The sequence below is a fragment of the Varroa jacobsoni genome, unplaced genomic scaffold (genome assembly GCF_002532875.2).
Source record: "Varroa jacobsoni isolate VJ856 unplaced genomic scaffold, vjacob_1.0 scaffold_30, whole genome shotgun sequence".
Classification (NCBI taxonomy): Eukaryota; Metazoa; Arthropoda; class Arachnida; order Mesostigmata; family Varroidae; genus Varroa; species Varroa jacobsoni.
Genome location: NW_019212932.1, coordinates 66,438 through 205,802, shown reverse-complemented (window position 1 = coordinate 205,802; position 139,365 = coordinate 66,438). Strand labels below are relative to the sequence as shown.

Sequence of the window (139,365 nt, the reverse complement as noted above, 5' to 3'; positions counted from 1 at the left end):
GCAGAACTTCACTAAGACTACTACAATGATGGTTAATAGAGAAGTCGAATATTTTCAATGAATGCTCCAGATAAAATCGGCAAGGTTCACTATCGATCCTTGGTCATAGGGTTTCGTTTTTTTGAATCATCATACAAAATTTCTATTATTTCAAATGCAATAGCAGATATATTTAAGAATTAAGCGATTTTTCCGAGCAACGAAGGAGGCAAGAACTACTAAAACTGGTTTTTTATTCCTATGATATTTCATCATCGTTTGCAACTTACTGCTATCTTTTCACCAAATAGTGTATACCGTTTCGTCGAAAGATAATGTTTTCATCTCGTCCTGAACTTTTGATCAGTATCGAAGGGAAGGCAGTGAAGATGATTGTCCAGTGACCGGGAAAGGTGAAAATATACTGGTGCAATGTCCGGATAATCTGGAGGATGCAATAAAGTCTCCTACTCGAACGAAACTAGCTTTGACTATGTTTTCCGTGTTGTCGTGCCTTGCACTAACTTCGAGCAGGATGACCTAACCTTGTTTATCAGGTCTGTTTCAAATGGCCTGATTGCCTCGATGCAACTAGGCCAAATAAACACACAGATTAACTGTTTAGTTTGTAGGAAGCAGCTCTCAATAAATCGGCCTTCGCTATCCCTCCAGACACATGGTTGAAACCTGGGCATTGATTTCCCTCCGGGGACCACCCATTCCGATTTCTGTTTCATGCTGATGCATAGACACCTCTTGTCATCACAAATGATATCTTTGTAGAAAAATCATTCATTGTAGCCACGAGACGCTCGATGCTTTCGTTATGCTGTCATTCCTTGTTGAATCCATAGGGTTCGTTAGGTATCAAGCCCCAAGCTGTGTAAACCCAAACCCCTTAAGGTAGTTAACGTTTGCCGTAATGCTACAGCCCATGCCCGAATTATTTGGTGGCCTTCCTCCATCAAAAGTACTTTTGGACAATCGTCGTGTAACTCGGAGTCGGCCAGAGCGGATAACATTATCGAGGTCCTGGATACCGTTTTTAAGCTCGGCAAACCACTTTAAGCAGTCCTTGGAACGATGACGTCGTTGCCGATACAAAGCAGATGTATGGTGCTGTTTCAAAATGCATAAAAAATAGGCATCTTTCGTCTACTTTATGTCTTTGCGGAGTTCTGTCACATTCAAACTGAACTCAGAGCATAATACCTTTATAGCACAAAGTAAATAACAAATGAGGAGAAGTTAGAAAAATAATTAGGCGCGGGAACTTCATGTCCAGCCTAATAGCTTGAGGGACGCATATGGATATTTCGTTGTCAAGCGTGCGCACCGCACGACTCTCATAATGTTGTCCGAACAGACCCCAGAGTCCGAGCACATGAGACACTTCAGGTTAAGAGGCAGGGATGAGTAATAGTTCTTTTTTTTTAAATATGTTTATTGTATGTAACTTGGGCCCGATGTCACTAAGCTGCATTGCTACACCACGCGACGGAAGTTCAAAAGTAGACGTCAAAAGGTTTATAGCGATTGTCCTAGTATAACTCTGATTATTCGTAGTAATAACGATAACCAGTTTATCAATGGTACCTATTTGTTTATCATTATTAGTTTATACTTTGATTGTGTCAACTATGTAGCATACATACTAGCATGAATCCTATAAGAACGACGAGCATATATCGTTCCGGTCAGTGTAGTCTGATCACAGCAGATCAGTTAGCCACCTACAAACCCTATTGTTTAGCCTAATTGATTTGTTATGTTCATGACCTTCAATGGATTTCTGATTGATACTTTTCTTTTCCATCAAACACTGTCTCAGTATTCTTTATACGGGAGATAGGGTTTGCATTAGGAAACAGTGATGTAAAACACATCAAAATACCTTTTGCGTTATTATTATTTCAAACGTAATCTTCGCCATTGAGAGTTTGCTTAAGCTGCCGCGAAGCTACAAAAGTTTTAAATTCATGTCAAGTCTATTGCCAAGGCAAATTTAGCCGCTATTTATAATATATATAGATAGAAATATTGCTAATCACCCAGAATAGGTATCTTATAAGCAAACTATGACATATTTTTAAAATTATAAAAGGAATATATTTAAAAAAATAGCTAATAAAATAACAGCGGTGCTATAAACATGTCGGTTAGGACGCAAAGCGACACGCACGACTGAATACGCTACATACGTAATGTTCAGTTGAAATTAATTATTATATAGATCGAATAAAGTAACGAAGGCCTCTGCAACAGCGGGTATACCATACTTCGCTAGATAAACCTAATCGTCCATGTTGAATTGCGCTTATTTCAATAACCTTCCTTCCTCATGGCGTCGCTATAGTATTTACGATTCGTCAAAACAGTGATCACAGTCGATTTTCTATAGAATCTAATTTTTGTAGAGTCTTTCCTTTTAGGTCTTCCATTTTGGCCGTAAAAAGAATCATGGACCCAGACTCATAAATGGGTCAGCAGATAGCGATTAAACGCTAATGAGAACGCTTAGCAAGACTTAGCTGAGTGATCATTACTAATGCGTTGTTTATTTATACGCTGGGCATGCGCATCTGATCCTGAAACTATCTTCGGAAAGCTCCATTGTCATCGCATCATGTTAGGTACTATGTAGGTAATCGAGGTTTTTCATTTGTACTGCATATTTCTCAGGGAACAGGGCTGAGTATCGTAGCTTCTTGCTCATTGCGTAATGCTTAACCATGCTACCAAAGAATTATCTCTAATGTTCAGATGTCTGAACATGCAGACGACACACTTCGCTCAGTTTCAGGCTGAACTTAACTATGATTCACTGCTTCTCTGATATCATCCCGCGGGGACACGAAATATGCGATGGAACAGTTCACGATCGAGACATGAGACTATTGTGTTTTGTCGAACGTCCCTTTCAATTAATTCTGGTGTAGTCGTATGTTACAGTTGCCGTACCTGAAAATGGCCAGTCTACTAAACGATATTCCATAAAAAGTAGAATTTTACGATAAGTGCCCTTTATGGTAAGTGTTTCTACTTCTTTATTTCTTTGTCGTTATGAAACTTTGTATCATATGCGTTTCGAACCATCACAATTTGTTTATTTTTGCTTTTTATTTACTGTTTACTTGAAGCTTACAGTTGTGAAGTAAGCGCATTTTAAGGCGTACATCGTAGCCCAGATGTCGTCCCAAATCCTTCAGCAGTGAAGGTATGATTTACCAAGCCAAGCGTTAAATCATTTTACCCATCGTACGCTATGACTTTATTTTAAGGCTGTAATGTAACGCGGCTCAAGACGGAAATTCTCTTTTGAACTGCTTGCATATAATTCAAATGGGATCTTTAAAACGGCGACGGTTAAAGCTTTGACCCATAAAAGGTTACAGCCTTTCTGGAATGCCAACAACGTTAAGTTCATGGCTGCGGCAGACTACTTTAAAAGCAATCCCAAATGAAAACATTAATAGATACTAGCCCATTTATTGGGGTAGATATCCGTAAACAAAATACCCCTTAGGCGCGTCCAGCTGCCAAGTTGGCTAGTTACCTTCAGTTGACGATTTAAACCGCAGACAAAAAGAAGTTAGCGTTTTGTATGAGCCATTATCATATACATCCCACCACATCGTAGCTACTTGAGTGTCGCCTGCTACCTCGCAGCTAACTCGGGCATGTTTTGTCAGCGCGATCTCGAATAGAAACCCCTTTATTCAACTTAGTTGAGCTAAGAGGGAGCAGTTGACTCATGATCAGTAGCGGGTGTTTCCTGTTCTCCAGAAGCGCAATCTGCTTTTGCGTCTTCGACGGAACATTTCTTCTAACGAAATGAACGAAGACCCAAAGGACCAAGTGAAGCAATCGAGCAACGACGCTAGTCGAAATGCGGCCTTAGACGACAGCGCCTTCAAATTGTAGGCGAATCGTTGAAAAAGAGATTAAGGTAGACGCTCCTATTTCGATCATTTTTGTCACAAGTAAAATCGGTTAAAAGGTACTCTTTCTAAAATCTCTTCCACCGTAATAAGCTGGCCTAGGCTCGAGCCGTTGTCTGCAGTAGTGCCCTGTGCCTATCATTCTGGAAATTCTTAAACCCTCACCAACTTAGGGTATAACAATGTGTAATAAGATCAAACATTCTAAAGTATCGTCCAATTATGGACAACTCGCTCAATGACAATGAGACATTCGTCTCTAGTTGGAAAAAGTTTTCGTTGTTTTTTAGCTACTTGAATTTACTATAACTTTTGAACATATTTTAGTAAAAGTAGTGTCCTTTTTTCGCGATCATTGCGTGTTTTTCTGGTAGCAGACGCATCCTGCGAAGGGGGAAGGCTTGGTTCACGGAAACGATCCATTTGTTGACCCATTTGCGGACTTCGGCCTCTGTTCTGACCTGTTCACCCTCGTAGCTGTACCGCATTGACCGAAACAAGTGATGTTCGGCCGGTATGCCGAGTAGCACGGAATTTTCCATTAGGGGTCCGATATCGCTCGCTGGATCACCAAAAAAGTAGGCGGTGTAGCGTTGTGATGCAGCAATGTAACTTCGTATAGGGTCCGAGTTTGGTTCTGTAGTTTTGTTATTTTTGTAGCTCAAACGAGTAAGTTAACTTACGTAACACGTGAATTATTTCCCAGACGTTGAGTAGAACATAATATACTATTCTCTCCTTATTCTGTTATATGGAAAGGCATTGTTTTTAACGATGAATGATTCTCTGTGGCGTTGAACTGAGAAGTTATCCGGAGTCTGACAATTCTGATCTGCTCTTAATGGTATCGTTAGAAATCCGTATTTCACCATCAGTTACTTACCTTGCTGAGAAATAACATTCCCTTCTGTCGAGCAGGCAACGAGAAGCTTATTGCTAGGCAGTTAGTAATATTCTTTCTTTGTTCTTTTTCTTTAGGATCTTATCTGATACAAACAACGGTATTCTAGATTATTGCAGAAAGAAGCCTCGGGACAAGAGGGCCCCATTTTGTCTATAAAGCGCTTGCAGTTTATCGTCATTCGCTTCTTATGACCGTTCAGTCTAAAGTCGTTGGCTTTTTGAAGCGATAAAATTAGAGTTGGCAAGTGATATCGTTTACCGCACATTCGTTTTCGGGCTAAGGGCCTTTTTCGGAACTCACAGACAACACCTATCAAGGGACATAACCATCGACTGATAAACTTTCTTTGTTTTCTTGGCTAAGGTTCGATGCGATCAGCGTAAAAATCACGGCAATAGCGGTTTTTCGGTCGTATACAGACCTCTTTTTAGGTTCTCGGGATTTGTTCTATGATTATAGCCACTCAGCTCTATACGTAGTCGCCAGGTTATCCAATAGGAATATTATAACTTACAAATCAGAGGTATTAATGGGCCCAGCGCGTTACAGCACCTTATTGAAGATCTAAACAGACTGCGAATCCAACAGGATATAGCGGGAATTTCGATTTGAACGTCGTCTAGATTCTAGTCATGCTCTCGGTATCTAAATGGATGCCCATACACTTAACAGATTAGATGATCGTGCTTAATAAATTAAGCAATAATCCATACTTAGATGAAATAATCGTTCCGACTATTCCTGCAGCTGTTAGAAATACATTCAACATACAACCGAAAAAAAAAAAGCAACAAAAATCTGTGTGAAAACCATCTTCGTGCCGCATGTTCCTCGTCTAGCCTGCGTAAGCGCCCAAACATTGCTCGTTCCTATCTTCGCTTGCGTATAAAACAGAATATTTCACGCAACGTGTAATATTTTGTTTTACGTTAGAAGGAGCACGTGACACGGTCAAACAGTTACTTAAAGCGTCCTAAAGAGATGACATAAGCTATTAAATAGAGCAATACATAGGACAGCTGAATATTGAGTCCCTAATAAACAGGACGCAAAAGTGTGATTTTCGCACGTATCTAACTTTGGAAAAGTGTATGGGCACACAAATAAATTTCTGTGCTATAGTGGCTTGTGTACCGACCAGATATTTCGAGGTTCTACGTCCGACTGTATGTGAGTTTTGCAGCTGAACTCGTTGCCACCGCATCATTACGGGAATGAATCCTATACTAAATAGTAAACGTAATACCACAGTTATAATAAACTTATTTTAAGTCTTGCCGAACTTCCAAATAGATCTCGTTGCGCTTGTATTTTAATTGGAGAGGATCAGTCTTCAGTAGTGAATGCGTAAACAAACATCCACATAAAACCATTTCCTGATTGTTAGGTGTAACTAGGAATGCGGAACTGTAGGCACGCTTTGCAACAGCATCCTCGTAGGAAATTCGTATTCATTCCAGGCACTTATCGTTGAAAGTGTAAATTGTACTCAGGTAAAATAGAAGCGGATCCTAACGAGGAGGAGAATCAATGAGTCTATCCTCCATCTAGAGCTAACACAACGAGCCCAAAAAGGGTCATGGCAATACGCCACTTTTAGGAGAATACAAAATGACTTTTATCTTACAAAAGATATAAAATCCTTGTGATATGGTTCTTGCAGCCACTCAGAGGACGTTACAGCGACGCTCGAAAAATCTTTTTTTTGCTTCTCGCAGAAAGTCGCTTTTCGTTTCGAAACCGTTTGTGCCTTAAAAAACAACAAGCACTAAGGAGTACCTTAGTTTCTTAATTTTGAAGTTGGGGTATTTATGAATGCACTTGCAGCCTGAACAATTCCAGACCTCGGACTGAGACCAAAATTTGGGTTTGGAATGTTTCGGATGTGGTTCGCCACTATATACCTTCATAAAAAAAAAAATGCAAAGAAGAATAAACGTAGAGTGGTCTCTGTCAATTGGTACTACAGTACTGACAGTGAAGTTATAGCGGCTGTTAATTCCTATTTTAGGTGCCAAGAAGTTTTTGTTATTTAAGTATGATTTCATCACACTGAAGAGATGCTATGGGCATTTTCCCACTGTAACTGCTCAGGCTCATGTTTCGACAAGATAGACTTATTAACTTCAAAAGAAATATTGAAATAGGGATAATCTACGCTTTCAGGCGTTCAATTGTTGGAATTCAATGATCATATACTGTTATTATAAATTACCATTATTACACTGATTATTAAATTAAATTAAATTAAATAAAAACAAAAATGGAGATCAGCAGTTATTTAGCTACCAACTGCTTGCAGATGAAATTACGTAAAATTTATTTCTACAGAAGCCATATTTAAGCTTCACAACTTCATCGGGGCGGCGCTTCAGTTAAAGGCTGCAGATGCTTGATCCAATCACCTTCATACTGCCTTCCCAGGCCACCTTAACTCGATTCGTAATTGATGTTCTCCCTGAGATGAGCTGTTGCCTCGACAATCGAGCTCACAATTCTACAAATAGTATTTTCTTGAACTCGAAGCCTAAGGCGAACACGCCCTACGGCTGGCATACATCCTTTACTTCTCATTATTTTTCTTGTTTGATCTAGTATCTGCTACCAGTATTTACCACTGAATTTCGCCGAAGTAGAGATTTCCTATTGGATTGACTGGTTTAACTTGAAGGCTGGTTGATCTGGTTTGAAAGATGTTCGATTCGCCACGAAAAGTAACTATGTATGATTAGAGAAGATAAATTAAGTGTTACTTGGCGTTATAACAATGAAAATAATTATTGTTATTAATTGACACATATTACTAAAGGTATTAATTAATTTCTGATAATATTACCCAAATTACTATCCAGGTAGCATCGAATAGTAGAAATAGGCGATCCTTAGTTTTGATGTACTACTACTACTACACGGCCAATCCCGGCCACAAACCAAACCTTGTGGCCCATCTCGAAAGTACCTGCAACTATTCATCACGTCTTATAGCGTTAGTATGTTCATCAGGCCATCGTGGATCACCTCCCAAAGCGGGACGGCCTAAACACCCTGCCCAAACTGTTGTGAATCGCATCGTGCTGGCCTTGGGTAAGCTGTGCTGACAGCTCTGTGCAGCTCACTTGATGCTTATCAAATAATCTGCAACCCCCACCGCACGCGCATAGTCCTTTCTTAAACATTATGATGCTCAATCTCCGTCTACTAGCTGCTCGAAATTAAGCTGCAATAAGCAGTGTCCAGCTCGGTCAGACAAAGACGCGTCGGACCGCAATTAAGTCTAACAGTCTTTTCTTCTTGACGCACCGCTGTCAAGGACGGTTCGCTTAACGCGTATCCCATTTCCATAAGGTTTCGCTTATCTATCTGACACTCAAGTTTACGTTGGACTTTACTCGCAAATTACAGGAGTAGGGTTATATTTCAGTAGGAGGATTGGTAAAGTGGTGTCAGCTGCTGTGTGGATCGAGCCAGGTGAACTGAAAGCTTCATCTAGCTCCATGACCTACCGTTAAGGTCAAGGTCAAGGTCAAGGTCGGTGACATTCTCTACCAGCATTCGTATCTTGCTTGCTATGCCCAATGCTTCAGGGGAAAGAAAAGCATAGAAGCTTTACATGGTGTTCTTTACACGTCCATGGCTAGTCAAAGATAAAAATATCCTTGGTACTTGGTAAAATGCTCAATTCCTAGGTACAGATGAGAAATTGATTATACTATCTTTCGTAACATTGGATCAATTTATGCTTTGAGATGAGGGCCATCTCGAAGGGATCGAGCTTGCATCTGCTTGTGATAACCATGCCTGACAACCTTTCTTCACACTGATTAGCCACCTTCCAAGCCTTTGCCGTTTTATTTCTTCAAGGCATCATTGACAAAGCTCGCATTTCTGTGGGTTTTGCTGCACGCTGATCCGTGGCTTGGAGATTTTTTGGCAATTGATGACGCAGGGAAAGAGGTGACAACTTGTATCAAGCAACCTACGATTATCGAGGTAAATAAGAAAGACCCGCGGTCTTCCCCTACTTTACATATTAACACAGTAAAATAGCCAGAACGCTAGAAGAGCTAGTTGCTAAAATCTTACGCTTAAAGAGGCCTCCCAATCCTCGAATACTCTAGTAGTGAGTATTTCGGACACGTAGTAACCTATGAGGAAAGAAGTTATTTAGAAGAATTAGTACGATACAATATTTCGTTCAAAAAAGACCTGTTCAATTTAAAAGCATATTAAAAATTTACTTTAATAATAATAATAACAATATTGCTTATTGTTCTACAACAATTCACGTTCTGCATGCACAATGGTTTTGTAGCTATTTTCTTTATTGCGTAACTTAGTTCTAAAATTGGTATCTTAGTTGCCAATATATATATATATGCAAAATAAAAAAAATACATTACAAAGTGAGTAAAGTCTCAATCGTATAATGCTTACGACCTTCTACTGCTGCAAATGCTCTTTTACAGGAACTTCCTTACTTACTCTCTCTTGAGCCCATTTAAAAACCTCCTACGATGCTATTGCAGCAAAATTACCGGGTACAACCTAATTCCATAATCTATACTCATTCGAGATTTCCCACTACGTATCAGCGAAGCGAAAAACAAGGCCCGCGGCTGTATATAATAACCGTCCAATATAAGGGAAGCCAACGTTCAGTAAAATAGTAACAACTAATAACGACGATCGTAATTGGACAATATGGTTAAAAGAACGCTACGCTCAATATTTCCATGTCCATCAACATGGATTAATAAAGAATAACACGATATCTGTGATTAGGCACTATGATACATACATTGCGTTTATTTCTGTTGGTATTAATATTGTTGTTGTTGTTGATGAAATAATTATCATCGTCATCATTGTTATTAATATTATTGTTAATGTTCATGATAACAATCATTATCATCCATCAATATCGTCTGTATCAGCCTTGTTATCTCTATCTAGGGGCATGAACTATACCAGATATGTAATTTGAATACTCGCCTGGACCTTCTTCCACATCTTCAGTTTCTTCGTCCCCCTTATCGTTAGTGTTATTATTGTTTTTACCATGCGTTGAAAATTCCTCGTCTCGATCTCCCACTAGCGGCCGACCAATATCAACCGTCAATCAATCGACCAAACAAGCAAACCATCATTAATCAATCAATCAGTCAGTCAGTCAGTAAAAGAAATAGCCGCCAACCGAATCCTTGCCGCATATCTAACGATAGCTTTTCTTCATTGATCCGTATTAGTACTTTATTACGAATGTATCTCGCCATGCTGTTCTTACTTGTTGTTTAAAGCTACGGTCTTCTTCATTGTTTCGTCTCTATTAGCGACTGCGTTAGCACCGTCCGCGTTGCTTCGAAACTCAATCCTTTCATTTTCGTAGCTGCAACAGAACGCTCACGCGATTTCCACTTTGAAGAGAAAGGCTGGTCTTTGGCTTGTTCAAGCTTCTAAATACTGGTGACTGAACTTTTCACAATAACTATAATTACTGATAAGGCCAGTTACTGGGATGTGTCAAATGCAGAAGCACGCTTATCCGAACTTTCTATGTCGTCGTGCAAAATCCACCCCTAACATGCAGTTTTTCATACAAAGAAAATGAAAGAAATTCAAATCTTACAAATATGCGCCTTTGAAGCCCTCGTGACCAAATGGGTTAGACGAATGTTCTGTTGCAGGAAGTTATCAGTCGGTGTTCACAGGTCGACCAAAGCTTCTGTTGGTGTTTAAATCTTTATTGTTTTATGAAAAGGTTGCGTTGTGAGCCAATGTCAGGTTAGATAGTGAGGATTTCCTGGATAGGTTTGATTTTACATAATTATCCATAGTGGAAAAGGTAGCTTTTGCAAGCAGTAAAGCGCTTGCGTTAATAGCAAGAAAAGGACAAATAGGATATTACAAAGTACTAGGAAGGGGGCATTCCTTCTTTTCGCTTCTCCTACACTAACAACTAAGAACTGCAGCTAAGCATTGATCAGCGAGCTTTTTACAAAATCGAATAGTTTTAAAAACAAAATTCTGCCTAGTTCTTCTACACCCATCATGTTCAGAGATAAATGTACCCTGGGATCACTCTTATTTTCATCAGAAACCATCTGAAAGGCTCTGAATCCAGCTGTCCGTCTTAAGAGTATGCTTGCTACGTAGAAGCAATGCCTGTATGCTACATCTGCAATATGAGCCATCCCTGCGTGAATTAATGGCCACTCAATAATAACACTGGAGTAGAGTATTGCATGCCTGCACGCGTCATCAGGACGCAGAAGGTACCTCTAACGGAAGGAATATGTGCAAATTTTTGCCATGACACATATAAGACCAAATGTGTTTTTCTTGAGTGTTACGATCAAGGATCAAATTAAGCTGCCACCAACCTGAAAATTTGTTCGGATTATTCCAGATTTTTTGGAATAGTCGGTCAGAGAAAAGAGATTGAGTAATGTCGTAGTAACGACGACACTGTTATCCAAGTTTTCAATTTTTTGAGCTATTAGCCGATTTATTTTTCCTCATTATTATAGCGTCGTTAATATTACTGGCACGCATTTCCTTTCAAACTACCAATGCGAACAATCATAATGATGCGCGATACGGGACACTTCGTCGTCCTCGTCAAGACGGCCGGACCGACCATTCTGGGAGGAGGTACAGGGAAGCAGGAATTTACCATAACAGGTAATAAATCGAATACTTCTTTATATTTACTTTTTGCCTGTCCTTATTATTGTCACGACGATTATTACTACTATTTTATACAATCATTCTTCATACCGTGCCATACAAAATAATGGACAAACGGTTTACCGCCTTCGCCGCTTGGCTATCAGCACTTGCGCAATGCGTGGCGTCCGCCTCAAGATACACTGTTCACACCTGAGAAACGTATGCTCAGATGCTTGTCTTGTCTTGTCTTACAGCAGGTGACCCCATTTCGACACCCGTATCGCAGTCGGTGTACAGACCACAACTTGACCTATTGACCAAAACACGGGCAACCGTCGCACTTTTTTAGTTACAGTCTAACAACGCCATATTATGTTCACCCGACGTGTCATCTGCAGCATCTTTGCTTCTCTAACATTATGTGTCCTTTCGTATTTTTTTTGACCTCATTCAAACGTTGGCGCGTTCTTTTCGCGCAAAGGTTTGAATCTTCGTTTTGTATATACAGAACTAATATTGCCGCCAGGGGATCGTAACTATAATTTGTCGCATCTTTCGTCGTGGTGAGATCATGCGCCTAGTTTTCTGCCTTTTTTACGAAGATAATCAATAACAAAGCCAAAGTATCGACTGAAGGCAAATAATACCCTATTATGTTCCTAATATTTTCGTAAGATGAAAAATGTGCATTGTTCACAGGGATGCCAGACGAAGGCAAGATGCTAATTATTCTTCATGCAATATCTTCGTAATTACATATTTTAGACGTTACAGACCACGAAATTTCTTATCTACGTACTAACAATCGAACAGTAAGCAAGTATCTGAGCCTCTTTAAGCTGATCTCTTCCATGTACGGTTTCAGTGGTTACTAATGTTTTTATTGGCTTATTTAACTATGTGATATTAAAAGCGATCCCCGGGAGGTTCGATATTCCTCCTTATAGTTTGTATTAGCTAAGCTCATTGTTTCCTACTTCTTCGTTCGCATCTGCATCGTCATCACGTTTGGCATATCATTATTGTTATTACTCTTCCTGTTATTATCCATAAAATGACTGAGGCTCACGGTAGAAAACTTAACCACAGTGCATGTCTATGCACGTGTTTAAGTATAATACTATTATCATTAATAATAACAATAATAATAGTATATTAATAATATCATTATTTAACAGAACAGACACTCCGTTATCTTTGCCTTCAAGACTTCCGTCAAAAATCTTCTAAATACTTCTCTTCTTTCATTAACAGTTTTGTTATTACCTTTGTACTCTTACTTAATTATTTTCTTTCACGGGTTAATAGCGTCTATTAGTCACTTATATTATACTTATGTGTGTATACGCAATTATAAAATAGGCGAACCCTTATTATTATTACATAAGGTAATATTACTAGTATAATTTTATCATGGTTATTAGTAGTAAGGAGTATGGTACGATTTCGCAGTGAAGCTAAATAGGGTTCTTACTATAGGGAACATCAATGGGTGAGGCAAAGTTTATACGCTGTTCTAGCTAATATCGGCTAGTAATGAAGAAGAATTGTTTTGTTATTAACTATGAACTCATCGTGCGTTAACATTGTTATGCCTGTATTTTTTAGCGTAGGTTTTTTGACATAAGTTGAATTATTTTTGCTAATTTTTTTCTCACCTATCGAATGTACCATTGTCATTATAATTATCTGCGATTGTGAATATGTCAAAGTCGTCCTGCAGGCTCTTGCGTCCCTTTATCTCTCGTCTGCCCTAAGTTTACCTTCCTCTCAATAGATGCACATATTCAGTTAGCTAGAGCAACGAGGCTTCTATGCGAGGGACGCATTCTCTAGGCTTGCGGGAGCAGAGTAGAAGCTTCTAGAGGATTATGCTGTCAATTTGTGTTTTATGCGTTTCAGGGTAGCATCGTCTACTATTTGTTGGTTGCCCGCTTTTTTGCATTTTGTGTCGACGTTGTTATTTCGCGCAATACTGATCTAATTACGCTTTTTTTCGCTTTACGTTCTTTGATAGTATTATTATAAGTAATATTCTCATTGGTTGCAGGTATGTAAGGGCCTGAAAAAAATAGGCTCGCAATCCACAGGGGTTTTGCCAGTTGATTGCATTAAACCTAAGATTCTAATCGTCACTGCAATCGTTCTTGTTGTGTGCTCTATTGTTGTCAGCTCTTATCCATTCGTGATGGCATCGTCGCGCCTTTAACGCTCACGTCTACTGATGCCCCATACGTGGAATTTCATTTCTATTGGTAGAACAAAAGAGTTTTCTCAGTCTGATTCACCGGGTATCATTAAACAATAATCCGAATAAAGCATACTCTATCCATGATGCACTGTTTACCGTGATGATACTATTATTATGGTCGTCGTATCGTTATTTCTATTTAGGATTACGACCTTCTTGTAGCGTCATTCCCTACGAAAGTTGCAATGAATATTATTACGCATTCCTCCTATACGCGCTCAGACGCTTTAGCTGGTGTATTTATTGGCATTAGGCGATTATGATCATATATCGTGTACAAATAATCTGTGTTGGTGTGCATTTGCGTGGGGTCGCAACGGTGTTGAAATGTACTGTCCGCTTTTCGTGCCTTTGGAAATGCTTCAGTCTGCCAGTTTTGTCTATTTCGCTCATTTTCTCTTTGTTTCAATCATTGGATGCACGATTATGGGCGTACGGTGTACGATGAACATCATTACCTGCCGTACTTTAGATTCGTACGTGTATGAAGTACGAATAAATTTCTTCCTTAGGCTTGCATTAATACGGTGGTAGTGCCTATCTGTCCGTCCACCTGACAATAGAGCTCGCTTTTGAAGCACATACGTCAATTTGGCGTCCGCCCATGGCCGACCTATCCCTTAACTGGGCCAATTTCGACCGCATTTAAGCTCGGCCCGAGGGTGAAGCTAGAAGCCGAGAGCAAAGTCGAAAACGGACATCGGCACTATTTTCGAGACGTTGCAGGATAACTTGTTTTCTCTAACTGCAGGCACGCGTGTCGTACAAACGCCAGTAAGAGATCGATTCAAACCCACAGGGAGAGGCCAATTTCATTGTCCACCAACATGAATTTTTCTAATCATTGGAGATCATGCAGGGAAACGGGCTAGGATTGCACAGAAATGCTGCCAAGGGGTACAACGTTTATATAGTCAGTCTGCAGCATTTTCATGTCCGCTGCAATAACACATCTGGTATCATATGTGTAGCCATTTTTATGTGCGTATTCCTCTCCTGCCTGCTCGACTGCCGGCCCTCATGGATCGTTCGTCTTGGTGTTGGGTTTGTAGGCGATGTATACGTGCAAATCAACACTTATTTTAGCAAACACGCGTGTCGCCATCGTTATATTCAGTAACCTCGGGTTGTACTCACGGGTCGTCTGCTTTGACAACTTTGTCCTCACGTATTATATAATATAATAGTGGAGTGTTAGGCCAAACCGCCGCCAGCCTTACCGAATTGCAAATGTAATTTATTTGATTGGCTAACGATACGATCGTCACACACTAATTATCGTTTAATTACTATTACGTTCACGATATTATTGTCATTTGTAGCAGTTATTGCTCACTGCATCATATGTCTACCTGCGATTATAAGTTTATATAGATATATATGGATAGGTATGTACTATCTGGTGTGATACACCCTTCTCTACTTGCCCATGCTGGCGTTAATCCGTACTGACACATATCTGCTTTTACCGTTTACGTTTATTACTCTTTTCGAAGTAGTTCGCGTCACGGTCCGAGTGAGTTAATTCTGCAACAGAGCAGGGTCGTACTTCCTAGCATTCTAATAATCTCCTTAGCAATGTACGTGCTAGGCAACGATAAATGTTCAACCAGCGGAACGTTGATTGAAAAGCGAAGTTGCCCACCAACCCGCCGATACAATAATGCAATATAATTACAGTTAGCCTAACGTCCTTATTGGCCTTGCTATTAGTAATATGCCATCAGCTGGGTCAGAATTACAGTGTGGTACCGCACGGTTGTGGTTCCCCTGGGCAACATGTATACGTAATACTGTCTTGGGTATCCGCGTATGCGTTGATCTAGCATGAAATGCATCACTGACTGGCCCTCAGGCCCACAGCGAGGGATGGCATCGAATTAGAAAAATCTCCAAGAAGGTGAATAACGATAGAAGTTTATCGCCAATTTACAAACACTGTTTTTCCTTTTTGCGTTATTGTCGGCTTTGATCGCTTCAGAGAACTAGAACCAATTCTAACGGGTGGAAATATATCTAGTCAAGTACTACGTGCATGCAAGGGGTTATGTTGTCCATTATGTTATGAATTTATCCCTTGATTTGTAATTTGTAATAGACAAGTACTATGTATTATTACAGTGTGTGCGTGTATGTCTGTGTATCAGTGTAATGGATTAGGAAATCTAACGGTGTCCACTTCGTCCGTTGAATATATCTTCTGCATACGTGAGTTATTATTATGATTATTCGAGTTACCACGATAGGTTTAGTGCTAATGTTTCTTTGCTTCCCCAATGCGCTTTCGTCCTATGTTACTATGCCTCTCAATTCACTCGTACTTTATTCAGCATCGGTATCCTCTTCCAATGCAAGTGTATTTTCTTGGCCAAAGCTTCAACTTCATATTGTCGTACTGTGTTAATCTACGCCTCCCTTTGAAAAGAACGTCGTTTGTTTGTCGAAATCAAGCCCATGAGCTTAAAGCTTAACCTGCACGACACGTTGCATGGTATCTGCGGTAGGAACTATTCTATTAGTTGCTCAGTTCTCTGTTAGTCTTTGTTCTCTACCAAGCAAGACCGTTGGCGAACCGTGGTACGTGATGGCACGTTTAGTCTGTGTGTCTGGAAGAAATATGACGTCATTCAAATGCAGACGACTGTGATAACGGTAACGTCATTTTATGATGAGATACTTGTAATAGATCAATGTTGCAGAACAAAGCTGTGTTGGTAATTAATAATAGAGGTTTTGGTTTGCTCACCCCTTCTGTGATGTTTTGTACGCTATGCACACATATTTCTAGATGCGTCGTTATGTCCGCTTTTAACGGCAGCCTATACCTAAACATGAGTTCTGACGATACTAGTACCGTCAGCAATGGGACGGCAAACAGGACTAAGACTAGATGCTCAATCGAAAGGTACCTTAAGGTTCTGGCCGAAATCTTGCCTAAACGTGGGAGTTATGTCCATTTGATTATTACGACCTGCTGTATGTGTCGAGCAGTACGTTTTTCTCTATCTCAGTTCTGAATGAATTTGCTCGCGCAATATACGCTGCACTCTAATCTACTATACTATGTGACATTTTTTGATACTGGTGATTATAGGAGAGTAGTGGTATTTAGATGAACGAATTGATCGTTGTCGCCTCTTCAGCGTTACTCTATTTCTGACATCTTCTTCTAGCACGCCTTCTCCAGTACTGCATAGTCGGATCTCATGTCGATATTCTCTGCCCCTCCTTTCCAGCAGGTGGCGCGTCATGCATAAACCAGAGATTACATGTTGGACTAGGGTCGAGTTTAGCATCTTCTGCTAATTATTACCGAGCTTTTCTAGCATAGTCACTACATAATTGTGACCTGCGTATTGTTTGCCTGTGTCCTTTGGTGAGTAGGGGGCGTCGCAGCGCGTTTAAGAAGCAGCTGTAATAATTCAGTCAGTTATGCCTTTCACGTTATTTATGTTTTGTCGCAAGCACTCATTTTGCACCGGCATTTGATGTTTTGGCATAGATGCGTAAGTATTTGGACATGACTACAATAACGATAATAATAATAATTATTATTAGTATTAGATTATTTGTGTTAATAGTAACACCTTTCTAGTTATCATAATAAGGTTCGAACAGTATTTTTATTCTAATTAGCTCGTAAATCGTATTTAAATTATCGTCGTCGAACGACATTTACTATTATTAGTAATAATAGCAATCATCGTTAATAATAACACTTAATAGCGCCCCATATAAGGTTCAAGTATGAATAATAACAATATTATTATCGTTAACTGGTAAATAATGATAGTTGCTCGTTGTATCGTTGCGTTTGTTAGTTTCTGTGTCTTGCTCAGTATTGTCACTGTTGCTAGAATTATTTATATTATTCTGCTCATGTTGCTTGTTTACTTGGATAAGATCGCGGTAGCAGACGATTTTTGCCTAACGATAGATGTTGTGGTACTTCGTTTACTCGTCTGCTTAGCACGTCTGTTTGAAAAGATTGTTTACCAACAAACACCATCAATTACGATCAAAGGCGAACGAAGTCAACGGCGATTTGCAAACAGTTGTCGAAGTAACGGGTCATCAAGTTAGAGAACATTATGAAAAAATGAAGCAAATTATATTGAACCGGAGGCCGCAAATTGTGTGGCTGTATTTATCGTAACCTGACTACCGCTGTATTACGTGTTGATGTAGAGTGTTCTCAATTCGCGATACTTTCTCATTAAATGTTCTAGCTGTTCAGACACATTGTCGGGCTTGAAACTATTTGTTGCTTTCAATATCGTTTTAATCAGCCCGGAGCTCTATTTTATTATCTTTGTGGTTATTTCATAACCGCTATTACCCTCTTAACCGCTACAAAGGCTAACAGCTTACTTATAACAATATCCATCGTCACCGCTAATAGAGGAACTCGCCAGCAATAGTAATGGCTTACAAACGACGCCACGTGATGGTGCCACTATGGCGTGTTCTCCACCACTCCAGTGGCACGACCTATCGACCAATGTCGGAATTGTTAAAGTCATTGTTATTATCAACTGCCACATGGCATATGTATAGATCTAACATCGTTCGTTTCTTTCTTCATTAGCGGTATATCCCGCTCGCCGCGGCTCACACGGGCTCCGGCATTGGCAGTAACTGCTCTTTGACTTACCACTATATATATATATATATATATAATGTATTTAATAGTAGTAATAGTTATAGTAATAAGACACTTCCACTTTGCTGGAATGTCGCGACCTGTGGGTGTTCAATGCGTCTCTGTTTTGCGTCTAACAACAAATCTATAACAAAAAGCAGCGTCGCTCTTGATTGTAATATTATCATTTAGTATTATTACTGTTTGTCATAAGTATGTTTTTTCATTTATATATTATGAGCTCACCCTTAATTATTCCCTCATCGTTTTCACGCTCTATCTTCATTATCACCATAATATCATAATTATTCTGACGAGTTGAACATCTTGGCTTTGTGTTCGATGTCACTATCTCTTCTGCGAGGCTTCTCCTTGCAGTCTACGAATAAAACTGCCACCAAAAACGTTGTTGAAACGTATTCGTCTTGAACGTCGTTTCGTCTTTGTTATCGATACGATCTACTGCCACCCATTGAAATCCCATCAGAAACCTCATTATTTGCTCGTTTGGTCTGCCAGTTCTATCCTGTTTTTTTGACATGCGCACACTCAGAGTATGCGCTATAACGCATCTGTCCTCACTTCACCTAATATCATATGCCTGATATAATCAGATGCTTAATGAATTGTATTCTTCTTCTTATCGTTAACGCGCTACTATATTATCCTTGTTATGCCATTATTACTTATTTTTCGTTGGTTTATCTTAAGGATAGCCATCTACTAGTATTTCGTCACTGTTATTTAGTGTGCGAATATAACGTATCTATTTGTATGTGTATATAGATCAGCATCATTTAAACAAAAAACATAGAGTTATTATTGTTTAGTAGTTGCCTTTTTATCGCTTCATGATGATATTCTCAACGGGATTGAATGGATTCGCTCCGCGACGTCGATCGATGTCTTCGGGCATCTCAGCTGGCAGTGCGACGGATTGAGGGTTCACCTTCATGAGTCGCGGGACGCGTGTCATAGACGAACCGGCCGTTGAAGCGCCTACTGCTAGGGCGGCTCTAGCAACATTCCATGGATAGATTGGCAGAGGTTCCAGCGTTGCTCGGACGTCATCAGTACGACGTGTGTTGCCGGACGGCGTCTTCTCCGTGCCTGGTCCGATGGCAGGTGTTTGTTCTTCACGCTGTACGATGCTGCAGGGCAGTGCATTTGGCGCCATTGAATGGTGCGCTCCGTACAAGACGTATAGCAAACAACCTGGCAAACAAAGGCAGAGAAAGAATGGCGTGAAGCTATGCTATTAAGCATTCAGCTAGCCCAGCGACGGGATGAAATATTAGTAATACTTTAAATCGTTGAGTCGATAAATTCGTTAAAAGCTACCGCAGTTAGGAGCATTGCAAAGAATTGCAGCAGTCTACTAGAAACTTAGAGTTTAAGAAATAATATGTAATTGATATATAACATATTTAGATCGCATCATTAACATTATGACCAGTTATGACAATAGGATGTTTATTAAGTCACACGTTACAGTCGACGGGCGGCTTCTCTAGTGGCGCCAATTTTCTAGCGTAAGGTCTGCTGCGTATTAACAAGAACGTAACTGATATGTTACTAGATAGGAATGAACTTAAGCTATAGAGTTAAGACGATCACTGAAACCAAGCCACAGACGAATGAAGTGGGATTTGTTAAAGATCTTTGGAATCTTCATAATATAATAATAATCATTTTCTACACCAGCTCTTGCAGTAGTTTAGATCTTATTTACTAAGACCGTTTACAACTGCGCTTTAAGGTTTTCTTGTATAAACACGTCAGTATGAATCTCAGGTCAGTGCACCCCACAGTGACACGATAACCGCCCAAAGTGTTTCGAAATGTTACTTACCCGAAACAAACCATAGTGAAACAGTGGCTACGACATTGCTCGCGAACAAATCAACGAAAGCGAGGATGTTCAAAAATGCTCCCAGGGCGGGCAGGCAGGGGCTCATTGGCACCCGAAAGCAGACCCCGTTTCCGTTCGACCCTAATTTACCTGGCGAATAGGTTAAGGGTAAAAATCAATTCAAAACTGATATTCACAGTGCCAGACAATGTGCTGCGGATACGGAACTGGTTTCGTTCCTCAAGCAGACGGTTGATGAATAACGGCTAGATATTACACAATGGCAACATATATCCATAATTCTTTGTTGTGCTTTTACCCTTGCGTCCGAAAGCGCATATCGGTTCTCCAATCTTTTCTACAATAGCACATCTGCCTTATTAACGTTTGTCGTCTGTATCCGTTTAGAGCACATCAAAAATGTTTTCTATGTATATATATATATATATATTGTTTCAATAGTCGCTTGTTTGAGAATTGCTAGAATGCTCGCGTTTTGCCCAAAATTTAGTGGAATTAAGTTGGAAAAATGTTTACATAAGTAAGTATTTCTGTAGATTTGAATAAACGTAACATGAGCTATTTATCGTGCCCAAATACCAAAACAAATCAACTTTGAAAAACGAGCTTCGAGGGAACTTTAGAGCAGATATTTTTATTCAGTCCTACGAAATCTGTTCTATCACTGCTAAAAACGCGCTATGAACGTGACACATGCATTACTTACCGAACTTCGTTAATCTTTGATGCATATGAAGCATTCCAAACGCGTGTTGTTGTTGTTTGTATTGGTGCTGCAGCTGTTGACGTTCTTGTCTAGCTAGAGCAAATAGGAAAGCAAGGGCGGACAGGGCAGTTATTGACGCAGCAACCACGAGGGCGCTAGCGACAGCCGGACGCTGTAGGGCATAATTTGTAGAGAGCGCTTCAAGTAAAGCCGACAGTGTGATAAAGCACGCAAGCAGGCCGGCCAAACAGAGTTCGGCTCGCCACCGCCAAAGTACACTACTAGCCGTATTGCTGGGACGTTGCGAACGCGCGTTTCGAGGCGGCAGAATGGGCTTCTGATCTTCGTCGTCATTGTTGTGACTGTAACTGTACGACGAAAAGCCTGGGCCTATTTGCTTGGATTTGTACTCCTTAACAATATCGTCGATGTCCTCCTCCTCTTCATCATCATCAACGATATCTTCCCCGCGATCTCCTTCTACCCCCCGATCATATTCAACGTCCGATTCACCGTCGGCGACAAACTGCCGGCTACCATTACCGAATCCCATTGTAGTCATGAGTCGCTCGGTGAGCGCCATCTCTGGGGAAATCGACGGCGTATTGACGCACTGTTCCTCGCGGGATAAAATTGGAGCGCGGTCACCTTCAAGACGACTGCTTCCTTCTTCATTCGTCCTTTTTGAACCTCCTAACAGACGATTTTTGTTGTGGTAAAATCTTAGTTAATTGTTTTTTAAAGCAAATCTTAAACATATGTGAGGATACCATACATGAACACACTTCGTTTCGTGTTGGCAAAAACCAACCGTTTGAAGTAATGCCTAGCGATAGTATCGGATGTTAAACATAACATTTTTATTCAGCAACTCAAACCGTGAAAACGTATATAAGTGTGTAAGTACTAACAAGTACATAATGTAACGCGCAGGAGGCAACCCTTTCGAAAGGACCTTCGCAGGAGTCAGCCGGATTATATTTTAAAGATGGCGTACGTGAATCATGGAATCCATGATAGAAAACTACTAGTTGAGCTGAGTCTGGCAAATCTTTTCAACAGGAAGCTGAAAATTGTTTACATGTATGTGTACCTGCTTGAACAATTTTCTGAGTGTTTATGTGAAAGATTTCTCGAGACGTGGGGTACTAAAAATATTTAGAAAAAGTATTTCAATAACAAATAAAAGCAAATAAACTTATGTTGTTTTGAGGGGAACGTTTTGTTTCATTGTGAATTTCTCTAAGCTATTCCGTTGTAGTGTTAGAGCCATTAGAAAGATTTAGACAGTATGTATACTTCAAACTTAATAAAGAAACGAATTTAGGCCCTTACGGACGAGAACCCTTTAAGCGTAATACGTGTAACAATGCGTGCATAGACATTCTAATATTCTATTCAGGTGGCGTTTTTGAGACAAGGTTAGGTATTTTGGGCTTGAATGAAGCTCGAACCAGTTGTTTGGACCATCTTATGCACCAGCAGCCATTTAAACTTCATAAAACTAATATGAGGTATTCTTACCCACCTATAATGAGGTTGTATGAGAATACGGCAGGTCGGTATCGCTGATCTTCGTTGCGGCGGGTGCAGCTGCGCATGGCCAGAACGCAGATACAAATGATAGCGTTGAGCAGTAGTGGACCTGCGGCCATCGCAGTTGCTAGTTGAGCTGGCCGCAACAAGATAGCGCCAACGGCCGCCAACGCCGCAGCAAGCGGCAGTCCCTTGAGGCGCCCACTGGGACTTGGCAAAAGTCCGTCGTCCGCGAACGATAAAATTACCGCACTGAGGTCGGCCATATTGAGCAGAGCTAACAGCGTCAAACCAAACGCAGAAAGAGCTGAAAAAGAGCCTTTTAGTTTTTTTTTTTCGTAATTAAAAGTAACATCTCGAAAGACAGATTATCAGTTATAATTGTCTAGTAATCCCCATTTTTTTTTTCAGCTACAATATATTACAGATAGGCATCGGCTAATCGTACGCAAAGACTTCGTTCGGACTGTACTGGTTTGACAACTCCGAGCCAGCAAATTTTAGCTGTCCGTGAGTGAAAAAAGTATTCACGAATTAAGAACATTCGATATTAGGTGTACGGTCATCAACAGGGGACTGTTGAAGATTTTTCATAAGAGTGGCAGAGTCCTGTCGGGCAATAGGTTTGATGGTGACTGCTACAATCGTATGTACGTTCTGTCCGATTATATACATGCATTGTATGTGTTCAAGAGATAGTCGGGTTTTTGTACAAGAACTGCATACTGTTGCTAGCGAATATAGTTTTCCGTGCGACCGTTGACAAACAGATACGCGCGATGAAAACGCGTTCGATATCGTCTGCGCATGCATACATTTGGCAAGACATAAACAAATAAAGCTCAACATTCAATGGCTAGCCATGTTTCCTTCAAGTGCCCTGCCCATAAGCTTAATCGACCATTTACTATGGATCATGGGTGTGTGTGTGTGTGTGTGTACGCCATGGCTATGTGTCAATTGCTTCTTGAGTTTCGCAATCCTCTTCTGCTTTTCACCTGTAATCGCTAGATTGGCGTAGGCAGCGTGTCGTCGAAATACACTGACGGCAAGGCGAACTACGGCTAACGGGTCAGTGCCGCTATTTGATAATGCGATGGTTTCGAGACCCGATGCTAGAACTCCCGGCACGTCGACCGAGCGTTGACGAAGCGCGCACATTACGGCGATGAGTGCGAACGCGAACAAAAAGTTGAGAAAAGTCGATAATACAGCGACACAAGGCAGGTCCCGCGCAGGACGAATTTGTGGAGATGGCGCGCCCTTCAAATAGCAAAGCGAAAAATAGGCATGCGCAACGAAAATGTACACGAGATGGCAAACACAAACAATGGGTTAGGATTCATTTGTTTACGTCTAGTTGTTGCACGTTAAATTTTCGGGCCACTTACATATATAGTAAAAGCGGAGGAATATGCTCGCCCGAAGAAACGGTAGAAGGAGACTTAAGGCAAAAGCTCAGTCTCGCAAGGATCTCAGTGTTATATCATTTGAACGACAGTGTAACTCTATGAATTAAAATAATGCATGGAACGCTTATGAGGCAGGCCACTCCCAAAGCTATAGGTGCCGCGCAAAGATCGTCTGTTGAGATTCTGATCGATGAACATCTAGTAAAACAAATTAAAATTGCACAGGTTCTAATTGTATTCATTACCAAGCGCCGTACATCGTAGATCACAGAGGTACTTACTGGCGTACCCTCGGCCAAAAACCTATAAAACTCTGCAGTGAGGATCTCATACGTGGTTCTATTGAAAAGTCTATATATTTCATGTTGCTAGAAACAATGACATGAACTAAAATAGTGGTAAGAAATTGGTGTATATGCTTACGTTCTGTCGTGGTGAGACGGGTGCTAAGGGGAACCCCTGTACAGAAAATTGGGGAGCAAGGAAGATTGAGACGCACAAGGCAGCGCCTGTCATTAGCTGTAACGAGAACAAAATGTAAACACGCCATGAAGTAAGCCTTCAGCATCACCCAAACGGCTAAAAAACTGCAGCTAATAGGCTAAAGCGGACCGTGAGTTGCGCGATATTTTAATAGACATAACATCACAATGATATTATGAGTAGAAATTTGGTTTACCTCCCATAAAACACAAAATTTTGTATTTCTGGTCTAGCTTAGGTACTTGGCGAGTTGAAAAATATACCAGAATCAATGCTAGAAACATAAGTATAATAAAAACATACCCCAGTTGACTCGTGCTGTGAGTTCGAACCGCCGAACAAATTTGACGCGAGACTCGCCCCCAATCGACCCCCCGGAGGCGGGATCGGTTGCACCGGTGAATGCCACAAGAGGCCCGCTGCAAGGAGATATACGCCTTCCGCAAATGCTGCTGCCCCGAGAAGCAATCCACTAAGCCAAGCTCGCGCGCGGGCAATGTCCGCCAAATGAAACCAGATCGTCACCAGCAAAGCGCACGGTATAACGAGCAATGCTGCGACGAACCCACCGCTGGCGATTGGGTTGGATATTTCATTGCTTACACTGTGGTCACCTGTTTCATATTGATGTATAAGTGATATATATTCTATACGATAGAGCCTATACGTTCCGACAAGTTCTTATAATGGTATGGTTCATCGGAGGACCCCGTTTACTTACATGTGCAAGCTAAGCTTTGGCCACTCAGTGGAACGGTTACTAGAGTGAGTAATTGTTACCTGGCTGACTATTATATATATATATATAACGTTATTGAAGTTTAGCGATGGATGCATACATCATCCTTATTAGGCAAGTCACGACTTCGCCACTTGCTATTATCAAACGCGCTGTATAGGATCAGTATCGATCAGAAAGTTGACTTTTGTTTCTGCTTACTGTTACGTATTTAAAGGCGCCAATGATGCGACAAAAGCACCCTTACCTAGCTGATCGAGGCAAGGCGCCAGGAGACGACAACAAAGTGCCACGGCGCAGAGACGATGAAGTAAAGCGGCCCAACCAGCTGAAAATGCCGGGAACTCGCCCACACACTAGAAAAACAAGCAATTTGTACAAATATTAGCGACAGTTCTCTTAATTCTCAATACTTTTCACTGGAACCATCCTATACTAGGTAATCTAACACAGATTTTTCTCGAAGCCAGTGTTGATTCCAGCGATTATGTGCGTTTTCAACAAACGAGAACCTGACTTCCGAAGATTGGTGTTGTCGCAAATCACCAAGCGTACGAGTTTTACTTATCGGCCATTTTGGCTTCTGCTAGATTATAATTAAGGCAAATCAAAATGTTCTGAAGCTCTTCTTGGATAACTTATTACATGATCTAATCGCTTACCTGATATAACAACTGATAGAGACATGTCTCCCGCTGTGGATTTGCTACATGAGTTACAAGTTCCGAGTAGCAGAAACCTGCAAAAATTAACCATTTGTCTTCATTTGTCAAGAACACAAAATAATATTCGGTAACTTTTTAGCATATAGCTTTAGGCATAAACAAAGCATCATTGTATGTACTGATAATGCAATTAAGCTATAGATTATATGAAAATTAAATTTAATTTAACGGAGTAGTACGCGATTCTACTTGGAAGGAAACAGGGGCATTCGGCAAAAAAAAAACTACAATATATGATTATTGTGGTTCAGTATATTTCCCAAAGGTATTTCTGACATCCGTTTAAAAAGATTCATCCATTGTGAAGTAGAACCTAAGGCTATACTTACACGTGTTTCAGGTAATGGCTGATGAAAGGCAATATACAATTTTTATATAGCATATATAATGTACTAAGCAATATCGATATTATTGAAAAAAAAACACAATCTAACTGAAATATCTATAACGCTAATATTAATAATTCATATAATATTATCTTAATATGCAATATTCATGCATGGATTTGACAAATAAACACCCGTAGGACGTGTAAAAGTCTACGAGGAGGTCATATTGTGCTTGAGATTCTGTACTTTTTGCACAGTTTGTCCTTCGTACTTTCCGCTTATTGGAAATGGCCAACTCCTTGGAACAACCTTGACAATTTAAGCTCATTTGAACAATTTATCTGAAAAATCTAAAAACAAAATCGGTACTTGTAGAAATCAATGTAATTCCTCATAGGCGGTCGCTCTCCAAAGAAAGTGCTTTAATCTATGGCTCGCTTTACGATAAAATTTTTTTTAGGCCACCATTTCAGGCTGACCGTTTCATGGTGCAAACACGCGTCTATCACCTTAACATAGCTAGGAACTTTGCCTAAGAAATTCAGGTATACGATTAGACCTGCAAGTCGCAGAGTGGACATAGAACTTTACTTAAGTATTTGCATGTTCCTTAACTTTTAATGCTGCCAAGTGCACAGGCTAGCTGGCTCACGATAGCATTATGATCGGAATGGAACGAATTACAAGCAACCCTTCCTTATTAAAGGTAGCATTTCCCGGTGACAGGACGACAAATAGATCTGGGTGTGTGACTTTCCTCATAAAGCCATGTTAATGCTTATAAAATAATAAAATAAATGGTCAACTAATGTGCGTTGTTCTAGATAAGCAATCCAAGGTATACTGTACTTTTTGTCGTTGGCGTTGCCACTGAAAATAAGGTACACAGGTATTAACATACACAAGTATACTGAAAAAATGTTGCAGCTTAATTTTACGAGTAACAATTGGTACAATAACAGAACAATGTCTAGATTTAGTTTCCGCAACGAAGCACTAGACGACCTTCTCATTGAATTGTCTCTGTTTACGTTGAGATTATTACAACGCCTCTGTTCCATGATTTGTTTACTAAATACTGCTGCGAAATCAAGCAAGGTGTCTTTAATGTTACGTATGATCGTTTGAGTCGGCCAACTGTCGGACTAACGTTAAGATAACCAGTTTCCAGTTTTGCAGAAGAAGAAAAATACAAAAGGAAAAAAGTGTCCTTTTATCTAGCCCAGCTCGCTATTATACAACAAATTTCTGCAGCTCCTAATTGTGTTTAACGAGTCATAACGGTTACGCTTTCAAGAACGCGTAACGTCTATTCCTAGCAGAACGCTGGGCGGTTTTGACATGAGTCAGCTATGTCTTCCACAGCTGTATTAAAGATGGGCGAACGGATAACAAATACATTTCGTAAACCTCTGTTATCTAAAAGCTCATCTAAAAACAACGAAATGTTAAATATGCGCTGGCAGTTTACAACGATAACTTGCATCGTAGCTAAGTAGTGCACATCCACTCCAACACCGTTTCAGACATGTTTATAAAAAAAAAAGCTCAAGGCATAGCAATTTTTCTTTAATGTGAAGACGTTCACACTTGCTCAACTTACTAACGCGTCATCACCGGGCACGCGCGTCGCAAACCATTACCACTTTCGAATATTTTTTTTTAATCTTGCAACATGAACGTATCCTTCACTAGGCCAAACCTACGAATAGGCTAAACAAAAATGATTTGAAACAACCTTGCCATTCGCTGAATTACTCAAACGCATATATGTACACAGTATTACTTTCGTGGACACTGGCTATTTATAATATGTTGACTCAAAGAAGCATCGGTTTGTATTCGTAGTTCGTATATGTTAGAGAGTTACCTATATCCTCAGACTTTATCGTCGAGACCGCTGTGCGGCAGAGTATGCGGTATTTTCAATGGCCGCAGCGACATAGCACGATTTTCTTAGCACACCGGCGCGAGTCTTGCCCATATATGGACAGCGAGGTATATTGCCCTCGCTTGTAGGGGCAGACAATTATCTGAGGCGATTTAGCTCATTAAAGTTAATGTGGGAGCGACTGCATGAGCCTGCGATCATTTTGGGATCCGTTTTGTCTCGGTAGGTCGCATTCGATCCTCCTGACTGACACAGCTTAGTCCTAACAAACGCCAGCGCATAAACCAGTGAAGAAACATGAAAAATACATAGTGAGGCTGACGTAGTGTGGAACGATGGAAAAAATAGAAATATTTGCCCCATTCGCCGTGTATAGGTTAAAGCATTAACCAAATGGAGCAGAAGTTGGCTTATAGCGGACAACAGTGTCTAGAGATTAAAAAAAATGTAGTAGACCTTTGTTGGTAAAGGGAGTAGATTACCACTTGACACAGATACTGCTTCAAGTGTAGGCCTCTTTTTGACAATTGTAAATGTAACGTTTTCCTAATCGTACACTTTAGATATTTTCTTCTGTAAGCTTATTTCTCTTTCGATTTATATATGGAAGTGGACAAAAATATATATGCTATACGCACGTAAAAGCTCTCTGAAACGTGACTAAAAATTACGCTTGCAGATTAATCGTCCATACAGACAAATTGAATATGAATAGGTGAAGCACATACTTCTAGGCGTGAAATTAATTTTTCTGATACTGGTGACTAACTAGGTGCCTTACTAGAAATAGTACGGGCGGCGTTATCATGTGACAAAAAGTCGGGCCTGTAAGGTTAATGAGAGTTATTATTTTTTTCGCCTGGAATTTTTTCGAATGCAGCCCAGGCCCTAAAGGATGCGACCCGGTTTTTTTCTGTGGAAAAATTTGCCAGTTTTTTTTATTTTTTAACTGCACTGACGGAATTCTCCAGCTCTTGTTACCCGCAGGACTCCGTCGTTTAAATTGTGAAACAAGACTAAGGGAAACCGTTTGTGAGGGGTGATACGCCTGGGCATTGATGCCATAGAGGCTAAGCTATGGTTAGGTTAGGACCAGCCAATTTCACGAGAAAATTCACAGGTGAGTGCTATGACAAATGCAAAGTGTGCTCGGCCCAAGCGATTTTAGTGTCTAGATATTTACAGCTGAGTGTTATATCGCACTTTTATGAAACCTTAATAGAGCCCCGGCGAATAGATCGGTACGATGCGGGTTCCCAACCTAGAAAAATGATCGTTGGGAGTCAATATTGCCTTATGTCCAAACACACATTAAGATTGAAAAGATCAGCACGAGATCCATCTTTACTTAAGCCAATGGTTAATCCCACTGTGCCTATTTGCAAATCCAGCAAGCTGTAGCGAGTCAGAATTAATAACTGCATAGACTATACCTTAAAGAAGTCTAAGGATTATCCCCAAGAACTTAAAGGTAAAGACCTACTTCTCTTTATTTGCAACTCTAACTATTTCGACTATTAATTCTCAGCGCGTGTGAGGGTGCCAGGCATTCAATGGTGACCTTCATAGCCAGTGTTCATTAGCCATACCCGATGGATTCAGTTTCCAGCCGTCTCCGTTGGAATCTTTATGAAATTAACTATTCTGACGTGTCCTGCACTTAAAGATTTGAATTTTCTTCCATGCGTCAACACGTCGAAGTTTTCGAAATACGTGCAACGTTGTTACTCGGTGGTCAGCAGGAGCACCAAGCTCGCTCACATGTAACAGCTGTCGTAAATGCAAATAGCGCAACGAACATAAAGTTTAGTTTAGGCTGCTGCGTTCCTCATGGGCGCTCTTGGGCATACCGAGGCTTTAACTCTCGTTACCTCAGAGAAAGTCCTAACGGGTAGCTCCGGCATATTGAATTATCTATTGAAGCATTCAGCAGGAAGGCGGCTTACTCTCGTGCCATCGTAAGCATGCTTCTGATTTGTTAAATTACGTTTTTCTGATTCGCACGCGTTTTTCTCGAATGATCCAGAGCTTTGAAAAAAAGCATAAACGCAAGCAAAACGCTCTGTATTGCTGTTCTGGATATCGCAGACTTTCCTGAACGATCCCTCGTTAACCTAGCGTGCGGCAATTGGTCAGGTACGTGAATAGAGGCCATGTCAAAGAATTGAGGGTCGCGACACAGATCTTCTAACACGTTAGATGCTTTGCAAATTGGCAGCATAGAGAGATGAGATACAATTTCAGTAGCCGAGTGTTCAAAATGTGTCGAGTCTTAGGGCAGATTACGGCACAAGTAGAGCACCCTTAACTATGTATTTATAGGCGCCTATCAATGGCCTACCTGCCATGAGAGTAAACATTTGTTCCAACCAAGGACTCCAACCACTTGAGGATCACATAAAAACTGTGTGCTAATGAGGTATGTTAGGTAATACGAATTTGCTGTTTCTTGCTCATTCTGAGTGGCATGCCCTTCAGATTAGATGCACATATTATGCACTGATTTCTAATTAATTGCAGAAATAAATATTGGCTATGCAGTCTGAGATCTATTAGTGTCTAATATGCCCAGCGTTGTCTGATTAAAAACTTTTCCAGCGCCAGCGAGTGTTTCCTATATATTCTTGTTTTTACTTATTGTTGGCTGGTTCAAGACGACGATGTTGATCAGAGCAGTACAATATATATACACATTCGAGTTTGTGCTGTCCTTTGCTGGGTACATGTACTTCTGATCTGCTTCTATGGGTGCCCGACAACTCTCTTATACCTGGCGAATGTTTGTCATCAAAAAGTAGCGCTTAAGTCTGCCACAAAGCCGGAAACTATCGTCGTCTGCAAATAAACCGGTTTTCATTGCGAAAGACATTTTCATAGCGCAAAAGTTAATTACAAAATGCGAACCAAACCACACCACAGACTGTACGCACCCTTCGTGAAAAAATACTATATTCACATGCTATATTTACTCTATAATTTTCCTAAAGTATGCAGGATAAAATGTAATGTTCCGTACGTAAGTACCAAACTTGCCTGTGTCTGTGGGTAGTACATACGGTGTATGGTAGGTTACGTGTGACTTGCATCGCTTCTATCGAGTAGTGGTGACAACTCTGCAGAGCATCCGGCCCTCAAGCTTTGTCATGCTACGCCTCTTGCCTCGCGTAAACGACAACCAAAGTCACCTATCTTGGCATGCGTATAAACAACCGTACACGGCTAACATTATGAATGGAATCGAAATGGTCGAAGGCATGAAGGTTCCTTGCGACTTCTCGACTTCTCGACTAGCTGCTGATTTGTCGATGGTATGAACCTTTACCGGCGCCCTTTTTAGACAAGAGATCAAAGATCTTGTAAATCCTTCGAATAGCTTAGGTGATAGGGTTCCTAGAAGTCGTATCCGCTTGCCGATTTCGGAGCATACCAAAACATGTCATCAGATGGCGCTTTTTTCACCTATACCTCTAATTCATACATTGTTAATACAACCCAGACACTGTAATAGACTTATTCCATAAAGATTATTGTCAGGAAAGACGCGAACCTACGACACACTGGGTCTGTACCACGATTACTCGGAGCGAACGTATTACGAGTAAAGCTGCAAAGGTGCTAAAACTCTTTTAGATAGTTTAAGAGAGGCCCTTTAATGTATGTCTGAGATCGAGTTGTCATTAAACGAGATCTAATTTATGGCAAAATCGCTGGATCTTCATTGGCGCCTGAGAATTAATGCGACCCGGTAAGAAACAGCACACAGCTATGTGTTGTTCAAAGAGAATAATGGCCGAGTTCATTCTGGCTTTCGACTATCTTGTTCTTCGCCGCTTATACCGGATTCAACTGAATTCATACTGGTTTTTGTCCTTTAATAACTTCATAATGTACTACTCTTTATGAAGACCTTTACCTTAAATCTTTCTCGGCCTTGTCTCATGCACTGTCCTATGCAAAAATTTCTGAATAGCTCAAGTCCTGTTGTTTGGAAACAGAGCTTATTACAGCTAATGACAACCCTAACCGTTCCATCGAACACTATTAGATATTAAAGAAATGGCTTGAGAATAAAAATGAGGGACAAAATACTAGTCGTGAAAAGAAATCGATAACATTCATGCATACGCAGAACAATATACTGTCATCTGCTACATTGTATGAGTAAGCGCATTGTTTTATCAGAGATCACGCAGGTCCAACTTGAATGCGTTCTGGCAATATCTGCAACGGACCCTCGATAGGCTTTTGGATTCTCAAGGTATATCGCCTGTGCGGCTACTTCGGATGAACGAAAGAAGGATTTTCGTTAGGAACTTTGAGGTGTTCCTCGACTTCCATCGTCGTTTGAATAACACGGTGCATCTTTAAGCGTTTGCGAAACAAGCGTACACTGCTTTTTGAAGACTCAATGTGTATTTTCGAGGCCAATGTATCGAGTAAATATAGCCAAACTTAGCAGATGTAGGTTCTAAAAAAGAGCACAATGGAAGCGCGTGGGGGACAAGCAGACTGACAGGCGGTCGGGTGGGTACTAAACATGCTCGTAAACATGTTCATTCGTAAGACATTCGTCTACGGCCTTACATTGGCCTATTTTATTATAATGAAACCATTCTCTTAGCATATTGAGCAGCCACTATCTCTCTAAGTAAAAGCACTGCCGCATCGTATCGTTATATCGATAAAATCGCCACATTGGTGAATAGCCTCCGAAAACGATTGGTTTTTGTTTCAGGCAAAAACTGTTCCTTCGCTAAGACTGCCGATATAATAAACAAGGCCGAAAACGAGATAAATTTACAGAAAAAAGCTGGAAAAACCTCAACGACGGAAAATCCAAATAGGTGGTCCACAAACCCGAAGGTCACTTGATGAAACTGACTAATTATCTTTGTTGCCGTTGCCGGGCTTGATGAAGTAACGTGACAATAAACCCTATAAAGTAGGCGCCAAATATATGAATGTATCTTTTTTTTTTTTTTTTTCTGTAATTCAAGTTTAGAAAAAACCAATTCCAATGTATGTAGCACGAAAGAAGAATCTCTATTAAGAAGGACCAGTCCATTACAATACATCGACCGTCAGCCGTTTACTATTACGTGGTAGCAGGACAGAGTTATTTATGGACAAGTTACTACTCTGACTCGTGTATGCAGTCGCATCGGCCTAATTTCTTCTATTAATTATGTATCTCCTTGTTTACAGCGAAGCGATTGACGGCAAATGGCGTTTCCTCGCTGTGAGCCGATTGCCGCTATGAAAGGTCGCTCGACAGAAGCCTTAAGACCGGAGGTTGGAGACAGGTAATGCGTTCGCTGTGATAATTCAGTTAGGTAAAACCATCAACTTACTTTCCCGGTTATGATTAGGTCACGTCGAACGTCTTACGTTGTACGTATTTCCGTAGTGTTAATAAGCTATCCGGTGACGACGAGCGATTCATATTGGTGCTGTCTTTTCTTAGTGATTAATGTGTAGTTCGTTCAAAGCGACATAATTAATCAACCGAAAATACTGATTTTGCTATTTTTTTTACCTGAACATAATAGTATAAAGGCTGAGCCAATCGGATGAGGGAAGAATGAATAAGTTCAAAATAGCAAGGTACTTATTTTCAACTGTATCTTCTCCAGGACGACGCGTCTTGCTTGTTGTACCCCGAGACATTCGGGATACTTTAAAAGGTGCAATAGCCGCTTGCTTTTCTTATTTTGATGTATTGAAACGCCACTCTCAGTTTTAGCCCATATACTGCTGCTTGCAAACACCATTATAGCTGATAGCATCAACAACGTTGTGTGCAAGACAAATGGAGTTATTTACTGTATTTCTGTTATTGTTGTTATGGCAGAATTGATTACATGTGCCCTCCCTGTGTCATATGGAATTGTGTTGCCGGCGAAACAATCATGGGTACTTAATGCTTATGTATAGCTTGCTTTTACTAAGGCAATACCATGAAAACACGGGCCTGTGTGCTTCGCTGCTGGGAGCAGAAAAACTGCTTGGCAGGTAGTTAGCGACGAGCCGCGACTGCAGTAGTGGTAACAGACCCGCTGACCAAGATACTGTGACTTGTCTCCCTGTGCTAGTAAGCCCATTTAGCTCTCTGTTCTCTTGTTTTTGCTTAGAAGTGTGTCAAAGTACAGCATATAACCCCCTCTTCGCTTTCAGATGGGTTACATTCAGTAATAGTTGCTAGTGGCACTCTACCCGCAATCTTCATTAGCATCAAGCGGACCACCATCGTCCGCCTGCCACACACATTGATGGCTCTCCGCTCAGCAGTTCTGCGTCATTCGTTTTATTCCATTGTTTTAGGTCCTTGGTTCTCTGTCGCGTGGTCCTTTTCTTGAAGCGACAGAGAAACCCGACATAATATAGACGTTGCTCCTGTTACGCCATATCTTGCTTCAGCTTGCGAGTCTGCTCGCTTCGAAAATCACTCGTCTCACACTTCGTAGCAGTAAGCCCAACTTTTGTCGGTTGGATTGTTTCATTTTCATCATGTAGTTCCGGTCCCCTTTCGTCAAAACTTTTGTAACTTGAAAGGATTCGCAGGATTGTTCAAAGGAATACATAGGACAGGGCAGTGAGACCTGTACAGACATCCGTACACAGGACGTCGTACAATTCGGCACGTACGCTACGCGGCCCTTCTCAACCCGACCAGTATCGCCTTCTGCTGTTTTGAGCTGAAGGAAGCTTTGCCGCAGACGCTAGTCAAAAGCTGCGACAGCGATCCTTTCCTGCGACCCAGCGTGTCGTTATCAAGGTAACCTTTTCCTATTTTTCATTTTTACCATTTTTCCCCTTTTTTCTTGTTGCCAAAGCATCATATGATTCGCATGGGGCATTGCGACTTTGGTACTATTGGTATTGCATTGTTTTATCCTATGAAGTTCTTAATATACCCTAGGTATTCAAACGCTTTTTTATAGACAAGCCACACCGGTCAGAAAATGTATTATATACAAAAATCTAATACAGTGGAAGGTCTCCTGAGGGAACACATATATACATTACAGGTACATGAAGCATGCAAATATATAGGAGCTATTGAATCTGGTGGGAGGCTATGAAGGCCATGTCAGCCTTGCTTGGTAGAAGACGATCGAAGGTGCCATCATAAACAAAAATCAGAGAACATAAATACACTGTCCATTTGTAATACAAATATATTGTATATTTGTTTTAGTTTTTTATTTGAGTTGTAAAGTGTTATATTGTTCCATGATTTTGGTAGAGGCAGTTTTGGAAATATATATGATGATAATAGCTATCATCACTTAACGAACGTATTTATTTATTTTGATATAATCGATTAACTATTGTTTATAATACTGTTGGCTAAAAAAGCAGTTAACTGAGTTATCAGGGAAAATTCTAAATAGATGTTGTTCAAGGGTGAGTTTTGGTGTTGTTCACAGGATATCTAATTGAGTGAGTGAACTCAGTTGAGGGCTTGCCCAGTAAGGCCTAAAAACTGAAAAAGGCCAAACAAATGTCAGTGTTTTGTCAGAAGATATTTCTCATAACCGTTTTTTTGGCGACTGATCAGACGCTGTATATTTGTCTTACAGTTGACTCCGAACAGGAGTATGTCATATGAACAGCATAAATGAGAAGGACATTTTTACGAAGGTCGGGTAATGATATGTTCCTTAATTTATCTAATAGGCCGGAGCCTGTCCGTAATCCATTTATTCTCTATATTTTGAACGTGTATATTTCGTTCTAAACTGGCTTGGAATATGATTCTGGGGTACTTTTACGTATTGACCTCTTCTATATGAGGAAATTCATGGTGATTTATTGATGAAAAGGCGGACTATGCAGTTGCGTAGTATGACCGTTGATCATGCGTGGAAATGGCTCTATCTATTTTGTTATCACCTGGGAGCATACAGTATTTATAGCGCTTAATGTCTGGATTAACCTTGTTGGCCTTTGAGTGTTTTAATTCTGTCTGTATTTAAACGGTTCGAGAGGTTGTTTACACTTAGCCAATAGTTAGCTTTTGTTAATTGTTTGATAATATTTTCTCTCAGTTCATCTCTTGTGATAAATGTAATCAGGGTGCATTGATAATCAGCAAAACGTACAATTTCAATGTCAGTACAGAACATATAAAGGTCATTTATAAACATGTTAAGAAGGAAGATTCCGTAATCAAACCTTGTGAAGCTCCGAATGAATTCAACTCTATATTTATATTTTTTGAATATCTTTCTTTGCCTTTATGATCTCCACTCACCTGACAGAAGTGCCGCAACAGCTCCGACAAGTAGTGATGGCACGAGAGCTCCCTCTGGTATCGCATGGAACGCGCCCGCGACGATGGCAAGAACTCCGAACGCGAGGCCGGGTGCGAGAGCCGTGGTGAATAGGCCTAGCCTACTGCTACTGCTGTTCCAAGCTGCTCCCGCGACTCCGGCGGAGGCAGCAGAATTGTTAACGGCGCCAGTGCATGACGTATTGCTCGAAGTATTCCTGTTTATGACTCCTATCGCTCGTTCTGATGGAGCTGTCGCCCCAGGGGCGTACGACGTTGATGCCGCCGAGTTGGAAGAGTTAGCGCTTGTGGAGCCGTGTACGCGCAGAAGAGCGCCTCTAGGCGCCTTGCGACGTGCAGCTAATGAACAGAGCGCCGAGAGTGTTCCAAGCGGCGATGCCGTTCGACGGCCCGATAATAGCACCGTCGTCACCATTGCAGCGCGTAGCGCACGGCGGCCGCTGATGAAATAGCAGCACCTTGACGGTTCTCACTGCTAAATTCAGGCGACCAGATTCAGGTGCGGTTTTGACGGACTTAACCTCGACTTGAGTTTTAACCTATCTTTCTTGTCTCTTTCCTTTTGTTTTGTCGTGTCTCGTTTGTACTCGCGAAAACAAGACTTATAGTTTGTCTTTGTCACCCTCCGAGAAGGGGTGTAGAGGGACAGAAGAGGGGAAATAGTTTGACTCTCAATACTATTTTTGATTCCGCGCGACGATCCGATCCTTCATAAGTTTCAAATATAAGTCTCACTCACGGTTGAAGGCTTTATTTTCACTCGCGAAAGGGCTTTTCTAGCAGCATAGATGAATGAGCCACCACCGAGGCACAAGTGGAAGACACGACCCCTTCTTACTGCAGCTCAATTCTTTGATGAACGATTCAAAGAACGCATACCGTTACCAACGCCACTGACTGTTATTCGTACGATTCTTTCTATTTTCTTGCGTTTGCTGTCTTTGTTTACGAATCATTCTTAGCGCTGCTATTGTCACTACACACACTGAGTTTTCATGTACAGCAATGGCGAGAAGGAAAGTCTATCACGACTATTCGGAACAAACCGGAACGGCAATGATTGGTGGCCGGGTGTTGGAGGATTTGGAGCATTAGGGAACGTCGAGGCAGGTTCTGACAAAGACGCAGCAGCAGGCACAGCGCCTGGCAAAACGGCCACAAAATATTCACGATTCGTTCTTTTCCTAGAGGCCACTTGGAAGAAATGGATAACTCACCGATTTGTTGTTAATGCCTGTTGCAACGAAACTGCGATGAAGAGCTGCTGGTAGAATGAGGCGTTTCATTACGCTACAACACCATTTAGTACTGGTTATGGCTTCAAGCAAGACAACATTTAGCTAGCCATAGACGGAAAAGGAAGGGGGCAAATGGACGCACGGGCATCCCTCACAGACAGACAGCGACGGGTAACGGGTATCACTGACAGCGAGGCACGGTGGAGCACCACAGGATGCTATACACCCATGCAAGAGCGGCTGAGGGGAACCAGCCAACTAATGAATTAAAAAACTAGTCACGCAACTCATAGCCGAACAAACCAACCAGTTTTCCGCTTCCTTATTGCCGACCAGCGTCACAGCTCAGAACGGGACCGCTTTATCTGACGACGAACTCTGTCCAAAGATTGGGCTGCCAGACTGATGATCGCCCCCGAAAGAACCGAACACACAACAACGCCGCAGCAGTGGGCAGCATGAACCACGACCAAATGACAGAGGCGATCGCCTCAAACCCTTAGTCGTCCACGATCAAAAATAACGATCAGATGGCGGCAGCACCTGTGATAGTAGAAGTAACAGCAGCGGCAGCTCCACGAGCGGCAACCATGAGGCCGAAGATCATAGACATTGCCATCGTCGTTCGGCCGAAATTGCTCGACGACGAGAAGCAGCAGCACAAGAATTGGCGATGGTGGTAGTTGCAGCAGCAGGGCCCGTAGCGCGGACTACCAGGGCGGCGGCCATCTTTGTTGTGTGAGTCCGACACCCCCGCCAGCATAGTTTCTTCGTGTCGAGATGGAACGGTAGGACGACCGAACGAGTCGCTCACAGCCGCTCTCTCAGACAGGAAGAAATTATGGTGGCAGCTGCCGCAGGAGGTGCGCCAGCCGTGGCACAGAGGGAAAACGCCAGCTAGGATAGCTTACCCGCTGGAACAAAGAGCCTGCCAGCTAGCAGCCAGGCACAAGGGATCCGTGGATCAAGAACTGGAAGGTTGAGGAACATAGGACGAGGCAAGGCGGAGACCTTGACTAGTAGTTGGGCGGCAGTTGAAGAGGGGGTGGCGTGGCCGCCACCGAAGCCAGCCGCAGAAGCAGGCCACGTAAAGCAGGCACAGCAGAGCACAGGCGGTTCTCCTGGTGATAGCAGCGCCAGCAAAAGGGGCCTAAGCAAAAACCAGGGCTGGGGGTCTGCGGGGCTCGCTTCTCTGGCCGCGGGGTAGCGCGTGCTGGGCTACCCGCTCCTGGTTGACGGCCCTCAGCGGTCCTCGGTCCTTGCCAAACGGAGCACGACACCCAGCGGTGCTTGCCACCACTCGTCCGTTAGTTCGGTCGTTCCTCAGCTTGTTTAGCTAGGGAGAAGGAACCTTGAAAGGAGCTATTGCTAGCCCCAGTGTCCTTCGCTTGCGGCTTGACGGGGCCGTGAAAAAAGGAGAGAAGGAATAGGGCGAGAGGGTGAAAGAGAGTGAGGGAAAAGAGAAAGAGGGGATGACGGTCGAGAGATTAGCCAGGTCAGCGGGCCCATAGGCCCACAGGAATGATGGTGCTGCCGCTAGCGGCGACTTTTTCGTTGTGGTCCCTCCCATTAGCGCGAGAGGCGTAACTTTTTATTTTGTCAGCATTGATACGTTTTGATAGATATATCACGTGCGCAGTTCATGCTAAACCATTTGAAGAGAGTGGAAGGCACATGGTTGGCAGTATGGGGAAAAGTCGTGGACTTCGCGAACGGTTGCGAGTTACATTAGAGTGCGGTGAATTAGACCAAATAGTCGAGTTCCTCTTACTCTACATTACTACACTAAACGCTAGTGAAGATCCGGCCACTAGGCAGCACACCAAGCAACGCATACTGCTGAGCCGTGGGGCGTCTCTAGGACTTTCAACTTTTGTATACCGTTGGACGGACCACTACAGTCGTTGCTTGCCAATTCGGGTGCGAGCCGGTTACTCTAAGAGCCGCTAGGGTGCGCCTAAATCGCGACGGTTAACTCACTTCCTCTGCCAACAGGCCCAGACCCAAATTGACAGAATAGGCTGCACTTATATGACACATCTGTGGCCTTCGTATGCGCTCGAGCACTTGAAGAGCGAACAGCTGCGAGGATTTTGCTCTAGCAGCCATCGTTTTTCGTGCAGTATTCTACTATGAACAATAATGGCTGGGTCAGCAATCACTTACCGAACAACGCAAACAGAAAAATATACAAGATAATGACAGGTGATCTGTTTATGTGTTACAGGATGTCGCAGTTCTAGTCACCGCAAAATTAAATGCTGAAATACGTTGAATGACGCCAGTGGAAAAGCGACACAGGCAAAGAGACGCTGACGGCCATATATCTATAGAAAGCCTTGGAAAAATCTTTGTATTGGCCACAAGGTTCGTTGCACATTTAACACTTAACGGTTTGGTGACAACAGTTCCGCGCAAAACGAGCAAGTCTATTATTCTCGACCAAATTTGTCGTAGATCTAATAAATTTACATCGATTCATAATGACTTGTCGCCTTCAGGTGGTTTCAGGAGTAGGCCATATTAGTATACTTAATTCAGTTAATGAACTTCTTTCCTAGAAATGTTAATACAATTTATCTAACGTGACATATTATCTGATATAGGGAGAACGACAACATATTGCTAGAATCCTTAAAGAATTTAGATATAATTTCTGACTTTTGTCAAGGCATAAACATAGTCAAAATAGACATAAAACCGCGACCTCCAAGGAGAAAGTCAGCCATGGAAGATGTAACATCTCTTGATACATAGAGCACAAGAAGCGACAGGCGTTAAACGAAGCGAAACGAATACGGACCCTGACGGATTTACAGCTAATCGGGTCGGTTCCTGCTGAGTTATAGTCAGCTTAAAGTAGACGGCAGGAGAAACGGTTGATATATTCAAGCCTGCAGTTATAATTTTATAACTCGAGATGCATTACGCAACACAATACATGACGAATGCTGAAAAGAACCAAAGTTAAGCTTCACTGGCGAGCTAGATATAGAGAAGTAATCTATTTTATATTTTAATTAATGTTCAGTTTTCTTCCAGTTGAATAAAAATTTGCTTTGAAGAAATACACTTGAAATTTTCTTAGAAATAGTGAAACCGGCATCATAGAATACCTCTAGTATGTATTCATATACGCATAACTTCACCTCAATTAGTTTTACATGTACAGATGGTAATAGGATTCAAATATCGTTTTACTCATATTAAGAGAGCGCTTAGCCTATATATACCCTACCTAAGATGCGTTTGTGAAATTCTGCAGAAGAGTGTGAAGAGCATCACCGTAATACTGACGTATATTTGTATCTGGTCCCAGTGGTAGCTTAGTAAGTAAGGTATTTGCCTGCTAATCTTAGGGACGCTTGATGGTGTAGGTTCGTATCCGGGCATGGACACACTTCGTGTCGTGCTGGGAGCCATTCGGCTGATGGAGTTTCTCACGGCAGTGCCGGACGTAGAACGCGAAACATTTAAATATCTGTATATGCTCACTAGTATTGTAATCGTTTGTCTATTAAAAACCTGCATGATAGGCTTCGACCTTGGAAAATCTACAAGATTCTAGTAAACGAGCCATCGTGCAGGTATTATAATCAACAGGTTTAAGGCTCAGCATGATTTGCTACCTAAATTACGCCTTCATACGCGTTTTTGTTTTGCACGCACCGATTGGAACAGTCCGCCATATGGGTTCCATTAAGTTATCGTGGTGCACTCCGTTCTGTTTTCTTAGAATTTATAATCGCCTTTATTGCAGTTAGACATTATTAAATAAAACATTCTTGTCTTTTATGTTCGCAACAGAAAACACAAAAATTACGTATGGACTCTGTCCCTTGTTAGTAGTCCACCAGACGATCCAAAAGACTGGACGCAGCTAATAAGGCTAACCCTTTTCTAAGGCCTGTTCTTGGTATCGTACGTGTACAAGCTGATTACAACGGTAACAAGTACGTGAATAGTATAAGTACAATAGAAACCATTATCGAAGGGGTAGTGAAAGTTCTATTATAATGTAACAACTTCAGTCTTATCTGTGTAAACCTTATACAGCAAATGATCTCTCTAGCGCTACGAATGTATGCAAGCTCGTAAATGCCAACATAGCCAACTAATTACCAGCCCCTGGTGTTAGCCCGGTCAATTATGAATTGTACCAAACCAGCTTTCCCTGTTGGTCGCTTAATTCCCAACTTCCTGAGCCAGTAAAGTAGTAGCCGACATCGTGGCTTCGCCTTAGAAAGGCACCGCTAGTTAAACTAGCGGCTCGGATTGGGGGTACGGGGTGACTATGGAGGTCTCAGCAGAAGTGTGATTAATACCAACAACAATGAGGTTTTGTTTGTTTTACAAGTACAGAGGCAGCGTACAGGCTTCAGATAATAGCATGAACTGGAACAATTGTCATAGCAAATGCTACTGCTATGTTTTCTACAACATTTATCGTTCATATTTTCTGTGTAGTGATACCATAGAGCAAGTGAATAAATAATAATAATTATAATAAACCTTTCGTAAATGCAAAAGGTGTATTGCAGTAGCATAGCCAAATATTTACCAGATGACGGAACACGCTTTATATTTTAAATTTCATGTCTACTGCCGATGACGCTGCATCCACATCTGGTGGTGGTTCGCTAAGTAATAAAAGATCAAACAATTAACACTGTGGCTGATGAGCGACATTGTCAACGACCTATCTAATTAAAGTGTTGACAGCCTACAAAACCTTCAAGGACTATATAGAATTGTGTGGTATATATGTACATAGAAAATGTCGTTTTAAATGTGTTCACAATTGCAAATCTTACTTTCCTTTCAATGGAGAATGGATATGGGGAGTTTTAAGTACGCATAACGCAGTTGTGCGAGGCAACAGTGATTAGCAGACGACCACGGAAAGGTGAGCCTGACATCAGAGTTTGCTAGATAAACAAGTAAAAAAAAAAAAAAAAGGACTCCTCCTATAATTGTAAACTGCCGTATATTTCATCGAGATCATTAAACTCGAGCCATTTTAATGCCACAAGACCAAACTTCGTGTTATATTTCTGTTTTTGAGCGAGACCAACTACAACCCTTTTAGATTTGTGTTTTTTTTTTCTTTTTTTTTTTATAAAATAACATACTCAAGACCCAATTGTTGGCTCCTACAAAAACCCTCGCCAGCTTCGAAATTTGTACTAGTGATCAGTGGCTAGCAAATTAAATTACATTAGCAAGGGATACGCCTCGAAATCGCTCGTCTGTTCGCCCTAATCTCGCTAATTGGGAACATCCTGACTAGCTAATCAATTTTAGGAAACTTGTCGAGAATATAACAGGTTTCTTGCATAACGCACAATCATTGCTTACTAGGAAACCGCTCCACATATGAAATGGTCCAGGATTGAGGTTATTGGACCCTATTACTTGTCCTTATAGGTTTAATTTTTTTAGTTTAGATTAACCAATAGATATGAGAGCTAATTCTATACGTGGAGAAACATTGCGCACAACATCAAAGGTGATTCTAATTAAGAAATATTTCTATGCAATAACAGAATCTGGTACCGTGGTAACATGGTATTATAGTTGAGAGTATATATGACTCTGCAAAATTATTGTACTAATTGTAAGATTGTACTTCTATATCTGTTTGTTTTCTATCTATTTAAATCGCAGGAGTTTGTAGGTTGAAATTAATTCTCTCATTTCCATTTTCTTTTTATTAGCCCTACTAGAAAAGATCTGTTGTGTGATGCATGGTTATTCGTCTGCTTGAAAATGAATTTCCTTTGACTCCAACGTATTCTGTATTTTCATACGGTTTTAATGAAGACAGACTGCGAAACCTTTTTATTACGACGCGATATGGCTATCAAACAGTTACTTCGCGGCGTTTGTTTGAATACGGATCAACGGTTTTCCGCCAGTGAGATTACAGTCTAAACAATAATTTTTCCGTTATATTTGCAAATGTTTAGGGAAAATATGACACTAGTTTATTTCTCGAGTACAGAACGGTCAATACCGTTCAAATAGGTTTTTCGTTATTTATCCCGGGATGTTTAGCACAACTCCTGAGCGAAGTTCAACACTTACTTAACTATAACACCTGTTTTTAATTGTTCGGTTACTTTGATTTTGAGCGAGAAACTGTTTTTCAGCGGACCTAATTAACCTCGATGCTCTTCCTCTTCCTATAATAACTTTTAGTTGTCTCCGCAGACTTGCATTTCAAGATATCGGCTAGTGGCTGCTAGAGCATAGTTAATGGAAGAATTTTACAAGGTGGAGTAAAAATTAGCTATCACTTGGTGTCCTATCAAGAAATAAAAGACGGTTATAACAAATGTACCTGACATTCATTACAGTTGTTGGCTGTTCGTCCGCGCGGAACTCAGTATCCATAATATGCGCGAAGAGCAATAACGGAAAAAGACGCTTTTAAGCTTTCTTATAAGAGAAAGCTAAACGGCATAGCAGCGACTATCTGTTGGCTTTTATCATAAAGTTGGGCGTTGGTCGTCCATATGATGTAATGCAATGCTCTAGAACATAGCAGATGTATTTTGCTTCCGGATAGATAACATACCAGGTTCAGCTGTCGCCCGCTAAATTAGCTGTTGTTATGATGTCATCCAAGTACGATTCACCGAGTGTCAGCTCAAGGTAGCGTTAGAGGTCCTTAATGGAAACGACAAGAAAACGTCGCACTTCGCCTGAAGAACGTGAAATCGTTGCATCGTTCTCAAAAGCAATTGTTTCTGAGAATTTCTCGTGGCACAATGGTTAGTGAATGACGCAAACGTTTTCATAGCTTTTGATCATGTATTTTCAAAAACTTGTTAATTGTTCGTTATTAATTGAGCTTAAGAACACATTACGAAGACACACTATGTACTTACCTGTACTTTATCTGGCTAACCGCTATGAGGCTCAGTTATAAGTTAAAAATATTAATCTTTTACGCTTATTCATTACAATACACGTCCTTTGTTTGTGCTCTTGAACTCAGCTTGGGTAGATCAGTCCTTTATATACTAAAAATAAATACCATTTATATCTGATGGGGGCTGCGAGAGGACAGCACATTGGCGTAGGTTGTTCCTACACCATATTGTATACCTTGTTACGATCACATAATTAGCAATCTCACATATGTATGATGCAGGTTCAGCTGAGTCAAGTAAATATAATTTCGATAGACTTACAGTTTCGAGAGACAGTAAGTATGCAATGTTAGCAGTGCAATATGCGTATAACTTAATTAACGAAATATATACCTAACTTCTTCTAAGAACTTTTTTCTTTAATTACTATATTAATAATGGATTCACGTGGACCTACCATTTCATTCCTGTGGTCGACAATTCATCTGTATCATCGGTGTAGGCAGAAAGTAAGATTAGTTCGTAATATCGACAGTATGAGTTAACACAAGTTGTTGAGCTTCCGTCACGAATTATACAATGAATTGATTTCGTTGCTCGTCTTGCGTCGTGTTGTTAATACATTTTCTTCTAGCAGCAATAGAGTGCGGCGATCTGAAAACCTTGAGGAATCATTTCAGTTTGTATCAATATTACTAGCGTAACTTTCATATGCCGTTACGTTTCCGGTTCGTGTTGGCTCTGTTGCATTAATGTGGCGGAATATTGCACTAGAGGCCAATGCGCGCATGAGGCGTATCTGGAAGAAGCGACTCTGGCCTGTGAGTTGGGCTCACCAGTGATCTCACGAGAGCGTTCGGTTCGAATTTTGAAGTTCACCATACAGCCTTGGACAAAGTGTTCACCGGATGGAAACAAACATGTCCAACAAGTCGAAATGACTGAAGAAGGAGGGCGATCTAGCAGGTACCACACGGATCAGAAAAAAAGTACCATAAGCCCAGTAGAAAAACACGGAGCAGCATCGTTTAGTTTGCCCACCTGCCTAATAGCGTTCAATAGTACGGAAGCTATTAGTTCTGGAACAATGTATCTGTAAAAGTGTGAGTTGAGTTCTTTATAATCGTGATCGGTTATAGTTTTGATTTACATATATATTTCACTATATTTACATTTGTACTATATTTGTCTTTTACTGCCTGCAAACTTTTCGTATGCGTTCCACTTATTTGAATTTAGGGTTAACAGATTTAGCTTCATTATTTCCTCTGGTGTGAAAAACCTATTATTCTTTCATCAAGAGATTATGATGTTTGAAGGCTTCGTTCTAGGACGAGCTGCTATACTATTGTCAGAAAAATATGGGGTTTACCTTGCTATAATCCCATATCATTCACAGGGGCTAATTTCAGTAGCTGAGTGTTTTAAATGTCAAGAATTTTCAGCTATAGGTAGTGAACAAAAATCCCGTCAACAGTTTTGATTTCGGAATCTCATGCAACTTGTTCAAATGTTGCCCAGTTTATATGACTGGCAGGATTTCTGCAAAAATCGCGTAGATATCTGAAAAAATCAAGTTCAATTAATTGTCTAGATCTGACCTTCTAGGTGCAAGGCTGTCGGAATAATACTCTGTATTGCTCGTAACGGTAAGGAGCGAGACAGAGTGCCAGCTCTTAAGGCGTATTCGTGTATACATATGAACTGTAGATTGCTGAAATTCGACATTAAAGAAACTTAAAAAACAACGCCTGTTCTTCGTATGTTCCCCCTGTTTATTTCCGAAGTCCAAAAATCGAAACTAATCTGTATTGCTTTATGATGCTTACAATCATTTGGTGGGACTCGATTTATACCGCTAATTGGAGATGGATCGTTGTTCATGCCATAGTCTGTTTCGGGAAATCTCCCAATTTCAGTGAGGTTTCTTTTAGCAGTTGCTGGACTATTTGTTGAAATTTTTCATACGCGATTAACAGTCGTCAAGCAATCGTAGGAACGATACGGGCACGTTTGGTAATAAATTCAGCAAATGCTACGTGGAAACGTGTTGTTCTATTGGAAAAATGAGGATACGAACATTTATATGGAGCTTGCTATCAATACACACTTAGCTATAAAGATACGCAAATAAGTCCAATGAGTTTATACCACTTTGCTCGCAACCAAACCACTGCTTCGTTGTGACCCAAGTATTTCCAGTTGACTTATTCTTTTGCTTGAATCCCAGTACGCAAATATTGAAAATCAAATAGCGTCAAAATGGTTAGGTTTCCATGCCATGGGCCTGCCCAGTCAGTCTAACTAATTTCGGTCGATTGGTAGTTGTCCAACCCTACCGTAAAGAAGCATAATCTTATTTCAATGACTCAATAATTCCGAAAACGTTATTTAGTGCATTTTTTTTTATTTCTAATTGAAAAACACTTACGTGGAGGCAGGAGATTTTTTTGAGACAAACGAAGTAAATGTTTCAAGCTAAAAAATATTTCTAACAGAATGAATCAGCAGGATCTCTCGATATGAGCACTCCTATTTACTTTCAGACATATTAAAGTCTTTTGAAAAAATATCAAAGTACATTTTTTAATAGCGCGAAAAACGTTAGTTACACGTCCAATTGTCGATGTTGCCTCGCTTATTTCTTTATCGCAATGACCCGCAACTCCATCAGCGGCAGTTGGCGTCACCAACCAAAGGAAAAATGAAGCATCTCTTACCATGCCATTTCGCGTTTACATCAGACGCTGCTGCTTCAATTAAGCATTCAGACAGCTGGCCGCCTATAGTAGCACGAAATAAAGTGTGTTTTTTTTTTGGATTCGAGCCTGAACCTCTTATTTGTTTCTACTCAACCACCATCATGATCAGCCTATAAAATTTTCTTAAATTGTAACTTTTGTCAGTTCCGTGCCTATTCTTTAACAATCATACTATCTATACTATACTCAATTCTATCTATACTTATAGTGTACCAGTCGAAAAAAAGAATGGTAGCCATAGTGTAACAAAAAAAAAAGCAGTTTTTCCGTTGAAAATAGCCAAACTGTGCGTCGCCTACATGCGTACCACATTGGCTTATGTAGAACAGTAGTTAGCCCTTGCACATTGTACGCTGCACGCAACTTTATTAAATTCATCTATACCATCAATAAACAATAGATTTCTACGGAAGGCCTAGCTAGTTTCGGTTCACTGTTGAAGGAAGCGGCCAAAAGCGGGTTGAGAAAAGCAATCGATAAACTCTGGCTCGCGCGAGCTCATTTTAATGACTAGAAGTTTTTAATGTTCGAGATGTTTCATGGAATAGCACGACGAAATTACTACTTGTAGACAATCGGTTGATCGAGATTAGTTTCATGAACATTTCCATAATCGTACCTATACTGAAGTAGATTTGTCCAGGTATGAACGAGGTAAAAGACTAATTGATTCGATGCATAGCCGATCGGAGTCCAGGATCGTAAGTCAAGGCTCAGTATGTTAATTGCTGGCACTAGCATTGTTACGGCGGCAAGTCTTTACCACACGCCCTGTAAAAGGGAACCATAAAGCTATCTGATCGTGCTATAAAGGGCCATGTTGCTCAACTGTAGTGAGCCTAAAGTTGTCAGATAGCTTTTGCTCCTTGTCAGAAGTGGGGTCAGTTCAATGGTAAAGGATGACCGTACACGACCGTGGCGAAAACGCATCGAATAGGTAACCGAGACACGGTCCTCTCTGAGAAACTCCGACAGATCTGCTTTTTGTTGTCATCTTGTTTTTCCTTGGCTTTAAGTGCGTTTGTGTCGCTGTAGAATTTGACGGAGGAATCGATTATGGCAAATTAATTGCGCCTTCGGTGAAACAGCCGTGTTGACTTAGTGGTTTAATCGTAATAGAATTTGTAGGTAATTATTTTATAATTATCATAAAGACCTTGAAAGGGTCCGTTCGCATGCAAAAGCGGTCCTACGTGAGTAGTATAAAACAGGAGTACCGTTTACTTCGGTTTATATTGACACATTTCAAATCAGCTCAAGTTCAAAGCTTTTTTTTTCAGCCTGGACAAAAGTCTGACGCGTTGAATACTGCGATTATTGTTGAGTCTCGTCTTAGGGTATCTTATTTTCAAGAGGAATTATTGAACGGGTTCAATGGGTTCATAAATGGAACGTAATCTAGCCTTTTCAGTACCTATCAACTCCGTCTCTAGCAACTTAGAACTATGCTCAAACACAGAAGCTAGCTATACTCAAAATGGGTCGGACATGTAGACATTACTCGTTTTCAAAATAGACAAATTCATGCATCAATCCTTGAATTCCTGAAAATGGGTATTAACCTCTCTTTCTGACAAGTAGGGAATAACTCATAATTCACAATGAACAATCAAACATATAATTTTAACCCTCGCAAACGTCTTTAGAAAATTGTTCTTTTTCATTTTGCTTCAAAAACTATTGTCATCATGAAATTTCAGGCTTCTCTCCCTTAGGTAACATTTAGGTGTCGCTTAGAGAAGGTAAAAGCGGTTCTTAGCATTAGACAAGCGACCGTTCTGCTGTTACTTGACATCAAATAGATGCGGATGGCAATAGTTGAATTTTGAACATGCGTTGGCTCGCGCTAGAATTCACAATAGTTCAGATCGTCGAAAAGGTCCAGGTCCTGGATAGCACAGAATACCTCTCTAATCTGAATTTATTTTCCTAAGTTTCGATATAATTAAACACGGCGGCAAGCCCATGCGTCTGTCTAATGCAATCTCAAGAAAACTGAGATAGACGAATTAACCATGGCATCTATCATTCTGCCACAAATCTGAATATAGTATAATATACGATATCAATGTCCTAGGCTGTCATATTAGGTTGGCTGAAATGTTCCATTTTCGCTAGGATCAAGTAAAGCCAGGCTGCTAGTTGATCCTGCAGATAAAAAACATTTTTAAAAACTAATTCAACCCTGTAATGCAAATAAATGCCAAAGATTGGATTAGTTTAGTTCTCCGAATCTACCGCCGATTTAAGTCTAGAAAACAGACTTCAACTAGAACGTTCGGTACGAATCCACGCAGAGCTAGATTTGCAGCGAAGACAAAATCTTCCTTGCTAGGAAACTGATTTTTATAAATGTTTGTAAATGTCTTTTGGCTTGTCTTTTTTGTGAAGCGACAACAAGCAAACCGTTGAATAGAATGGTATAATTTCTATCATCAATAATACATATATGGCCAAGGTACCTGATACGAGTAAACTGCTTATATCATTTAAGGAAGTCATTAATCTTGTTGAAAGAAAAAAAATCTTATGTGATGGTATTTTAGTTTTAGTGAGGTTAACAACAGTTTTTAATAACTACCATGTACATTTTTGCTATTTCTGACTGTCCGCTATTTTTTTACGGCAGGCTTCGGGCAGCTTTCTATGGCACTACTGCAAACTTCTCTTAGGATAGGTGGCTGAATACGACTTTAAAGAAAGCGGATAGGGGAAGAAATTATAGCATTTATCACATTCTTATTTATTCTGGAAGACCAACGTCCAGATTCTACTCTGAATCATCAAGATTAGTACCCCATCACTGAGTTCGTAAATATAAGGCCGACAAACTCCATACGAAGTTAATGATTGTGCAATCGGGGCACATTACCTAAAGTCACAATGACAAAAGCAGCATCAAACGTCCGTTGTGGAAATGGCTTAATCCCATCAAAAAACAATCGGTAAAACCAACAACTAGCACCAAATCTCTATCAAGCCATTCATCATGCACGGCGTTACCTTTTACGTCACCACTGTCTTCTGTTCTCCTGCTCGTGCCTAACAAGGTTTCTACTTACAAATAAAACGGAAACAGACTTGTCTTTACGAGAAGAATATGCCTTTCCGCTATCTATTAGCGTAGTAGCGCCGTAGCCTGTACAGCGTTTGAGGGCTGCGTTTTGAACGCTCCCAGTTATTAGCTAGAGCTACTCAACTAGCTATCGAATGCACGAAGAAGTCAGGAGAGGCAACGTCATGCCTTCTTCATTTTTAATGGCCGGTCACCAGTTCTACTCAATTATGGCCATTTCCGTGCTTCTGCCGCCGTTTCTACCCGAGCTGTTTAGTGGTGTCGCGAAACTCGTGCGGACGAAACTTGTACGGAGACAACGGTTGGGAGGAGGTTCGCCCCCTATTGTAACTGCAAGTATAGTCATTCCGCTGTTGCTGCTACTGTTGCGACAGGAGTCCGCTGCAGGACTCTTTCGGCAAGCGTAAGAGATGGGTAGGTGAATGGGTGAGAGAAAAGCGTAGAAAGGGTATTTACCGCGCACGTGTTACTACGTCGCTCAGTGACTTGGCGGTTACATGAAGCTCTAGCTAGAATGCCGATCCTTCTCATGCAGCGCACATTCAGTTGTGGTCATCTTTCAGGTCCTCACTGGCTTTTGCTAGAATTAGAGCGTTTGAGGAGTGGCCTCTGCAGCAGGAGCTAAAGTGTTCGGTCTCAGAACTCGACAAAGTTAAGAACTTCCTCACAGTAGGGAGAAGAGTGGTATTCCATGGGGCAGGGGGTTCGCCTGGTTGAGGCAGGAAGGCGTAAAAGGCGAAAAAGAATGTATGTGCGTGGAAAGTGTGAACAGGTGATCTGCTTGGTAGCGTCCGCAGCAGCGGCACGGGCTAACAATGAACGTGTGTGCTGGCTCTGCATGCCCTATGCGAGTACTACTGCCGGTCCAGGACTAAGGCTTACACTTGACACCGCTCTATTCTTGTTTGAGCGTCTGTGGATGACGACGTGCAACCGTTGGTAGAGAGAGGGATAGGAAGAGTCTGTTGAAGTTCGAGGCGGCGGCGCGAGGGAGCGCCCCCGTCGTGCCGCACTGTGAACTCACTCACTAGGAGAGCGGTAGCGGCTGGTCCCGCCGGCGAGCAGCATTGCTAGTTTGCCTCTACCTACACTACCACCGTAGTAGTGGTCTATGGGCCATGCCCTTTCCCTCGTTTGCTACTACCCCCGACTGGCCGCCGCCTGTGCAGCGATTCGGCTGCAGTTCTGTCCTGTTGAAGCAGATCATCGTCTCGCCAGGGTCAGCCTGAGGTGCAGCACGAGCTCCCCCGAATTCTAGCGGGATCAGCAGCGTACGCAGAAACGAACAGTCGCGAAAAGCCGTCGTAATTGACGTGCTAGTGCTGCTGCACGTGAAATAGCTAGCGAAAAAAAGCTGCTAGAAAGAACAACAATTGAAAGTCGCCCCAGCTACACGAAACAACGACTACAGTACCAGTAACAGCAGCACACGGAGGAGCTACAACGGTGGAGAGGAAGGACCGCAGATCGAAAGATAGCAATAGCAGAAACAGGCAAAACCGCAATGTGCTTCACCAGATGTAAGTAAGCGCCACCAGTAACTATATGCTAACTAGGGCAGAAGCGAGGATCTGGTAAAATTGTTCGTATCATGACCCGACCACAACAGCAGTTAGTTTACGAACGTGCCGACCCACGCAACGTCACAGCATCAACAGCCAAACGACAACTCAAACAGCAGGCAAGTACAACCCTTTGAAAAGGAGGGCACGGACAAGTTTTTTTGTTTTAGTGCCGCATTGGAGAATTGCTAGGCGGGGACATCGGGAGAGCAAACGAGCGAGACAGAAAAGCGCCAGCCACGGGATAAAAAATACCCCTGTTTTCCCTCCAGATAAGCCGCACGTTGCCCATATAAAAACAGTGGCAACGCGTGGTAGAACAAAGAAGCGCGTGCGATTGGCGACAAAAATAAAAGCCCTTTATGAAGAAGACATCTGTGGGAAGGTCGCGAGAAGATTCCTGCTGATTTTGTTATACGTTAAGTTTTGTGCGTCAGGTGAGATACAAGATCGCTGAATAGGCGATCTAGGGTCCCTTAACCGCCGTTACTGTCGACCCATTTCCCGGGTCGATGAAATAGCGAATGATAAAGTCCGCTGGTTGATGTTTATAGTGAATAATCAATAGACAGGGAGAGAACAAGAAAAGGTCAAATAAGAGACGCACCACAGTGAAGTCGAAGCTAGGATATCGAAAGTTCTGCCTAATGTATTGAGTTGTCGTTCGTCTAGTGAAGAACAACATTGTGTTTATAAGATTCGTAGCTGAAACTGGATTAGCTTTGTTTCGAATAGTAGCTCTGCATATCCATCCCGCCGTGTGTTGTGTATCAAAAGCGTCTACAACAACTCGAGAGAGTTTTTCCAAAATGCCAATTGTGGTAGTGGGTAGCGAATGCCGTTCGTGATTGCCTATGGGCCTACATTTCGTTCATTACAATAAGAAAAATAAATACTGAAAGTGCGACTAACTCATCTCATATACTGTGCGTGTAACACCGCCTCAAGTGATACAGTAGGGCGGCTCAGGCCTTCCTTCTGCAGCTACCGGTTCTGTCGAGTCGATCGCCTACAGTTAAGAATTCATCGGTCCGTGGTGTTCTCGTGCTTCATTCGGTCTTAGAAATCTCAGAGGCGTTGTGCGACGTAAATGAATCGTGTCCTAATATACATTGTTGATTTAGAAAACATTCACATAATTTGTTCAGCCCATTACTAAGCACGTTTGATGATTGCCTCAAAGGATAATAGCCACAGGATTAGCAGCGACTCTCGTGCCTCTCAGTCACTAAATGTGACTTCATTTTATCCTCAAAATCGTATCCTCAAAACACCGCAGAGTATATCTTCTTAGGGAAACACAACTAGCAGATCCTAATCAGCAGACTTGTAGGACCTTGTAACAGCAAAGTGAAGAAAAGGTCTCAGCAAGAAAAGCTGACAAAGGCGGGTCAAACAAACCAAAGATAGAGTCAAGAAAAGAATAGTAGAAAGATCACAGGCGAAACACGCAGCCTAGTAGGATTTTCCCTAGAGGCAAGAATCAGGCCGAAGGCCTTCGCAGTGGGGTCAGCAGTAGCAGAAAGGCCATATCATCGAACGCGCGCCACAAGTGCAACATAGTGCCGTGCCTCTGGGATCGGCGTTGCTTCAGTTAGACACAGGTACGGTTAGGCAGAGTTAACTGAGTAGATCGACCAGGAGCACAGCAGGCTTTTGACATAGTGCCACTGCATCGAAATTTTGCCCCGTTGTGTTTTTGTGGGCACACTTAAGTCGCCATTGGCGCAACGCCCAGGCTGAAAAATTCAGGATTAGGCGTTGTTTATTATCAGTTAGAACAGCTCGTTCAGTGTCTTCGCCAAAACCTTTTTGACACGAGGCCTTGTCAACGTAAACACCGGTGTCACTGTCAATTTACCTTACAATATCATCTCAAACGGTTCGTGTGAAACAATTTCGCTTACTCGTATTGTAAACTCTGCGTAACGTTGCCACGTATATGTTACGGATCCAACATCAGCATCTGCCGCGTTTATTATACTTAGTGGGTCTGTGTCTGTGTGATTTGCCGAGACAAAGTAAACGCCGAGAAAAGCGCAAGGCCATTGACCCCGTGCTTCCGTGCCCTACACAGGCGTTTATGTCTAGCGATTGTGCCACGTCCTAGATAGGAAGAGAAACGAACAGCGATAAAAATGAAGGCAGTATTTAGGGCATTGCAGAGTGTCGACCGCTGCTAATAGAATTCGACAACATCGCCAACAACTACCCTCGTTGAAGTTACACGATAACTAACTAACTCGAATGCCTCTGATAGCAACAATATCCAGCTACACTAAACAGATATCAGTAGCTTGTAGCTAAACGATTGCACCCTATGTAATAACAACAAGTACGACGACGAAACAACAAGAAGGAGATTCCTGTACGACCAGCTGAGTAACGGTTATATAGTAAAGCTTCCACAACAACGAAGACTACTTTAGCGAGCGGCTAATAATAGGTAAGAGGCAGCTGACTGACTGATGGATTTTACAGAATGGAAAGTTAAGGACGTTCGAAAATACATTGATAATCAGCAATTTACTAAACGAGTGATCGCGTAAGCGATGAAGCTCATGCGTTTTAAAGCAGGTTGAAGTAACACGGCAAGAATTTTCGAATAGCTTATCACGTAGGTTATTTCTCCAATTTTCTATACGGCAAATGTTACCCTTATTTGAATACGTTCCTATCGTCGATTGTTCCGCCTGCAGGAATCGGCAAATTATCATAGTTTTCACTGAATTGAATACTGATAAAGTTGTATGGTTTGGCCAAAATAGATTTTTCTAGTCAATGTTCTAGTTCGGTTACTTGGCACTACTATAAGCACTATGCATCGAAAATTTGCCAATTCTCTAAATATCTATAAACTTGCTTGTATTCAAGCGTTGATGGGGTACCATTGTGCCATTTCATACTAAATGCATAGATATATTAGAAGCTTCGCTTGTACAGTTGAATAACCCTTGGTCGGTAAACACAGGCCGGAAATGAAAGGATTTGCTTAAGTTATCCGAATCGCATATCAGTCGACGTCAATTGTTTCAAGCAGAGAAGCACAAGCCACAACTGACTACTTTAGGCAAGCGAAGAGTTTGTAATTCGAAGTTTGTAAGTCCATCTGCCTACAGTCGAACTGAATATATTTGCACGACCTTAGTTACTTTTCATGAAGAGAATTTTGCATACGGGCATACATGTATACGATCTTATCGTTACAAAGGAACAATAGAGGTAACTTGTTACGTAGCATCGTAACTGAGCGCCGATTCTTTAATTATCTTTATTTTAAATGAGCGCGACTGACATAAGACGGATGCAATAAAGTGACTAGCTAAAAATTAACATCTTTACGCCTCTAAGGCCACGTGTTTGAGCATTGGGGTGGCTGCGATACGGAGCAATACAAACGGGGTCAAATTTAATGCCCAGCTGGGATTAACAGGGTTCAAGTTGTTAATAACAGCTCGCTAATACGGGATATCTATTTAACGTGATCGTTATATTGTATTTCTACAACTAAAACTGCTCATTACCGTACTGTAAGCAATATCACCCATTTCAAAGGTCGCAGCGGTAAAACCAGGGTTCTATTATCGGAATATGGCAGCTATACGAGGAGTTCTCAATGAGACTGAAAGTTGTCCCGAAACGGGTGCAGCTAGCCATTCAATGAAAAACACCACAAAAGCGTGTCGCCACTAGATATCGCTTGCTTTCTTCTAGTAACAAATATTCATTTTACTGTAATTTTTCGAAGCTGACAATTTGCTTATAGATGCAACATCTGTTGCACAAGAACGTTTATGGCAAAATGGCCGTCTCACTTGATAACACTTCTTGATTAGAGTAAAATCGGTGGTCAGCTTTCACAGGCTTAGCATCTGGATGCAAATATTGTCAACGCAATTAAATCACGCCGTAAAGAAAAAGTTCGCACTTCGACCCGATGATTCAATTCACATATCCTTCACTTGCTGAAAACTGACTGCAACGCAGTGCGACGCTCTGACGCAAGTACTTCACTGACCCTTCGAGTACATCCATTTCCACTACGTTCCTTTCTATTCTCTATGTCCTTGTCTGGTGCTTAGGACGAGGTCGGGCAGGACTTGTGGGTGATAGTTGTTGCTTTTGGACGCGGTTACAGAAGTTGCAATATCAAGGGACGCAGGCGCAGCAGCCGCCAGACACTGTCACGATCGAAAGAGCCTTTTTACTGTCTCGCTATATGGTTCTTCTCTCCTGCACTGTGCCTGCGTCAAAGCCCTTTATGCTTTCGGCTTCTGTTGCTTGGCCTGTTGGGCCTGCGTTTCGGGGCAAAGTCAAGGCGCACGTAACCTTGAGCGACGGCGGCAACATCAACAGTAACAACGATGACGATGTCGACAACATCACAGTGCTGAGGATGCAGCGGCGGCGAAGTATTTCAAGTCGCTGTGTGAATATCATACAGACAAAAACATGGAGTGGCGGACACGCCCTTTTTTGACCCTGACACAACCACTCGAAGCCCTGGAGCGCTCGTACTACGAATGGCGTAGCTTACGATTAAGTTAGAATCCGCCTAATGACTTGGATCCTTCGCGTCCCACCGCGTTATCCCCCGGCCTCCTTCCCTTACTCTTTTCCGACCTGATTTTTCAATGGCGTCGATAAACAGTGCGCTAAAATTTCTAAAATCGTTTAAGTTTCTACTATTCGGCTGCTATTGACTTCAGCTGAACTGTTGAATTTGCGCGTTCGCATTGCCGACCCGATGATCTGAAAAAGCAGCAGCGACAGCTGAAGGAGGCCTGTGTGTCGCTCCATCACAGAACAACGTAATTTTAATACGTGTTCACCTTACGATGTCGCTGCCATTCTCCGCGGTGCAGCACCGCATTCTCTGGTAGTCCTGCTGCTGCGGACCACTCGTTATTTTTGCCTTACGTGGACTGGCGTTTTCTTCCCTTTTTTGGTATCGGGTCACAGCCATACCAATACCATTTTGCTATTGCAGACGTTACAGCAACGAGCACTGCCTGATTAGGGCAGGCTCTTCGTGTCTTTGTGGGCTAAAACTCAGCCGGAGCTCCGAACTGTGCCGTGTTCCCGACAGTAGGACAGGTTGGCCAAGAATCACAGGCTTCGCGGCCTTACTACTGCAACAGTAGTACATGCATGGACCGTGCGGGCGGAGCATTGCGCTCTGTAATCCGACACTACTGAGGCTGCCTTTGACTTACTCCCGCCCAGGTTCTTTTACGACCACCCCCCATTCACGGGACACTCGATCTTAATCACACTGTAGTTTTATCGCTATCATTACCGTTCACTGAAGCTGTGTTCTGCACAAACGGGTCCCTCCCACGAAATGGACGCCAGTTGTCTGTTCAATAACGATCTCTTCCCCTCAGGAGTAAGATGATGCTAGGCACCTCCAAAAAGGAGATCGAAAAGCGTCGAGTTATAAAGTATATGTATATATATATAGATCGTGAAATAAAGTATGTAGCCGAGTAATAAAAATAAATCAGACCAATTCAAGTTATAAAACAATCTCGACGTCGGCGTTTTGAGCAAATGTTAATGACTATGTAACTAGTCTCTGATAATGAGAGACTAGTTATAGCAGGCCGGCTGCTAGATAATGATACTAGTCGAGCTGCATATAATACATGTTAGGTTTATTTCCAAACAGATAAACGCTATTTAGCAGAAAAAACGTGTTAATACGTTATTGATAATATGGGAAAGACGAGCAACGCTTACGCTGTTCGATATAATCGATGCAATAACCTTTATTTGGTTGTGTATTTGTTCACAGGAACAAGAGGCAACAATAAACTCTGGTAGTATATTCCCAAACTTTTATATATTTCTAGGACTATTCTAGTAACTTTATTCCCGCTGGACAGCGGCGCCATTATCTCCACTCTTAACAGGAGGAGACCTGAGAGCTTGTACGTCACGCGGACAAAAAAGACTCAAGTCGATGATGGTAATGGGGAAACGCTTGCGAGCGTACAAGGACATTGTGGAACTGCATAACGGGCTAGATAGATGGAGTGGCCAAGCGGACCGGATTGAGCTGAAGTCGTATAGCGCTATTCGTTGTTGATCGCCTGCCCTATCAGTATTGGACGGGTCAAGGATATCGCCGAATGGCATGTTATCTAAGTTCTTACTGCTATCCCAAAAAGTGTACACTCCTCAGAATATTCATCGCTAATTTGAATTGATTGTAGAACATTAAGGTGTAACTATTTGAGGTATGGTATTGGACTACTCAATTATGCATCCAATATTTTTTTGGGGGGCAAAAGCATACGTGGACCAAAATGCTAACGTATCGAAAGCTAAGCAGACGACTTTATAATAACAGCACTCAAGACAGTGCTGATGGCGATACAACATTATAATTTTTTTACTAGCGTTTCTTTCTGTAACGTGCTCCTTATCATTCATTTGTATTTGTTACACTAATTATTCTCTACAAAAGTCTCCTCTCGAATAGATTCTCTTATCGGCTTAAAAACACATGGAGTTAAAAATGTGAATTATTGCGTAATAACTCTGGTAGCTTTTCATCATCAATGTTTTTTTTTTTTTTTTTTCGACAGCAAAAGTAGCTTATCGTTACAGCTACCCTATGTTAAGGCTGTCCTTTCAATATAGCATACTATTCTAACGAAGAACTACGACCAGCAAAGCTTTACGTTTCGCCACATGTTCAACCAATCTCACATTGCTCTTTTCGTTGCTGATTCCTTATGGATTTGTTAGATCTCGAAAACTAACCGAGATGCTACATAATGGCTCGTCGCGTCATTTACAGCATAAGCTCCCAACAGACGATTTATCAAATGTGTTTCGGAAATTTTTAATAGAAATAAACTTCATTGTTCCTATAGTCCGCATATATACTAGAAATAGTACACGGTACCACACACAAGATGACATCTTGATAACGACAACAAATGGTTTAAAATTGTTTGAAAATAGGTTTTTCAGAAACTTAGAGATATAAAATGAACCCTCCTGAATGTCTGAAAAAATTAATTACATTAATTACACCGATTAATAACAACCACTTATTGTTACTGACAGTACAACAACTAGAACTACATTTATCTGTCTTTTAGTTGTGACAGTGTTATTTCAAGAGGAAGCCGCAACACGGGTGTCTGTTGAAATGGTCAAATTTTCGCGCCAACGCTACTCAGTAACCATGGAGTTTTTCTGGTTTTTTTTTTCTATAGATTTGAAGTTACGCGCGCCAAGAAAAGACTCACAAAGCTATATTAGACGATACTTGCTATCTTACCTAGAGACATCCTTTCCCTAATCTAAAGGTAGCCCCTAGTGTGCTTTGTATGTTTCTAAACTGCTTTTGGCTACCCTATTGATGCAACAGCTGTTACGTTTGTCCCGGCAACGCACTGCACCTCGAAGGCAGATATGTTTTCCTCGTGATCTTCGATTATTGATCGAAAGCTATCGTTAATCAAAGTCAAGAATAGAAAACAGCATTGTCTGTGACCAACAACCGGGGTTCTATCTGGCGCTGAACAACAACAACAACAACGTTCGGAGCTATCGCAGAAACGTAGAAAGCTGTAACGTAGGTCTTCATATGTTACTCGAACGGTGAATGTATTTTCAACAACGTTCGGGACGTAGACATAGAGAGTACCATGGATTTGATGAATGTATAAACCAAGTGCATTCGAAGGTTTCTCCTGGAAAATAGTTATCCGACGTACATTTATCTAAACGTATGTAATCTATATAGATATGAAATGGCTTTCAAGCAACCCGCGACCGATTGCTAAAAATAGAGACCGAGACCTAGACAGACAGACAGACAGACAAACGAAAAAGCTACCGTTACGTCAGTGTTTTTGATAGTCGGAACAAATGCACAGAGCTGTGCTATGGTGCTACACAATGATTCGGGTTGGAGTCGTCTACTGCGGAAGATCAATACATTCGTTCATACGCTTACTGGTATAGTTCGATTTTCGAAAATTGTTTCCCATATGTAAAAAATATTAACTACAAAGATTACTATAATACTAAGATAGGCGAGTAGCCCATTCCATCGTCGGGCAATGTACATAAGTCGCAAGTTCAAATTTATGCCACATAAAGTGTGACATAAGCCAGATAGATAGATAGATAGATAGATACGCACTTATCGAGCAACTACATTGCTGTAAAACATATAATGATATATGTTTTTTCTCTAATGAATATATTGATTCTTATCGAAGTGTTTCTTGTTAACTAATTATCAAAGAAACATCTTACGCATCTGCCGTAAATGCCGCGATATAGCGCTCTCGAATAGATTCTGCATGAACTACCATAATCAAACCATTGAATGATATATCAAAAGCATTCAACGGGAATGTTGGCTACATCGTGGCTACAAAATACGCTTTGTTCCAAAAAAATTGTAATATGGTCTTGACGCGGTACAAGATTAAAAACGCTATCATTTTTACTAGACGAGAGTGCTCAGTTTTTGTCTGCATCGCAAGTGTCTTTTACAAATTTAATAAGATATAGCGTTCAGAACGTCAATTTCAAATTTCTTTTTTCTTATCATCTCGCTTCTGTATCATTTTAGAAATCTAGGAAAGATAACAGAGTGCCGTCACGATGAGTCAGGAAACTGAATGATGACCTATTATTTCTTGACATTATTATGGGCGCACAGAAGAGGGGTATCGGTCTGTATAAAGGCTATAATATGGGGGACTTTTCGCAACATGGAGAACACCGTTTATTGGCCACTGCTGAATCGAAAAGGGATAACTGCAATCTATGAAAAGTTTTACAATTCGAAAGAGTCATTATGTATTGTAAACTTGTAAAACTGTTTGCAAGGCCACTAAAGACTATAGGTCGGCGCCCAATGAGGTAGCTTTGCCTCAGTCGGGCTCTTGTCCTATTATCATGCCATGTCATGTTCGTTCAGGATTCGAAAGTAACATTCACTCAGAGCGCTCTAATGAAACCCACTGATTACTAATCTAATGTGCTGAGCGTGTTCGGTTGAACTGCTTGATTGATAGGATATGTGGAAAAACATTGAATAAAGGTTGGACTCTTAACGTGAAAGACAACAACGCTTAGTGAATGTATATATATATATATATCTGTATGTATATGTATATAAGAAAAACAGCCACCGGAAGGAAAAATAGAAATTCAGCAAAATCACGGATTCATGCATGCACCTAATCAGTGCATATTAAAGAATTACCTGTGTATCATAATCAAACATTACAGGAAAAAAATGTTCCTGGAAGATTAATACCAAACTAGCCCCCGTTTTGTCTCCGCCGCTTTTTGAACATTGCTTTGTGCAGGCACTTGGAAAAAGACAATCACTCAGGGTTTGCTGCTGCCAACTGTTGCCAGAGAGAGGCACACTAACGATCTTACCGGAGTCTTTAATGTATCATAACAGCGAAACTAACGTTTTGTAAAAGCTAGGTAGAATTTTCATTCATTCAATAAATAAAGAAATGTATGCTATATATCAAAAGGATCAGATCGGTGTCACATTATCCAAATAGAACATTTGGCATCTTCACAATGCGTGCTTAATCAATAACTGTGTACGTAAAGAAATATACAGGCTCTATTGGTAGTACTGAAATTCCCGTAGTGGTTCCCGTTTTCCATTTTTCACGTATTCAATATATTCGCGTCTACCTAGTTTTCCCAGTGTTGTAATCTATCGATTTGTAGCCAGAGAAAATCTTTTTTCCGGAGAAGCCCCCTGGTACTAGAATCGCGCTGTTAAACACTACAACGTTCTTACTCACGGCTGCTAGAGGCAACCTAAGGTTACTTGTTGGCATCGTTCTTTGCGTCAATAGAACAACCAATAGAGCAACTATCGTTCGCTGAAACAGTAAAACCTCGTTTTTTTTTTTTTAATGAAATATCTGTATGAAACCGGAAAGCCGGGAAATGACAAATGTACTTCATGAAATATAGAAACATACTTGTATTATATAAATGTAATATTTAGATTATACCTGTGGTATTAACACAACGATACATGCTACTCGATTAAAAAATTAGTGAGCAGTCATAAAAGACGTCAGCTATGAACAACGTAAAATTCCGTAAAGAGTTGGCCCTCAGAGACGGTTCGTTCGTGAAATGAATGACCATAGTAATTATTAAGGATAGCGTGCTAAACGAACCCCACCAGTCACGAATGAAATGATCTTAGCAGTCACGAAAGAATACGTTATTTAGCGGCTTAGTGTCCTGCGATGTGTAGCGTGGCCGTTCGCAGGTCATTGGACCTGATGTCGAAGAATGATTAAGCATTTGTTCATTCTCGTGCCGGTTGACATGTTTAGTGTTTGGCTAGACGCAAGCACCAGTATATACGCATTGCCTGCACATCTTACGTACAAGTATCTATCGTGTACTATACTTCCACTGTATTATTCAATATTTTCAACTATAAAACAATGGAAGCTGCGTGTGAGGGCCGTAGAGTGGCCGACCAGCGTCATATGATCTAGACCAACAATAACTGTTATACCGAGATTACTTCGGGCACCGGTATGATTTGTGCTTATTATCGCGTAATGTTTTTAATGCTAACTGTATTTCTAGCTAAGCGCAGAAAGTCTCTCTTTTTATCGGCAGCTGTATATAAATTAGGACAATCCGCATATAATTCGCGTTTCCTCCTAGCGGGTGAAACGTTTCTCTAGTCTAAGACAAATCTAATAGGTGTAGCGTAGACTCATGAATCGGTTCTGGAGAGCCCTCTTGAGGGAGACTTCTCAACGAAATTGAACTTGTTGCTAATTTTTTCATTTTTTTTGCTCGAGCTTTTTTTTCCATGACCTCATGAGTTTATCTGACATAATCGTTAGATTTTAGCGCGTTTTTAAGGTTTTCGAGGAGCTGGAATTAAACTTGTATCATCTGAAAGTGGCTAATTGTGGACGATATACATTAGACTAGTGGCAGTCTGGGAAAAAAAGTCGAACCCCTCCAAGCAAACAAAGTCCTGTTTGATATCGGACAATTTGATACACGATATTATCAATAACAATTTTTTTCAAATGTAATGGACGTAATAGGTAAAGTGAACCTTGATCGTAAACATCTCATGGCCGAAGAACTTTGTCAATAATACTCCGCTTTTGAACTAGATACCGTTCTGCCTAGGTAAACATGGACAAAGAATACTATACAAAACTCTCGTAACAACTTCAGTGTTATAGTAGGCATGATATTAAATATCGTATTATAGCTTGTATGACGATAAAATATGCCCTGGACATAGGTTTAGTGTTTGGCTTACCTTACGTTAAGTCGCAAATATCTGAGTAGAAGGTGGGAGACAGGTCTTGTCGGTCGTATCCTGAGTTCAATTATTTACTTTATTTTTTCCGTGTATTATACAATACAAATTTCAATATTATCGACCATATTGGTAAATCATTTGACGACGGTTAGTCCGGAAATCATACCGCGCTGGTGAAGATGATTCCACGTCACTTTCATATTACTAGAAGCGATCACATCAGTCGGTGCCCCGATGGCACTGGACGCGTGTGCGCGAATTATCTCACAGACCCGTAAAGGCGTTTGGATAAAACGAGTACCGGTTAGTTCAGATCATTCCGATGAATTTATGGCATCCGGTTGTTTGCTGAATTTTAGATTTAATTTCACTGTTATTTTTTAATTATCGTGAGATTCAAACACATTTCATATGATTTTATATACTAGGCAGATAAGCTGTACTTGAGCTTAACCTTTTCATGAAATCTTTAAACAAATGAAGAACCAGGACACAAAAGAGCTTCTCAGCGATCTTGCGGTTACCATTGTGTCGGGGCAGGTTAACTAATTAGGCCGCAGATATCAGATCATGCCTTCTCATTGATATTTCTCGTCTGACCTGAAGCGGCGGAGTTGAAGGCCCGAAGTATAAATAAAACCTGTACATGACCGAAGAACGACTGAATACGAACAAAGCATTCTTTTCATCTTGTACATAGGTTATAATAATATACTTTGTTAACAAATTTGGAAACGCCACACCGCATCTAATTATATGCCCCCTGCGGACTTAGAGCCTCTATAGCTCTAAGTTCTCAAAATATTCTTTTTGGCTCCCTAAAAACGAACGGCAGACAAAAAATGTACTAATGAGCAAACCAACCCTTCGGTAATTCCTGTGTCAACGTTCCCCTGGCCTGTTGCAACAACAAACGCTACCGTCGACAGTATCCATTTCGTTATTGGGGCACGACCATTCGTTTCGCTACCTGAACGTCAGTTCTGCTTTGCATTCTCAGTGCGACATTTATCGGCATAATAGTGAGTGGTTGTAGGCGTATTTATGCCAGAATGTCGCGTCTATGTTTTATTGTTCGATTGAGCAAATGAGGGTTCAGGGGGTTGACCTAAAGGGACTATTAACTGCCATAGACATCTGCTATATATCTGACAGAACGAACGGTTGGCGAGTGGCAAAGTCGTAGATCAAAGACGAGAATCTGCAGAAAGTCGCGTCGAACATAGGACAGCAGCAGTGGCCACGAGGCTGTAGCACGCGATTTGCGAGACAGGCTGGACAAACGCGACTTCCCTTTAAGTAGCTCAGTTTCCCAGTGTCGGGAATACAACTAAGGGTAAGCAGACATTACAACCCGTACCAAACAGTATCATTAGCGTTTTTGGAGGTTAGACCACAGGTTGAATTCAAAAAATGTTCGATAAGCGTTAATGTCCTAAAGTAAGAAAACCTACTATACAGTATTACGCAAGAAAAAGGAACTTACTTATTTTGAAGTTTGGCGAAATTTCGCTTTGCTAAAAGACAGACGGATATCCCTGTAGATGAGTTGGCACTTTGAATATTCCGAAGTTCGTATGTTAGACATTGTGTTAGGTTGATTTTTATCCGCAAGCCTTATTTATAGTTGTTCGCTCAATAGGCTACTCGAGTTGTCGAAGGCTACACATAACGATGATCACGGCTTATTCATAGAACGTTGGAATACCATGTGGTATATAGTTGTTAAATACGATGAAATAAGAAGAAAAGCAGTTATGCTTTATGAGGAATCCTATTGTGTGCGATGTACTTCGATAGGTAGATTGGCTAGGTCTAAGGGCTAGCCGGTTTTAGAAATTTACGAAACACTTTTTTTCTTTGATCACGAATGACTGCCACTTTACCATTGTCCCCGTCCCACTGACAGTATATCTCACAGTATAATTGAAAACTATGATTCTTAACAATTGGAATGTTATATATTTTGTTTGTCTGTTTCGTCCTTCGTTATGTTGAACTTAGGTTTAGAAAAGGTCTCTTCAGCGGTTTTCCAAACTGTTGAACATTGTTTTGTGATAATATTATGAATCTTATTTAGAATCAATGGTATTAATGAAGCCGAAAAAATAAAGAAGTAGATGGAGCATTAAGACCAATACCATAAGGAATCAGGAGATTTAAGAGAACATTAGGTCAACAATCACTTTCCAACCATATTCAATCTATGAAACTCTACTTTTCATAGGCTGTTCTCTTATAAGCGCAGTGCCTTGTTCAAAGTGTGAAGTAGGCCTTATAAGGCTTATGCGTTTATCCTGTACCGTTTACTAATTAAATAATCAAAAGTTTCAAGTGGTTCTGCTTCTACAGGGCAGGTAGTGCTGAGCCGCTTGACGATCTCTAAGAGCCGACTCAAAGGCCCCTTAGCCTGATTCTTTCATTAGCAGGTAGACCATAGGCATCCAATGGACCATAGACAGGCTTCGATTTTCTCGCCGTAGAATGCGGCGTCTGTGTGTGGACAAAAAGACAAGCGTCTGTCAAATGGTTGTAGTCGCTTGATGTTGTAACCGCATGACCTTCGTTCTATTGATGCGCCGTTGTGGAATATTAATAAAATGTTTTCTCTATTCTATTAGAGATAGGTCGCTGGTCCGCTTGATTCCCAGGCTATCTAGCCATACGGCTCTCAGATCGCTGCCTTCATTTGGTCCTTAGATTCACATAATACCGTCCAAAATGGTATGCCTGAAGTGCAGACCTGCCTGAAATGCTCAGAGTTCAAACAAGTACCGGATCAACAGGCACCTGTAGACGACTCTGAAAGACAGCGAGGCCGTTTTAACAATCAACCACATAGCTGTTGATAAGCTAACGATAAACTTTTTTTTGGTCATGACTACAAGGGTGGTCAAAAAGGAGCGTGTGCATGTTAGTTGACAAACCCTTACTTAAATCAAGAATTTAGCTAGATATGCTCACATAGTGTTTATTTTGAACTTTCTACCAGCCGACGCTGAATTACACGCCCGCCGCGGATACTGGCAAAGCGGCTGATCGCCATATACATGGTAGTGAGCAGTTAATTGGCTATTGGATACGACGCTAGTGAATTTGAAGGACGAGTATGGGTGATTTTTTTACATGCTTGTTAGCGTTCAGCTTTAGGTCGAGCAGAAGACGGAGCTTGCGCTAACGGAGACAAGAAGCAGCCTACTTACACGAATCGGTGAAGTCACATTGGGGTATACCGTGAATCGCTACTGCTGGCTAGACTAAAATATAGTGACATCAACACTAACTTCGGCGGATGGCAACAGTAATTTTATTTTTATCACTCGATCAAATTCTGAGATGAAGTATTTGTGCCAATGCTGTTGCAGTGAGTGCATTGTGCGGGCTTTTTTGCCTTACAGAGATAACTTAATATATTGCTATGTCACAGTATGAATGTTAATTTCTTATTTTGTAAATATGATATAATGCACGAATATGAGTCATATTTTGGGTGAAAAACGTAGTAATTCTTACAAAGGTATTTTGGTCCATGTTTCAAGAGCCAAGGATGGTCACCTAAGTGCCTCTAATTTTTCAGCTCTCAAGTCTCTATTGGGACATTACGACGGAAAGAGTAACGTAAAGACGCTTGATGTTGCAACCCGCCGAGTTGGTTCGGCATTGTAGAATATTAATAAAACGTTTTCTAGGTCTCCGGCCCCCTTGGTCCACAGGCTTTCGAGAGATCTGAGCGCTTTCAGTTAGTGCCTAGGTTCACACCCTCAGTGTCATCTGCAAATGTTTGTTCGTAAAAATGGGACTAATTACTCGATCATTATTTTTCAACATTTACTCTTTGTTCATCTCATGATGGTGAAATGGCAAAAGGTCAATGGTCCATATTCTTATTTCTGGAAAAATAATCTGAATTTGTGCAAAAGTAACTTATGTTATTGTTAATACAAATTATTATTATTACAAATCCTTATTACAGATCCTGTTACCATCACCGGGAAATGCCACTCAAAACATTTAGTATTACTGATGAAAAAATTCCTCTTGTAGCCTACGATGGAAAACGTAATCTACAAGCTATTGGCCGCCGTGACTGCGGTCTAATCTTCAGGCGCTCTACCTCGGCTAATAGTAGTTGGACCGTTTAAACCAATAGGGGCAACTAAGTTCGCTAGACTGGTCATAAACAATCGACTATAACACATATATTCAGTAATAACACGAAAGTGACCAAAAATAAATTATATGCGTGACATGTAAGACCTCAACCTATTCGATCGAAGAGTTCAGCCATCACTCGTTCGAGGGTATCAATCTTGCCAATCCTGCATTATCCAGTTTGATGAAATGAAGTTTTATTATTTTAGATACCAGTTTTCCACATATACATATACTTGCTGACCTCAGTCACTTGATGCCTTATCAGTTTCAGGCACTCGGATAGTAGTCCTTTCAGATCTAAATTGGTCACGCCCACCAGCACCTATGCGTAGCGCGGGAAATACACTTATCTGATTCCATATCGACTCGGTATTCAATATAAATGTGGTGCTCGACGATCCCGTATGACGATTGTGTCTCCACTGTTTTCCACCCGGACGTTTCATGCGAACACTCTACAGAACAGCTTATGTTCCCACATCTCAGACGCTTTACTGACACCATATGCGATTTCTATTTCGAAATAGGCAAAATTGAGGTACTCTACACTTTTCGAGCTGTCTACGTTAATTTTTTTCGCGACGAGTTCTCTGTAGTGTCGTATTAAGCAATTTGTTTGGCCTGTGTGGTATCAACGACGTAGGCAAAGAAAAGGAGCACCGTACGCAATGCGTTTGAGGAGTGGTCCTATCATAGCGTGATTTACCTAAAAGTGTTATGATAAGGGAACGAACGGACTACCTATAAATCAAGTCTCGATTTTGAGCCCTGTTGCTTTCTTCAAGGCTTCTTACATAACGAAGTGTCACTTTTTAATTGTCGTTTCATTTGGAGGGTAATTAAATTACCGATCGAATCGGAAAGGCGATTTAGTGTGTATTATGTAGAGTATTATTAAGGCACTTTGTGATGATTTGCCAGTTTGCAGAGTTTTGTAAAAGAGTATATTTCGATGGAAGTACCCGTCGAAAGCTACAAGTAACCCTAACATTCTACCTCATAATGTAATTAGTTTAACCGTTCCATTGCATGTATTACTTATAGCTGACACAGATAGACCTTATTCAACGCGTGAACAAAAAAAAACAAGCTTTCAGCCTGTACATGACGGTATGGTTTTGATATAGGGCAAGCTTCTGGCCTTTGCCTTTTTGTGCCAAACCAACATACCCAAAGCAGTTTTTCTTTCTAAAAATGAATTTTTGCTAATCACGATATTTTTCTCATTTCATAACACTACGTAAGCTTGCAGTAATATGCTGCCATAGACGGATCCATAACGTCAAACAGAATAATGCAGTCGATTCCTATAAAGAAATCGTTATTATAAGTTTGCAAGAACACGTACGTCGGACCTTAAAGCGTGTCCCTCTGTAATATTTTTGAAAAATTTTCTTCAAAATTATCGATTAATCTCATAATTTAGCCTTAGCTTAGAAAATGTAATCGGGTCGTATACCTGAGATTCGGCGATAAAATCCACAAATGGGTTAGAAGTGAATTAGGTTTCAGCCCATTCGAAGTAAGAGTTAATTAAAGTTTAAAATATTTTTCTATGTAACAACCCTGCAAAAACTAAAGAATTTTGCTAGAATGGTAACACAGTTTATCTTTAATTAAAGTTCTTTAACCAGCATATTCTTGGAGTTAGCTTTGCCACTAATTTTCAATCAATGGCTAGTAGATGTATGACGGCATGATGGGTAGATTAGATGAAATTTTGTTTTCTACTGATTTATATATCACTAGTCAGTGATTCAAATGGTAACAGCCTTTTAAAATCAATATGGTATCACGTCGTTTAATAAAATGATGAAATATTAAACTATTCAGTCGGAACCTCTGGGACTATTTTCCACTTCGGATGTATGCTTCGTTCCATGGGCCACCATTTGGGCATTCATCGTGGCATAATGAAAATCTATTAGATAAATTGCAGATAAATCGCAGAGTCAACTCTCATTCTGGTAGCTGACGACCCCATTTTCTATTTCTTTGCTATTCAGAGATAAAGCGCGATAGGATATCTTTGTATTCAAACTCTGCGGTATTTACGCGATATTTGCCGTATAAGAAGGTGTTTCTTCCTAAAGAATATTACTCTTTAGGAAGAAACACCGTTTTATTAAAACGTTGTTGCAGACGATTTTGTTTATAACGGTCGAGCCAGTATTTGTGTTTTTTTTTTTGTTTCGTAATTGAGCGTTTTTGCCATTAGCGGTTACTACGTTCGGGTTGATCTGGAACGGTGCTCAATAGCATTAATAAGTGCCATATCTATTGATTTTTTATGTTTCTTAGTCGTAGTGGACTTCTGCGATTTGGATACATTTAAATCCATCTGAATAAATGTTATTCGTGTATCGGCTATTGTTTATTTATGTATTAGCATGTGAATAACAAGTGCTTTTATGACCGTATCTTTGATAAGAAATGTGTCATAAAAAAAAAATCTGTTACATTCCTATGTTATCCGCCGAATGCTTTATAGAGAACTTAGGGTTTTTTTTTAGATTAGAGATTTAATTGTTTGGATTGTTTTTTTTTTTATTTTATTTTATGAGATCAGTGTTTCGAGATATTGTCCTTTAAGAAATAATTATTCAGCACGCGTGAAGAATGTTTCTAATGTCGCGTTAAGCTTCTCGTCTGCAAACCTTGAAGCTAAACGACACGACTCAAAGAAGCACCTAAACCTTCCTGTTATATTGAAAATGTTAGTTGGCTACGGCTAACTGTTCACCTCATAGGTGTACGTTAGCGTCATCGCCTATGTTTTTTTACCGAAATTTACCGATATGATATGGCCAAACGCTACGCTCGATGGCTAAGTTATACAATAATAAATTAAGTTTCACTTGACCAGATAAAGGTATGCTTCATCACCATTCATTTTTCTTCAATAGCACGCTTGAATGAACTTGTCTTCGGACACATTTTTGTTTGTCGGGTCGAAATAAGATATGAAATAAGAAAAGATTACGAGTCGTGTTTTGAAGATAATGTAGAGTGGATTTCTTCCAAGGGAAATGACCATTTTGAAATAGATGTGATCTTTAGCACAGCATTTAAAGTGCTTCTATTCTTATAGAAGTAGGTAGGTAGGTAGGTAGGTAGGTAGGTAGCGCGTACATGTTTCTGATGAAAGTGATTTCCTTTCTTATCGCCATTTGAGCTTTAATTGATTTGAGTACTATTTCTGAGATAACTAATAGACATAAGACTGCATATGGGAAGCATCGTTATTTTGTTGCCTCAGATTTATTATCTAATGGACGACGTTTTCGGCAGCTGAAGAGAAAATATATATATATGCTGGTACAACGCTTAGACTTCTAAAGCACTTCTAAGGATCAATATACAGTAAAGAATTACAGCCGGTCTGTGCTTGATCTTCTGGGCTTATCAGTAGTGACACTTTTAACTCAACACTAACACAACAAACCCACAAAGCAGAGATATGCTCGCCATACAGTAGGAGGCTGCAGAAATTAAGAATGAGCCGTTGGAAAATTCCCATATGGATATGGAAAATTCCATATCCAAACAATGTAATGTCGTAATATAGGAGAGACCAAAAGACGACTGCCTGCCTTATTGGATAGGGCAATGGGTTATCCTTAACTGTTTGATCCCAAAAAAGTGATGAGAGAGAGAGAGAGAGAGAGAGAGAGAGAGATAGATGAAAGCCAGAAGGAATATTCGGGTATCCAACTATAAAAGATCGCGTTCATAAGTCTATGAATGAGTCTAATGGCCGTGAATACCATAGATTGCTATACAAAATCTGAAAACCCTTATCCGTCCTGTGGATAGTACCGAATAATGTTTCTGTATTGTCGACTGCGCTTTCCTGCGACTTACACACGGTTTTTTGTATCTGTATACTCAAAAGCATATGTATTTTCAAAGAGCACTTTCATTCACAAAAAAAGCAACGCTTCATTCGAATCTTAGTTATAAATTGATTCATCATCTATTTGCCATCACCTTTCACGACCTTTCCTCATCTTTTGGCCTCTTCTGTTCATTTATCTCGCCCGAAATTTTTGGGTCTGGACTTGAGGAACTTGCCCAACAAAATTTTAAGGCCTTCTTGGCAGTCAAACGTACAATTACGGTTTTCATTTGCCGATGACTAGGAAAGTGATCTTGAAAAAAAAATACCACAGGATTAAGGTCTAGAAATATGGTAGGCGCAAAACGCCTCCTACTCCAACCCTTGTAAAGCAGAATTCAAAAAGGATGACTTCGTTTTGCTTATCTGATTCTCTCTCTTAAATAGCTTCGTTGGTTCGATACAACTAGATCATAAACGGATTTCTGTCGACTGTCTTGCTTTTATGAAGTATTTTCCGGTGTGTAAGACCCTCTTAGTCCTATCAAAAAGAAACTTCTTGAGAGAAAAAACTGGCTTAACGAGACGTATCTCTCGAAGCTACCCATCTATTTGCCCGCTTATGTCGACATAGATACGCTGCCCCTTATTACAAGTGATAATTCTTTTATAAAAATCTATCATTCTGGTTGCGTGTTGGGTGAGACGTTAAAAGTCGATGGGAAGCTGTACTTTCTTGTGCGCTTTATCCAGTTCATAGTACACCCAGGCTCCTAATATTTCGGATAAAATTATATACCCTCAAGACTGCTGATAAGCACTCAGCTTATCTTCTCGGACAAACAACTTGTTATTTTTGACCTGAGTAATTATCGAAAATACACTTTCATGAGAATTGGAACTTTCATATTCTTAACCTGAACTCGCCATAACGTTCCGCTAGAGTATCAGCGAAGCTGCAAACGAAAAAGAGAAGGCATTTTTAAATCGTACATATAAGTAAATAAATCGTGGAGAGCTAAAAAAAGAAAAAATATATATATATCCCAATTATAGAAATCACTTTTGTGCCCATCGTACAGAACTTGTAGCTGTGCTACCGCGAAAAACCTTTCGGCTACAACTTGACCTCGAGAACAAGCAGTAATATTCATGTCGGTTAAATCTAGTTGCCTAGTCTATAATAAAACCCAAACGCGTCCGTCCCCGAGCACGACTTATATTATAGTTAAGTGCCTCGTAATGTTGGTCATAATTGCGGAGCTTATGTCACTATTCAACAAACCTTGATCAATCGCTAAACATCAGTTTTGGCTGGAATCTGCGTTGTGGTCGACAGGACAACGACTTTCACAATTGAGTAAAACCTCTATCAAAGTGGCACCGCCCTATTCTAGATCCCTGATGCTTTATACATGTATGTAACATCACTTCTGAACTCCTATCTTTGGCCACTCGAGAGGTCTCCCGCTAAACGTTCACAACCCTCGTAAGCCCATCTTCATCAATTCTAGAGCCCATTTCCGCACCGAATTAATTCAACGTTGATTGCCATTAGCATTCACGCCTCCGGCAAGTAGTACAAACATCCCGACTGCGAGTAGAAACTACTCGCGGTCGACCATCCAGAGAGTTCTTGCATGGCTGCACCTTACCACCTGTGACCAATGTCACGATAGAAGGCGGTCATCTTTATTAGGTTTTCCTGCTATTTTTGGCAGATGATTCCATATGGGGTGCATAGGAACGATGGATCTCTTGTTTGACCTTTATCGGTGCAGCTTTCCGAGTAGTGACCTGTTGCCTGTCCTCCCAGTAACGAATTAAAAGGTAACATAGGATACAGAATAGACTTTACAAACTAATCCCTTCACTCTATGTCTCGCAACAGATTTCGCGTCTCCTAGGCCCACATAGCTTTGGTATGTCAACTCTGAAGGAGGTAAGCTTTCATCTTAGCCTGAACAGAAAGCATAAAAGTCCTATGATGGCTGTCGTGTACAGTAGAATAGGAGGGTCTAAGTAAATGCTACGATCGTTAGCTCTTGCTGTAGTATCCGTATCGCCTTTTTTGCTTTCTTTTGGCCGTCGTCTGCGACGCTACGTTACGCTTTGGTTAAACGTAGTCTAACAAGTCTCAGCCTACCATTGCCATTTACTTAAAGCTGTTCCGTTATCCATCTAACTCACACAAAGTTAAATATCGTTACAAAAACACACTAAGTACATTACATGTGTTATCGTATAAGGAAAATGTCAGCTAATCTATATTGGGCATTATTCTAGTAGATTTGTATAAGAATCATAGGCAAAAGGGGCTTTTGATTATTATAACTATATATATATATATAAGAACGGAAAAGATGCGCAAAATGTCGCCCGACCCGATGCCGACTTTCCGTGTTACAATCAGATCATACTAGGCTGCGCGCCTTGTCATTGTCAATCTTGTAAACCTATTTTAATGTAGTGAACTCTTAAGCGGTTTTGCCTTGAAGCGCCGGTCGTGCACTGCGAGTGCTACGACAGAATATTTCAGCTAAAAAGTGTAACAATCGCTTTCCTAAAATGCCCCGTTCCCAACACAGTTTTTCTTCAATTTTCGAAGCGTCGTGTGCGGTCTACCGCATGTTGCTACCATTGGCCAGGACTAGCTAGTATACAGCTCATACGTACGACTAGCATGGCTAGCAGTATCACTGCGATAGCAACTACAGAACGGTCAATATTTTTATCCTGGATATGGTCGTTTCTCATCATTGATGGTCGCGTCATCGTTTGCGAGCCCGGCAGTCTTACGTACAAAATGTGACGAAGTACTGATAGATGGAAGTTAGTGTTTCGCTATGACTGATGGCAATGGTGGCACTTTACATTTTTGACCACACCATGTATATGATCATTGAATTTTGCGTTGAATCTCACCTTCAATTATTCTCTCTGATGAAAGAAACTTATTTTGTCTTTGAAAGTGCTTTAACCCGCTGTAATTTTCTTTTATCATCTGGATAGAAAACGGATTCTTCGGACAACGAAGGAAAATGTAGTATATTGATGGACTCATCTTCGGACTTCTGCGTTGTGTTTAAAAGCACTTGTCCTTCTAGGTCGGAATTCGAATTCGATACAAGAAGGTTTGTTTTGTAATACAGACGCAAAACGATTTCTATCCAAGGTCTATCGGGATTTTTAGGTTACTAAATTCCCCGGGAGTTCAATGCTGCCATACAATAAAATTTCTTTGTCCCATCTTTTGCTTCTGTTGGATTCGTTTGGTTGAAACTATAATTTGGCTTGATCATCCAAATGGAGCGCACTATCTGTTTCTCCAGTTTACCAAAAGTTACGGTAGGGTAACTTTTTAAATTATACAAAATACTATGAGTTACTCTTATTCGATCTTAGCCAGAGTTTAATTGTCCTTTCTTGAGGCGAGAGTTGTCGTTAAGTTCTTGATTTATGGTAATCTTCACGTAATATAACTTGTATTTTATGCTGTAGTCTGCTTTACAAAAACAATCGCAACGCTTAACAGTTGTTGCGCAATCGATATAGTACGTGCGAGTAATCTATATATAGGGCAAATGCGTATGTGTTATAGAATCTAGTGAACAGAAGGACGCGGCTTTTTATAGTAATGTCGCCTACTTTAAGTTGAAACTCTTTTGTGGACGTTCGAAATTCTCATTTTTCTCGTTGAAAATTGGTTGCTCATGTATGTTTCCATAGTTGTACGAACAGATGAAACAGAATGTTCAAGTAACTGTATTACCAGGACCGGTGCGTGTTTGTAAAGTTCTAAAGCAATTGTTCGTACGATGAAACTGATGTTACTGTTTTAGTTAAACGTCTCAGGCGGTTGATTTTTTACATTTACGTATCTACATGCGCATTTGAAAATCAAAAAATACGCACATGCAAACAGATTACGTGTGCATGTCGGTACATGCATGAATGAACGTATTGTTCATAACGAACATGCTAAGTTATACTATTTCAAGCCACTTTTCCGGTAGATATATATTATAAACGCCAAGTCGCATTAGCGTCTATTTTTTTTTCTTTGAGTGTCTACTTCTACGTGCTGTTCGGAAGTACTCTTCCTTCTCTATGATTTTTGTAAAACGTTGTTGTTTGGTGATCGGAAGTTGGTCTTGAGCTCAGGCCCCAAAAACAGATGCTACTCTATGAACAAAGTGCATTTTCGCCATCTACTATATTCTGTCTTGTTTAAGGCCAAAAAACTACCGCAGATGGTCAGAGCCATGTATAGTGTGGGTTTCACATCTGGTTTTACTAACTTCAATGCTAATTTTTTGGATTTAGAGAATGTGTCTTGTCCTGGTCGGGCTAGACGTCTAAAGATGCCTTTGGAGAAAGACGGACGCCAAATAACTTGTAAGTTGATCCAGAAGACAAATTGCGATCATGTGATTATGGGCAGATATTTTTACTCGATGGGATTTACCCAAAAGTCAGGATTCTGCCTATCCTATAGACCGAGCGAAGAACAAAAGGAAATATGTTCCGCATTCTCACTCCGCATATCGCTTTCAACGAAGTAACATACAGCCGCAATGATATATTACTACATAGAAGTGCTGCGGATGATGAAGAGTTATATCCCTACGCCAATGTAAGGCACACAAAAGCCCCAAAAAGTATCCCGAATTAGCCCAGATCTCTATCCGAAGAGGCCTAATTGTGTACACTAAATGACGTAATCTAAGAGAAGAACTGCGATAGATAAGACAAAGTCAGCTTTCTCCCCATATTATCAAACCTATTGCAGTTTGATAATATAGAGAGTTTTTGGACAATCTAATATCATAAACTCATGATATTTTTTTCGTCCGTCGTGGGCCTTGAGCTGTCCCAAAAAATTACCGCTCTTTCTGTGTGAAAAACAGAAGTAATCTCAGGTGTATCCTGGGTTCCTCGCTGCTTAGTATGCACAGCTTGATATGTACACTCCGGAGTTCTGAACAAATAAATGCATAAGAGTCAAGCATCTTTTCGCGTTATACTCACCCACAATAAGAGAAAAACTCCGTGACAGGAGTGCGTTTGCAATTATGTTATTTATGATAGCCAGCTTTATTGATCGTGCTACCATACGCAGAGGATGTCAAATAAAGAACCAAGGAACGGCTCAAATGATTGAACATAGCGTGGCTATTGATTGAAAATAACCGTGAGGCAAATAAGCCATGACGCCGTATAACGAAGTACGCTCATATGTACGTAACTGCTGTCTGAAGTACGGGTTCATTATATGAAACATGGATTCGTACAATAAACTTCTATTTCAGGCTTAAAGATTTCGAAAATCCAGTTTATGTCACGAGAATTACTGACAACTTTGTGGTACGATTCGGTAACTCGTGTAGTGGGAAACAGCCTTAGAAACGTCTCGTAATGGCACGTTGATCTGCTAGGTTCATGGTGAAGATTTCACCTTAGTTATTGTTGGATCCTTTTTTTTTTTTTTTTGCTTAACAACTCGTTGCAAGAGAGTGCAATTCAAAATGGCAACGGTTCGTTTACGAGTTCAACCTAATAAAAATGATAGGTGGATTAAGCCGCCCGAGCAATAATAGCTCAATGTAGGTAAACCATCTATCTGTCTTTCTACGAACTCGAATCAGGAGTACCTTTCTTAGCGAGTGTAAGCGTGGAAGGGATAGTCAAGTGGGTATCAAGTTGGGGCAACTGGTGAAAATGAGAGGGATTTTCGTCTTCAGTTGAACATCAACCGTTTACTACTAAATCACTCGTAACAAGACGCTTTCTCGTCTGGAACGCCACATGAATACAATCGGCCTATCATCAGGTGGAAACTATATGGCAAGGCGGTAGTATATTGCACGACAGGCCATATATATCTCTCGGACCTGTAGAAACTGGGCGCTTTACGAAGCTTACCAACATCGCTGTTCGGTCATTACTAAAACTGATTTATACCTGCTACTTTTACCTCATATCTCTGTCAATTCTATTTGACACTTTAATATTACGCACGTAACAAAAGTATCTTAAATGAAATAGACATCGTCCAGCCAAAAACAATTCATCGATATAGTCAATACTTTATATCAGTGAACAATTAGCATTTTTGGTAAAAGTTAGCATTTTCAAACAACCGTATGACTACACCATCCATTTCCGTGTAATCGTAAGAATTCCGTAAGATCGTAAAGTTTAGATAGAATTGTATGCAAAAAAACTTGTATTGCCTGAATGACTTTGCTACGAGCACTACGCGCCAGTGCCAAGAAACCATCCAACCTAGAGACGACTATAGAATAATTCTGAGAATACAAAGACCACCTAATTACCTTGACATCGAATTAAAATAATGAAAGAAGGGGCAGAACTGGATATTTCTTTTGGCACCCTGAGGGCGAACAGAGCTCGATCCGCAGAGAAATAAGCGGCCGCAAATAGCAGCAGTGGCACAAAATATATTCAACCTTAGCCACGACCAGATGGAGCAATGTTTATCGTGTAGAGTTCAGCAGCCGCACGCTTCTGACGCCGTTATCCCGTACGAGCGAGGTGTAGTGTCTTGGGCGAAGGCTCAATGAAATGCTCAGATATGTAATATAATGTTGTAGCTTTATGCGACTTAGCACTTAATTTGATAGTAATCAATTTTTCATAACCTATAGCTGACCAGTGGATGTTTTGGTTTACTACCAGTCATATATATATATTTTTTTACATATAGTTCTTGTTGTGTGCAGATGGCATGCTGCAAATATGCCCTAATCTGGGAACAGATTTTCATCCGGATGCAAAAAGGGCATTCGGCTTCAGTATATGACATGTACACAATGGCCTTTGGCGGCCGGTATTTGCTGTGAGATTAGTTTTCAACTTCAAGACCAGCAAATGATACGGCTGCAAAGTTAAGCTAGTTTTTTTTTGTTTACTATGTGGTGATCTCGCTTTTCATTCCTTTGCTGCTCAGAGATCGATTACTTATTGGGTTACTTATGCCTCGAACTTTCAGGCAGATGAGCACCATGAAGTATACTTACAAATCCTTTAGGTGTATCATTTTTGATGATTGTCCGTGTTAGTTATATACGGTTGAACCGTTACTATTTGATCCTTTTGCGCTGGATGCAATTCTTCATCCGGAAACGCCAGATGAAGCAGATCATGGTTGCTCGGTGAATGTGGTGCCCGCTGGTCCTCGTTCTTGGCGCGGTACGTGGTGCTCATCATATGACTTTTTCAGCATGATAAAGAAATGTCTGTTTTTGCAAAACGAATTTTCCAGGGAACTGTTTACGTTATTATAAATACATTCGCACACGATTCGGGTGACGTGCCCGCGCCAGTTTAGCATTACAACCTCCAACGTTAAAATCGGAGAGTTCAGTAGAGTTTATTTTACGGCACGGTTTATTTTAGGACACGCGTTTGTATTTGTGCATGGCGTTTCAAGCCTTGCGGCATTATTAAACGCAGTGCTTTTTCTTGAGTACAAAAGTGACCCAGTAACTCACACAACAACGCTGTCGTGAGAACGTTGCATGATTATTGCCGTTATATATCATTTGAACATCGTTTTATAACTTACCAGTGTTCGACCCCTTTAAAATAAAAAATAAAAAAAAAAGTAAAAGCGAATCTACAAGTTTCAACCTGAATACGCGTGCAGTTTGGGGACCTTTTTGGTAATCATTTCAGTTTTTTTCGTAAGTTTCTGTGCTAATAGATATGGCTAGATAATACATTTGTACGACCTACACCATGGAACGGGACCCGCCATGGCGCTTGAAGGCATTCGTTGTCCAATTCTAACTTTTTGTTCACTAGAGATATGAAACGACTAGAGATCGAGGCACTATCATTTACTGGTTGACTTACAACGAGCACAATTATTGCGCAAGCCACCTTCTATTTCGTATACCACCAGTAGGTTGTTACGGGTGCAGATGTCACCCTCTCAGTGTTTTTACAGTTCATCATTCCATCATTTTTCATCGATCCATCGACCTTCTTATACGACTAAACATCCCTTAAAAGTTGTCATGTATAAATCTAAGGCTGTTTTGCGAAGGCGCCCGACGAATCTGTCAGATGACCAAGTCATTTTTTCGTTGTCAGTGACCGTTGACGAGAGACATGACAGGCCGAAGATGTTACCCGCCCGTTGATCGAGAACTGAAATTTGTTGAGCCTCGATGAGTGACAGCAGTTGGGACTAGGTAGACCTTGAGTGTACCCAAGAATCCTGAATGCAGAGGGTAGCATACAGCACACATGTCGTCAGTATATACCTTACGTAGTAAGATGCTCAGAAGAAAGAAAGGATGCGTAATATTTGGCCGGTATTAAAACTGGTTCTATTAGGAGTAATACTTGGGCAGTGAGTAATAAACTTTAGCTAATTGTAAACGACGAAAACGAAACGACGGAAACGAAACGACGGAAGTTTGACCAAAGGGTATTTACGGTAGAGATAGCTATGCCCAGGAAAGAGGCCACTCTGGTGCTAGGCAACCCCATTCGAATCCTGAAATTTGTGTCACCGTCTTCAATAAGTTTGTGTAAACTGTAAAGCTTCTACTACCGGGGAAGAGGACTTACATGGAAATCAAACTGATAAAGTCTCTGGTATGCTTGCATGATAAACCGGTGCATGGTGCCACAGTAAAATTTCTTTTCCAGAATTGTTTTTCGGCAAAAAACTGCCCAGGTATTTATGTGATGATCGTCCATTTCACAAACCCGATTGGCATTTGGATGCGCATGTCAGCAAACAGAGCCATGTCGCATCTAAAGGTTGGGGAATATGAGCGTAATAAAAATAGCCCATTCCACCGATACAGGGTGACACTTCTTTATATTAGATTTCGCGTACTGCGTGCCTAGTACATCAGTTTCTCTGCTTCACGTAAGCTTTTCTTTTTAAACTGGAGAGGTCGTTTAGCCGAGGTCGGGCACATAAATCAAAAGGGCTCAGAAGGAATACGAACCCAAACCTAGCGCCTTTTATTTTTTAGCGTAAACAATTCGCCGAGGGCGTTGATACACCTCGCATCATTGTTGGGTTTACCAAATGCTTTACAAATGGCCTATTCTTGGCTGTCTTCATCCCAGGCTAGCAGGATAAACTTAGGCGGGGGGCTGAAATCGTGGTTCATCGCGACTGGTCTTGCTTTCGTGGGAGCGGATGAATATCTTGCTCGTAGGTCTGTAAGTAGAATGCTTTTCTGGACTCCTATTACGTGACGCAAACTAAGGTAAATAAAAACATGATCCTGCAGAATGAAGGGGCGCATAATTTTTGTGCAACTGTCTTATTAGTCAAGCCGACGTCCTTCCTAAACTTGAGCTTGGGCGTCCTTGTAAAACTTCAAACAAGGTTGATACGTTAGCGGAAAAAGCACTGTCGAACTTCATCTTGAGGCCCTGAAAGTGTGAGGGATCAAGCACTATTCAGTGATTCGCGGTGCAATGCCAAAGGAGCCCTTAGAAAGTCGGTAGTGATCATTTCGGTCAAATACAAGTGAAAAATGATCTATTGGTTGTTGGTTATTTCCAAGGGTCTAATAGTGAGACGCTTTCACATGGTGCAGCAGATTTTCCTTTAGTGAATCTGTATCACCATGTTGATTATATTGATCCGTATTGAGAAGGCTCTAACACGGCAGGCTAACGTAAGTGACTTCAACGAACATCTGTTCCATAATAACATAACGTATAGATCTGGCGATAGTTTCTGGGGTATAACCGTGATTCTTTTTTGCGTAGTGGAATCAGGATTGAGTCTCTCTTGAACTTATCGACTTGAGTTACATCTTGAACTTATCGAAAAAAATAAACACAAATTCTAACTAAATGTTCCGCCACCACATCTGTTAGTTTGCGACAAACTATACCTGAAAAAAACCTACCACATACAATTGAGACTGTTGAACGTTATGTGGAATTCCGAAGTTTTATTGTTGACGTGGCAAAAGCTACCTTCTAACTCAGTAACTTAATTCTCACGACGTTTTTAGTGCAAGACAAATCAAAATACCTGCGATTATATGATTCTTTGGTTGCAACTATATAGACATATAGCGTCCATGTATTGATGTCCTTTTACCCCCGAGTACAATTGTGAAGTATAATTCACGAAGGTGAAATATTTATTGGGACCAAATAATTTGCTTTAGCGTCGTTGAGCTTCAACGTAATGTTTAAACTCTAACACTCTCCTACGAAAATCTTCCCGCAACATAACAAACTTAGAGGCTTTTATAGAGTATGAAAAAGCGATTTGAGAAACTAACTCATTTTTGTGAGAGATTGCGAATATGGTAGACCAAGCTTTCGTTTAGTGCATCGCGTGCCGCGCATACATGGATAGGGCTACACCAGTGGTACCCTATTATCCTCTTTTTAATAAATTAATTTAATAGAACGGCTAGAACAACGGAATTATTGAGGAAGGCCCTGAGATGTATCATAAAGAGGTAGATCATATTCAACTGATCGGGATATTTCTGTTCATCGTTGAAGTCTAGCGTCCATTTTTTACTTCAAGGCGAGTAATGCCATTCTACCGATAGCTTCACTTGGCATGCTTGAAAAGCCCTTACCATCAGCAGTGTTTTAATTAAACTCGAGATCAGTAAGGTCATTATTTGTTTCGTACTAGATCTATGTTTCTAAGATAAGTGCGTTTCTTTAAAAGTTGTCATTGTCAAAGACCCAAGCTTGCACTACAAATAATAGTTACAAAAGAAGTTGAAAGAACGCTAACACCAAGCGGAGACGGATCGTCCCTTAGTGACGTTTCGAGTCGATGTAGCATCAGCTAGTGTCGTCTAACGTTTAACATAAAGCTTCCAAATGTTATGTGTTAACTCAGCAGTCGTTCTCTCTTAAGAGGGATATAGATTACCTTAGTATAGCTCTCTGTTCTGGCAAAAATGTGTACCGCAAAAAACCCAGCAGATGAATTGTTAATAAAGACTTAGAGTGTATCAAGCTTGACATTAACCAGTATGCAAACATTCTTCATCAGGCCTGCCAAATCGGCTTCAACAGAAGACCCCATAAATACCGCTGACAAAACTTGAAGGTTGACGGGGCTTCAGTAGTTGTGCGTTTACTTAAAGGTATGACATCTATAACCTAATAAGTGGCCAAACGAATTGGATTTCCTTTATTAGAAATCTATCATATTGATAGAAAAAAAAAAAAAAAAAACTATTAGAGACCCAGAAAGAGGTGCAGAAGAACAGAGGGTTAATTAAATCGTATGGATTAGGTGAGATCAGTGCGGCCCAGGTAAAATCAGGCTATGTCGCATTTGAAAACTAATCCGTTTGATACTGATGCTACAGCTCTGTTGGCTTGGCTAACAGTTTGCCTGCGCAACAAAAACGGGGTCGCCGAATCGGCACTCAAAACGAATTCGATCAAAAAATGGGTTAAAAGGTTTGAGCGCCGGATTCAGGAGTGATTAACACGTCAAAATCGTTTAAGGTAGAGCTGGATTGCTTTATAGTTCCTTCGGCCGCTTCAGGAGAGAGCAGGTCAAACATTTCTCAAACAAAGTTCTTTGAGATGAAATAAATGTTGTAGGACCTAAAGCTCGAATCTAAGATCCTTATAGCGAACACATTTAATGGACTGAGATCTGTGTCTCTAATTTTGTCAGAGCAGTGCGAAGAAAAATATAATACAAGGTAATCGGCCTGACTTGGGACCACGCTGATTAGTATAGATTTTGGACGGTTTATGTTCATTGGCGGTACAGTCTACAAAAAGTAGAGTACTCCAGCCTTTCATCAGGACCACTAGAACTATTTTTCAGACGGAGGAGTTTGGCCCCATGATCGGAAGCGATTACTTCGTTGCTTACCACCCAACCCCACAAACTTCGCTTGTATCAAGCATCTGTAATAACCTGTCCGTACGCAGTTTCTGATAAGTAAAGATCAAGTACGTTTCGAGATCGGCATTGAAGTTACGCTGTTACAATGCTTAAAGCGGTCTTCGTTGATAGCGTTTGGGTCGTTCGCTAGTAATCTACAGGCTGGCGGTGCTAGAGCCTCTTGTTAACAACGACTGCTGTGCAAATAGCTAGGCTTAGTTGCATGACAAAGCCATATACAGAAAGGTGCAACGCCATTCCTAATGGACGCGAGAGTCACTGTCAAGAAAGTTTTTTCCAGCCTGCATCGATATGCGGTAGATTCACGGCCAATTTTTTTCCGTCGATTTTAAAAGATACTCAAAATGGACTGCAAAAAAAAATGGCAATAGGGTATGAAAATTCTGATTACGTGATGACCTCGGTCGATAACTGTGCTCTATTGTGAACATATTACTAAAGGCATCTTGAAAGTTCAAATCCTAAGTATGCCTGTCGCTCCACTAGAAGCAATTTCCTAATTCATCTCCTTATTTTTAGAGTAACTTATTAAAATGACTTTCCTTTCGTTAAAATTTTCTAAACAGGACTTCCGTTGATTGTTTCTATGTCAAATGGCAACCCCTTGTATACCGGTTGTTGATTTATTAATTATGGTCTTTCGTCTATCCTCTCATTTATGTGAGCTTTCATTCTAATTCACTAAATCATCCGAAGGTAAGTGTCCTTAACTTAATCTTCAATGTTTCACTAATCCGGCAGAGATGGATCTACACAGTGAGTAAACAACGATGCCAATAGCCTATAGAGCCGGTTTCCTAAAGACTAAAACGATCTTCCACTGATGAGATTCTATTAGCCAAACAAAGTTGCGGTAAATGCTGATCGCCTTTGGCCAGGCCTCTAGAGAGCCCCGCGCTGAACGGCTCGTGGGAACTATAAACACATAGACACACAGATATGTACGTGTCAATCTTTCGATGTACTTACGCTTCACGCTACAGCTATTTTGATAGTAGAACGTAATAGACAAACGCTACAAGCCAACTGTGCCGTCTCCACTTAGATACAAGGGTCGTTTCTGTCTTCGCTAGCATCTCAGAAGAACACTTTAACTTTATCCAGTCTTTACGACGAGTCAACCGTACGTTTTCAATCGATGTCGCAGGACTTTTGATGCTATCAGATGATCAGCGAAATCCTGCGGAGCAGTCGCCAACAAGGGCACTTTCTATAAGTCATCTTTGAGTCGCACCGCGCACCCCCGATCGATGAGAACTTTAATGGCGGCATATGCATATCGGCATAAGTAAGCAACGTTCCACAGAATCATTCAAGTGAAAAACTGTTAATTACGTAACGTAATCGTATTTCATAAGAGATTAATAAGTAAAATGTTAAGCCCAGCCATTCGAATCGATCCCACGTAATTTTTTTCTATATCCACAACTCGGAGGCAAACAGTTGCAATGAGACTTTTTCTAGGCTTACTCAGATAGCAGAGCTTGCTATGCCAGAGTAATGGCAATAATTTTCGCATAAACCGAAAATTTATTTAAGGACTATCTGAAATACAAGCAACCATAAATGATAACCTCTTCCAAGAAAAAGAAGAATAAACAATACAAATGTACGTAACGGGCGATTCAGCCACTCGTAGTCGATAGCTGCACTAAATTACGTTATCGCGATTACCGCGTTTCCTGAAAGCAACGTCCGGACAACTGAGGTCACTAAGGCGTTCATGTCAACTGACGTCAAAAAACGAATGGCCTTTCGCCTTTAACCGTTCTTTATGTCATATCCCACTTTTTTATGTCACCCGTCTAAACCAAACAGTCAGAACCTTTTCCAGTAGACAACATTCCTATGCATTCGATCGATCGGCGTTTATCTCTGATCGTTGTTAAAATCTCCTCGAGTCGTCTGCTGTTTCGTTTCGCCTGTTTTCATCGTTTGGATGCTGTCGAAATAGCTTCGAGGATCCGTAGAAAGGAAGTGAATGGTCTTTATATAGCGATGGTTCCCTTCGTCTCTTTTAAAATGCTATAAGAACGATATGGATTCTCGCATGTAATTGGCTATCGCATCTCTCTGGTAAGGTTAGGTATCGCAGTTGACACCATTCGTACTTAAGTGTGTCTACTCAAGCTCTATGCCTCACAAACTTCGTACCGAGCCTGTATTGTCGATGAGAAAAAAACTCTCTATGGAAAAGGACAAAAGGTCTCTATAATCTCGATTGAAGGTGACGAGCAAGTTGCAGCTCCCATTCGATTTTGAAGATGAACATTCTGCAGGTAGCCATTGTCGATGAAGGTTAGCGGAATATGGTCAAAAGACGACCACTATCTGTCGACACAACATCCCAGAAGACTAAACAGCCTAGTTGAAGCTAGCACATCATGTAATGCGTGAATGCTGTGTTTTAATTTGATTTAGAATATATAAATTGATATCACTTCAAAAATCACCAAACTATTTTTGGTCAGTCACTTTCTATGAGTTTCGATTCAGTTGCCCCCTAACTACCCAGGCAATGATATTACAAATTTAAATATGCGAATATATGCAGAGACCGTAGATTTCTCATAATAATAGGCACGCAGTCTAAGTTTCTTGACAGACCTTGTAGAAGTCGGTGATCTACTTTCGCTTCGGTTGATCCAATCAGCTGGCTTCATGGCCTAGTTTTGATTCCCATGAAAGGGAACCATAGTTAAGAGTTGGCCATAGCAATGCTCCACAGCGGTATGCGCTCGAAATGCGGCCTTCACAAGGAGCCTGGCAGACGGCTGAAGTGAAGTCCAGCGCGATTGTCGACGTTGACTGGACTTGATCCACGCGAGAGCCCACATAGAGGGGATTATTACAGAAGCTAATAGGTCGGGCGATCATTTATAGACCAAAAAGTTACCTGATTTTAATCTAAAAAGAGGATTTTGCAAGATCGCCGACAAAAAGTGTACAGTTCGTGTTTTAGGTAGAAAAAAAGGTAGGATTAACGTTGGTTCACAGGCCACCGGCACGACTGTGCAGTAAAAATAGCTTTTCTGGACAGGGGTACCTGTTGGTGTTGAGTTTGACCCCATGTTTGGGTATGGGCAGGTGTGCGTGAGGGTCTAAAATATTTTTCTAGGCTAGCTTTTTGATTTTACTCGTAATGGGCCGTGGCTTCATTTGGTGAGCTCGATGCGCTAATTTTTTTTCCTATAATTAGCTTCGGAACTTACGATTTTATACAGCGATTAATTAATAATTAATTGAACTTCTGCACAGAACCACCGCCTTGGCAAGAAAAATTATTCCGTATTTTTCTAGAAAAGTTTAATATATATATATATATATATATATATTCTGCAACGTTTTATCTTTGGATTTGTGTGTTAGCTTTATAAAATAACAGAAAACCTATTAACCTATTAACTACTAAATTCGAAGTATGTGCAAGGTCTCGAGACAGCTGGAGGTAATAACGACCTTATAGTCATCCCATTGTTCCTTAGAATTGGTGAATAGCAAAGCTATAGATCTCTGCACGATGCGAAATTATACAGTAGATTACGTGCATAAACTACTCGATATATTCCTAGCACTTCAACAAGCTCAAGTTGGTCTTTCTTATGACTCAGAATTAAAGATACGATCGCCTTGCCGAGCGAACCTTCTTATGTATAAATATGGTTATATCATTTTGATGTAGATGAAGGCAAAATACAAAAAAATGGTCTCTAAATGGCTTTTGACATCTTCTTGCCACACCCAAATATTCTATAACTTTACCATTTCGTGACTGGTCGGTGATGACATCTAGTTGACTATATGGTATAGCAATCGTCAAATAGTTGACGGACCTCAAGGACCATTACCTGGCCACCATTCTGCTATAATTATTACACCTGCTAATAGATAAGATTGTCGTGCAGAGAAGGCTGTTGTTGCCACGGTGGACCAGACGCCGTAATAGCTAGTAGACAAACAGTAATCGATAGTAGAGAAGTACCACTGGTGCGTTGATACGACCGCAGATTTATGTTTGAAGCGCGTGCCGGGGCTCGCCTTAATGCCAATTTATATGCAATCTTTGTCCGTAAGTTACACAGTCGTTTTGGGTGCAACGACGACCGGTATTATACTACATATGGATCGATAGAAATGCCAGCATGGCCTATCCGAAATCATTAGGCTTCTGTGTTGATAAGATACGTTTTTCAGTTTGATTTATCAAATGCAATTGAATCCTTTTAGCATTCTAAAAAACCGATTTTTTACACGCGACTTGGTAACGGAGAAAAGATGGCGTTGCTGCGATTACTTCAGAACACGTGTTATTAGTAAGATGCACTCTATCATTCAAAATCAGTTTAAATCGATAAGCCAATTAGCTATCGTAACTGTCTTTTTTTTCTGTATACCATATTTTAGTTTATTTATTCCTTACAAAATTGATTTTTTCCTTCCTCTTTTTTTCTATTTGCTTCAACGGTGCTGCGGACTGCTACAGGCTATTGCGGGAAACCTTTTCCTTAACAATCCGACATTTAAACGCGTGCTCACACTCTACTTAGCATCAATGCGCCTATGTGGCAAGCTGGCAGACTTTAACGTCTGCTAAATGCTATTTCGGCCGACAAGTTACACCTATGGGGCGCGAATTTTGCATGTTCCGTTAGACGGAGAACAAGCCGTACTACGAAAAATCAGCGTGCTGACAAACTGTTGACAAGCTTTTTCCGCACTTAAGAGAAGGGGTCTCTGCGCACTCAAAGCTCTTGAGAAGTCGACGAGTATTTCCGCTTTCCAATGGTGACGAAAAGCAACAACAAAAAAGTGAAAGAAGCCGGTGCCAAAGATTCACAAATTAAAGCAACTTCGAAAGCTGAACTTCCGTTTGCTGACTCGTCAAAGCGATCTTTCTCTCTTTTTAGTTTAGAGGGTGACTCTCGCCAGGGGTCTCCAGTGATTTCTGATGCATCAACTGCTATTAAATCGGTCTGTAGCGACGTATCGCATGGGCAAATGCGCTCAAGCGTACACAGATTTATTACTAGGCTTCATCGCCTTTTTCAAATCTCTAGTAATTGTATGACCCGTGTCCACCTGCAGGTTGTTTAGTGACTAGAGGCGATAATGACAGATGACGTGGCAGATGTTGTGCATGTAGAAAGAATTACTGGAAGGAATTTCCATGTTAGTGTAACGTATGTATAGGTGTACAGGTTAGGGCCCATTTTTATGCTAATAGACAACAAATAAATTCAGGGCATAGTAATGCCCCTTTACTAGTCATATATGTAGTAATCTCGCTGGTAGCAGTAACGTTCGATGCAACGGGTCTTGTTCGTTATATTTATGCAATTTCTGGCTTTGTGTTGATATGTGTGCTCGAACCGCTCAAATATCGCTCAAACACACAATGACGCAATCATCTTCTGCAATTTTTCTGGTAACAACATAATCCCGTGTCCAAATATCTGTGTGGGGGAAAAATTATGATAAATAGTCCTTGCATTCTTTCATCGAAACCAAATGAACATGATTAAGAGGGTTCTACAAAGACTAAAATACAGAATAGTTTGTTAGTGCATGATCCTTGCTAAATGGTGGATGTACTAAAATTATCCTTTTTGTTCTCTTCACTCTTTGCCGGATGGTTAAAAATATATATGGCCTCGTACTGCCGTCGTAAACGGCGCTCCTTTCTACTGTTGTTAGTTTGAGCGATTTTCGTCAACGACTTTTTGTTAACAACAAATATCCAAATCTATCGTTCTGCCAAGCGGTAGCAACTCATGATTCTTAACTTCTTTTCACTAAACACATAGCATCTTTTGTCTTTTTATATATATATATAAACGAAACATAACGGTAATGGTTCATTCTATCAGCATAATACATACGCAGCGTTTGCAAGACAACCTGCCTGAATAAAAACGGGTGCCTTTAACAGATCGGATCATCGCTGACAAACCCCACAGCCGCATTAACGACGTCAATTTGAATTCACTTCAGTCCAATGAAGTCGAAGATGGATCTTAATGCCTCAACAAGGTTTAGTGTTGATTTTGTTACGACCTCAATGTTCAGCTTATAGGTCTGCATAGGCATTTTGCGACCTGTCGAAAGTTCCCTTCCAGAGCTCGTACCCAAAGAAGTATTGCACATAATTATACAGATGCTGTCGTCCACAGCGAAGCAGATGACATTACTAGATCCGAAACTGCGAGACCAGAAAACATCTTCGGCCTCTCACGTAGCGTGAGGGTGCTGTTTTCGTTGCCGGCGGTGGCGGCGGCGGCGGCGGCGGCGGCGGCTGCGAACGCTAAACTACACTGACAGCAACAGCATTCGCAGTAGTGTTATTCCGCTGTGTATTAATACGAGTTGAAAATCGAATACTTTCGCTATTTTCCCGCGTCCGATTTCCGGATCTCAACCATTTTGTTTCCTTCGAATAGGAAACTGGTGACGGTCAGTAGAACGAAACTATCTGCGAATTCTTGATTGCCCCCTTTTGTCGCATACGAACAATATTCTAAGTTTAGCTTTGATTGCGACAAAAATCGGGTTCGATTTATTGTATATGTTCGTTTCTCATTCCTCGTATTCACTTCTTGAGTATATCTCGAGTTTTACATCCGGTATCGCTGTTAGGTTATACGTTACCCACTAAGCTACCAGGTAGCGCTTCTCAGGTCTATCGGTAAATTTCGAAACGCCCGCCTAAAATTCAAGAGAAAGGGATCTCTATTTTTTCCTGCAGAAAAACTAAATTATTAAAAGGATTAAAAGGATTCTTCGACGTGTCGTTTCTTCGTATTTACCAAACAGCATAAAAGGTAGTTCGATATTGCCCAAATGACTACACTTGAGCTTTCGATAATTTAATCATGATTATACATACAACAAAAACCTAGGGGTCGATTGAACCGGAACCTAGTAGTGACAAGATAGGATTTCTTATTACAGACTTATGACCAAATACTCGAACAATACTAGGCATCCTCTAACAAGTATATTTCTATATATTTAATTAATTAAACAGCAAGGTACAAAATCTATATATGAATAATAAGCTGTATATGTAGCGGGAATGATGTCTGCTCTAAGTGGTCCAGCTATCTATATCTAGCTCGACGTACCGCCGCCTAATTTCAAAATCTAACGTGCCAGTAATTGGTCCCGTTGACATAAGCACTACTGTCTAGCTATACTTCGACGGTAGAACACCGTTTCTCTCTATACGATAGCTCAGCTCTCAATGGGTAAACATCTTTTTTTATTTAAAAACTACCTTCAAGTTTATAGCCAGCTCCTCGACTCAAGTGGTCATGCTTGAACTACATAGAAGCGCCGTTGACACTTTAAACAACGATTCCACTAACAAATAACCCCTTCTTATCTCAGCTCAGAAATGAGTTCAAATACCTGTCGCCATTTGTTATGAAAACATGTTACTAAACAACGATGGACAGTTGACCAGGTAAGCTAATTGTAGGGGGCTACAGCCAAAACTGAAAAACAACATAGAATTTGCAAATGAAGAGTTTCAAAAATTTTTACAAGCCGTGCAGCCGCTCGTGGCACTCTCCCAATGTTGTTACATAGATCAGGGAAGCAGGTTAAAGGTAAAAGATATTTGCCTATCTTTTTTTTTTTTTTTTTTTTTTATATATCTAACAGTTAGCCTAAATGAATATCTCCTATAACATACAGCGTGCTGCGTAAGGTACGTTGTATACATTAAAAATCCCACAAGTAATCGATCGGTGACTTTCCAAAACATGCCCCCACGTGCTCTTGCCGTTATGATATTTCAGTTGTTCATCATAGCTTATGCCACCCCTCGGTCTATACCAGTTTCATTCGTCACGTCAATTTTTCTCCTTATTCTTGCATTTTCTTTTATCATTGGTACCAGCCTAACGTTTAAATAGATTTCTCCTTTTTATGTTCTACTCTTGCTCCTTCTACCCTGTAGGAACGCCCTTGCTTGTGATACAGCAGTCACCACTGCAGGTGTTTCATTCATCCTTCGCATCGAGGGGCAGCACCAGGCAAAGAAGCTTCAGAAGAATAGACGCAGTAGAAAAGACGAGGAAGGCGGAATTAAACTGAAGTTACAGACAATGACAAGCACAGCATTAAGTTATGACTGGATGCACAATAGACAAAGAACGAGCAGTGATGTCCAACAACGATATTACGAAACAAAAAGGGATGATAATACTGCAGATTGCAAAAAATCGGCACTGGCAAAAGCCGCACCAGTCCTAGGAGCAAAACTTAGCGTTCATCGGCCCGATTCCCCTTAATTCATATAAAGGCAACTACTCAAATTGTTTCGTAGGGCTTACTTGCATAGACGGTTGCAACGTTTGTTGCAACTGGAAACGGTATAACGGGCAAATAGACGAAATACAAACATTAGCGGCCGCCCTTGACAGTGTGCTAAGGCCAGGTTCCATTCACCAGCACTTTGCGTCTGTTTGGTGCCGGTTGGATATATAGTGGCCTGAACGCTAAGCGCATAGCGAACGAATAAGCGGCTACACCCCATCGGGCCCACTGTGGTTACACGGTGTACTTTATATATTAATAACGTTTGCAGTATTTTTCAACGCTCGCAGTGGCAGTGGCGCTGACGTTCATATATATGTGCGTGTATGCTTGCCACAAAGGTCTCGATGTGGTACGCCTGCTCAAAGTCTCCACTTCTCTAGTTACCTCGTACTGCTTTCTGGAAGTTTTCCTAGGGCAACCTAGCGACATAGCAGAATTATGCACGAAGGCTTTAGTATGGATGGGCTGTTGCGAAGCTGCTACCCCCTGAGTGTCCGGAGCAAACACACACATGTACATTGAGAGGCAAAGGCCTTGGGACGCAAAACCACGAGAAAAAACACGTCACTAGGAAGCATGCAGGGATCGTATGTCCGTACTGACTCAAAAGCTGTTCAGACATAGCAATGTTCAATGTAGCAGGCATGCGGTAAGCTACTACATAAGCCGCACGGTGCCGCATTGGCGTTGCGGAACCTTACGAAACTCATATCGTCGTCGGCTTGACTTTTTTTAGCCAGTAACGCTAACGCGCCATAGTAAAATGGCCGACAGAGTTTGCTCCTCATCGCAGTTTCTTTCACGTATCTCCTTTCTTTTTTGGCGTCGTTGTCGTGCATATACTACTAGGGATGAATGACATTGCCGCCATTGTCGCCGACGATGAGCATTTAATTGCAGCGTGCGCGAGACGTTTGTCGTGCTTGGTTTTGCTCGATCTTTGAACAGCAGTTGAAGACGATTCAAGCAATCAAAGTCGCGTCTCACAATGCCAATCTCTTTCGATGCCAAGCGTAAACCATAGCTTGGTCCCTTGTATTGGTGCACGTCATAACGCGAATCGCGATGCTATCGCAATCTCTGTATCTCTCACTCAGACACGCGCAAAGGCTTCGCGCCGGAATTCAAATTATTTCCACTGTGATTAACTTCGCGGTCCAAGAATAGGGTGGGCGACGCGATATAAAGCTCGCACGCGTCTATGTATAGGTATTTATGCATACACGTCAATCGACTGAATACGAGAGGAAAACAAAGAAAAAAGTGGTGCATTGAAAGGTGTAACTCGCGTCTCTGGAACGTGGGTGTGCTAAAATGTGTTTTGCTTGGCTCTCTATCTGCGTGATAAGGCTCACGGTGCAGAACGGTAAAGGACGGCCCGTCGCCGACTGTCGGTGGCTACGTAATATGGTACCCATCAGTTATGTCGGATCATTGTGCCGAAAACAATGACAGTTACTGGAAAAGGGGTACAGGAACTGGCACAAACACAGTTGCCAACCTACAACTTCCAGTTACTTGGTTACCCAAGTATCTTGGATCATCATTGGTTTTAGCCTTCGCCTGCATTAACGATCGGTATCAGAGGGTACGTGTGAAGATCATTCTCATAGCACTGACAAGCGCAGCTGTCGGTAGCAATAGTCGCAATTGCGGTAATGAGTCTTGTCTGTACATGCGTCGATTGTAAACAAAGGAAATGTCCAGAAAGGTATGCTCATGTGCTGCTTATAGCCAACGGCCCCCCTTCATCCCGTCAGTTACCAACAAACATATCCGTTAGCTTTAGCAATAGTAGCTCGTCATTGTGGTACGGAAAAGAAAAAGGGTTTAAAAGTAACAATAGAGAAGCGGATCCTCAGATAAATTAGCTACTGGCACAAGAAATGACAGCTTTCCTATCCCGCAAAGTTTTAAGCCATCACATTGCTTGTCTTTTGACGTATACGAAGTGCATGAAAGTGACTGATCGAACAAATTTCTATATCAACGTTGCATTATGGGACCTGGTATAGCGTCCGTTCAGGCTCATTGGTATGCTAATTATATAATATTTAATATAATAAGAACAAATATAAATAAAAACTGCTTCGCTGCAACGTAATGACTCTTCCATGTCTCCTACAGCTGACCGATTTTGATGATAAGTGTTCAGGCATACACCTACGTAGGTGGGTCCTATTCGTACTGTTCAGTAACGTTATGCGAGAAAAGTATGAAAACGAAGCATGCCCTCAAGTCCTGATCATAATACACTCATCTGTCAAATGTTAGACAAATACTCGCTTTTCTTTACATCGATTCGGCTGGGCTCCTTGGCGGGATATGAGAAAATATCCTGCAACACGTAACGTTTTTCTAGGCTTTTGTATTTTTGCGTCGCCTCTAACCAGGTCAGTTGTGCCTTTGTTGTTGCCCTACTTTTCTTATGGTCCATGCGCAGCTTCCTGTCACGCAACTTCTGCGTGTTTCATTTCACAGGATGTGAGACGCACAAGGGAATACGTTAATTTCGTTTGTAAGGGGAACGAAAACCGTCCATGAACCACATGTACAAAGCATATAGAGCGAACTTATTCATGGACAGATTTAATAACACGAAGGCGGAACATATTATTATCATTAGTAGAAGTTTAGTCTCATTATATAATTATTTCAGATCTTAGATGTACAGCTTTATCGGTGCGTGTACGTAGCAATATGCCATTACAGCAGACAAATGAAAACAGAGTAACGCTCTGAGATACAAGAAGCCTTTAATGAGGCTAGCTTTTGAGAAGGTGAAAAGTCCTGCCGTGGAGCCCTTATCAGAATAGCAAAAAGTAGAAAAAACTGAGGCCGGCAAACAATTTAGATAGGTATTTGTCTATTAGCAATGATGCTTCTCTTACCAAATTTGTAGCTCCAAGAAACAACCGACGATTCGATTTAGGTCTACTGCAACAGTTATCTTGCGGTTAATGTTTGCACGTGAAATGTATAGAGTACGCCTACGCACGCGTTTGTATGTAGTAGACATGTAGCTCTCTCTGCAAGCGGTTTCTCGTAGCCGGCTGTAAGAGGACGCCGTAGGCTTGCTTTCACCATGCGAGAGTGACCTAGATGGGTCCGAAATCTATAATTCTATTAGATGGCTTGAAGTTAGCTCAAAACTATAGGAGAAAACAAAGGCACCATACGACAACGACAGAAGGCAGAGGCAATACGAAAAATACTATTTGTTCCTCACTCGTTCTCTCAATGTTTTTTCAGGTCATTAATAGAGGATGTCGTAGCAGAAGCTGTAACAGTTGCCATGGCAGCAGCAGCAGCAGCAGCAACAAATTTATAAGAGACACCGTCCAAACACATCCCGTATGCAGTTGTATGCAAGGGCGCATTTGCTGATCAAGCAACCGTTAGCGAGTACGATTTACGATGGCGGCTTATAATTAGCCAGCTTCGCCGCCAGACAAAAACGTTCCGTGCTCCCGTACTTTTCCTACCGAAAAAGAGATTACCAATATAAATTAAATGATCTGATGACCAATATAAATTAAATCTTTGATTAATATCAATTGTAAATGCCAATGCTACAATGAGCATCTCTCATTCAGTTATGGTGTTTGCCGGCCGCAGTTTTCTGCTAGGGGTCGGCTCTAAGCGCTTTACTTGCTCGTTTACCGTCCGCTGTTTAATCTTCTTTCGTCTGATCGTACAATTTAGTCTAAATATGAACAATAGCATTGGCTGCAATGTTCTGGCATCGCACTCAGTATCCGTACTGGCCAAAGTAAACAACTGGCTAGCCACTGAAACACTAATAGGAATGATCGGCAACGCAAAAAAAATAATTAGCTCGAAGAGAAGTTGGGCCTTGTACTTGTTAAGAAGACCTGCAAATGCTGCACGGTGGAGATCACACATAACATGAAGGCTATAGTCGTTGGTGTCTACTCTAATGCTGGCATCAGGCGTCCAATGCCGGTCATGGTTTGTTATAGTCATACTGATAATGTCAGGCTTCCGAATTGTTTTTTTTCCGAATTATTTAATCAGCTTTGCGAGATAATCGAATCTGTGCTCATATGTGAAGGCTTTAACCTCGATGGTATTCATTGGTAGTCAAAAGCAGCCACTGACGACTCTATTAGAAAAGCCAATCCTGTTATCTGTTGCGTAGACAAAGAACTTCCTTGAGTTATTCAAGAGTTAGCTCGGTTGACCAGGGTCGGCTCTAAAATTTTGGGCAGCAAGGAGGAATGATGGATTCTTCATGTTATATTAGTGTCAGTCTTTTCTCTTATTGACAATCTTTTATTTCATTTGAAGTAATTATCAAACTAGAGATCTTTGAAGCCAACGAAGCCTAAAATTCTACAGATGAAACTGACCTGTCACTCGCAAGTTGCATTAAAGTCTTCAGTTTTGCCATCGTAGTAACTCTAACTTTATTATCAATAACCATTTTCAGCACCTGATCGCAATTGTTGTGCGTACTCGTACATACGGGATTTTACATATGAGGCTATGCCACTATATTAAAAGTTCTAATTAATACTTCATGTCGAATCTAAATTACATAAAGCTTTAAATCCACTTTTCATTATTAATCCTCTTGTTTAATAACGTGAAGGTTTTTTTTTTTCGTAAGAAGATTAAAATTAAAAAAAATTGAAAGGCAGTAGCGTCTCTGAAGTTCGATGAGAATTCTCCAATCTCTGATGTTGTTGGTGTTGTTTCCTCTAGTGTTTCGGGAGCACCCATCTCAAACCCTTACCTGTAATATTATTTTTTGCAAGGTTAACAAACTTACGCCGAATCACAACCTGTTAATTGTGAAATATACTAAAATGGGATCCGAGCCTTAGTTTATAAACTAGATAAGAACTTATTTAAAAAATTAAACTTCTGATCTTAAAACTAATGACATCTGCACTTCTAGTAAACATGTCCTCCGGATTTGCCTCAGAGGTGTTCCTTTGGCCTGCGTCTTCTTGTACGTAATTTTATTTCCGATATAAAAGATGTGCTTTCAGCTGGGCTTCAGCATACCGATGACTTGTTGCAATGATGCCGATGGCTTGTTACTTCAGGGGGTATTCGACGCTGTTTGTGCTCCCCTGATACTGAGCCAATGGTATCATCATCTCTGTCCAAAAATGCATAGCTATATGCTCTTACAAACAAACTAACAAGTACACTTTAAATAATGTGACCGTTCCTGTTGTAAGTTCGGTAAGCTTACTGGTCCTAGGAATTACAATAGCGCCTGAGCTTCAATTCAATCTTCGTATTGATTAGACAATTATATCAATGTCTACTACTATTGGGTTTTAAGTCTTAGGTGCTACAGATGCCACTGAACGAACGCAAGATCGGTGTGCTTGTGGAGTTGCCTCTAGGTACAGCGTAAACAGAGCTAGCCTATTTCTCCCGCTTATATGTGAATTGCTTTCTTAGAAGGCCTTAAGAGGTTATAACGATCCGATAATATATCATAATTCGTTAACACCCAAGATAAGATACCTCGCTGTCGAGATCTGATAACGGCCTTAGAAATGGTTAGAAATAAGAGGCTAAGTAATAAGTTTTTATTAAAGATGCTTTGTGAACTTAGAGATGAATTCAAATAATATTAATTGTACGGGAGTCGTATATAGGATTACCGGAAATTTTTACCATGACGTTGCGTATCCTGATTGATATAAGCCCTTGAAAGGGCTTTGTTTGGCTCGGAAAAAGTTTTTCAAAACTTTTTCCGAGCCAAACAAAGCCATGACATTGTGAGGACGTGCTAAACAACAAGACCACGGCTAATCTAGACCAGTCGATAAAAATCGCAGTTTGCAGACCGCCTTTATGGCTTCTAGTCGTTCTTTCTTCCACAAAGGAGAATAATTTTACATGTTCCAGACATAACAGGTATCCTTTGTTTTACTTTCTGAATCTTTGTTAACCTTCTAGTCCTGTCGTTTCGGTAACCTTCAAATAAGAATCATTTCATTTGCCAGGAACTTTCATGGATTTGCCGTTCTTATCGACCCAAACTTTCCATTCCGAACGCTCATATTGCTGTTCTATTACACCATTATTTGATAAATGAAGCAACCTAAGTACCGACTTGGTACTGGGTTTTCTTTTAAGTCTATGTTAATTTATCTGGCATTTCGAATCTCTTATAAGATAAAATAAGACAATAAGCTTACGCAGATGTGTAGTCGTTAAGATGGCTCTAAGTTTTGTGAATGGAAAGTCTACGTGCAAGATAAGTCGAAGATACACAACACCAGTCGGCATGAAGGCTCAGCTATTACATCTCCATGTATTTTACGTGAATTATGTTTTCAAGCGCCAGTTTTCTACTTGTCTGCGTGCTGTGTGGAAATTTCAATAGCATAAAGCAAATGTGCACGCCCCTATAAAGTCATTGATGGTACTTTCACGCATTAGGCAAGTCACCATTTTATCGTTTTAAAATATGGCGCGTGTAAGCCATCTTGTTTCATTGTCATTCCACGAGGTGGCGCTGTTTCAATTAAAACTAGATTCATTAGAGGAGACCAAGCACCTTGACGCATAACACACATATTTTCTGGTTCGGTTCACGCAACTACACGCCGGAGCTCGATATGTACATGTCAACCGCACTTCAAAACTTTGCATATAATATTTATACGACAACTGGACGTAAACCAGAGCTCAGGAAATGCCAAAGAGTTGCATAGGCTAAAAGTGTTTAACACATCTTTGGTAAAAGATTTAGTTCACAGAAACAAAAGAAACGCACTTGTGTTATCGGAAGCAACCACAGGCTAAATAATGAGAAATCATCCACAAAGGGTAACGCGACGAATCCTGAAAATTAATTCTGCGCAACACCTGTTACATAGGCAGGATAATTGTTATTTCAATTACGTTCCCTGTTTGTGCGAGGGGGGGGGGGGGTTGCGATGTATACATTATCCAAAAACGTGTTTTTATTGATGTATGTTCTATTGTGCAGATGGTTCGGGGAGATCTAGAATGATAACACCAGATGAGTAAGTTGCCGCGTGTATACGAGACACCACTACACAGCTGGGTATAGTGAGAAACGAAACAAAGCCCCCTGCGAGACTACATCTATTGTAAGGCGGGGACCTTAGTAGAAGGAAGGGTCGAGGCCCAACTAATTGATTCACAAATGTATTAGCGGTCTCTGCTGGCTTTAGTTTGAAATAATACTCAGATCAGTTCCGAACTAGGCTTGAAGCCTAGGGATTTGGGGAGTGAGAGTTCCACAGTATCAGATGACTTCCTACGCAGTGAAATCTGGTCTGCATAATGCAGTGGCCTTTAATCTTTCTGACAAAAAAGGTGTCGTTTATCTGCACTGAAGCTCTTTCTTTATTGTCACATTGAAAAGGTTATTAGCGAAGCTGCTGGCTTGATGTTCCGTGGTATATCGTGAAGCACATGCGTTTGTGTACATGCCATATTTAATCATAAAAATCAACATATATTGATCTGGTGTATTAATCCCGGGAAAATATTTCTAAGATCGATACTGAAGTTAAGCTAAACTCGTACGAAGAAACTGATAGTCTGAATTGATGTACCTCATCGCAGATTTCCCATAAGGTTAAAATAAACCCGAAGTGAAAAATAGCTTCATTCGCTCCAACGTATGAGTATCCCTACGTTATTGATCCGTTTCTATAACAAAAGCAAACGTCCTAAATAAACCTCTAACTGGCATCATAAATTAGCGATCGCCCGAGTTACTTTGTTTTTTTTATAAGTAATAACAACCTACTCATGCGCTTATATATACGACTGTATACACTAACAACTGTCTGACATCAAAGTTTTAGGTAAGGTTCAGGTTTAAATATAATCGCAAATACTCTCCTGTTCTTATTTATGTGTTTGCTTGTTGTCTTCCTTCACTTAGCTCTAAGGAGGCATTATCTTCTTAAATAACCCTCATCAGCGACTTTTATGAACGATTGACCCTGTGACACTATAAGGCAGGAGAACGCTTTAGACGCTGTATTATCTTTGTCAGCCTATGATTTGCATCAACGTCCACGATGCAACGGCTGGTAACCTGGAAACCTGTAAAGACGGACCGAGACTTTTATCTGGTCGTAGTTTTTTGGCTATTAGACACCGACATTTGATTTTAAAAGCGAACAATAATTAATGGTTTTTAGCAAATTCGGAAGCTCGAAAGGTTGCCCTGTGAAGGAGAAAATATCTAAAATCTACTTATTCACTCGACATTAAGTCTTGTTGCGATTGTGTTTCCGGTGGGAGATGCAAGACTTTTAACAACTTTTTATTACGTCTGACTGCTTAAACTGTACTAATTCGATTAGATTTGAGTTTGTCAAACCACTTCGCGATGATCAGTACTTTAATGGTTCTTCAATGACATTTAATCTTAAAGGCGGAAACACAGTTACACACTTACATAATCACCGATTCTATATGTTTCGCACGACTCTTGTCGAAAAAAAAAAGTAACAGAAAACCTTTAATCAACTTCACAATGCATCCCTTAAAAGATCCTCATGGGACATTTCGAGATTGTTGCTACGAAAAGAATAATTTGGATAAAATTAACCGATAATTATCTTTATAAATGTATTAATGTTTGTTTCTTTTTTAGGTAAGGCAAAATTGAAATGCGACCTTTCCGATATCAATTCAGTCATCATGTACAATCGATATTTTGAGAAAGAATAAGATCTAATAGGGAGCCAATTTCTGACAAGGTATAGAAAGATGCATCATGCAGATATTCTTCCGTTTATTTAAGACACAATTCTCCTCAATAGTTAGCTAGAATACGTCTGTGCCTCGTATATGGAACCTATGCTGCGTATTATCTACAGATTCCTCAGGTAGACATGTGGAGAAATATATAGGGTTGATTTCGTCGCGTAACGAGCTAATTGCTTTCTGAAAACGTATCCATGCGACTCCGAGAACCAGAAGTCTGTCCACTTCAACGTACTTTGGAACTGACTACAGGTTGACATACAGAAAATACCTAAACGCTAATATAGTACGATATAACCAAATATTTGCAGTAATGCAAGACGCAAACGCTTTTTCAGCATACATTCACAGCCGTGCTATCTTGTTTGATTGGGTTCTGTGTATGAACGTATGTTACGAGGCTTCCACAACGACGCGTTTGGTGTTTTGCTTAGGTCATCGCCATCAAGCGTTAAGCGGCGATATGTGTCGATGCAGCCTTTTTCGACTCCTGTGCGTTTTTTTATAGCTCCTTTAAGGCGAATGATACCACAATCGCCTAAGATTAATCCTAATTCTACAGGTCGACGTTTGACTGTTTGTCTTCAGGTAACGGTTCCCGTTAGCTGTCTGCCGGTGAACAATCAATCTTGCGAAATCTTCTTTCAAAAGTAACCAACGAAACCGAATGGATTTCGTCATCCTCATTGCAAACTACCTAATACCTCATTTCTGGAACGGCAATACCTAGTAACTATAATGAGAACAATCGTGTCGACAAGCGGTATCCTTCCATCTGATACACATATACAATTTTATGCCAATGAAAGCCATGAAACATGTCCCGTTCAAACGTATTACCTACTTGTAAGCTAGCTTGAACAGCAAGATGTGATGAGACATAAATAGAAACTGAGTCGTCTGGAAGTAGTAACCTTTATCAAATGCGTTTCGTCTACTTTAATAAATCAGTTTATCCAAGAATAGGTCAGCTATAATGAGATTCTCGTTATTATACAACACTGAGATGAATATTGCGTTTTTCATAAAAGGTGTAGAAGACATGCGCTGCAATTTTCTTTCGCAGTTCAATCTTGAGGATGGGTAAATGGCTGTGATGGGCGGATTTCTCACGAGCGAGTCGACGGTACTGTTTGTTGCTAACGAAAAATTAGAGTTAGTAATTTACGTCTTTTGATATATATAAAATACGAAAAAGGTGTGGGTACGATATAGTATTATCTATATAGGTAGATACACATACACTTATGTATACGCAGGATGAAAGGAGTAGCCTGACAGTGTAGACGCTTTTACATGAACAAAAAAAATAATTCAATTTTTTACTATATTTTAGTTCTTTACTGCCTTAACAGATGCAAAAAGGAAGATAACCAGACTGCCGAGAGGCCATTATTCTTCACTATATATCTGGGAGCTCTTAATTGTTGCATATTGACGCAAACAGATAATTGTGTTTGTATGTAAATGAATTTGTGTATACATATTGAATGAAAAAGAATCTCTTCTGATTGTCGACGTTGATCTCTTACGACGATATAGTTGAAGTTATTTTTAATAATTGTCGTTATATGTGATCATCTTTTGGTCTTACTTCGCCTTCATCCGTTCCGCATAAGATGAATTTTCTTCTACTACTAAATTTTTAGCGACAAATTAATAACCGTTCGAACGTAGATCGAGTTCGGATGTTAAACCTGAGGGGTCGAATTCTAACATGTTTCCGGAGACGACAGGGTTGCGAATCTTCAGGAAGTCAATAGAAAATCATGAAATATATGGTACAGTATAACGATTCCATGTTATAGCGGGAAACATTGTTCGGCCTTCGGAGACTGTTTATGCAGCTCGTCAGGGCACAGAATAATTCAATAAAAGCATCAAATTTTTTTACCAGTTTGTATTGAATTACTTTTTCCCAGCACTACGAATAAATATCAACCTATATACCGAAAATTACCAGTGCAATCACCACTTTCGCCAAGGACCAACTACTCACGCTAGATGCTACTTGTGCTACCGACCCCCGTTTTTCCCCTTTACTATCCTGGTCACACCGTTTGAACAGTACCACCAAAATATGAAAATAGAAAACAATATATTTTCACCTACAACTAGATAACAGGAATGACCTACTGCCACAATGATTATAACTGAATATTACCCCATTCTGACTACAAAAAGAGATCGAGCCAGCAGTCGATCTAAAGATGAAACTACCCTAAGATCCGATTGCGGCCGGTAGCTTGTGAAATTGTCAGCTTTGGATTTTTATTAACGGAACCATGTATCAGTTTTACTTGCTGCTGGGTCCTCGTTTGACAATGTTACACATTTGTTGCAGCGTGAGTAGATTTGTATAGCAGATGGTTGTACCAACGGCGAGTCCTAATGTGGGCTACCGGCTCAAACAGGACACGAGTTTCAATTAGAATGTTATAGGCACATCTGCCGTTGTCCGATACCTGCTCCTACCTTATTTGTTAAATTATTTACTAATAAGCTGTGCCTGTGGAGACTGTTCCGTGCGTTGCGCACGGAAGTGCGCTAATTGGAAAAAGTTTGTAAAAAAAAAGGTGATAACTTGACCAAATTAACGTATTTTAAAGCCTTTTGTATATCGACTCTTGTAGGTGAACTTTTTTTTGTACGCTTCACAATGTATGTAGCGGGTTATGTTTATCCCACTTGAATGGGCGATTCAAGTAGAACGATTGTCGCGTATAGGAGTAGACATTATTTCGGGATGCACCCAAAGCGAAGTATATGTGTCGAAGTGAAAAATAATCACCAATAGGTCTATACGGGGAGAGACGCATCTCCAATCCGTTTGAATTAGTCAGGAATTATAAGACAAATACTAGCTTAACCAAGATGCTAAGAGTCATCTGGGTCTCGCATTGGTAGCTTCAACGGCGCGATTTCTAGTGTTCTATTCAATTCCCCTAGAATAGCCTAGTAGAGCTATACACTCACTGAATTCGACTGCGTGTCTTCTTCCACTTTCATTTACAAGTTCTTTCGTTAGGTACATAGATAGATAATGTTTGTGGGGTAAGAAAAAAATCTGCTTTGGGCTGACTGGCGTAAACGCTTCCAGTTTCAGAATATACAATAAAGCTGGGTAATGGGTCGATTTCGTTGAAACGTGGACACACATACAAGCATCGAGAATCCTGTGTGCGCGCAGGACTCATATTGCACAGCGAGACCAAAATCCAACCGAAGCAGGCCCGCCAACGGAAACCATCTGTCCTGTACAATACAGGAACACCTGTTTATGAACAGTAGAAAATTGTCAGAGTTTAGGACGGAACGAACCATTTACTACAGCCACAATCGTTCGCCCTAGCCCTTTGGCGCACATGAGGAACAAGTTTTCCCTGATACAGCAAACTCAACCACGACAAAGCTCTACGTCGTCGAGCTTTGTCACCCGATACAGTCCTTTCCCGACATTGGTATAAACTTAAATCTACGAATAATTAGAATACGATCGACATTTTCAAAGCGCCAAGATCCATACGGGTTCCCCGGACATGATAGAATGTGTCTTTATATTACGCACGTGGATTTCGGGCAAACTTTGATAATAAATGGCTATAAGTAAAGTATCAGCACGATGGCCAACCGCACGCCCGTACATTGCATGCAGTTTCCGTATATATATATATATATAGGGCATAGTGGGCGAAATCTAAACTATTAGCTGAATCAAGCCAGGTCCCCGGTTGGCTTGCAACTGATCGATCGAGTTTGTCCAGCTAAATAATCTAACTAGGAAATAGCCTCCGTAGTAGTTAAAGATACAGAGAATTGTCAACTGCTTTGCATTTTTATATATGGTGTTAATACTGACACGGTATAGTGTTTATTGACTGTATTAGATACGAACATAATGTACGGATGTGTAAAAGTGCAATGGCACCTATTTTTAGACTAAGTCGCCAAAAAACTAATGGAGGTTAGAACCTGCGCACAATGCAACCTTCGAAAACAAGTACCCACTTCTTAGCTTGACTTCCAAGCCTATATATAATATGAGAATGATAATTTTATTTTTCAGAGCGAATATTTTCTGTTGCGTTGTGGTAGTGCGTCACACCCTGCAGGCCACATCTGTTTGGTAAGCCGCTATCGAGGGCTTGAAATGATATACCTATAACATAAATCTCAGGCTTTATCGCGGTTTCGTTACTATGTACAGGGTATACGTATTAAGTAAAGTAAATAGCCATAACCTTCATGATGATGTGGATAGCCTTTGTACTATTCATAGATTTGTGTCATATCAATCAACTTGGTTGTTTTCGTAATAGTTATATACAGTAAAGGCATTGCTTAGCTTGAAATCTGCTGCACCCACTTTTCACGCCGCTGGTCTGATACAGCACGCGGTTACAGGCGTTAGTAAGAGTGCTTAGTAATAAAGGCACGCATTCTTAAGAGGATTGTAGTGCCAGGAACAGCAGATTTTAAGTGGTCCTAATTAGACAACAAAACAATATATTGCATAATACGAATGTAATATATATGGTTCCGGCAAGCTAAATAGATCAATAACAATATCGGACTTATTTAGTCCATGTAAGGTATCGTTAGCCGATTGCATCGAGGCTGACTAGAGATTCAGTCATCGAATCGTATACGAGATGGATGGCTTAGGAGCGTAACTGCTGGGTCGCTTAGTTTGAAGCAAAGGTATTGCCTTTGGTAAGAGCTTGGATACGTCCCGAACTAGGAAGCGCTGGAACCTGCTTACGGTTGAAAGTCAATCATTTTCGAGTTCGCAGTTGAATTTCATAGGTTTGCTTACTATTCAATTCCATATGTGCAACATATTTGGTTGGTCCCCATCATGGCACAGGCTTTTTGGGATGTCGGCCTCACAAGGTTCCAATCTATACCGGAAAAAAAAATGGGTTATGGTTGTGTTGTCTGTATTAGCACTGCTACCATTCGATAGCATCTAACGAAGTTTAACTTCAATGGAACAGTGATTACGTGTGAATTGCACGCAGACGTGCCCGAAAGCACGACGCGCGGTCTGTGTATTGCATTTCATGGGTGAACAGAGGGTTCAGAATGAAATCAAGTTTTCGAGCTAACTGCCATTAAGTGTACTTTTGGCTTACACAACATTGGTCTTAAATTACTCTAAAGGGAAGGCGTAAAGTCCTGGAGAAAATTTCAAGCTGCAGCTAAAATTCGTAGCCCGTCCTTTAGGTTTAGATTTAAGTAGGCTTGCTTTACAAACGAAAATAGAAACTATCAGTTGTCTTGGCACCCTTTATTTTGCTGTGCCTAGAAACAAAAATATATTTCGTGTTAACATTGAAATGTGTTTTATAGCATACCCTTCTATTTTGGCCAACCTTTCGCCGGCTACGTTTCTGTGAAAACAAACGTTGTAGAAGTTGTACAATAGAATATATTTCTCCCGCCTAATGCTACTAAAGAAAGAATTTAGACAGATATTTGAGCGCGCGAGTGATTATGGAAGTTTTTTTTAGAACAACCACAAGGAAAAGCACGTCCGACGGGTATAACATACACACTTTCTAAAATCGTTTTCTAAATCGCTCAGCGTCAAAGGTCTACTAGTCTAGATTGGCCTAACCTTTGTCGCTTGGTGCACAGGCCAGGACTACCTTCATGCATCATAGACTAATTATTTCCTATGTGGTAAAAATAACTGCGGATATTTTATAGAATTAGTTGACAAAATTGTGAAGCGTGTGCAATAATAGTCCATATTGAATTAGATTCACGTACTTTGTGCGTACCGACATTACCTCATCGCCACAAATAGTCGTCGCTTTTGCCCAGTCGAAGTTGGTCTAACTATGAACCATGCGTAATATGTGATGGGAGCACCAGCAGCCAGTGAGGCTTGGCCGTCCCGGTCATCGGCCTGCTACGTGTACCAGCAAGAGCTGTAATTTGTACAACTACGAATAGAAAGAAGATTTTTTTGGAAGCTCTCAGGAGCTCTTTAGCTTGGTTTCCACTCCGCTACTAGTCGATGATCTTAGGTATCACCATCGCACGGTAGCCTTCGCTTCATGGCAAGAAATGGGCGTATTCTTAAGCATATTGGCTGTCGCCGACGTGTCTACCGAAAAATAAATAATCTACTTGTAAAATCCATCGAAGGACCTCTAGTTTTAGCAGTTAGCTGACGAAAGCTTCTTTTTGGTTTTTGAAACCACAATGTAGGTCTAAATTTACGCATATCTATATGATATTGAGGAGTGAGACGTCGGGCAGAAATAAGGCACCGAACATTTGTTCAGCATGACGCTACTTTTATCATTTAAGCGGCATTTATTACATGAAGCAAGTATTTAACTTCAACGGAAAAGCAATAAAAAAGGACAACGTTGTCGTTCGAAAAAAATGACGAAATATCTTATACATTCTGTGCTACCGAAGAAATAAAGCATTCCAGAGATTCACTTCAGCAGGAGATAAATAATGACATAACTTTACGCAAATAAGTGTATGCCGTATAGTGTATGGTGTTTGGCCAACATGTAGAAGTTTTTTCAGGAGTATGTTCAAATGAGGACTTTTGGTGTTTCGTTGAAATCGGATTTGTTGTTGTGCAGTTTGGCTCTACCTGCATGTATGCAGGAAACGGGCACTGGCCCAAAGAGCATACTTAAAGATCGTTCAATAGTGGAGAAGGTTTTTATTGAGGAATCTCTTGCGATAGCTATAGAAGACCATTGGATTAGTTAATTGTTCAGCAATATTCAGCTGTATTAAAAAGCAGGTGTACGATAAGAAGCTAGACGTTAATTTTAAGTGAAAATAATGTTTACTCGTTTATGTAAATTGACAGAGCACACACATTTTTATATAATAACGCTTTATAATATCCTTTCAAAATAAACAAAGCGATTTTATAAATAATCGAGGTGCCCACGTTAACGGTACTATTGTCTCAGTCAAGGGCCAGCTGTTAACAGCGATCGGAATATGCTGAGTTTTGAGCGGCTACAAATAATAGATTACGTTTGTGGGCGATTTTCACCACATCTTTAACACGTAACACTTGTTTAAGTATATACGGTACGTTTAATCTTAAATACCAAACCAATAGCGAACCGCGTCAGTTCTCTTAAATTTCTGCGATAATCAAGAACTCATCAGTCTGAGCCGTGTGCGCGTATTTTGTGTACGATGGAATCGGCCATCGCCTTGTCGTCTTTTGAAATATTGATTCTCTTATTGCCCACTGTGTCGTTCATCTTACTAAACTATATTTTTCATTCCGTTGAGTCGATTATAATTCTCATTCAAATATGCCCCCGGCGTATGAAACTAAATAGATATTTAGTTATCCATATGGTGACAAAGCGTTTTCTGCATTTCTATTTCGCTTGAGCAGACAATCGGTACATATTGAAAGTAATACTTTGGAAGCTTCTTTTAAAATAACAGTCCATGTATTTCCCAAGGGTCTGCGAAAAATGCACCGAAAGGAAAATCATATGTATAGACTAGCATATCTTTCACTCGTCATTTTCTATGAGAATCAGTTCATTGTATAAGGAAAGAGGTTTCCTAGGTGTGGTTACACGATATCAGGCGCGTTAACGCATCAAGCATTACTTGAATTCTCTGCCTTTCTGACGTATAGTGTTTTTGACAGTTCCGCCTGTTACGCAAGCTGACATTTCCAGCTAATGGCCAATCACATGGCGACCGAAACGGAAGCCCTCGGTAAAGGTCTTGCCATCAAAGCGTCTCAGCAACGTATAACATGATCGACTCATTGGACTTCTTCGCATAGCTCGTAAAATACATCCACATAAATAAAAACCACTATCGATGTCAAATATAGTAGTGAAGAGTTGCCTTCTATTTCGCGACATTTTGCCAAGAACTTTTGAGCTACATCGCCATTATCTGAATCGCATGGCTTTTCAATCGAGAATAATAATGTTCAGATGGATAATTCTGTCCTACAGATCGCAGATTATAAATAAAGTTGACCGACTCTCCTTGGTATAACGTGACGTTTAACAAAACCTAAATAATAGAGGGACATTATCTAAATCAAGAGAAACAACATGGATCTGTTAGTAACCACATCGGGTCTCCTTCCTGGCTACTTCCTTCGTTTCAGGACATTTTCGATTGGTATTGGGACAATGAAGTGTATCTCCTGAAAGTATTCAAAACGAGCTTTCCGTGGATCAGATACCTACTTTTCCTCAATTGGTCAGAACGGGTCAGAGTTTCGCTCCGCAGGTTTCATTAAAGTTGACATTCGTGAAGATAAGCAGAGACATTTCAGGCATCTGCAGACAAGGCAACGCTTACTTGTTGATCGAAGAAAAATCGGATGGTGAGTACGTACAAGTAACAAATCCTTCTGTAAATTTCAACGGAAGCACAAATGTAGGAGTAAGCTTTAGAGACAGACAATGTGTTTACAACTTCTACAGTTACTAAAACGAAAATCATAGCCACACAACTTTATTTACGAATAATATAACTAGCTAATTCTACTGGTTCTAGTTATAAAATTAGATGGATCGTGAAGCAAAAACACCTGGTGAATGTTTCCTTCATGCCTAACTTTTGGTGGTAGCCGCCAGAGAAAGAGCATCTACAACAAGCTAGTGCGCTCCCTAGAATAGTCTTAGCTTATAATTTTAGTTCTATTCGTATTTTAAAGACGACAGATAGTTGCAACTCCCTAATAAACTGCTAAATGTATGTCTTTTTTCTGAAACGTTTAAATATTTCTCGAAGTTTTCGATGTATACGATAAACTTAACAACGACTATTTGGATTGAGGTGATACATAATGCCACAATCACCAGCGTGAAGGCAACGGAATAGGCTCATCTTAGGTGAAGTTTTGTATTCGTTTCGCCTGTGAAGCGTCCACTGCGCTTCACGTTGAATATTGGAAGATCACGAGTGCCCTCATGCCTGCCTCCATCAACTCCGTTTGCGACTGTTGTTGGATGCTTAAAAGGAAGTCCACCTTCAAGCGGGCTATAGAGATCTAAAAGGGCCTGGAACTAAGAAGGAGTTTATGTGTGCGCAAGCGCTGCGCACTGACTGAGTTTTGCTCTGAACCACAAATGGGCGAACTCGTTGCCTGAGTCGTTGCCATCCATGGTCGTTTGCGGCGTCCTTTGCAAGACTCCTGTCCTGCCCAGGGGGAGCCAGGTCAAGCGAATGAAGGGGTTACGCCCGAAGAAGCGCATTTACTCTAAGAAACTCCGGTTAGCTTCGACTGCTAATGAAATTATGCTGCTAATTGCTTTGGTGTATTGGCACCGCGTTCTACAGTGGGCCACTATGTGTTCCCCGGCTGATTCCGTCTTTTCGCTCCGCATTTACTAATACGAAAGCATAAAACAGGTGAGTATGTTTTTGCAGACATCGCACAGCTTCGGGCAGCAGTCTTCATCTATTTTGCTATTCGCAAAACTTCCGCCGCGCAGTGATAAAAAGAAGTAAGCGAACGACGCGAGATAATAGCGGTGCTGTTGGAATTGCACTGCCTCTCGTAAATGGGTCATTCTAGGGTCGAGGGACTTCAATACTAAAAATGCAGTGCGTGATCAGCACACTTGTTTTTCTCTTTTGTTTCACAGGAATCCCTAGAAATGTCAGCAACGTTTTTCTTATTCAGCCCTAGGCGAACCGCGTGGAGAGCATATCGGACGTTATGAGATAACACTGAAAATTCTCAACTCATTTAGTAATAACTACTCAGCATTATGAACGTGGATAATACTGGATCGTAAAATTCGAACGACCAAACTGAAACCCTTTCAAGACAGCGTACGCGATCTGTATCTACTTTGAATTAGGACAATACACATGTAAAAGCCAATTATTACCTTCTAGTTGTGGCTTGTTCACTGTAATTAGCTTCGACTGACTTAGGGCCCTATATTATTTTGTTTATAGGATTTCGACAGAGACGTCCGTGTGTCATTAAGCCGTGCATTTCGCGTTTGTTTTCCAGCCCTGAAATGAACATGAGAGAATTTTCTGTTCCTTGTCTCGACAAACTCCTTTGAAAAGAGAAAAGGAGACAGACAGGTTAGATATCAACGTCACATACACATACACACACACGTCGACGACACCAGCAGAGAACGTCCGCTGAAAAGGGGTTCAGCCCCCTTATCGAACCCTTAAGTTGACTCTACTGTCCTACCTTTCTATAGGCAAAACGAGCTTCGAAGCTCTGTTCCATATCCTATTTAATGAAATGCTTTAGTAGATTTGTTGATTATATAAGTTAGCTCTAAGTAAGGTCGCCGTGAAGCGTTTTAGTTTAGACTTAAAGTAGTTCAGACCCTTGCTGCATTATTATAACTGATTTATATGACCAAAAATTATATTACGCGATATCATAATAGGTAACGCATGTCAGCGCATACGTTTCCGAACTATTTGATTAACACAAACGATTCAGAGACTACTCGTTCTGTACTTAATAAAAAGCAAATAATAAAACCATTTGCTTATGAGGAGAACGTTTGTTGTTCCTCAAGTGATAAACATAAAACCAAAAAGAGACGGCGTTGCAAGTTACCAAAAGAACTCTTAATTTAAATAGAGTTTGCAAGTTATGCTCAAGGCCATGTCCTCTTTGTGTACATTTTAGGCACTCGCGTCTAATCTATAGCACTAGCTACAATGGTTTACACGCCCTAGTAACATATATAAATTTGCACTTAAAAATATATTGCATAGATATTTGAGTTTGCAATTACTGGCCTTTTCTGCGTTTCGATTATTTATGTAAAAAAAAATCAAAGCTGAGACTCTGGTATTTGTCTTAAATCATTGTTAATGTATCGTCAACCAATCGATCTAGTAGCTAATAGATGGACCAAATGAATTAATTGAAAAATTTTCATCCGACATCGTTCTAGCTATTGGCTCAATTTAATCACAAATTCACACCCTTAGAGATTTTTGTAGACAACAATAGGCCTTTGTAGTCCACACTGTCGGCCTTTTCTCCGTCAACAGACGATCTAACCTAATTACGCCGCGGCAAATTTTACAAAGGGCGAATGGTGTTGAAGATTGCAGTCAGTTGTGCTATCTTCCTTCGAAAAAGGAAGATCTTCTTCTGGCGAGTAGGCTTACGAAACTTTTACGGCATCCTTTGACAAATAGTTGCTTGTAAAACATTTTCACGCATATCTAATAGAGCCTGCTTAATACTGCTCTGCATTTCGGTTCGACTTGGATATATTTGTGCGCGTGGCCTACAAATTTCGAGCAAGCAGATAAAATCAAGGCACAATTAAAAAATCGATAGACTAATGGCGGCATTCACGGTTGTAGTCGAAATCGGCAATGAGAGCGCGGTGCTAATAATTTACCTCACACACACATATATATATATATATATATATAGAATCGCAGTCAGTACGCATACTTCCAGATAGGTCTTTAAGAAAAAATGGGTGTCATCGTCAATTATGGGATCGATAGTCTGGATATTTTCACATGTTCCTCACAAAGCTTTCCTCTTACATCGAAAAGCAGATAATCTTCTTTTGCTTTGATTGACCATATTGAGATACTTCATCCTCGCAATTCTGTGCTTTATGCAAGTTGTTGTTTTAGAACCGCTTCCCGAGTCCTATAATATCGAGCTTCTATATCGAGCCTAAGTGACTGACAAAATTTCTCTCAGAAACGCGACCAAAGTATTGACGTGAACGGAAACTCATCGAGCGGCATTCTGACTGACCTTCGAAACGATTAAAGCGAGCCAGCGGCCGAAGTTTAACTTAGAACAGCGCTGGAATAGGCTGGTTGAGAGGGTCCAAAGTGAAACAAAATTATTTAGCTCCGCTAACAGAATCCGACAGTGCTCATTCTGTTACAATACATACGGTCTAATACAGGATGAGACCTGCGGTGCAAAAACTCATTAAGGGTATCGGTGAATCATCGGTGAATGAGATGGGAACGTGGGTGCGTCATGAGTATATGCTAGCTTAGAATAATGATATCCAGGTTCGACGGCATGGGCCTGAGCCTTAAATGTGTTCGATAAACTAAACTGTAGATCATTTTGAATTGTATTTCTCATCGCTGACAAATAGTGACGAATGTGACGGCAATGATATAGATGCCGGTACTTATTATTGTTATTATTATTGTCACTCTTGTACTTTACGGAAAATGCTCATTTGGTCCGTCATAGATAGGGGGGTTTAACGAATGTGGGAGGTCACTGGCGCCACGCTCCGAGAATATCTTCACTGAACTGCTGCTATATTGCATCCTAATTGTCTAGCAGGGACAGAAAATAATATGTTAGTATTTTATTTTAGCCCTCACTGAAAAATGTTTCGAATCACACTGAAAAACTAGCTGTTTCTATTGATCGACAACGAGCTTGCAATATCTGTCACAGTTTACAGAAGACAACTGTCTCTAACGAAGCAATCGTATGGAAAGAACAATAACGCGTATAGTTAACATGTATAGATGAAATGTAGCACTGTGAAAAATAGGAAAAACACCCGAGCAAACGATGCCTGTTGCGGCGGTAACCGAAATGGTATCATAAAATTGTACCGCATAAAATACGTGTTAGTATCCGGGCATCTGAACGAAGCATTTTCACATACGAAAGTATCCCCACAGCAAAGCAAACGAGCAATATACAAATTAGAGGCATTCGAAGGGAAATCGAGTGCGTGTACTTTGTCTCTAACTTAAAACGGTAGTGTGCGAACGGGCTCCGAAGATGGAAGCTGTGACACCCAGTAAAAAATACGAATATAACTTATTTTTTTCATACATGTTAACATAGTGACAGGTGCCATTTCACCATTGAAATAACGCCTGTACCTGTATCACGCATAGATTTAGACCGGGAGAAAAGTTTTTATATGAGTGAATGTAGATTCTAGTGTTTGACAAATAGGAAAAGTTCTTCGTCGACATGAACTGCCACTGACGTAAACAACAAGATCGCTATGCCCTTTCATAGCTTGAGAATAAATTCGAAATCGTAACTTCATATGAATTGACTCATCCGCGAGACCATAGCTCGGTATCGAATATTCTTATGATTAGTATTATTATCCAACGCTGTGCGCGGTCCGAGTGCAGACGATATAGATCTTCAAATGGTATTTTACGGCTAGATTTTGCCCGGCCATTTTTAAACTTCTAGTGAATATGGGCGGATATTGGTAACGGGTATTAGATGAAAATAGAAGAAACATTTTTAAATACTCAATATAAAGACGGCAGATTTGTTGCTGTTACTAATGGACATGTCCAGCATCTGTTAGTGTTCAATCAAGCCAGATAGAAGCCGTCTCCGGACCCACTTGCAACTATGTCTGGCGGTATGCCACGTCAAACAATCTATAAGTGGACTACTAGTAAAGGAAATAAGCCAAAACAGAGACGGAAAACAAGACTTGCATCGAGTGCTTGCATCTATTCACGCTGTTGTACCATCATTGTATCATTATAAACATGTGATGGCCTACATGAGCCAGGACAGCCTAGAGAGTCGTTATGAGCTATAGCTTTTATCCGCCAACATCAAACTATGCATAGATACATGATTTGTTATCAAGCTGGTCCTAGAGTCCTAAAAATAGTTCATGGCTAGATAACACCCGCTAGGTAATGTCTAGCCTGCTTTGAATACGATTTGCCCACAAAATCCAGCCAACAATTGAATAGGAGTTGGGCAATTGTGAAAGTCGAATAGAAGAAGAATAAGCACGAAAAAGAAATGCAAAAAAAAATCGCCAGATGTTGTATCTTTTTCAGAGAAGTGCACATTTTTACTCCAAGTCACATATTTACTCCATTTGTTTAATCGAATGACCATTAGTGAATTATTTGTTACTATATGTTTTCGTTTGCGATGATTTTCGTTGAGTGTGTTCGGTGCTCACGTAAATCCAATTACGCTAAGACGGCATTGCCTGAAATGGGTTTCGTAGCGCGTTTGCCTTCGGAAACCTGGCCGCTCGGCTCTTCGAAGTGAAGCATGATAGAGCGGCCTGGTTTTACGAAGTAGATTTTTGTAACGGTCTCTATGCTGGCCAATGGTGTAGGCACCTCGGTAAATTTTCGTTCAATCTTCAAGCGGTCGTATCTTCTAATTCACAATAATAATTCTGTGCAATGTACTTTTTTGAGGTTTCATATTGGAGTGCTACTTAATTTTGTGTAAAGCTTTTAATTTTGAATATTTCGTTTGCAAATATTGTTCGTTGCGCAATTCTGATGATGATGAGTTTGTTTTTATTGTATACTTATGCAGTTACAAAAAGGAGCAAAAGGTCTTCGAACAACAACAACAGGTCTGGTCAGTGCTCATGGAGAAGCAGGCATTCGGAGCTGTCCAGGCGTCCACTTTTACTGCATAGATTTACATGTACGCAACGTAAAAGTCACAGCATCTGTATACGTTAGATACGTTCGAGCCCTACTAAAGAAATGTCTATATATATTTCGTTTGCAAGGCTTTGCCGAAACCCTTAATATACACGGATAAAAAAAAAATACGTTGCACCTATAGCATAGCTTACTGTTGTTCAATATGTAGCAGAGTACATTTTATACAAATATCGTGTCGATACATGTATTAAGATACGCTTGTAGGATACTTTTGCAATTAACAGAACTTTGAATATATCTTCAGTAGAGTAAGTACTTGTTTGCTGCTTCCTCTTACGTAGCAGCTATTTAGGGTCTGGCCACTATTATCAATCGATTGAAATTATTGGCATCATCAAAATATCTATTCAGTCGACGGTGGTGATTATTCAACAGGGTTGTATTAGGGCAGCTTTTTTACGTTTAAGTAAGTTTCCTTTCTAAGGCAAGTGTGCGTGTAAATCAACATGGCATCAATAAGCGGAGTGCCGCTACGTCGTCTGGTTTGAGCATTGGGTGTATGTACAGTGCGACATATTGCCTTTAGCGCGTCAGGTACGGTTTAAGTTGACATCGTTGAAGTTATCTACACGGACGCTACGTATTGTCTTCGCTGAGAACATAATTTGGCGCAGACTTGTCAGTAATACGCTCCGGCTGAAGCGTTTTTTCATGAACGCCATAGCTAAACACATTTAGCCGGCAAGGGCAACGTAATCACGACTAAACTTGCGTGCGGATGTTATGGAAAACCGTTTTTCAAAGCTAAATAATAGTAAACCTTTGCAAGCTTTGTGGCAGGATAGCAATATTGATTTTAGTAATGTTATATAGAAAATGTAATGATCAATCGACTTTGTTTGGCCGCTCCGAGGGGATACAGAAGCTGTCTGTCGATCGCCTCTGGACTCAACTTTGTCTGCTGGCAACTCTGGGCTTGATTTTTCGTTTAAAAAAGTAACACACATTAAAAGAGAAAACATAACGAACAAAAACTTATTTTTAGGTAATATAGGTTTTTACATTCAGTAGTCTATGTGGTTGTTTCGTATCGCCTCAACCTAATCGACAAATACATGAATTGTTAGTTAATTGTGTGAAGTTCCTCAAAAATAAAATGAAAAAGCAAACGTACATTCACTGCGACATCGGGTAAATTTAAAAGAAAAAAACTGTTCGGTCACTACTCCGCTGTCTTTGACGTAGACAGTGTAGTCAAGGGTTTAATACTACAGTGCAATGGTACTCCAGCGGTGAGTGCTTTCTCAATGCGATAGTAGGATTTCTTATGGTCCAATGGAGACCGCTAAGGGTCAAACTGCGCTTGGCTGAAGTGCCACAGACGCAGTCCTGAACAGGGGTATTAGTAGCAGTAACAGAATCGATTCTTTGTAGCAGTTATTGTCTAGAGGGGACAGAGCAAACTAACTTTGAAATTGAAGGCTGCAGTTAAACGCCAACACCAACGCCCGCTAGGCGTCACAGCGAATCGCTTTTACTACCCATCCACTAAAATCTAACCGAACGTCAACTTTGTTCTTCTGCTCTCACTGATAGTTTGAACTGACTGATAGACTGAAGCCCTAATATTTCGTGCGGTGCTTAAGTCGTTACGAATTGTTTTAGGCGGCACGACACGAAGTGTGTCTATTCACAAATTTAAACCTATGTCTTCGTAACACGTGTTGCAACGTGTTTTCTATGGTTGGCAAACACGTTCATTGAACTGTCACAGGGGGAACAACTGCTAGGTCTTATGCCACTGAATACATGCCTTGAGTTTAACATCCGGTACGTCGGTTAGACATTGTTTCGGATAGCTGATTCTTCCCAGCACGAACGAAACCGTTTCCCTACGCTCAATTTGGAACCTAAACCACCTCATCTCTCTTCAAGCTTACTAGTTAAATATCCTCCTAGTGAGATTTTTTGGGTTGAGAGAAAACTACTAGTAGTAATTATATCATTACTAAACACGCTGCGTCTTACACAGACAAATGATGTCCCGGCTAATCCTACCCTAAGGCTCGTATTAAACTCAGAGTGGAAATGCCCCTTGGCGAAGTATACTATCGCGATATTTTACACTCCACAAGAATAGGACTGATAGCTTTTCAGTGATGGCATGTTGATGAACTGGTTCGTTCTCTGCTGAGACAACGACTTATCATAACCCGATAAGAACAATATGGCTTTGTCGCTCAGCAATAGACAGTGTACAATCAGAGCTAATGCAAATTCGTTAATAACTAGGCCAGTAATGGGACACACAGCTGTCCTCAAGGAAACTGGCTTACATGTCTGAATGCAGATGTCTGTATGGGTGCGTAGTCGCATGTCCCTATATGTTTCTCTGTATTCGTGAACAATAGAGACTAAAACAGTGGCCCATGTAGGCTGTCTTATGTGAGTTGGGAATAGGGAATAAATAAAAATCATGTAGAACATCTATCAAATAGTGGACCGCGTTAATCGTTCAGGAAATACATAATAGAATACGGTTAGAAAAACATCCAACAATAAAGTAGGGCGAGTGAAGGCTTCAAGTCTCGTATCAGTTCCAACAGCGCAAACAGTATCACCAACTGCAATTATTAAACCGTCTTCGAAACCCTTTGATTTGAAGCTTAGTCACTTACAGAGGCGAGCGCACCTTCTGTAAAGCCGATGCGCGGAAGTTAACCCATTTTATTTGTACTGGCCAATTTCTACAATATATATAAAGGATATAGCAATAAAGATGGTATCCAGTTTGAGACCTGATGTGTCTGACGCTCTATTCTTTATGTGATCAAGCTGCAACCATCTTCCACTAGAATTCTAAATGCGTCCACTGTATACGTCGCAAAAATAATCTTTTATATATACATAGTATCTATTGCGTGACAAAAACATAATCTCCATAAACATCGCTGAGGGTTGATTTCCTCGGTGAAGGAATATTATCCTTCATCAAACGCAGTAATGATATCATTATTATTAATATACTGCTGATTACTGGCGTAATGCCATATAACGAATGTTACTTAGCTCATGCATAGTCCGCCTGTCTCGTACCAACAGAAAGCTCCATGCGTCGATAATAATAATAAGTAATAAACGTTTTCGTAAGCCGATTAGCTCTGAGGCAATAGCGTTCGGCGACGACAAGCGTCGTACCTGAAAATTACAATATACTAACTAATTGAAAGTTGTCTGGGACTGATCTAGTTCTAATTTGTGACAATGGGATAACGGCATGGCTGGAATAAGACGGCATAACCCCAGTCTAAAGTGTTTCATTAACCAGCACACCTCGCGGCGACAAAAGTGCTTCAAAGGAGGCGCGTGGTAACCAGTAAAGGGTACGGATCCCGGGAACGATTCGCGTAGTGGCGGCTGCCGGCAGTCGCTACGGGCAATAGCTTATTCGATGTTTCTTACGATTTTCCAGCTAGAAATAGCTTTGCTATAAAAGATAAATGGAGCTTAAAGGCTTTCAGAGAGACTAAAAACTACGGCTAACGTATGGGCCTTCATTCGCCAACACGTTTTGCACAACCTCTACTATTGCGCTGTCTCTTGCGATATACGTATATGTAGAACCACCCAGGCTTTTTAAAAGGCTCTGACGAAAATGCTCTTTTCCGTATACAACTTATTTCAAGAGCGTAAAAACTTTAACAGGGTTGCATGATAGATTTCCACTTGGGAGAGTTATAGCGGAACACTGTGCATAAGATATGATTACAATACGTGTAAAACTTTTATTAGTCGACGTTTAGTTATTGAAATTATATTGAAATGACTCATTTTACGGTTCTTCTTATCATTATTACTACTGAGAACGCTAAAGACTCTTCATCGCGATTGTCCATGATAGCAAGAGCTCATGTAGGGAAACAAATTAATTTTCTCCGACTTTTGCCTTTGTTCAAAACAAAACAATTCCTTGCTAAAGACTTATTATCGTACCATTAGGAACCTATTTTCCACGCAATCGATCGATTAACAATCTATTAATGTCTGAATGACATAAAAAAAAGTAGGGCTGAAAGGGTCGACGTTTATCAACTAATTACTGACGTTGTAGCTTACCGTCCATGTGTTGTTCTTCGTCATTCTTAGCACAGGAAAACCGTAAATTCCGACATATTTGACTGTAGTTTACCTTGTGGTTTACGACACCCAAATAAGCAACCCTATTCGTTGAGCTTGAATTGACTTTTGGTCCTACTTCAACATGTCCTCACGTTGACCTGATCTAATTGCAACTGCCAATGAATTCCGGATTTAAGAATCATTTGAAAATGCATCAAATGAAATGAATGACACGTCGAAATAGCAGTAAACTAATCCTGAATTATTTTTACGCTACACGGCTACAAGTGGCGGTCGTTGCCGATCGAAATAGTCTAGACAGCGTCCTGGTACTTTGCGTCAGCCTAAAAATAGCGTCGATTCAACTTGTGCTTAGAGCCATAAAACTTCTTCCTATAAAACCTGTACTGGCTTTCCTATCCTATTTGATACGGCAGTGACAACGAAATAACCGTATGCACGCAGTACTGATTCCTGCGTTTTACACAGTGCTTACGTTGTAGTGGAGGCGGCCGTAACCATCGCTGGAAACAGCACGTCTGTTTATAGGGTGCACAAGCATTGTGAATTCATATCTCACCAACGCAACAGACCTGGTAGCGGACAACCAATAGAATGAAACAAGTCGTGCAATACCTTCCGTCGAAACTGGCATTACGCAATGGGTCTCGATGTCGAAACGATTCAGATTCGAAGTGGTTTAATACATCACGTTTAGAGGCTGAAAATTAGGGGAAGCTTAGGGACCTTTTTAATTATTTACCTGCGTCCTTATGTTTAGTTGTCTTCTCCAGATTATACGTATGAATAGACTAACCTTATTTAGTACCTTGGTTTTCCTGTTGTCGTCGCAGCTAAACACCAAGCTTCAAACGCTTGAACTACGACATCAATAGGATCGCTGTATTCTAAGTTATAATAAGTTACTAAATGTTGACAGAATCGTTCGGCAATAGGTGTACTGTAATCCCATAAACCATATGAATTCGACTATGAATATATATATATATATATATATATATATATATATATATATATATATAGGTTGTATTAATGAAAAGTCTAGTAACAAGTTGTGGCCTTGGAAGATTTCAAATTCTAGCGATTATATACGTTTTTTTTATAAAGTTTTTTTTTGCATGAAAGTGATTTGCTTATGAGATGTTTAGTTCGGACCTTTTTGGCTAAGTGTTCCGGGTTGAGTCTTATATAACCGTTGAACTAATAACTTAAAATAAAAAACAATATAAACGTATTCGATACAACAAACGCGTCAAATGATTCCAGCATCATGTAGCTAGATCAGTATCTAGAATAAATAGCAGATATCTGTATTGTGGAACCATGGCGCCGTGGCTGGAAATAATTGTTAGCCAATAGTTTGATGCGATTTGCGACTTCTCGTACAGGTAACGGTCCGCGATTTATACGTGGATAAAAGCAACACACGATACCGTAATGAAAACGTGTTTCATCAATAAACTGAACGAGGACAAATGGCGTGACGATAGAAAAAAAAAACCCACATAATGGGTTTTAGTGGACACCATTTTAATATTCCGCTTTCTAACACAATGCTTCCAGTGATTTTCACTTTGACATGAGAAATGGCGGTGTTCGGGTATTCTAGACTGTAGCTACGCATGAAATCAGATGTTATAAATGCCAAGTAGAATCAGAATAGACTACGGCTGACGAAACGCTGAACTGAAAATCAGACCGGTGATGTAAAAATAGAAGAACAGCTAGTTCAGATAGGATAATCAAGGAACACCCTATGGATTAGCTACGCTGATGCTGATCGAATCCCTTTCGACTTCCGTTAGAAGATATACAATCTGCCTTCAGAGTTCAAGTAAAGATATTCCTATTCATAGAAAATCTATTTGTATAAGTAGTAGTCAAGGTAGTCTATAATATAATCAGATCCTTATCAAAGCTTTAAAATGGGTTTAGCAAAAGCAGGAACACAGCTGCAGGCCCGAGGGCTACAACTTAATATCGTACTTAAGCTGTTCCTTTGCGATGTTATGCGTTGACGTGAGAAAGGCCAGCATACATATTCTATTTATTGCCAGTGTTTGCTTATGAAGCCATATTTCGAGAAAAGAAAAAATCGGTGCATAAACCTCTCTATAGAAATTAAAATATATTGTCGTCAGTGAATTTGCAAAGATAGCTGTTGCACGAATCGGGCCGATGTGGGCAACACCCCACGATCGTGTGCACCTACTATTTCTCCATATGATCCATACTAGCAAATAAAAAACAAGCAACGGAAAGCCCTTTCCTAGTAAGTCGCATGCGATTTACTACCCGATTTAGTATCTGTCAATGTTTATGTTTGCCGATGAGTTAGTACAATGGGTTTGTGAAAGCGGGACCCTTCTCATAGTTCTTACCACGTAGTCGACGGTGTTCGTTTTAACCTTTAAATATTGCTCTATATGAAATGTTTCCAATTCTGCATACGAAACTCGCACGTTTGTATCTTTTTTATATGGCAAATAAAAACGCAGGTTCTTACGACGCTTCTTTTATTTTCCGTTCAAGGTCGTCATATGTTTCCTATCCTTTCGATGTCGAACTCCCAATTTTTCTATGCTTGGGAAAAAGCAAATATTTATTGATTCAACACTCTGTTTCGTCTGCCGATGATTCCTTTCTTCACCCTTCCTCGACCAACAGAACACAACGAAAACAAAATTGTCTATGAAAAAGTAGGCCGGCTGCTTTACATAGGTTCGAGACGTAACAGCCATGGAATAATGGGAAATGCAGTTTGCCAAGTAGGAAAAGGTAACTCATGAACGGTAGATGTAGAGGTCAACACACGAAGGTCAACTACAATTGAGCTATGGGTCGCAAATTAATAGGTGGATACAGGTTAATCCGTTGAGCAACGAGCAGTTATCGGTCACGCTGAAGACGGCTACACATTGAAACTACGGTCTACAACAGGGTTAGGGCAAAGTTCGCATGCCACTTCAGTCAACGAGATTAGACGATGGCCGACTACATCTAGCAGACAACCTCCAGGATTGTCCGGCTTAGCTCACAAGTTCTTCAGTTATTCCATTCAAGCATTATGTGTCTACTATAAATAAATATGTGTGAGCTGATATAGATCGACGCAGTTGAAACGTGAAGAGAACACTTCTTTAGACGGACAAGGTCAAAATTGAGAAAATGATTTCAGGCTTGAAGGAGTTAGCTAGTACTCGCTCCTTTTAATCGGTCAAAATAGGAAAAAATGTGTCACTTTGAGACAGCTTTTCCTTTATCGGCCAGTCTATTTAGTAAAATTAAGGTTGTACAATATCGTCATCAGCACGATTGTGGGATCCTTCTTAAGCATCTCTCAAGTCATTAATTAGCCAGCCACGTTGGAACATATAGAGGGTGGAACGCCATACACTGCACAACTGTTATTCCCTCGTTTAAAACTACTACTAATAGTTTTACTACTAATCATACTGTTAGAGTATACCTGAATAGAATCATTCACTAAGAGAGCTTCTATTTATCCCTATTATTGATTCGTTGCTGTTGCAGGTGAATTGGAAGTTATTAGGTTAGGACAATATTGTACGCCAATATGATATACATTAACGCCAGGCCAGGCCTGCGGCCACAAAACTCGTTGGTACATACCAAAGGATCTATAGAAGACTAGACAACAGAGCGTGAGTTCGTTGGTTGAAGGTCAACACGGTCTTCTGGCTGTATGGACGCTTATTACTGTCGATGCCAGTGATCAATAATAGTGGCGCCCATAGGGCGTGCTTGTGGTCAACCTAGGCACGTTAGCATCATCTCCCTCTATCGCTGCTGTACACGCTGTTCCGAATTCCCGTTAACATGCCTACTACAGGCGTAGCCGCTAGATGAGCTCGTACCACATCTGCCTCAAACAGGGACGTCCTGAAAACACCTGAACATCGCGGAAACTGCTGGTGACTCAGTTGCATTACAAAGCAATTTCTAAGTGTACAGACAACAGGGGATCGCTCGGGAAGGTGGAGCGCAGATTATGGTAGACACATGACCGTTTCTTGCTAAGATAACATACATGTCCCTCTTCCTCTTCCGGGGGACCGTGATGCTGTTGGCGAAACAATGGATAAGACGGGACGGCAGGGTAGGCGAATTAAAGCAGGGTTATAAGCTTGATACGACTGTCGGCTAAATTTTATCGCATTAGGTACACTCAACCATAACACGGATTTATTAAATTCAAGATCTAAAATTGTCGTTAAGGTAATTATTGTGCAATGCAAAGTGTATAGCAGCTTTCGGCTGGAAAAAAATGCTGTGTCTTTTCAAGTGAGAAATTCAATAGAAGCTGCATATATTATGTTTGTATATCATGTACACTACTTCAGCCGAATTAGTCAGTGTGCAATAAGTAAGTTTCTCTCTTCTTGAACATAGTTTAAAATTACGCCATTTCTACGCGAGCCTAGATCGGGTGAATGTACCCACACATTGCAAGCCCGGTAAGCGGGCAATGATGATGTTCACGCAACGAGAATGTACGACATACACTATACAGGCGACGTACAATCAGATGTCCGGTCTACACGAGTCGTTCACAGCTGAGCGGTTTCCTGTACAAAATACGTTACGAGCTGTTGCTCTTTGTTGCCAAAAGTTCTGTACCTCTGTCTAGTTTGACAGCTTGTGACGGACGTGTCTGCCAGCTCCGTACGTTTGCCATCTAGATGCTGTCTTTTTGCCACCAGTATTTGTGCGAGCAACTTGGAACAAGCGTTTTATGGTTTTAGCCCCTTTTAGAAGAGTCTGAGTAATATTGCTTACGTACGACTGAGCGGTACCAGAACAGAACTTACTCCATATGGGCCGAATGTAAGGCTCAACCTCGACGGCCGCGCTTATTCCCGCCGAAACCACCACCCACTCGTTCTCAATCGTTTTCTGATGCTGCACTCTTCATCTAACCGTAGTAACAGGTAATTAACGGGTTAATTGGCTGCGGTCATCCGTCGAGTACTCCGTCTTACCCGCACTTTATGGTGTTTGTGTCCCAAACGAGTAATGCTCCTCCGCGTCTTCTGTGAACAAGGCAATAAATCAGCGTAATCTATATACACATTCCCTGCTTCAGTTTCTTCCTGCGGGAATCTGGTTCTTCATAGTCAACTAAGCTATCGCTCTTTTCTCAGAACCTCGACAGCCATCATTGCCCCCAAATGCCAACCACCTATTGTGGCGCACATGAATTCCGCAGACTGCGCAAGCCCATCTCTTCTACATATGGCTCACCTTCTTGCAGTCATTGCTCTAAAATTTTTGTTCCAGCTGTAATTCTAGCTGTTTCCAGGTTAGTGTAAGCTAGCAAAATATGAACAGCATCATCCTCGATGTCCTACTCGCAGTGCATGCGCGTATCGGAAGGAGTACCAATCCTGTATGAATAGAATTCCTATGTAATGTCCACGATGGAGTCACGCACATGAGCTCTCAACGCAGAACTATGATTCCGTGGGTTCTCTTTAAGGCTCTTTGCATTTGTTCTGCTTAATAAAAATTTGAGTCAACTTGGGGCTTTGAATAGAACTGTAAATTCGATAACTGAATCAATAAGCCTCCTGTGTCCTGTACTTTCAGGCCTTTGGATAATGGGAACTAGCTTTAGAATTTGCTATTTTGATAGCTTTTCGTGCCTGTACGTACGTGGTGCGTTTCCGGAACTTTCGTTGCTCTTTGGTATCTGTGAGATTTTGGCCATTTTCTGTAAAATCCGGATTTTCTGTAAAATCTTAGGAAATTTCGTGGAAAAAGTCTTAATAACTACCGGAGAAATACCCATCGAAGCCGGAGCTTTACCGCTCTTAGCCCTCTCACCTGTGCTCAAAATCTACGTTGAGGTAATAACCGGTATCCCTCCATTTTCGTCTTCCAGTTGGTTTTCAATAAGGCTCCTGAAAGCTGTCTAAAACTAAACTTGAGGGAACACCTTGCTCAAAGTATTTATCTTATTCAGATCTGGCGGTTTAAGCCTTGCTAGACTTTTAATTTTTTCCTTGATAGCTTTGTATAGCCAGTCCTATGTATCCTCATCTTTCCTACGAAATCTTTGCGGCAGCTTTCTCTGCTCTTAACAGTGGCCCTCTCTAATATAGCATAGAATTCCCCGTGCAGCGTGGTAATCATATATGCGTATCCTCTAGCTGTCTTAAATGCTCTTTTTGTTTGTAGGCCACTTGTCCGAACGTTAGCTATTTCGGAGTTTTACTAGTATTTTGGCTATACCAGTTTCAACCGTCTAGGATGTACAATTCTAATGCTAGCTATCTTGCAAACCCTTATCAGTGTTGTATTAACTTGTTTTCCGCCCTTTTGAAAGGCCATTCTCCGTACGATTTTTTTTTATACCCTTGTCCTAAATTTTAAATCGGAGTTAAGGCATATCAAGGGCTGCTGTGCTTCTTTTAAAAGCACGTATTCTATGTAATAGTGATTGCTGGTTTTTTCTATTGTCGAGTGCTCGCCAATTAGAAACCATATTTGCATACATATTTGCAATAAATAGATGTGCCATCTATTTGTTGCAAATAGTGACATCAACGTAAGACTTACATTCTGGTGTCCACAATTCATGATATTCAGATACTTTGCACAGATCTTATCCAGCGCGAATTGCTCGGTACTATCAGACATAGTAGTCTCCTTGACTTTTTAGGCGTACGTTCAAGTCACTACCCGGAACTCTGTCAAGTCACAGGTCCTTTCTGTGATTTGACTTCGGTGACACTGTGCTCGTCACAAAACTTTTCAAATTCACTCCGTGCACAGCTTAGACTAATGTAGCAGGAGTTGGTAGGCTCGACCTCCGCAGCTTTCACACAAGCGTACCCATTACCGGCTCCGTATTTTGTTATAGAAATAAAAGTGCCTGCGCTTTTCTTTCTCTGTCTAACACAGACGCTTCCACGACTGTAAACAACCCAGTCGGTTCCACCGTTGATTAACACTACATTCTGTCGATAACCGGAGTAGTCGTTGCAGTCTCTTTCGTAAGATTTCACTCTCTTATGATAACTGCGGCTATCTGGCCTTTCGTCGGTGGATTTCTTGGCAAAGTCACCAACCTTTTGGCAACTGTAGCTTATGGAGTGGAAGATCTACTCTTCTAACCTGCCACTAAAGTTTCTTAATGGTACTCATTTTGGAACAGAAAACTCTTGGGAGCTCGTCTTGGGAAAGTGCCGAGGCATCGCTATCCAATATTCTTGTTTATGTGGGCATTTTGTTTCCGGAGTTTCGTGCTCATTGGAAGGTGGAAGGAATTCCACTTGAAATTCGTTTCCGATTTTGCCTGCACCTGAGAAGGCGTTTATATCACGCGGGACCGCCATGACAGCAAAGTCCGCCGCGTGTCTATTTCGCCACCTGCATTTCTATGGGTTATACCTGCAAAGGTAGCCCCTACCTAATTTGATTTCACGGACTGAAATAATGAGGCCGCCGCTCTTAACCTTTGTGATTAAGTCAGCCTTAACCATATCTTCTTCTTCTCTTCAACGCGCACCAAGTGCAGAAGGTGGCCTTAATGATAGAGGCTTTCCTCACCTTAAGTCTGACAGCCTGGGCAGCAGCGCCAGGCAGCAGGAGCTGCGAGCCCTAGAAGCTTTCTCGTTCTTCCGTATACCCAATTCGATGGTGCTGTTGGTCTCGACTCCCTAGGCGACTCGTCCAGTCGAACATGCTTCATATTCCTCTAATATGTGGACGGCCGGTAGCTCTAAATTGTTTTCCACAATCTTCTCAAATGCAAACAAGAAAGTGGCTAAGAGTTCATCGGTTCCCAACATGCCAACAATGAGCCGTCTTACAAAGGTTTGCGCGTTTCGGGGAACGTTGGTTATTTCCGCGTTCATAGTCAACAATTTCTCGCACAGCACTGCTATGCAAGACTGCCACACATTTTACAGGCAGCAGACGGATATTGCGCCGTTAGCTGGTTGTCCAGCTAGACTAGCTTGATTCTTGTATCGCACAAACCCGGACTGCTCTTGCAAAGGTTAAGTTCCTGAAAATGGCCTAGGGTCATTTTCTTACAGCTAGATTTGTTAGATCATCCATAGTCTGCATCTCATCGAAGGCCGCTCAGATTTCTCTTTTTCAAGTGGCTCCTTTTCCACTTGCTTATTGTAACCAAGGCAAAGGGCCGTGCTATCACTCGTGATGTCCGTGTTTACACTATAAGTCCCCTTTTGAACCTACTCCTGCAGTTTTGTTTGTTTTACTACTGTTATTTTACTTCATTTATAATACCACCAGTGAGAGCTACTTCTATCTTGCTTACTACGCGGTTAGGACACAAACTTAAGTTTCGTTAAAATACCCTTTATGCCTTATAGCTGTGTGTACACGAATTTTTTCGTTCGAGTTTTCAGAGTTTAACAGAACCGTGGTATTTTTTTAATAATAATAATATTATTATTTCTTCGGTATCTACTTCATCATCTTCTGGATTCGAATACTAACGCGCACTATACGAGTTGGGTCTAGTAAAACTATCTGCAAAAGGCCCGTCTCCGACAAGGCGTTGCGCAATGTGACCGTTTTCATAGGGTTGAATTCCCGACTTGTAACTGTAACCTTCTTTTAGGCGAGTTAACTGCTATCTGGACTGAGATAGATACTGCCAGCTAGTATACAGTATCTACTGATAGGTCGAGGAAATAGGTGAATTCAAAGCAGCTTTCATGCGATTTCCATGGGGTAGCTCATAAGTTCTGCGAGCGGCATTGTATCGGTCCGCACACCCCTACGGGGCTCATAGTGACAACATTCTAAAAACTGGCAATCTTCAATGGTAGCAGTGTTCACCGTGGTAGCTACGCGTGTAGCACTTGAGGCGCTCACAGTAACCAGAGTCACAATCACACTATTTTTACATAACACTGGAAAAAAAAGATCTTCCAGTTGATGCTTGCTGTTGACTGTTGTAGGCAAGCTCGTGCATTGGCGAGCTTTGACCGGAAAAATCTATAGATGACTCTCGTTATAGATCGAGTGAATGTCTAATTACCTCTATGAATGTAGGTAGGATATAGTGATGAGACGGGAGGCCTAAAGTAAACAACATTTGCTTTTTGGACTTGTCTGCACCAACAGACAAGACAAGACAAAAATACTGTATATTTATCTGTGTGCGCTTGTGTAGAGGTTTCTATGTGCCTACTCTGGCGTAAACTGGAACAGGCCCAGATAGGTCCATCATATCGCTGAAGCCATTCGACTCCGGGGTAGGTTCTCATAAAGGCTTGTTTGGCAAGAATGTAGCCTCCGTCAACAATTTCCCAACAACAATCCAGGTATCATTATCATCATCATTATTATATAATCCAATTATCTTTACTAGAATGTATTACTATTGCTAACAAGGTTCGAATGACCTTTTTTCGATGAAGATTTCCTTTTCTTTGAAAGTGCTCAGATCTCTCACCATGCATGGTCCTAACACTTAGACATCAGCGATAGAAGCAAGAAATATTTTTCGTTGTTAATAAAAAGTGGCACCGTTCGCAAGTATTCGCTATGTTTCAACATTCGTTAATAATAACAAGAATGTTTTGCTAATCCTAACCTGATAATTTACAATAAATATATCCACCATATTATGATTAGCAAAATCCGATATTCATCTAAATAGATTTAATTTCGCTACATCTAATTATAAAGTTAGAGCAGACCTGCTATAATTACTAGGCCAGGCGCTTGGCCACAGTTCACGCACTAGCGCCCCAGCTATTTGCTCTCGTCCTTAACAAGTGTTACTCGTAAAATATTTCCCTGTCCTCTGCTTGGCTTGCACTCTTTTGGTAGGCCTATGACGAAGGCCTACTATGAGAGTCGTTAACTCGCTTTGCAAAATATAGCGGTGAATTCTGACGTAAATTGCGTGTGATTTGACTGTTTTCTGCCGTTATCCGTGCTCCATCCAAATTGTTAGTCTGTGCAAAACGTTAGACGATAATCAGACCAAAAGCGTTACACGTGTGTCCAAACATTACCTACATTATGGATACGTATATTCATCACGATAGCAAGGCTTCAATTGTCTTCCTTTTCTTTCTTATTTACGTGACGGGTGATATTGCGTTAGTAGCGCAATATAAGCTTATCGCAACCGTTGTTGTAGTACAATTGCCGTTTATACATGACGGATTTGGCGCGATAAAAAAAATGTTCGTTTTGAAGGGCTCACGCTCATGGCGCGTCTTAGGGCTTCCGCAGATCGATGCTCGGACCGGAAGTGGCCGTCTGTCGGTGGGAGGCCCCAGTGGGATCTTCGACCGAGCCCCGACGCTAGATCCTTTCCTCCGAAATCGCTGTAGCGCTTTGACTAGCCAGTCTCATCGCACGGTTGGATCATAAAAGGGATTCCCTCCCATAACGAAATAGAAGAAGTTTGAAGTGAAACATCAAAATAGTCGTGTACCAGTCCAGCTAGGCCAGATTGTTATTAGGAATTTTCAATACTGAAAAACTACAATAACATTAAATATTGTTTTTACTTGTATTATCTTAGTTAACTGGATTAATACTTGTATCATATTAATTAACTTAGTATATTTACAGTTCACGAATCGGCTGCTTAGTGTTGAACCATACTGTCATCTTGAGTAGTTGATCAGTTGGAATAAGTTATCGATGAAAAAGAGTAAAAAACAGACTTCTGCTCATGTATTATATTTGGCATCAATCATTCTCAAAGGTAGCTGAATAAAGGTTAGGTATAATTATTCCTAAGTGACATAAGTTCAATGTAACGAAGTATCGAAGGCACTAGCACTCGCAACTCAAAGCTACGAATTTATGAAAGGAAATTGGCATAACTTGCAAGTAACTAGTATAGACAACTTGTTATTGGTAAAGTTCGGTATAAAACAGAACATTTGAGAGGCCGATGTGGACGCAAGTGAAGTCGATCCAATTTAGTATGCGACAATCGATATTGGATCTTCTCTGAGCCTGCTGAATAACTCTCATTTGTCTTGTTTCTACCTATCAATAGGGAGGAAAGCAATTTCTGGCCGAATCTTAAGACAGATTTACTTTTTAGTGTTCAGTACATTGTTTTTTAACATATAGGTGCATTGAGATCTGTTCCCAAATTTTCCATAGACTATTCCCTTTGTTTATAGCTGTAGGGAGATATGCTTCTGATCGATTCTATATTAAAAAGCTTTTCTAATTTTGAACTAATTGTTTCAAGGCAAAATAGAATTTATCAATCTGGCGAAGCTTTATACATCTTTGACATATCAACAAGTGTCGATATGCTGATACACACCCCTCATTTCGACGATATTTTAAACAATCTACATTAACGGTGATAATACGCTGGCTTGGAAGGCTTATTTCAAGAAGTTTTTTTTTTTTATAAACACTTTTGATGTATAGGATATGCTTCTCGCGTCTAGTAGCCTTGTAGCGTTTTAAGGTAGCTCTCGAGGTATCTTGTCAGTAACTTATTTGCCGCAGATGCTCGTTCTACCCAAAAACGTGGGCCAGATCCCGGGAGAAGCCGCATTGCTGCTGAAGTTTGCAGGGCTCTGGGCCTAACGTTTTAACTACCTCTAGAGCACCACGAATTACGCTGCCGTACGGATAATGTCGACCAGGGGATACGATTTTTACTGTTTTCTTTGCTGTCAATAGAGGAACGAATTTCGTGGAACACTTCATGGTCAGAGCTTTCGCAAATACGAAGCTGAGAAAAGCGCTACTACACACATGACAATGTTCAATGAGAACTTTCGTTCAAGGTTAGTAAATATTGTGACGTAGTCGTTTTCACGATGAGCACCCGCAGGTTTATACGTACATTGAAAGAGAAAAAAGGCTCAACAGTGTTTTTTCAATGTTGGGTCACTTTTTTAATGAGTAGTGCTCAATCTAAGACCGAGCCCATGAATATGCTTTTATAGGCTAGCAAGTAACTGGACATGTAACATTATGGTGCATAGTTTTAGCGTAATTTGCCGCGATCCAAAATACGGCCCGGTGCCAACAATATGGCGGCTCCGTGTCATCAGGCTAAATCTGTTAAACTAAAAAAAGCTGATTAACAATTTGCTACAATTTTTTGACATACGTCGTGTATTCTTTCAATCTTTACTTCACTATATTTATATAAACCCATCCAATTTTTTTTTTATGTATACAATTAAACAAAGCACGTAACCTTGCTTGTTGAGTTAAAAAACGCCAGTTTAATTGTTTTCAATCAGTAAAACCTATAAGTTATAAATAGATAAAAATCGAGATTTTGATTATTTTTCTTTTACTATGAATATATTTTTATTCAATAAAATGGCGATTCAGATCACATTTTATTTACGTACTGACTAATATAATTTGCCTGTTCCAAACAAGTCCATGTCGCTTGTTCTAGTTTGCTCTCGAACTACCACAACGAACCTTTAAAGGAAATCGTAAACGTATTTTTCACGTGCAGCTGTCAGTTATACAGGAGTCGTGTGGAAAACACTCGTGACTATTTATTAATAAAGGAAAATGTCGGGAAAAAAATCACTCCCTGCGCCGTACGCACGGGAATGAAGTATTCGTTAGTTTAGAAAAAAAAAATAGACAACAGATGTCGAGTAAAGGAAGCCGAATGCAAACATTATGGAAACAACCTTACGAGACGACCGATGAAGCTCAGCGCGCTAATGGTTTGGAAGTCAGGTAGTAAAGGACATCTGCTGTGTGCTGATCCCATCGACTCCTTCAATGGAAGACTTACAGCTTTGTTCTTTCAATAAGTGCTTGCCGATGGATTGCGGGGGCACTAGGATGTCTCACAGCGTATGTTCAAAATAGTTCGTCGCGTGAGAGAATCGTATCAGCCGACCGATAGGTGAAGCGTGTCCGTGAATCGGTTAGGTTTTCGCCTACCCGTTCCAAGATAACGATAGAAAAGAGCTTACGAGTATGATCAAACTAAATATGTTGTAACACGAAAGTAAAGAACTAAGGAAAAGGTTCCTAGCAGTTCCTCGTTTTAGTGTTCGACAGAAGTTTCCTTTGGAACAGGAAATCCTTCAAAGCAGCAGCATATATAAGCTCCTGCTATTTTTTATTTTATTTCTACAATGCCCCCTGGCGACAGTCTTGGGTAAAATTTTAAATTGATAACAGGCGCTGGATTTTTTAGATAGGGATTATAAGTAGTAGTTAAAGGTTCAATGGAAGCATAGGCAAAACTGTTCTTTATAGAAAGTGATTATACGTTTTGAATAGAAAAATACTGGCTAAGCCAACGAACTATTGTCGTTATGCGGTTCTTATTTATGCCATATGTATTATTTTGGTGTGTGTTTGTGTATATATTTTTCAGCGCTCTACGAGGTATCAGGGGCCGAAAGGATACATCACACCATTTCGTCGTCAAAGTAAGGTTCTTTGCGAACTTCAAATTCTGATATGAGCTAAACTTTCAAATATTACCAAACATGCGTTCATGTATTTCGTATTTAGCGATTTGAAGCGCGTACTATTCGCCCATGTTTACTCGGGGAGACTCAATTACGGGTACATATTGAGTCAATGACTCTAAGGTGATATCGATGGAATAGTCTGAAATACTAGGCAGTAAGGAAGATATACGAGCATAAAATGGGTAACAGGAAGCCCATTTGTAGATCTATAAAATATCTTGATTACGTCGTAAATGGTGAAAGTGGGCAGATTTTGAAGAGATACAAAAAAAAAAGGAGGATTCCTGCCCAATCGTAACTCCTGGTACGAGTTGAGAATAAAGTAACTTATATATAAAATAGCATATAATTGTGTACGCAATTTCTCGTATGAAAATATAACTAAGACTGTCACGTTACTTGTTTATATTTTTGTCCACTACTATTACCATTATTACTATTAAATAAGCTATATAAACGTTTTGACGTTTACGACCATTACGGCTGTTCAGTTGGCTGACTCTCAACAATGCGACAAGGTGGACTTTTTTTTTTTTTCTATAGAGGGTTTGAGTAAAGCTTTTCACGTAGCAATAGGCACGTCCTGGATGAAGCCTAAATACTACGGAGCGGACGCGAAATTTTAGGTCCGACGGTGAAACTTATTTCCGACACTACTGTATACTAGTTCTCGAATACTTCTCCCCAACCCAGGTCTATATTTAATAGTACGACGAGCTGGTAGATAGGAGTCGCAATGTTATCGGATCGATTTCAAACCGTATCACTGCTTCCTAAATTTAATATGGCAACCCGTATGTTATCATTGTACGACGAGATTTTGTGCCCGATTTACTGCAACGAAACATGTACAAGATGGCCTTATGATATCGCAGCATGTCAGAACTAGCATACATATACACTTTACGTATATTTTGCCTTACTCAATTTTACAAAACATTTGATCTATTTAGCTAGTTAGTTAGCCCTCTTTATAAATACGCACTGCCCAAACCCTTACGTCTTTAAAGCCTTCTCTTTTCAGTTCGACAAGGCACCTCCTTTTAAGTTTTGACTGTTATTATATTTATCATTGTCTGAATGACTATTAATATTTATTTACTCGTTGTCACCACCGGTACTAAAGTCATACATCATTATCAAGTTTTGTGACGGGTTATATATGCCCATGCTATATAACACACAAATTTCATTCTCACTAGATAAAGTACGACCCTCGGTTTTGTAGAAACTCCTCTATTTAATTTCATGTTGCATCAGAAGAGTAGGGGGTCGGAGGAGTAGCCGTATGGGTTGGTTGCTCCTATGTTTACGTGTGAGATAATTCTATTTATTATTCCCTCTAAGGAATCAGTATGTATCCGATTCTGCAAAAGTATTAAATCGTACGTGTTTCAGTTTGTGTCGCATTAATTTACCTGCGAAACGGACACCCATTTGTCTATAGATGCGATACACATGGTTACATGATTTACAAGAGACGTGATTGAAATGGGAACAAGATGTGAGCGTTCCTTGGTGTATATGCAACTGTTGCCTCATAGTACCGATGAAGGCAGGAGGTGTTGAGCCGTGAATATAGGTAGTAGCTGAAAATGAAAAAGATTATTTTAAGGCAAGATAACAAAGAGAGGGGAAAGCTTAAACGTCCCTTCTTCCCGCGATTCCAGAATCAAGTTCTCTTAGACGTGTCTGAGAAAGTTGCAGTTCCGCTACGATCGGCGAGAGGTGTTTGTTAGTGAGTTACTTTTTTACACTATTAATATTCAATCGGTATGTATATTGAAAATCGACCTGAGAATAAATACATATCTATATGGCGACAGTTGCTGAAAGGCTGTCATCGCATACTCAAAAACGTTTGGCAGCGTCTTTGATGAACATCGTAACATAGTAGCGGATAATGGAATTACAACTAAATGCCTTCATCAATAATAAAGTATTCAGTGGGCTTATGCATTGGGGCAAAAACTACGGCAGATCCCCTGTCCGAATGAGCTTGCACAGACTATCTTACTATAACATTGAGCCAAAACGGCGAAGAGGTATCGACGATGAACAATGGGTTTTAGTGAAGATGTCTGAACCCAATTTGTTCAAGTAGAATGTAGCTTAGTGAAATACTAAGGGGGCTGGGCTTTAAATATTTATTCAAAAGTCCAAAAAAAGATAAATATTGTTCTGTTACTATATTGTTTTTGTGTGTACATCAGTGAAAAAACTGAATGATCATTGAGAAATGCCTTGTGGCTAGTGGTTTAACGAATCAGTTCTTCTTCTTATACCCTATTCTGATTTCAATTAGAACTATTATAGCTAAATGCTTGAAGGCGGCTAAATCAAACGAATAGATGATTTCTGCCCTAAACAGGCACCTACCGCAACAGCACTTACAGGACAGAGACTCGTTACTCAGCCTGTGAGAACTTTGATTGAATACATCGTACCTCAAGCGTGCACCTAGGTAGGAATACAATTTTGTTAAGTGCACAAACACTAGAGCATCAAATACTCTACTTAGCAGAACAAAACAAGGCCAAGACTCCACAGAAAAATATTTCTCTATCAAACCATAAAGTTAAATCTTTGAAATCTTGAACGACTATCTTGGCCAAATCCACCAAGCTCCACGTTGACCGCTCACAGCTTCCTGTCGAATATGGACGTTGTACGTTCAATGGCAAATGAGAACTTTTCAATATCGCAGTCAACAGAACGGTCTAAGATTCTGAATCATCAGAAGAATAACATTTGGTTTTAGCTGTTTATTATTGAGCGACACTCCTTGATAGGATTATTTTGCTTCCAGGATAAAACTAAAATGAGGTAAATTGTTTAATTGGATCATATTTGCGAATCCGTTTGATGTTCATACAATAATACAAAAAATACTAAAGTGAAAATGGTCACGCCTTACGCTTTTATAGTGCTTAAAACAAATATACGGTATTGCTATACGAGCTGGTTCGAGACTAGATGTAGAACTTCTGCTTCACCCACCATACCTCTCATAGAAGAAGCGACTGACCTCTTAGAAAAGGGTATTGATTAAAAGTCAGGCAGCAAGCATCTGCAATGTAGCTTCACAGAGCACAAACCATCAACAATCCAAAGTTCTTAAGATTATATATAGTACTCACAGCTGGGGTTACAATATAAGCGCAGAGCTTCTGTATATACCGCAACGTTCATTTTGTATACAGGGCTGAACCCCGAAATTACAACAAGCGGCTATGGGGTGGGGTGGGGTAAATTTTTCTTTATTTCTCGAGTATCCGCTACAGTTAGGCGGGATATCGGCTTGTTTGATAAGACAAGCCGAAGTCCAATTGCATAGTTTGTCCTCGAATCCCAGAACGACGAAATGATACAAAATAATTCTCAATATATCGATAGAACTACCGACATATGTACAGAGGCCAAAAAGTAGTTCCAGCTGACCGAAACCACTTTCGCTCGGAGAATCGGAACGTAACGATAAAAGCTACCAGAAGATTGTTTATATTGGATTTATTGATGAAACTACAAGTACATAATTTCGGAGTGTTGACAGCTATGGCAAAACTGTTCCATATATGAGAATACTTTTCGGTACTGGATTAGTATGGATTCGATCATGTCGGTTTATACAGATAATTGAAGTTATCTAATAGTTAATATTTGTTAGATGATGTATAGAAGCCTGCTCCTGTAGGAATCATTCGAATCAGGCCGTTTGTTTCAAATTCTAATGATACACAACTACAAACATACACTAATTCATAACGGAGGCATACGATCACCGAGACGAGCGTGGATTCAATCCAGAGTAATCCTATGGTTTGAAGTCGTACGAATCGAAATGAATAAATTACCATATTGGGAAAATTATCGGATTTAAACTCAAAGTAGCGTCGCTATTTTTACGTTACCGCACAGTGGCGGCAGAACTAGCAGAATGTTCGCACCTTATGAACCGCTTTGGTTACTTTAGTTACAGCGGAAGGCACGCATGTATCATAAGGATTAACATTCAGCCACCAACATCTTATTTGCTATTTTTACATATAATATTAAGTTTATCATGCCATACATATAAGTATATCATGTGGAAGATTTAAAGCGAAGCTTTCCAGTTGGATCTTCCGTAAATTCAACTTCGGTTAAGACGAACGGAGGATCCGCTGCCTTTAGTGCACTTCGATAGGTGTGGGATTTAATCCTAGATTAAAAAAGTCGAATGGTCTGGCTACGCTGAATCCGGCTGTATGTGGATTCAAGATATTACTGTTTAATATTATAGATCCATGTACGTAGTTAATTAGCCTGCGTGATAGTCGAAGCGGGAGCCGGTCTAATGGCGGCCGAGAGTACATTACACATGTATTTTTCATTTTGAAAGGGACTGGTAGATGCCAATTTGATACCATTTAATTGCCTGTCCGTCTGAAAATTCCGGAACGCATACCTCGAAAAAAATTCCAATTGACTGATCTGAAAATTCCGGAACGCATACCTCGAAAAAAAATGCCAATTGATTGATCTGAAAATTCCTAAAATTGAACTGCAAATTTAGCTATTTATTTAGCTTTCAGCTTTAGGTATTACAACGTAAGCTCAAAGGCCCTTTTCAGAATGTTAAAAAAAATAAAAATTCATCTGCCTAACTAAGTCGTCTTTTGCGCTCGTTTTTTCGGTTTGTCTTTTCATCTCAGTCTCAAAGAGGCTGTACTCTGCAAGCCCGCGCCGAGTAAGAGCACTGCCCCACTGTTACCGTTCTACTTGTTGGAAGAGCGCCGAACTAATCCTGCTTCGGTAGCCGGAGTCGCTTTTTCTCCGCCCAGCAGCCCGGTAAAACGCTCATCCATTTGTCGCAATCGCATCGCCGACACCAGCTCCAAATCCAGCTAACATAGAGGAGCATCAACCCTAACCGCCTCTGGCAAGGACCGGAACGGTGTCGAGGGCACTAGCTGCCAATACGTGAGTGGCACTATTTCTTCGTTCTTGACGTGCATTGGGAGATTACAGCCCGTGTTTTGTTAGGTACTGCTTAAAGCTTTTCGTCATTATATAACCCGTACATAGGGGACTCCTTTGGCTCTCATCAGCTCGACGTTGACATTAAACTTCTTGCAAAGCAAATCCTGCATCAAACGGCGTTGCACCCATTGCGTGCTTTATCTAGTCGCTATCTCGAAGCGTACGGTAGCAATGCCCTTAGTGTTTTGTCGATGGGTCGGTTTTCGATTTGTTTCCTTACAAAGAGAAGAATCCAAATCCTACAAAGACTTAATGCATCGATACGGAGCGTTGTGACATTTTAAAGGCGTCATATCACTAAATAACTGTCCACGATAAAGGTCAGCTATATACCAAGTACCAAGTATCAATGTGCAATACGTCGACTTGTTTCCAATTAACCATTGAATCTCTCAGTCAGAACTCTACACACTGTACACAACTGACCTTATTAACTATAAAGACAACTGTTATCTTCTTAACAACAGTCAATACGGTGTTATTTATAATAATTACGCCTAGAGGCCTTAACTTTGTACAAGGATCCGATACGATGCCTTTCTGCACAGGCGTTCGTATTTAATGGGTGACAGGCAGGTAATGACCTGTTTAGGCTCTCGTCTCTTGTTGCCCTTTGCTTCGCAGACTGCCATTCTAGTAACTCATTAATCCCCTCTATTTCGAATTCTACGTCCGGCACCGTCCTTAGGCACTCCATCAGACGGCTCACTCGCAGCACGAAACGAAATCTGTCTATGCGGGGGTTCGAACATAGACCACAACTTGCCCCTAAAATTGTGAGGCAAATACGTTACCACCAAGCTATGACGGGGGCCTGTTGTATTTAACAAACTACAACTATTCCGAACTTTTTCACAGCCTGCAACATTTTAGAACCTTCGAACTGACTTGTAAAATTTGTTGACGTTTGTAGATTAGTTCTTTTTACAGAGAGGAAGAGACAGGCAGAATGGATGCAGTCAAGAGTCTTGGTTAAGGAGGTATAGACAAATGTACTTATGTTCTCAATGCGACGCCCAAAGCTAATTTCCCATATCGTCCGTGTGGGTGTCTGTGTGTGGCACTCATGTTCTTTGCGCAAAAGAAGACCCGTTAAACTTATTTGCCTTAAGCTGACCGTGTGACCTCATTAAGGTAGGCACGCGAGAAGATTCACTGAAACAGGCAAAAGTATTTCTTCAAAACGTTCTACGTTTCAATAGTTGACGACTCTGAGTCCCCTAACTAATAGAACACAGCGCGTCTCATTAATCGACATTACGGCATTTAAGTAGGGATCACCATCCTCGTCGGGTGGATTCATTTCGAGTTTATTTTTTAAATCGAACGGATCATCTACGTTATTTTGTAATAGTCAATAGTTGTTCTTGAATGAAATAGGAAAGATCCTATATGTACCCACGAGTTGTTTTTATTCAATAGACGATACCGATTTCGATTTTCTGCCCATCAAGTTTCTTGTAATTATTAGGTATTTCTTTGTTCGTATCTTGCTTCTGTAGAATCATATTCTTGCTGGCAGTTTTTACTGTAATATCTTTCTGGCATACAAAACGAAGCAACATAAACAACCATCGACATTAAGTATGCTTATCGTTTACCGCTATACTTAGCTTTTTCGTACAATATTTACTTGTTTTTGTTACAGGAAGTTGGCACGAAAATTCAGCCGTCGCTATCGACTAAGCCATGATCAGAGGCATCTCTAAAGATAAGGTACGTTACACTCTCTATAAATACGAAATATTGCCAGTTATTAAAAGTAAGCGTAGATCTATAAGCTAATTGAGTAATTTATTTACGATCTCAAAATACTTATTCAACAAAAGTAACATTTTTCTAAATTACGAAAGAGCCTCTAAATAGAGCTAAATGTACCTATTGAATAATAACATTGGACACAAATCAGCTAATAGCTTATTAATAACCAGCTTTAAGCTTACCAATACACGTAAACGTTGACGATTTGCTTCTTTATTTAATAACGAGGCTTTCGTTTGGCCAGCTCATAAACACTGAACAACGTGAGGCGAGATACAATGTCCGATCTGCATCTTAAGCCGTTCTCAACGTTACGCTGCCTATCTAGAATAGGTGCTGAGGACAGATGGTGTCAAAAGGGGTAGTGAGCATCTCGTTTCCTCAAAACCGTCCTAATCTTCAACC

At 40.6% G+C, this 139,365-nt stretch overlaps 2 protein-coding genes and 5 long non-coding RNA genes across 13 annotated transcripts in view; 3 read left to right on the top strand and 4 right to left on the bottom strand.

Moving 5' to 3' along the window:
• Positions 1-9,597: 9,597 nt before the first annotated feature.
• Positions 9,598-26,300, bottom strand: LOC111259050 (uncharacterized). The gene is made up of 9 exons (XM_022830734.2): positions 25,798-26,300; positions 25,383-25,491; positions 24,700-25,010; positions 24,337-24,432; positions 23,500-23,764; positions 22,494-22,808; positions 20,966-21,658; positions 20,239-20,388; positions 9,598-19,601 (listed from the first exon to the last, which is right to left on the bottom strand). Exons 4-9 carry the CDS (start codon positions 24,427-24,429, stop codon positions 19,228-19,230), a joined length of 1,890 nt encoding a protein of 629 aa, XP_022686469.2. The 5' UTR covers positions 24,430-24,432; positions 24,700-25,010; positions 25,383-25,491; positions 25,798-26,300; the 3' UTR covers positions 9,598-19,227.
• A 17,933-nt stretch (positions 26,301-44,233) lies between these two features.
• On the top strand, positions 44,234-102,069 carry LOC111259039 (uncharacterized). The gene is made up of 3 exons (XR_015310425.1): positions 44,234-44,390; positions 45,267-45,595; positions 100,781-102,069. It is a non-coding gene; the product is annotated as an uncharacterized LOC111259039 (long non-coding RNA).
• LOC111259027 (uncharacterized) lies at positions 59,171-67,458 on the top strand. Of its 3 annotated transcripts, XR_015310414.1 has the most exons (4): positions 59,171-59,872; positions 64,374-64,554; positions 66,211-66,519; positions 67,192-67,458. It is a non-coding gene; the product is annotated as an uncharacterized LOC111259027 (long non-coding RNA). The 3 variants fall into 3 exon arrangements; XR_015310413.1 differs by lacking the exon at positions 67,192-67,458 and having other exon boundaries at positions 66,211-66,623; XR_002679371.2 differs by lacking the exons at positions 64,374-64,554; positions 66,211-66,519; positions 67,192-67,458 and adding an exon at positions 60,498-61,424.
• LOC147753999 (uncharacterized) lies at positions 63,266-64,304 on the bottom strand. Its single transcript, XR_015310410.1, has 2 exons — positions 64,083-64,304; positions 63,266-63,566 (listed from the first exon to the last, which is right to left on the bottom strand). It is a non-coding gene; the product is annotated as an uncharacterized LOC147753999 (long non-coding RNA).
• LOC111259032 (uncharacterized) lies at positions 95,859-125,658 on the bottom strand. 3 transcript variants are annotated; one of them, XR_015310416.1, is made up of 5 exons: positions 125,300-125,658; positions 122,351-122,630; positions 110,068-110,197; positions 108,412-108,578; positions 95,859-96,203 (listed from the first exon to the last, which is right to left on the bottom strand). It is a non-coding gene; the product is annotated as an uncharacterized LOC111259032 (long non-coding RNA). The 3 variants fall into 3 exon arrangements; XR_015310417.1 differs by lacking the exon at positions 125,300-125,658 and adding an exon at positions 123,550-123,689; XR_002679385.2 differs by lacking the exon at positions 110,068-110,197.
• Positions 125,659-136,902: 11,244 nt separating this feature from the next.
• The window catches only part of LOC111259017 (uncharacterized), a 32,582-nt gene continuing 30,119 nt past the window's right edge, over positions 136,903-139,365 (top strand). Inside the window, exons 1-2 of the mRNA XM_022830689.2 lie at positions 136,903-137,139; positions 138,848-138,915. Coding sequence (XP_022686424.1) covers positions 138,889-138,915 — 27 coding nt within the window. The 5' untranslated portion in view covers positions 136,903-137,139; positions 138,848-138,888. The remainder of the gene's footprint in view (positions 137,140-138,847; positions 138,916-139,365) is intronic.
• Positions 139,158-139,365, bottom strand: part of LOC111259045 (uncharacterized) — a 46,062-nt gene continuing 45,854 nt past the window's right edge. For all 3 annotated transcript variants that reach the window (XR_015310419.1, XR_015310423.1, XR_015310424.1), the window contains one exon: positions 139,158-139,365. This exon is cut by the window's right edge. This is a non-coding gene — a long non-coding RNA (uncharacterized LOC111259045).

What these genes read in the sequence shown, in the direction of transcription:
- LOC111259050 (XM_022830734.2), bottom strand. Translation starts at nt 24,429, where the DNA reads ATGACAGGCGCTGCCTTGTGCGTCTCAATCTTCCTTGCTCCCCAATTT. An exon ending in CTCATACAACCTCATTATAG is followed by an intron (nt 21,659 to 22,493) that starts GTGGGTAAGAAT and finishes ATCGTCTGTTAG; the next exon opens with GAGGTTCAAAAAGGACGAAT. An exon ending in TTCACTATGGTTTGTTTCGG is followed by an intron (nt 19,602 to 20,238) that starts GTAAGTAACATT and finishes TTTGTTTGCCAG; the next exon opens with GTTGTTTGCTATACGTCTTG.